Here is a 123043-nt window from a genome sequence, read left to right as displayed (position 1 = left end):
TTTTAGCTATGTCGGTGTGCAAGGCACTTTCTTTCCGACAGTCTGACTACATGGTGAAGTCGCGTGTAGCTTCTTGACTACATGATGAAGTCGGATGTAGCTAGTTGACTTCATGATGAAGTCGGATGTAGCTTGCTGACTAGATAATGACGTCTGATGTAGCTTGTTGACTTCATGGTGAAGTCGTGTGTAGCTACTTGACTACATGGTAAAGTCTGATGTAGCTAGTTGACTTCATGATAAAGTCGGATGTAGCCTGCTGACTACATGGTGAAGTCTGATCCAGCTTGTTGACTACATGATGAAGTCGTGTGTAGCTACTTGACTACATGGTGAAGTCTGATGTAGCTTGCTGACTACATGATGAAGTCGTGTGTAGCTACTTGACTACATGGTGAAGTCTGATGTAGCTACTTGACTACATGGTGAAGTCGGATGTAGATTGTTGACTACATGATGAAGTCGTGTGTAGCTACTTGACTACATGATGAAGTCGGATGTACTTAATGCAGAGATGCATGCCGAAAAAGGAAGCGAAGTCTCGGAGAAAGGTCAGAAGATTACTGTCACCAAAACTTGTGAATGTTTGACTTTTGACACCTTGTCGGTCAGTGTGAGCCTATGTCATGGTTTATTGTCTATCGATATGTAAAGCTGTTACTAGCACTGAAAACATCTTATTGCTGACAGGCAGTGACATCATTATAATGCCAGAAGTAGGTAACTGTTCTTATGTAAACTATTAAATTTGGAGGCACAGGACTTTCTGTTTCATATTTGTTTTCCTTAATGTTGATGTGGTAGTTTTGTTTGTTTGTTTATTGTTTAACGCCGCACTCAGCAATATTCCAGCTATATGACGGCGGTCTGTAAAATAATCGAGTCTGGACCAGACAATCCAGTAATTGACATCATGAGCATCGACCCACGCAATTGGGATCGATGGCATGTATCAACCAAGTCAGCGAGCCTGACCCCCGATCCCGTTGGGCGCTTTTTACGACAACCATAGTCGCCTTTTACGGCAAGTATGGGTTGCTGGAGACTTATTCTACCCCGGAATCTTCACGGGTAGATACTTAATGCGGAGATGCAAGCCGAAAAAGGAATCGAAGTCTCAGAGAAAGGTCAGTAGATTACTGTCACCAAAACTTGTGAATGTATGACTTTTGACACCTTGTCAGTCAGTGTGACGGCGGTCTGTAAAATAATCAAGTCTGGACCAGACAATCCAGTGATTGACAGTGATTGAGCATCGACCCATGCCATCAACCAAGTCAGCGAGCCTGACCACCCGATCCCGTTGGTCGCCTTTTACGACAAGTATAGTCGCCATTTATGGCAAGTATGGGTTGCTGAAGACCTATTCTAGCCCGGAATCTTCACGGGTCTGATGTGGAAGTGTTGTCATTAAACCTGAAGTGGAAATACATCCTAACTATGGTTCTTCTGTTTCTATAAGTCCTTGCAAACACTTTCTAGTGTTTGAAATGAAATGATATTTTGCTCCTCTTTTTTATTTAAAGGTGACCTTTCTGTGGACCCACCCTTTGATGCAGTCAAGCAGAAAAAGCATCAGGTATGGTGCATTTCATTTCATCTTCATTATGTTTTTGTGTGCTATCTATTCCACTGTTTTATACTTGGAAACACTTTGTTACTTAGGTATATATAAAATAACCTGTAACTTAGACTTTACAGACTTTATTGTTTACAAATTTCTGCCTGCCAAACTGCTTTGGTAGGTTGAAATAAGAATAAGATATATACATGTGTGTGGCTTTATTCATTTTCGATTTTCTTTGGCTTGAACAAGATCAGTTCAACAGGATAATACATTTTCCTGTGTTTGAAATTAAGCATGGAAGTCAAGGGATCCTTGTCATAAGATTCATGTTAAAAGTTAATGCAATAAATGAAGATCCCAAAGAAGAAATTAGAGAATAGAGAATAGAAACACAATACATTTATATTGAGTTGTGATGGAATGTGTTGCTTTGTGGTTTCTCTGTATTTTCTTGCAGATGACATTCACAATATTGTTTGGTAATATATTTGCTTTCAATGAACCAATCAATAACAATGACATGATTGTCAAAGAATGATTTGTTTGATTTGTAATATGTTTTGTAACCGTGATCATTTTTTGGTTACACATGTAGTGTCTACAAACAAAGACAAGGGGATTATTATGAAGTGTTTTTCATGGTGTGATTACCAATGTGTGATTTTTTACTATAATCATTGGTATCGGCTTTTTGGTATACATGGAAACATAAGATACAAATCTAACACACCGTTAAGTCAGAAGTCAGATTAGCATTTGGAAACTGGTTATTGTGTATTTTCTGTAAGATCATATTTGACAAATAAGTCATGTTGTAGTACAGATACACAGTATTTCAGAGGTATATTATATGATTATTGTTTGTACAAGACTTTTTAAATGTATTGTGATATTTATCACTCATAAATATGTATAGATAGCATGAGTTTTACAAATTGAAACGTTAACCCAAATGAGAGTATGATCAGAGAAGGTAACTCAATTAAGAACATACAACTATTGCTACAACTACTACTACTACCACTACCACTACAGCTATTACTATTACAACAATTACCACTACCACTACTATTACTACAGCTATTACTATTACAACAATTACTGATACTATTACAACAATTACTGATACTATTACTACAATTACTACAGCTACTACTAATATGTAACTACAACTACTGCTATAACCCTCCAGCTATACTTTGGATTAAGGAAAAACCCTGACCGACAGTCTAGCCTGTGTGTCCCAAACCACAGTATGTATGCAAGTCTGCACATCATCCCTGCAGTCATCTCTTGTGTGCAGATGCCCAATAGTATCCCTCTTGCCATGCTTACGGTGTGCATGTATTAAAAATTTGATGATTCAGGAGTATGCCAGTGATGCTGGAGGATGCTCAAAGACGACTTCAAAGAAAGTATGTAATGAAAGTTTATCTCAGGCATTGAAGCAAGTTCCAAGTAAAAGTTGAAATGGTTTCTTGTATTGTGTCACAAAGTCATATGTGGAAAAACCTATTAAAGTTAGTGTTAATAGAAGTGTGTGAAAGTATTTTGTGATATTTGGCACTGAAACTATTATCATTTTTTATTGGCTTTCTTTATGGACTTCAGTTAAATGAAGTGGGAAAATGAATTCTTTTGGAACCTTACTTGCATAAATATGATATAAATGGTATGCTTATACAGTTCCAACATAGTTTGATAAAAATATTCCTTTGAAATTTGATATGCAATGTTATAGGTTGCAGAGTTTCTTTGTAAGAGGGACAAAGCAGCAAGATAGAGATGATAGATATGATATAATGCAGTGTTTCCTATTTTATAAACTGCTGCAAATCAATGCAGAAATGTGTCCCATTTGTATCTGGAAATAATTGAGGTTATTTTGGAAACAATAAAATGAATCACATGACGCAGATCCAGTACAATGTAATTTATCATTGAGACAAGTGTTTCTTAAGTAACCAAGTCAGGTCTGCTTACAGTGTATCATGTGGTTATCAAAGTGAGGACAGATGCCAACCATGAACGATGGCATCTTAGTTCTTGGCAATTATGTAAAACATTGCTCATGTAAGGAGCAAAAATGTTCCGTTCATCCTCCAAGGTATTGTGCTTACTTAATATGTTTTCTTTAGGTTGAGCTTTAAGGCCACATTTTGTTTTCTAACAGATGTTAGAGATTATATAGATGATCGCTAGTATTTGATCTCTTTAACACATTCTTTTGGGTGTCCTTCGCATATGGTTGGTTGGTTTGTTGTTTAACGCTGCACTCAGCAATATTCCAGCTATGTGACGGCGGTCTGTAAATAATCGAGTCAGGACCACACAAACTAGTGATTAATGTCATAAGCATCGATCCACCAAATTGGGATCGATGACTTGCATCAACCAAGTCAGCGAGCCTGACCACCGGATCCCGTTAGTCGCCTTTTACGACAAGAATGGGTTGCTGAAGACCTATTCTACCCCGGAATCTTCATGGGTCCCTTCGCATATGGTCAAGGCCGCAAGAGTAAAAATGTGAGTAAACACTAGACATGTCTAGTTTGTGTAAAAAAACAGTCATTTTGAAGGTCATTCACTCATGAAATTACTTGTGATGAGTTTTATTTTGGGTGTGTCGTTAGTATGTTACTGGGGTCAGTGGGGTAGCCTAGTGGTTAAAACGTCTGCTCGTTACACCAAACGTCGGGGTTGATTACCCACATGGATACAATGTACAATAACATATTGTTGTTGTTTTTTTACAGTACAATGTATATGAGATTTTCTTTCTCAGAAACCTGACAGATTCTGCACATACTGCAAGATTTTGGTTGGTTGGTTTGTTGTTTAACGCCGCACTCAGCAATATTCCAGCTATATGACGGCGGTCTGTAAAACATCGAGTCTAGACCAGACAATCCAGTGATTAATATTATGAGCATCGATCCACGCAATTGGGATCGACGACATTTATCAACCAAGTCAGCGAGCCTGACCACCCGATCCCGTTAGTCGCCTTTTACGACAAGCATAGTCGCCTTTTACGGCAAGCATGGGTTGCTGAAGACCTATTCTACCCCGGAATCTTCACGGGTCCCATACTGCAAGAAGATTGTAAGCGGGGCAAGAAGATTGTAAGCGGGGGAAAACTAAATAGACACATCATTAGACAGCACCATATGAATGATGAAGTGAAGCTTATTTTGACCAAAAGTAAAAAAGAACGCACCCATTTTTTTTATCAGAAACGGAGAGAGGGAATGGTTGAATACAATTTAGAACAATTCAAAAATCAAAAAGAAGAAATCCTGATGATGAGGGAAAGAAAACCGAAACATGAAGACTCATTGAAAATGTGTAGCAGGTGTAAACGGTTTCTTTTAAATATAACTTTTTATCGCCATAGGAAAACATGTGATACCAATACAGCAGATCCAGTATCCCCAAAATGTTTAGTTCCAATAAGCCATTTCATCAACAAGGCCAAACTACTAAAAATAGAATTTTAGATACTTCCGCTCTATTTTGGGTTCGCGCATGCGCGAAAAACGAGGGACAAACATTGCCATTTTGTCCCTCTTCCGCTTGTTAGAATCGTAGCGGGGTTTCGGATATTTTAACACGATGCCAGCTAAACACTGTGCGTATGGGATCTGCCGAAGTGACAACCGCTATACGGATAGGCCTGACATGGCAGGGATCCATTTTATTTTGTTTCCTAAGTTTCACAAGCAGCCTGAGAAGTGTACAAGGTGGGTTCGCGCCTGTCGTCGAGAGGGCTTTACGACGGACAAGGTCAACAAGTACACCTACATATGTTCAAAGCACTTTATCGGCGGGAATGGTCCTTCACTTGAACATCCCGATCCTATCCCGGCAACATATACATTTGATCAGGTACGTGTTATGATTTGTGTATTTTTTTCAATATAACGTCAGACACATAGATCTAGATCTATGTCGATACCACCATAGGTAGACTAGGCCTAGAAGGTCAAATTAATGTTCGATGTTCAAAGTGTTTACTGGATATGTCATACCACATTTTGTCAATTTGGTGAAGTTTTCAGATTTAACAACTGATTTAGATTTATTTAATTAGGAATTATGACAACATTAATTTGGGTTCAAATGTCATGGAAAATTGATTAAAGCAACCATGTGAGCAATAAGTAGATTCTAGGCCCATGTTCCAAACATAGTGGCAGATTTGTGCAGTCCATATATTATTTTTTTTCTAGGTGGTGAAATTTTCTAAGAAAAGAAAGAGCCCTGTGGTGAGATGTCCCCTTCCAAGTAAGGTATCCAGGTTGGAGCCCACTTCCACAGCAGGTGATGGCCTATCTTTACTTGCAGTGTGTGCAGCTGACCACCCATACACCTCTAGAAAGCACCTGGAGTGGCAGGAAACAGTCAATACTGAATTGGTATGGACCAAATTTTGTATTGCCATAAATGTATTACATTTGTAAAGTTTTTTTTATTTAAGCCTGTAATCAGATGTAAAATGGGCTCTGCAATCATATTTAACCGTGTAAACAATGGTAAATATTAGATCCATATTTTGTTTAAGTAAAAAAAATTATGGTATGCAATTTTGGAATGTAAACCATTAATAATGTTATCCTAAAGGAATATTTACTTTGAATATAGACATAGTTGCAAGTCAGTGTTAGCTTCAGCAGATAACTTGTTTATGAAAATGTCGCCTTACACCTAACCTTAAAGGGTTAGACTCATTAATGTCATTTCACCATGGCTAGATAATAAGCAGTTGTAATTTAAAAGTTATTCCCTGCCCTTTTCAATTTCATTGAAATTGATAACACTGTTTTCATTGATGCATTAAGCATTTAAGCACGTTGTTTGTTCACCATTTGTTTATCTTATTAATAGCAGCTGATGCAATCATTGTAATAGGTGGTATTATGGTATTGTTGAAATAATAGATTTTACAAGTATGACCTCAAGGCAACAGGAGGGGCGGTGGGGTAGCCTAGTGGTTAAAGTGTTCACTCGCCATGCCAAAGAATGGTCTCAATTCCCCACATGAGTACAATGTGTGAAGCCCATTTCTTGTGTCCCCTGTCGTGATATTGCTGGAGTATTTCTAAAAGCGGTGTAAAGCCATACTCACTCAGGCACCAGGAACTTACTTCAACCATGACATTGCCACTTAGATACAACAATTTCCTAACCATGCCTTAGATGTTGATGATCAAACATTATGTATCATTAGTTAATTTTTATGTCAACAGGAACAGAATGTCTGTGCTACTGGTGCTGACACAGAAGAGGCTACCTTGACTGAGCTCAGGTCCAGTGATGCTGCCTGCCAAGCAATGCCAACAACGAAGCATGAGTCTAATCAGACTGAGTTTGTGTGTTCCAGCATTCTGGTATCTAAAATTTATGAAAAGATGACAGCACAAGTCCCTGATTCGGATTGTGAAATAAGCAGGGATCTTGACAACAAAAGCTGTGATTTACTATTTAATAATTTGGTATCTAATAAGAAGAAATTCAAGTACTATACTGGCATGAAAACTGTTCATTTTAATCATCTTTTTGCTTCCCTTGGTGACGGTGTAAATGACATCTGTTACTGGCGTGGAAATAAGATAAGTTCCAGTAAACCTGGCAAGTGCCGGGTTTTATCAATCAAAGACCAGCTTGTTTTGACACTTGTCAGATTAAGGAGAAACTTTCCAACAAAAGATTTATCCTATAGATATAACATCAGTGTCGGTTCTGTTTCCTGTATCATTACCACTTGGATTCAATTTCTGTACATGAAATTTATTACTTTGAAAGATCACATCTTTCCTTCTAGACATCTTATCAGGAAAACATTGCCATCTGTGTTTAAAAGCTTCAAAAACATCAGAGTTATTGTTGATTGTTTCGAAGTGTTTTCTGAGCGACCAAGTGATTATGGTGAGCAAGGTAACATGTACTCTCAGTACAAAACTCACAACACCTTGAAAGTTTTACTTGGTATTTCTCCAACTGGTGCTGTTACATTTTTGTCTGATGCATATGAAGGTAGCATATCAGACAGAGATATTATCAGGAAATCAGGCTTTCTGGAAAAAATTAACCCAGGTGATTTGATCTTAGCCGATAGAGGCTTCAATATCAAAGATCTCCTCATGAGCCGTAGAGCACACTTGAATATTCCTCCATTTCTAGGCAAAAGGGACAAGCTGACTCCTCAAGAAGATATCTTGACTCGATCTATTGCTAGAACAAGAATACATGTGGAGAGATCAGTGGGAAGGTTGAGGGAGTATCGTATATTAAACACAGTTATTCCTCTTTCAATGAAACACTTAGCGTCCCAGATAGTTTTTGTTATAGGAATGCTTTCCAACTATCAGCCACCACTTGTTAAATAGGGCATTAGCCCATTACCATGATTGAATTTATAATACATGTGATAGGAGGTACGATTATTCTAGTCCGAGTAGTTGTCGTTATCGGCTGATTATTTTTCAATATCTCATAAATACTACTTTTTTTTACAATAAAAAGCTCACTAAAACATGTACATCATGAACCAAGTCATCACTCAGCATCTTTCGCCAGGTTCCATTTGCGATGCCATATATCGGTGATCAATCATGACTTGTCACTACCTGCAGCAAGAAATAATAACAAAGAGTAATATTGCACGTCAATTTTTTATTGACACCTCATGTATATGTCCACGGCTGGCGCTGGTGAACAATTTTAGACTCATGTCTGTTTCAGTTTTCACTGCGTCCTTATCAAATAGCTACTAATTAGTTAATCAGTTTTATTTTTGTGAATGTAGATGTTTGAATCATTCACAATTTTGATCTGTTCTGTGTCATAATGTTCATACATATTATCCCAGAAAATCGTTTTTGGAATCATGCTAAACTTTCTTCAAAGACATGCAGCCATCATCATATGAGCTTTGAACCACTTCAATATTTAACAGCATTGTTGGCTGTAGTACTTCACCTGTGTTATGACATGTCCCTGAAGGTGAGATGTATCGTCATAACTGTTATTAGAATACAAGGTATTACAATTATTTCACTGTTTATCAAGGTATTTTTCCCAACAACTGCAGCATGTATTGGAATGATCATTTGAACATGGTATTGTTGTACAAATTGATATGTCTGTCCTGGGAACAGGCCTGAAACTTTGACCCAGTTTCCGTATAGGAGGTATGCACACTTTTGTACAGCGTGAATAATTGACATGTCAAGACTACAAGAGTAAACATTACGGAGGTATCACTCAGCGAGAAGTATGATTCGTGGTTATATTAAAAAAACTACACACTCACAACCATTGTTTCAATTGTAACAGTATCTGCATGTCTCCACTGATCTAGTTTATGATAAAATAATATTCCAACAATGTAACTATTACTTTGAAAATAGTAATAATGAAAAATATTAATAACATTACCGCTGTAGATATGCAAAACATTTTTATGCCTTTCAGCCCAACCATTTTGTCACCGCCATAATTGTTTGTTAAACTCTAAACAATGAAAAATATGTTCTGATTGTGTCAACTTAGTACTTCTTGTTCCTTGAAAACAATAACAAATGTTTCAGGAAGTCATTACTGGTTTTGTTTTCATGATATGATTGTTTCTATTACATATTATGTATTTAAACTCAAATGTGTCCTTTTCTCCTTCCTGATTCTGAAGGTACCACATGCAATTTTGAATCTTCTTCATTACATATGTACGATTTATGACAGTACATGTACTTGCATCAGTAAGTAGTTATGCGACAAAATTTCTTCATGCTGTGTTGATCAAAGTTAACTTGTATCCACATTTGTGAAATACTTAGTCCATAAAGTATAAAAATAATTACAAATGACAGTACTTCACATTTTTGTTATCGTGGTTGTAAATCGAGGCAAATAAACACTGCGGAAATCTAAAATTGGTGTTTTTTAGTTATCAAATGTATTCGTAAGAACATAACTTGAATACAGTTAGTTGCTTTGCTAAAGCTGTACACCATGCATACTAGTTATTAACTTTCATCATTCTCACATTGCATATGTACAATTAGAAGTGAAAAAATGTTGAAATGTTTACTAGCTTGAATGAGAACAAGTACTAGCCCTCACCATACTAACTGGGAGCAAAGGTGTTTCACTTGCTTTATGAATGCAGCACAAGAAAAATATTCACCATAAGTGTGGTACGATATGGAGCTCACCTAGTATAATGTCAAGTTTACACATGAAGTATATTGTACTAATAATCATGACAACCTCACAAGGATACACTGTACAGTGTATTAAAAAAAAGCTGAATTATACACAGGGATGTGAGCAGGTTTTCCCGGAAAAAAGAGGAAAAGTCTAGGGGGGTCCCCCCCCCCCCCCCCCCCCCGAAATGTTTTAAACATTTGATTGCATTTTAAGCAATTTCATGCAGTTTGGACAACATTCACACCAAGAAATGTAAAAAGTCAATGGCAAAAGTCAATAAGTCAAATAAACAAGACGGCAGATGCAGTTAAATTTCGAAATAATACATCATGTGATTCAGTTCTATGATCAAAGTAATGTTGAAGTGAATAAATGTAACACACTGACCATTAACTTCTGTGTCTTGTTTTTTATGGACATTCACTCATGTTACATGTTTGTTATGCTTACTTGGACAGATCAAAGGGAAGTAGCTTTCTTGGTACTCTCATTTCAAATATCTCAGGAACTAGAATATTTTTGTAAAATATTTTCAAGAGGCGGTATGTCTGTTCCCAAAATAATTTATTGAAGGGTATTCTTTCTACTGACATACCCTCAGGCGACCATATTACAAAGTCACAAAAAGATTTTTCACAGATGGCCATTTGCATTTGACATTGGAAATAATATTTATGATTCCTTTTCAATTTCAGTCTGCCATTTTCGAAAGTGCTGCAAAATGAATAGTATTGCTTCTTTGTAAGTTTTTCTTTTGCCTCAGTTGGATTAATGTTTTCAAGTACTGATGGGCACTTAATTTCTAAAACACCATCAGCCACATCTGTACTGAGAGACTGTAAGATGCCATCAGGGCTACATCCTAGTTCAGGATACTTCGAATTTATCCAGAAACCACTTGCAAGGCAGGTAAATGTTTCTACATATTTTAATGAATAGTCTTCAAAGGCTTTTTTTTCATTATGTGATCCATACCTCATGTCAACAGTATTAAAACAATCAATACCCCATACATGTGATGATAACAAGCGAAATCTACCTCGATCTGTGGATACCATAGAACAGTCTTTACAAATAGATGCTGTCACTCTGTACCACCTGGCATTATGCCACTGATCAGAAATTGCTTGACCCACAGTACCAGGTACTTCACAAGGGCCAACTCCATACTCTGAAGTACTTTCTTTCACATTTTCAATGAAAACATCACATTTATCCATGAGATATAACTTCAAGTCATTAGACAATTCATAATCATCATAAGTAATTTCTAGGATACTCTGCCATGAAGTATTTGTATCCAAGGCAAGTGCAGTAGAAATGAAAGCAGTTGCAAAACTACTGTCAGCTCTGTGAGACTGATCTGCAACAGGACATGGGTCATGATCAATAACACGGTTAGGAGCTCTCTTTTTGCTGTACTGCAAAGTGTGGGCAGGTTGTGGGTTTCTAGTTTTGTTTCGGGGTTTATTCCAGGAACAAGAGAAAGAAGTACATGAGGGTGCTGTATAGCCAAAGTTGACAGTATAATCCTCTAATGCAAACAACAATCCTGCAATGTGGCTACAACGTCCAGTGGCTGAACCTACACAATCACATGATGCATCCTGGATGACTGCAAAATTATCAAGAGTAACATGTACATGGTACATCATACCTAGTCTGTATGATGGAAGACATTCACATTTAAGATAATAATACTCATTTTTAGAACATGTTTCAATATTTTGTATGTGGCCACGCTTAAAAAAAGCTCGTCCCTTCTTCATTGGCTTTGCAGTGCTGAAGGTGTTGTCCTGATCATCATCATCACTGTCATTGACAGGAGTGACTTGTGGTAGAGGCTGTAGTCTGGCTGATGCAATGATATACTGGTATATATCGCCATATGAGAAGGTTGGTGGGATGTTGCCAGAAGGGAAGGCCTTCCATCCAGTGATAGGTGGTGTGGGAGGTTGCCTCACAGCCGAACACGGACTTGAACTGTAAAACAAAGAGAAAATAGTGCAATACACAATCATGACACATGTATCTATTTGGCTATATAATTCATGCACCAGTGCAACATATTATTGTAACATGCAACCTAATATTGATGTCAAAATGCACTAAATGCATGTAAAATTCCAAATTTGTGTGTCTATAAGTCTAACCCTTGTGTATCCACACATCAATCTTGGATCACATTCAATACCTGTACAGTTTATTTACCATACTACATAACTAATCTGTGTTATTTGTAATTTGTCATGATTTCGTGGGCTTGACATTGTCACATTGTGGGTACTTCTAGATTGTGTGCAAATGTTCCTATTACGCTTCACAGCAATAATCCAAAAATAAACAAGACACGGGCAGCAGACCAGCCTGTTTCAACTTTGATATATTTATTGGACCAGGGGACAAGCTGATTTTGTTTGGTGCAACTGGGTTTTCATGTCAACATGCACCTGGTGCAAGTATAATCAACTTCCTTAAAACCGAGCTATGTGACATTGTAATCACATATATGTGATGCAAGTATTATCTTTCTTAAGGGACCAATTATTTGATTTAATTTGCGGGTGGGTTCCTGGGATTTCATGACAGAAGACCCAAAGGATATTGTTTTCACAACGCCCATATTAAGACATGAAGCTTTTGAAAATTAAAATATTACGAACATTTTTATTTCAACCTGATGGAAAAATATTTTCGGATTCCTGTAACAAATTCTTTTATGAGTTGATTAATTCAATTACAAATGTATTTAAGTGATTAATATAATTTTCTCAGAATAAATATGCTGTGAACAGTAATGGAAATTCCCTTACATTTTCTTTTTGGGTACTTTTTAAATGATGTTCCATTACAAATGTTGTTCACAATATTAAATCCATTTGACAAAAGTTAACAGAATTCAATGCCATTTCAATCCAGAAATGGAAATGCATCAATAATATTTCAACCCATTCTTACGCAGTCTTTGCATTTGGTCAAAGATAAAATCTGGAATTGAAACCTCATAGTTACCTGTTAAGAGATGCCAAAACATCTTGAACCTTTATTTGGTACCATTTCCCATTATCAATGGAAATGGCAATGTTCGTGTTCTGCTGAGCTGTGATGCACTCTTGACATCTGTGTGAAAACAATGGATAAACATCAGTTATGTTACAATTTCAGATATTGATTAATGAGTAGATGAATTCAGTTTCCAACCCCTGAGCTTACTAGTAAATGATTGCATGATTACTTTCCATCTATATTATTACTAGTAATATTAGTCCAATCACTTTAATCATTGTTATTGGGTAATCATGATAATAGGATCAAGTTTTTTGCAGAGTATAGTAATAAACATACTTTCTTTTTTTAAATAGCAATTTCATGAAGAATACTGACAAGATCAATCACCCCTTTACGATCATTAGGGTTAGGTACCCGTTTTATTTCGAAAATGCCGAAATGCTCTTACTCGTGACCTGAAGCAATGGTGTCATATACTGAACCAGTTGTCATTTTGAAGTAATAATTATGCATATAAGTAAATAAATTAATTGTATACTTATGTTCATATTAGCCCAAGTGTGTGAAGAAAAACACTACATAGAGATGAAAATGGCTATAAAGTTGTTTGGTAATTCAATTATATTTTCGCGTGGAAATTTTCGTTGTGTGGGATTATTTATGCCTTAAAAAATCTGGAAAATAATAGTAATAATAACAAAAACGTTTGCATGTGTAAACAGAATCATTGACAGAGTTACATATAGTATTGGGGCTGCCAGACCAGGTTGTGGTCATCATGTGAGTATAATAAAAATAATATAGTAATTACCGGATTATAGCCCAAGCTGTTAGATTAGAACGGTCATGGACGTATTAGGCCTAAGTGTCCATGAAACGGTGAAAACTGGAACAGTTATTGCCCTTTTTCAGACGAACGTTTAGTGCCCGAATTCTCTCATCCAGGCAAATGTCATGCTGATAACGAATACGACAGATTTCTATTATTCCCACATACATTTATGGAGTTGAAACACACAAATGTATTTCAGTATTATCCGTTATTAGCATGAACAAATATTACGGAAATCACTTCCGGTTTGGATTTTGATATGACGTCTGTCTCGTAAATTATATGCACATCGGGTTAATCATCAGAGTACCGTAATACCATTGTGATAACAATCACGGCACGATACCTTTACCAAGATATATATTTCATAGATTCTCATAACTTACATATACTATTTTTAACGAAAACCAATAAATAAGACGACTTACCTTTCGACGAGTTCGGTCTTCCTTCCTGTCATCGGCAGGCCTCGGCACTCCAACCACCGTTTCAGCTGAACAACTGAATGTCTGTCGACGTCTGGATAAATAAACTGAGCTCCAGGGACATCTTCAGGCAGCAGAGACACGTTAAACAAAGGCGATGTAGAAGCCATGTTAATACGGATGCGGGTAAACGTCAAAACAACTGTCAAATAGAGGCGCGCGAAAAACTGCAATGTTTGTCCCTCGAAATATTATTGTGTATCACGTGACGCGTATGTGCACATAAACTGTGACGTAATCGATGAAATGGCTTATTAATCATCACAAAGATCATGAGTTCCATGATCAAATTTTACAGAAATTTAGAGATTCAGCAGTTGGGCAAGCTCTGCCAGTCTGATGGTTTAATACAGCAAGTCGAATACAGACACTTCTGCTAAAGAATATCAGAAAAGTCGAAAAGAGAAGAAATACGAAAATGTGTTATGACGGAAATGAGAGAGCTGGCCCGTCTTTTTATTAAATTTCGAAACCTGATTGCTTATGATGTTTCAACTGAAGACATGTTCTTGAGAAAAGATTTGCCAACGCTAAGGGAAGCCATAAATACACACGCCGAAGGAGACAATGGAAAAGAAAAGCATGGATTGAAGCTAAATCTCAATGCTATCGTGCAAAGGAGATTTTTTTCGGAATAAAGGTATTATCAAATTTCCAATTCCCTAGATAAAGCCAGGACAGGAGGCCGGGCAACCTGCCCGATGAAGAATCTTTGAAGATTCTGAGGGATTTCATTGCAAAGGAAGTGTCGCGACTTTGCGAACTAAAGCAATTCCCGCAACCTGCCTATGCCTGGCTTAGATCCCTTGTAGTGGCTCGCCTCACCCTATATAATGGCAGGCGTGAGGATGAGCCATCCCGAATGTTGATAAAGGAATGGGAAGAGGCAATGGATGGAGTGTGGGTCCCTTCAAAACAAATTCAAGAAATACACGATGAGGCAGAGAAATACCTGATTGGCCAATTCAGATTGTCTTTCCTACATGGACATTCCTATAGTAAAATGAAACAACAGTTATCTTTGTTAATAGTTGTAAAAATACTACCTTAATTACATCATTGCCATAATATTGTATTTTGGCTATCAACACTCCAACTTAATCTTCCGAAGTCCTCTTCAGTGCCTGCTATCCATAATATGATAGTTGTACCTGTCTTAGCACAAAGTTGCCCACAACTCTTGCTGATGCCCCAAGCAGTAAATCTCATTTCTTTCCTGCTTCAATACCTGGTTGGTTTGTTGTTTAACGCCGCACTCGTGATCACGTATACTTGCAACTTCGTTACACTACCATGTTTAAGTTTATGTTTAGGGTCAGTACCGTCGGTTCGAGCAAACGGAATGGGTCCGATGTTTGGTTTTGTTTGGTTTATTGTTTAACGCCGCACTCAGCAATATTCCAGCTATATGTAAATAATAGAGTCTGGGCCGGACAATCCAGTGATTGACAGCATGACCATCGATCCACCTAATTGTTGTTTAAAGCCGCACTCAGCAATATTTCAGCTATAATGTATATATGACGGCGGTCTGTAAATAATCGAGTCTGGACCAGACATTCGAGTGATTAATATCATGAGCAACCATCCAAGCAATTGGGATCGATGACATGCATCAACCAAGTCAGCAAGCCTGACCACCCGATCCCGTTGGTCGCCTTTTACAAGCATAGTCACCTTTTACGGCAAGCATGGGTTGCTGAAGAAATATGCCACAGAAATTGGGATTAGATTGCATGCATGAACCAAGTCAGCGAGCCGGACCACCGATCCCAATAGTCGCCTCTAATGCAAGCACTTGATGCTTAAAATTTATCAGTGATCACGGGAAATTAAGTCAACTATAGGTTCTGGAAAGGTTTAGTAAATAAGAACAAGGTCACAGTGACCTACTTTTTACAGAGCAGCATGTGTTAAATAATTAAACATGATTAGAAGAAATTTGGGGCTAGGGTCATTCAACCAGAAATGCGTGTATCATTTGTGTTGCCTAGATCCAATTACTTGCAGACTTACCTGTGAAGATCCGGGTTAGAATAGGCCTTCAACATGCTTGTTGTAAAAGCCAACTATGCTTGTGGTAAGAGGCGACTAACAAAATTAGGTGGCCTGGCCTGCTGACTTGGTTGATGCATATTTCTATATATATCGATGCTCATAATGTCAATCATTTGATTGTCTGGTCCAGATTGCCATGACAGTATGAATAATGCTGACATGCTATTAACAATATCCAATCACCCTCATATTTTGCATATATCTTGGTTTGCATTTGGATTATTATCTAAACGATTGCAATAGAAAAAAAACAGGTGAGCTTCAGTGCCTTTGAGCTCTTGATTTTTGCAGGCCTAACTATAACTAAAATACAGAAATGATATGCTTGCAGTTCGAAGTTCATGACTATTTTTCCATGACGAATATATGTTCCAAAGGCTCTGGATTTAAGAAATAAATTCTCTCATAGTGTGTTATAAGAGAAGGTTTTGTTTTTTATTCTCTTTAAAGAAAATCTTTTTCACTTCATTTGGGTATTTAACTATACTGTCGACCCGTGAAGGTTCCGGGGTAGAATAGGTCTTCAGCAACCCATGCTTGCCGTAAAAGGTGACTATGCTTGTTGCAAAAGGCTACTAACGGCATCGGGTGGTCAGCCTCGCTGACTTGGTTGATGCGTGCCATCGATACCAATTGCGTGGGTCGATGCTCATAATGTCAATCACTTGATTGTCTGGTCAAGACTCGATTATTTCACAAATCCTTTTTTTATAAGGCAAGGGTAGAAAACTGGTACCAGTACTTATACCAGAGGACATTATCCCTGCTACACAAATACTGCTTAAAGGAAGACAAGAAAATGGGATCCGAGACACCAACGTCTTCCTTTTTGCAACAAAAGGTTCTTCTAGCCATTGCTCTGGCCGGCAGTCAGTGAGAGATGTATTTATACAAGCATGAGTGTGGGGGAATGCCACCCGTAATCGCCACCGAGTTTCGACATATTATGCAAGCCTGGACATGAGCCCCACAGACCAGAAAGCCTTCCTGGACCGCATGGGCCATATGAAGCCCATAACAACAAGGAGAACTATCAGTGCCCAATTGGAATACGGGAGGTGTCAGTAATGGGCAAGATGTTGAATGCCATGGATAATGGTAACTTTTTCTAAGACATCATTTGACAAGAGTGAGTGAGTTAAAATTTAACGTCGCATCGGCATTATTTCAGCCATAGAGCGACGAGACCAAGCTAATATATACACAATTTAGTTATTTATACAATGTCATATTTAAAAACAATTGATGACAATTAATGGACAGAGCCTTTAATAATGTCAGTTGCTAATAGCATTACACCAAATTTAAAAACAAGCATTTAATTATTCACATACATATTTAAAATTTATTATAAAGACCAATTTCTTTCAAGTAATTTATGATGAGATGCCCGTTGACACGGGAAAAGAGATCTTTTAGATTTACACTTTGATAATGTGAATCCCTTGCGATTGCAAAGTCCACACAGTCAAGCAATATATGCTTGACGGTGAACCTTTCATCGCAAGGGATACACTTAGGAGGTTCGTCCTCATCTGTCTTCAGCAGATATTCGTGTGTAAACCGACTGTGGCCAATACGACACCGTCGTAAAACGATCTCGTCATGTCTTGACTGACAACCCAAGTAGTTATGACCGATTGTTGGTTTCAATTCGTGTAGTTTATTGCTTCCTACTTGGGTGTCCCACCTCTTTTGCATGAGATCCCGAGTATAAGATTTGATGGTTGGTTTGAAATCACTGTACGGGATAAAGAGTGGAGACAACGGTTTTTCAAGAGCTGCTTTAGCTGCAGTATCGGCTTTTGAGTTACCTGTTATGCCTACATGACTTGGTAACCAGCAAAAGACGATGTCACATTGGCCAGTAGAAAGATCATTATAGAGTTCTAAAATGTCAAGGATTATAGGATGATTTGAGGAGATACTTTTAAGTGCCTGAAGGCATGATAATGAATCGGAGAAAATGATGAAATTTTTGGATTGGTTTTGATGTTTGATATAGGTCAAAGCTGTAAAGATATTCTTGAGGAGACAGTTCTGGATCCAATGACGGTGGCACTTGCAACTTTGCCACCATCCTTGGACCCGTCTGTAAAAATGGACCTGTGAGAATTATATTTGGAGCGTAATTGGTTATATGATTGTTGATATACCAAAGGATTGGTATCCGACTTTTTTAGATTGGTTAGAGTGAGGTCTACTTCTGGCTTCACCATCTGCCAGGGAGGAGAAGACGGTGAGGTGAAATAATATTTAAATCCAATTTAGCTGTAGTGATGTGTGTTTGAATTCTGATTCCAAGTGGTGGAACCAGGTTTGAGAGATTTTGAAACAGGTTTTCATATTGAGGGTGGAACACACAATTGTATGCTGGATTAGATTTATTTGAGTGCAATTTAGTGATATATTGCAGTGAAAGTTTAATGCGGCGCAGTTCGAGTGAAGGTTCATCGGCCTCCACATACAAACTGTCCACAGGAGAGGTCCTAAAAGCTCCAAGACAGAGTCTTAGGCCTTGATGGTGTACAGTGTCCAATTTTTCTAAATTGCTTTTGCAGGCTCCACCATAGACAATGGAACCATAGTCCAGTTTGGAGCGTATTAACGATCTGTACAAGTGAAGGAGGGTGGTCTGATCCCCTCCCCACTCGGAATTTGAAACGACTTTTAACAAGTCGAGAGCCTTCAGGCACTTTGCCTTGAGATATTTAATGTGTGGTAAGAATGTGAGATGACGGTCAAATATGAGGCCCAGGAATTTGGCCTCCTCTACTACCTTGACAGGAGTACCATCTAAAAATAAATCTGGATCCTTGTGAGGTTTGTATTTACGACAAAAGTGAATACAGTTTGTTTTGGATTTAGAAAATTTGAAGCCGTTTTCGTTGGCCCATTTTTGAATTTTGTTAAGACAGAGCTGTAGCTGTCTTTCTATTGTATTCATATTCTTACCACGACAAGAAATATTGAAATCATCCACAAAAAGTGAACCATCAACGCTATTGTTTAATACTTTAGTGAGACTATTAATTTTGATGCTGAAAAGGGTGACTGACAGTATGCTGCCTTGAGGGACGCCCTGGTCTTGATCAAATTGATCAGACAGGGTAGAGCCCACTCGTACGTGAAATTGTCTGTTGTTTAAAAATTTAGATATGAACTGAGGTAATCTGCCCCTCAATCCAAATTCATGCAAATCTTTTAAAACACCATGTTTCCACGTTGTATCAAATGCTTTCTCTAGATCGAAAAAGATTGATACAGTATGTTGTTTGTTGACAATGGAATTTTTAATAAACGATTCTAAACGCACCAAATGGTCAATGGTACTTCTGTTTTTTCGGAAACCACACTGGATGTCACTCAGGAGGTTATTGGTCTCCAGGTACCAGACTAATCGATTGTTGACCATTCGCTCCATGGTTTTGCAAACACAGCTAGTTAATGATATTGGACGGTAGTTGGATGGATCTGTGTGATCCCGTCCAGGCTTTGGAATAGGAATTATAATAGCATTGTGCCACGAAGGAGGGAAATTTCCGGTTGTCCATATTTCATCAAATATATTAAGTAAAGTTTCCAAACATGAATCGGGCAAGTGTTTCAGGAGCTGATAGTGGATGTTGTCTGCTCCTGCTGCAGTGTCATGAGATTGTCCTAGGGCAGTATATAATTCATTGAGTGAAAATGTTTCGTTATAGTCCTCACCATTATCAGAGTTAAAATTTACTGTTTTCTTTTCCTGCTGTTTTTGAAACCTCTGGAATTGAGGATTATAGTTTGATGATGAGGAATGATTTGCCAAAGTGTCACCAAGTTTGTTGCCTATTTCAGATTTAGTTGTTAAAAGTGTATTACCATCTTTGAGATGGTGAACTCCAGATTTTGACCCTTTCCCCTTAATCTTTTGAATCATGTTCCACACCTTGGACATAGGTGTGCGGGAATTAATTTTTGAAACATAGTTCCTCCATGATTGACGTTTATTCTGTTTAAAGGTACGTCTCGCTTTAGCGCCCGTGATTTTAACGTTATTCAAATTGTGGACGGTAGGATGTCGTCGGAAATATTTTTCAGCTTTCTTCCTATTTTTCCTAGCTTGTTTACAAGTGTTATCGAACCATGGTTTACGTATATGGGGGTTTGCAGAGGACTTAGGAATGCTTTCGTCTCCAATATCATTTAATTTATCTGAAAAAAGTTGTATAGGATCAGGAACATTCCTGAAACTTTCAGGTTTTAGTTTTTCAGAACAAAGTGTTTGGAATAAAGACCAATCGGCCTTTGTAAAGTTCCACCTTGTTGAAGGTGGTTCGTCAGACGGATTTATAGTTTTAAGTATTGTTGGAAAATGGTCACTTCCACAAAGGTCATCATGGACAGACCATTCGAATTCATTTAAAATATTTGAATCTGTCAGTGAAAGGTCAAGGGCAGAGTATGTGCCAGTGGCGGGATGAAGATATGTGGTATTACCATCATTGAAGATACATAAATCATTGTTTGAGATAAAATCTTCAAGGACTTTTCCCTTTTTATTTATGTCAGTACTCCCCCATAGGGGATTATGACCGTTTAAATCGCCCATGATGATACAGGGCTTCGGGAGCTGATCGTACAAAGTCTGAAGATCTGATTGACGGATAGTTGAGGAAGGTGGAAGATACAATGAACATAATGTAAACACTATGTTTAAAGTAACACGGTCAGCAACGGCTTGTAGCGTAGTATTGAGTGGAACAGGGCCATGGATAGTGCCCTGCTTCACCAGGATAGAGGCACCTCCTGTAGCTTTATCACCAGGAGGGGAAAACGAGTGGTAAGAACTGTACTGACGGATATCAAATAGATCTGTGTTTTTTAGATATGTTTCTTGGAGACAAAAAGCTGACGGTTTAAAATCTTGAATTAAAAGTTGTATTTCATTAAAATTCTTCTTAAGACCTCTGCAATTCCATTGTATTATATTTTGTGGATTCATGGTGGTGCTTCCACGGGAGAAATGTCACGCGAACGTGAGGAAGACTTTGTGGTACTCCTATTGGTATCATGAGGAGATGGAGTTACCTCCATGTCCAGAGGACCAAAGGAGTTATGGACCTCTACTGGGACCTCTAAAGGAGAGGTGGCCTTTGGTGTTTGCAGCTGTTCTCTCAGCTGCTTCTTTTTCAATAATTTCTTTTCCCTGTTTGACAGTTTAACTGGTTCTGGTTCTGATTCTGATGTTGCTTTAGGAGTCTGAGACTCAACATTTTTTACAGTTTTTTTTTTAGGAGTCACAGACGTAGGTGTCACAGCTGGTTTAACGAGTGAAGCAGTAGGAAGTGGCTGCACAGACTTGACCCATGTCAGATCAGTCTGGCAGTCGATAGAGGCAGTGGTGACAGGAGGACGAGAGATAGAAGAAGTGGTTGCAGTAGAACCTGCAACCCTCTTCTTAGCTTCATAGTAGGAGAGGTTTTGCTCAGTCTTGATTTTCATGATCTGTAATTCATGTTGCCAGACAGGGCAGGATTTGGAAGATGCCATATGGCTCCCACCACAGTTCGAACACTTCACATCCTTCCTGCAGTCAGTGGCCTCATGCTTGTCACCGCAGCGGTAACAGACAGCAGAGGCACGGCAGGACTTGGATCCATGTCCAAACGCTTGGCAGGTGTAGCACCGGAGTGGATTGGGGATATACACCTCCACTCCGATGTTACAATAACCGGCTTTGATCGATTGTGGAATCTTCGAACGGGCGAAAGTGAAGAGATAGGTGTTGGTATCTACAACCAAACCATCCTTTTTGACAGTGAATCGTTTAACAGCTGTGACAGACTGCTGGACAAGTTCTTTGACTATTTCATCCTCGGTCATGCCGGACAGGCAGCGAGCCCTGTCACGGACAATTCCCTTGCATGAGTTCAGTGTCCTGTGTTCAGAGACAGCAACCTTGATATTTACAAACTCTTTCAAACCGAGAAGATTGATGGATTGCTGTCTCTGTGCACATTCCACAAGGAGAGAACCGGATCGAAGCTTGGTGACATTTGTAACCTTTCCGCAGGCACCAGCGATACCTTTGGAGATTGCAAACGGATTTAGTTTTATTGGTTCTTTGTCACAAGCTTCGATAATCAAAAAACGTGGCCAATAGTCAGATCGGTTGGTGGTATTTTCGTCAGGTGAATTGTCAGATTCTATGTATCTACGTTTTGAACCAGGGTGTTGGGAAGCCATGTCGAAAGGAAAATGATTCGGCACCCCTTTTCCCCACCCACCATGGAATGTCTACAAGGACAGTCTTATGCTGCAGCGGATTTCCAAGCTGCAAAGACTGGGGATAAAGGGGTGGTATACTCCAGCAAATTTGACACGAAGAGCTATAGAATTCTACCAAATTAAAGGTCAGGCTGGTTCGGCCCATGACAATCAATTGGAGAAGTACAGAATTCGGAGGTCAGCATCACCAGATTGGCCCATGAGCCACCGCCTTCTGGGCATAGGGCTCTAAGCAAGTTTTATAGATTGTTAGATATGATATACATTTAGGTTAAATTATTTTTTTTAACATCAAAAGTGTGCATGAAATATTTTATGCACAGGGCATGACGTGACCAGCCGATTGATAGAATCGGGCCCATTCTACCGCCCGTCTAGGCAAAGTTAGGGTCGAAGTGGTGTGTTGGACTAAGGAGCACTATTTGCCGGCTCCGTCGCCCTCAACCACAAGAATCCCTTCCTCTGCCGACACAGGGTCGCAGCCCACGGCAAACAGGCTGCCCAATTAGGTCGCCTTTTACGACCAGCATTGGGGGACTGAGGACACATTCTTGTTTATCTTCCCCGGGTCCCCACGGGGACATTTGACAAGAAGTTATGTAACAGGGGTTTCCAAGGGACATTACATGATTTTACAAACACCGATAGGAAATTCTTCTAAATATTGACAGTTTGACGAACAGTCAGTAAACCTGCTGTGTTTTGAAATTTTAGGCTAGTCTCACTGTTGATTAGGTGTCTCATATAATTTGAAACAAGCGCCTAAGCTCCATTCTACCATGACAATATTCAACATGATACCTACTTGAAATAAGTATTAACTGATCCAGAGGAGAGGTAAATGTGCAGCTCTTGAATAAATACATTTGGATTCAAATGTCTGAGACCCGTGAAAAATTCCGGGGTAGAATAGGTCTTCAGCAACCCATGCTTGCTGTAAAAGGCGACTATGCTTGTCGTAAAATGCGACTAACGGGATCGGGTGGTCAGGCTCGCTGACTTGGTTGATGCATGTCATCGATCCTAATTGCGTGGATCGATGCTCATGATATTCATCACTGGATTGTCTGGTCCAGACTCGATTATTTACAGACCGCTGTCATATAGCTGGATTATTTATTGCTGAGTGCGGCGTTAAACAACAAAACAACCAACCAAATCAAATGTCTGATCAAATTATTTGTAAATGCTAGTACCAATGACATTAATGATGCCAAGTACTAAAGTACACCCTTCTTATAACTATACTAGAGAAAAGTAATGTGTAGCCTTAAGTTCCCGAGTAGGAGTTATGTATACTTATTTATTTGGGAATGTGTTGCTTTGTGGTTTCTCTTAACTTTTTTGCATGTGATGTTCAGAGTTTTAGGTGGTAATATAATTTGTTATTTATGAATAAATCAACATAATGACTTGATTGTCAAATTATGATTGTCTGACTTCAAGTAGGTTTGGTAACCATGATCATTTTGGGTTGCATTTACGGAATTCATAACAAGGGATGAAGGCAAAGGATTCCTGGTAGCAGTCTGCTACTTTTGTCACAGAAACCCAGGTCAAGTAAAACTTAGCAACCCAGGAAGATCCGGGGTAGGATAGGTCTTCAGCAATCCACACTTTCTGTAAAAGGTGACTATGCTTGTCGTAAGAGGCGACTAACGGGATCGGGTAATCGGGCTTACTGACTTAGTTGATGCATGTCATCGTATCCCCGACCGTGAAAATCCGGGGTAGAATGGATCTTCAGCAACCCATGCTTGCCGTAAAAGGTGACTATTCTGGTCGTAAAAGGCGGCATCGGGTGGTCAGGCTGGCTGACTTGGTTGATGAATATCATCGATCCCATTTCCGTGGGACCCGTGAAGATTCCGGGGTAGAATAGGTCTTCAGCAGCACATGCTTGCCGTGAAAGGCGACTAACGGGATCGGGTGGTCAGACTCGCCTACTTGGTTGATGCATGTCATCCATCCCAATTGCGTGGATCGATGCTCATGATATTAATCACTGGATTGTCTGGTCCAGACTCGATTTTTTTTACAGACCGCCGTCATATAGCTGCGTGCGGCGTTAATCATGTGCGTGGATCGTTGCTCATCATATCAATCACTGGATTGTCTAGTCGAGACTCGATTATTTACATACAGACCGCCGTCATATAGCTGGAATATTGCTGAGTGCGGCGTAAAACAACAAACCAAGGCCGTGCAGTTGGTCAAAAGACAGCTGCAGCCTCCGGTCAGTGGTTTGCATTAGTTTTGCCATATTAACAGAACAAAACAAATGCAGCAAAACAAACGCAATATTAACAGGACCCGTGAAGATTCCCAGGTAGAATAGGTCTTCAGCAACCCATGCTTGCCGTAAAAGGTGACTTCTTGTCGTAAAAGGCGACTAACGGGATCGATGCTCATGATACTAATCACTGGATTGTCTGGTCCAGACCCGATTTTTTTTACAGACCGCCGTCATATAGCTGCGTTAAACAATCATGTGCGTGGATCGATGCTCATCATATCAATCACTGGATTGTCTAGTCGAGACTCGATTATTTACATACAGACCGCCGTCATATAGCTGGAATATTGCTGAGTGCGGCGTAAAACAACAAACAAACCATATTAACAGCGATAGAAACTAACAGTTTTTGTCCACTAGTCCTTATAATGATAATATATTGCAAAACCCTTAAAAAGGGCTAATTTCTACTTATCCTTGGGATACCTTAACCCTTGGGCAATCTGTCTTTTTTTGTCACAGAAACCCAGGTCTAGTAAATCTTTAATACCTAGCTAAGTCTGTATATTAACGATATATACTCATCTGGAAAGTAACAATTTGGGGCGAGTCGAATCAGCCAATGTTTCCCTACCGCCTTGAAAATCAAATTTCTGGTCCCAAAAGAGAACAAAGCCTTCTATGACACAAGTAAAAAACATATACTTGTGACTAGTTCGTATTATGGTATGGTTGAAAATCTTGCACTTGAATGTGATTTCAGTTTGTAGGATATACCAATGTTTTGCGTGGAAGCTGAGCTAAGAATTAAACTTCCACATGCTAAGATCTTAATCAACATTCCGGTTACATGGACCAAAACGGATGAAGCGTCCATTCAGAATTTTAATGATGATTTCTTTTCTTTCAGAGGAAGAGAAAATGGAGACAACAAAGGGTACCTTCCCAGTAAGTTGCTTTTAATAAAGGTTTATTCCTATGTATGTATCATTCAACAGCTCCATGCTCCGGTTTTGTCTGAGCTTTACTGCTACTGCTGCAAAATCCTGCACTTTGTGAAGTTTGAAATGATATGATGAATATGCCTATTTTTTTTAAGTGCATGTTACAGAGCTCGAGGCCATCTATCTTAATCTCATTTGTGATCAAGCATGAGATTGGCTGAAATTAAACCGGAAGTGCTTCCAACTTTGTTTTTAATCAAAGGGTCTGTCCACAATGGTCAGAAAGATTAAACTTTGTTTGAATTATACAAATGTTTTCTTTAAAATTCAGGTGAGCTAGGGTGGCTCTATTTTGCATTCAATTCTTAAGTGAAAACTATATATACTAGTACTTGTCTTGTTCTGACCTATCAACTCACAAGTCGAAATGAAACCTATAGGACTGAACATGCATCTAGGTTAGCCTGATGCATCATAGTGTGGCAGATTACAACATATAATAATTTTTTTCTTATCCTGACTCATACTTTTGCTTATCACTAAGGATGGTATAAGTAAGGATAAGTATAAATGATTTTTTTACTTTATAAAATACATTTTTGGGATACCGGGTAGATTGTGAGATTGACGGCAACATAATATTTTTCCAGCAGGAAAATATGTTTCAACCAATGAAGAAAAATACAATGACTATTAACAAATGTTTTGAAATGTCTTTTATCTATTAATTGAACTATTTCACTGTCGAAGTCTATAAGTTTGCACATGTTAATATTTGTCATTAATGATTGAAATAAGATTACATCTATAATGCTGTCAACCACTGGTGTGCCTGGTCAGGTCTATGATTATTTACAAACTGACAAGGATAGTTAGAATATTTCAGAATGATACTTACCCATGCTGTCACTTTTATTTTACTCTTTCTGAGATTGCTTATACTGTTTTTTGTTTTTGCTTTTTTACTTCAATCAATTCATCAATGTTTTGTGATTTTTATACAGGTAAAATGGAAATAATGGAATTCCTAGATCGGTCTAGACCAAGTTGCCTGATACATCTGGACAAGCAGGCTGCATACAAGAAAATCCGAACAAAACTTTTCAATGATAGAAAAACAATGAGGCAAAAGAGTACCAAACGTTTGCAGCAGTTGCTTTAAGATTGAATAAGAACATACATTTTATAAGACTTATCCGGCATCAACTTGACTTACAAATATAATAAAGTATTAGGATTTTACTAATTCTGTGCAAGACTCCAGATAATGTCCATTGAGTATTTGCTCACGTTTTCATTAACATTGGTCTTTGCGTATTCAATATGTTTTTACTCCCTTAATTGGGTTCAGTCTATTGGGTATTTTAAGACAAAGTGGAGGAACTCTTCTCAACATGCTGTTTCAGATGATTCTAGTTTGTGTCGCATGAGATATGCAGGACCCGTGAAGATTCCGGGGTAGAGTAGGTCTTCAGCAACCCATACTTGCCGTAAAAGGTGACTAACGGGATCGGGTGGTCAGGCTCGCTGACTTGGTTGAAACATGTCATCGATCCCAATTGTGTAAATCGATGCGCATGATATTAATCACTGGATAGTCTGGTCAAGACTCGATTTATTTACAGACCGCCGTCATATAGCTGAGTGCGGCGTTAAACAACAAACCAAGCAAGCAAGCATATCAAGCCAACGGCTAAGATTTTCATGTTTAAGTTACAATAAGTTAGACCTATAGTGATGGTGTGCATTATTTATTGCTGTAGAACGTATGTGTACCTTATGTCAGTATTTGATCAGTACATAGAGATTATGTAATGGCCAGGGCCCGGTTGTTCTGAACCCGGTTATTTTAACGTCAGGTTAACTCCTTACCAACCGTTAAATATTTAACCACACGTTAGTTAACCAGCCGTTAAAATACTGTTGCAGGATCAATAGATAACCATTAGGTTATCTAACCACTCGGTTAAATTTTAACATCTTGGTTAAAGCACCGATTAGGTTAAATATTATCCCAGAATTCCAAGCGTTAGTACTTCCGTCACTGTGTCATATCGAATAATGGCCGAAACAGCGTCGACGACTGAGGAAACTCCAAGGAAAATAAGAAAGAAAAGAATCAGGAATTTTTCTGTGGATGGAGAAAATATCATCCAGTCAATGGTGGAGAGTAATTCACAAGTACTTCATGGAAAACTGAGCAGTGAAGTTACCAATAAGAAGAAGTCTGCTATTTGGATGGCTATCACCAAGGCAGTTAACATGAAGGGCGTAGCGCTTCGATCTGTTGATGAGGTGAAGGAGAAATGGAGCAACATGACAAGAAAGGCCAAGAAAACCTTCACGGACTACAGGCTGCAACAGAGGAAGACCGGAGGGGGACCCCCACCATCCGAACCGAGTCAGGCTACTTCTCGAATTATTGAGATAATGCAAGATTCAGCAAGTTTCAGCGGGATATCAAGGGGCTTAGAATCGGAAATTCTTCCAAGTAAGTGCTTTCATAGAAACATATTTTATAAAACCCTGTCAATCTGTGCTGAAATAAGTGTATATCTATGGAATTTTACTAAGCCGCCTACTCATTTTCATACTTTCGAAAGTCGTCTGTTTATGTTGACACGGAATATCCCTTTTCTATATTTAGACATGACCTTGAACTTTTTCGAAAGAAGTGTTTGCCTCCCATCTCTACAATATCTGGACAATGCAGCCAACTTTGTATGAACTTTTACTATTCACGTGAGATTCACGAGTATTATTATTATATCAACCCAGTCCACGATGCTGTAAACCGTAGAAACAAAAATAAGATTGTTGAACACAATTTCGTGAACCTCCATCAGGCGACGGAATGTGACGCAATTTCTCTTCTGTTGTGTCAACATCGAGTCCAAAGCCTGTTGCTTTAGCAAGAGCGGGATATCTGCTGTAACAGTGGATACGTAAAGTAATGCTATTAATGCTATTCCAAAAACTTATGACAAACCTGACTTGGTCACGTTTATATTTCACAAATTCATCTGTGAGCAAAGATTATTTATGAGCACGCTTCCGCTCCTCCATATGTAGAGGTCAAGGTCAGTAAGGTAAATTATTGTAAAGCGGTAGTAAAATGAATTTAATGAAAATATAATAAAATGAATAATTCAGTTACACACATTAAGACGAAACGAGTAGTCAGAGCCATAAAGACACAGTCAAGATAATTTCGGTCTCCTGAATTCGCAATGAAGTGAATATTCTGTTGATGTTAGTCAACACATTAATAGCCAATAACATTCATAGTATATTGTCTTTCTCTGAATCATAAATTATTAAAACAAGAGTAGATCCGTATATAAGTATTCTTAAGCCGTAATCCCTAATAGAAATACAGACAAAACCAGAAATATTTATATTGATAATTGTTTATTCCTCCAGGTTGTGCTGAACTTTCATCAGTGGCTGATCCTGGGTTGCCAACTGGTGCCTCAGATCCTACTCCAGCAGCTACTACCTCAACCCCAACATCACAAAGTCCTGAAGTCAGAAAATCTCAAGAAACAGAGCACAGTGAAGCAGCACCAAGACTTGATGACGGACGTCCAGCCAGGCAACTCAAGTACAGAAAAGAAAGTACAAAACTCAGTTCTTCAGAAAGAGTCTATCAATTACAGGAAAGAGTTCTATCAGGAGAGCTAGAAAAAACAGGAAATGGAAAAAAAGAAACTTAAGCTACAAATTCAACTTCTTGAGCAAATACTGCAACGTGATGATATTGACAATTCAGTCCATCTCAACTGTTACTTTCTATAATGTAATAAACCTGCAGTCTCATTATCACTATATTTAATTCTTGTGTCCTCTGTTTGTAGTTTATTGGCTGGAGAAGAGGGTATTGGTAATATGATCTCTAATGCCTCGTCAATCATGCCTTCCGTCATGTGTCCACTGTTGGCTGTTCATCTGGGTTGTCGTTGTCATCTTGTAATGGCTCATTCAGTAATATTGATATATTGTGGAGGACAGCAAAGGCAAGGACAATCTGACACCCACGGCGTGGACTCATCCTCATCTGTTGAATAAACAAGAAATGTTTGTGTCAAATACATAAATACAGAATGTCACATTAAAATCTACATTTTAGAAGCAACTTGTTTGCTTCTTTGAATCATTAATATAATTACTAGTAATTGGATATGTTAGTTAGGATTCTTGGAAAATTATTTGTTTCTGCTATGTGGTCGATGTTAAACGTGAAGCATTCGAACACACAACACCATGACTCCAAACCTTAAACTGATGAAAAAAATCAAGATTAGATGTAGAAAAGTAAAACATTGGTCAAATTAAGTACACAAATATACTATGCATATTTACCTCAGAATGAAGTACATGAAACCGTCTTTTCCATCGACCAAATGTTCTTTCTATTGTAACTCTTGTAGCACACAAGCTGTCCTTGTATCTCTGCTGAGCATTGCCTTGTGGAGTCATGTATTGGGTTTGGAGAAAAGGCCTGCAAGGATATCCACTGTCTCCCAATAGAAAGCCATCTGATATTGAAGTGTGCGACTTCTTTAAGTATTCACACAAAGTAGAGGTTCTAAATATGTGTCTATCATGAGTTGATCCCGGCCACATAGCACACACATTCGTAAATTTACCTACAAATTAGACAATAATTTTTAAAAAAAAGCAATGTTCGTGATGGATTAATGGATTTTCTATTATAGGCATATATATTATATATTTCAAACTTCTTACAGCTATATTTTCTTAAAATTACAGTCTCTTGACACAGCTTAGAGCTGAACAGAACTTTAAAAACATCCCTTGTTAGCTGACTAGAATATCCCATTTGTATTAAGAGTAATAAGAGCATTTACTCAAACCTTTCATTATTTATCTAATTCCGAATCTTTTTAATGCGGAATTTTATAGACCTTGGAAGGGAAGCTACTCTAATTGCAAAAAGGGACAGTACTCTAATCTCACAAGACGTACCTTCGTGGTCACACACTGCCTGTACGTTGATACTGTGGTATCCTTTCCGATTAACTTAAGCTGGTACCATCAATGCAACCTAGGACACTCGGAAAACCACCAAGGGCGAAAAATCCATCTTGAACCTGACGTATGTGTAGCATTCTTGTGTTGGCCATTTTATGAATTCGTTCTTCCTTTTAACCAAGGCCTCAGTCACATCGACTATGACACGTGAAACTGTACTTTTGTCCACCCCTATCGTATCTTCAATCACTTGAAGGAAACTACCACTTGCGTAAAGACGGAAAGCTATCATCAGTTGTTGATCGACGTTTAGAGCATGGCTACGTTGTGTAGGGCGCTCCAAACCTTCCCTCAATATATTGGCGATGTAGTTGATAGATTCCCGCCCAAATCTGTACCTATCACGAAGTTCACTGTCTGTGTAGTTCATTAATGCAAAATTAACAGCTCGGAATCGCTTCTGTTGCCTCGCATTAACCTCTGGAACCATGAAGGGGCGGTCGGGTAGCCTAGTGGTTAAAGCGTTCGCTCGTCACGCCGAAGACCCGTGTTCGATTCCCGACATGGGTACAATGTGTGAAGCCCATTTCTGGTGTCCCCCGCCGTGATATTGCTGGAATATTGCTAAAAGCGGCGTAAAACCATACTCACTCACTCACTCACTGGAACCATGAAAGCGGCGCTAGGCCTAACCATGAACGCCATTTTGTTTCAAATATAACCAAGGTGTTAAGTATTTAACGGAGGTCGGGAGGAGTGTTCACTTTAACGGGTGTTTAACCAGTCGTTAAAGATGACCATGCTTTGGGAAACAACATAGCCATTTGGTTAAATTTAACGGAGAGTTAACACTGACTTAACGGCTGGTTAGAGTTAACCGGGTTCTGAACAACCGGGCCCAGGTGTGTTTCTGTATCATAAATATCATTTTAGAGATAAGAATAGTATAATTCAAGCGATAACGAAACAGGAGCGTATTCTCTTTATCATGTAATGTCAATCTTAAAATAATGGATGTTTAAGATGTAATTTCACTCAATGAGAGTCGCTTTAGAAACCATGTATCTATATAATTTTTGAGTGACTTGTCCAATTTATCATGTTGTGCCAAATACAGGCATGTTTCCTTGACACATTCAGAAACCCCTATCTAAATATAATGTGTACATTACATGGTAGTCAACAGTTTATTGAGAAAGACGGCATCATATTGATGTATGTGGTATTAAAAGCAGTTCCTAAAGGTGACCTCATTTGCATATTTATCGGATCATGGTCTGTAGCTACCTGTGAAGATCCGGGGTAGAATAGGTCTTCAACAACCCATGCTTGCCGTAAAAGGCGACTATGCTTGTCTTAAAAGGCGACTAACGGGATCGGGTGGTCAGGCTCGCTGACTTGGTTGATGCATGTCATCGATCCCAATTGCGTGGATCGATGCTCATGATATCAATCACTGGATTGTCTGGTCCAGACTCGATTATTTACAGACCGCCGTCATATAGCTGGAATATTGCTGAGTGAAGCGTTAAACAACCAACCAACGTGATCACGTATACTTGCAACTTCGTTATACTACCATGTTTAAGTTTATGTTTAGGGCCAGTGCCGTCGGCTCGAGCAAACGGAATGGGTCCGATGTTTGAAAGAAATGGAACGAACTCGCAATTGGGATCGATGACATGTATCAACCAAGTCAGCGAGCCTGACCACCCGATCCCGTTAGTCGCCTTATACGACAAGCATAGTCGCCTTTTACGGCAAGCATGGGTTGCTGAAGACCTATTCTACCCCGGAATCTTCACGGGTCTCAGAAATAACTGCCTGATTTGAGTACACGTAAGGCAGTAAATATTTTTGTTAAGCACCCAAAATAAATGTTTTAACAAAACCAAAAGGGTATCTTTAAGTATGTGCGTATTAAGAACCTAATATTGACAAGATTGGTGATAATACAGATGTCAAATGAGGAAGAAGGAACAAACAAGAAAGAGGGAGCTGAGCAAAACAGGAGGAGGCCCTGATCCAAATACATTTTCCGATTTGGAAAATAAGGTATATATCCATATTTTTTATATACACAGTACAAGCATGGTGATGAATTTTTAAGTTTGATCAAAGATTAATATGATAACATAGTGCAAATATGCCAAGGCCAGTAAAATGCTGGTTGATATTAATGTTTTTAAAGCTTCCTACATCCATTCAAAAATTAAGAAAATAGCCTTTCATTTATTTCAAATAAAAATTAATGGCCGCTGATTACAATATTATATCAATTTATATTTTAAGGCTATATTCTTGATACTTACCTTCCAGATCGATGGTATTCCTGGTGGCCTCGAAGTGGTTTGTGTGGCGGTAAGTGCAAAAAATACTTTAACTGTTTCATTGGAAAATGCAAATCAATTTTTGAAACAACTGGATACTCACAACAAAATAACCCAATTAACGTCTAATGTAAATCATTAATTGTTGCTCAATTTCTTGTTGTGAATAACATGTTTAAAGTTTTACTTTTTTGTAGATGTCCCCGACACCTTTGATGTCCCTGACTGTCAAGACCCTATTGAGACAGAAAGCTCTCAATCAGGGGTAACTTTCTCCCACAGGTGATTGAAATCAGCATATTATACTTACATTATACATTTCATTTTATCAGTAATGTAACACTGAATTGTTTCATAATGGCTACATTTTTCTTATTTGTTGTGGACAATATACATTTTCTGAACAGTACTCATTTCTTGCTGATCAATGTTTATGCTTCTGTCCATAAAAGTATGGATGTTCCTTCATTTCCTAGGATTCATACAGAAGACAGCAGTTAAGAGAATAGCCGCAGGTACCGTAAACAGATATTAGGTTTGTTAAACATTTCCATTTTCACAATTGTATTTATTTCATGATTCTCTATGAACAATTTTAATGTAGTATTTTATAACAGTAGTGAGATATATCAGCAACGTTTAATTGCATTGTCTGTATTATAGCAACAATTACTTAAATGGATTCTTAATTTCTGTATTAAATAGTAAAATCTCCAAATTTCCAAACCGCTGTGGATCTTGAGAGAGAGAGATTGGTTGGTTGGTTGGTTTGTTGTTTAACGCCGCACTCAGCAATATTCCAGCTATATGGCGGCGGTCTGTAAATAATCGAGTCTGGACCAGACAATCCAGTGATTGACATCATGAGCATCGATCCGCGCAATTGGGATCGATGACATGTATCAACCAAGTAAGCGAGCCTGACCACCCGATCCCGTTAGTCGCCTTTTACAGCAAGCATGGGTTGCTGAAGACCTATTCTACCCCGGAATCTTCACGGGCCTTGAGAGAGAAACTACAGGTGCTGCGCGAGATGTTGGACATTGAGAGGAAGAGACTGGCTCAATCATTGAAGAGGAGCGACAGGCTGTTGAGGAAAAGAGATTGGCCATTGACGAGGAGATGTTAATTTTGATGAAAAACAAATCCCTAAGTCCCCTTTCACATTGTCCCCCATGATTAAATTCACTTAGATTTCAAATTAGATACATTTCTTATTTAACAATAAAATCAATATCTCTTTTAATGATGTCATTTAATGCAGATTAGAAGTTAAACGTGTAACTCTATACTGGTTTCAGTTGTTAATAATGCCAGATATCAGATACCCTAGAAAAAAATACAATATGTTAAATCCAAGTGCACGCCATGGTGAGATTAACTGGTCTTCGAAGTTGAAGTCTTTGTTATCGGTATATCGCTCTTTATTTGAAAACTTTTCACAAACACAATCGTTTATTTCATAATGTTTTGAGATGTAAATGTGCTTTGGAACAGGCATTTTTCAGTGTGACAAAATTCTGAAACAAAAATATATTTCTTGCTATGTACATTTATCATTCCAATAATCTTAGGATATTACCATACTATTTTTTTCAATTTGTTCTGTACATCACGTTTTTCCGGAGCACAGTGTGACCAATTGTATGTTGTGAATTTGGGCTGATGACCTACATTACTATAAGACCAGTGAAGATTCCGGGTTAGAATAGGTCTTCAGCAACCCATGCTTGCCGTAAAAGGCGACTATGCTTGTCGAAAAGGCGACTAACGGGATCGGGTGGTCAGGCTCGCTGACTTGGTTGATACATGTCATCGATCCCAATTGCGCGGATCGATGCTCATGATGTAAATCACTGGATTGTCTGGTCCAGACTCGATTATTTAGACCGCCGTCATATAGCTGGAATAGTGCGGCGTTAAACAAACAAACAAACATACATTTCTACAAAATATACAAAATGTGATGATGTCATTTCTTCGTGTTATTTCACTCAAGTGTGTTCGTGTGTGTGTGCGTGTAAATATATAAATGTAAATAGATAATACAGCACCTCATCCCTACATAAACAATAAATGTTGATATTATGGTGCAACATTTCCTGTCTTATCTGTTTTGTTAACAGAGTTTACTTAATCATCTATATGAATCAAATACATCATATTCAAGTATTGGAACAAGACTAGTATATGATGTACATTTGGAAATGTCAGATTATTACATTTGACATTTATGCAAATTTGTTCTGGATTAACTCCTTCCTCATCCTGTGGCCATCATTCAGAGGTCCCTGATAGGTGTAATTAATTTCTGGGACAGTTTCTTCTTCCAGAGCAGGTGGATTGGCCAGCCGAGATTCTATACAGAAAGTATGTAGCTTAAATGCTACCATAATAATTTGTGCACATTTCTTGGGGGTAAATTGAAGGGACCCGGATGATTTGTGTAGGCATCTGAAAATAATTTATATTTGGAAATTAATACAATGGTATCTCCATAATTTAAAAGTTGGAATTAAGACATTTCAAGGCAAAACAAAACAGCAAAATTTAATGTTTCATAAAAAGTAATTCAATGAATCTCTTCCTTTTCAGAAATTGAATAAATCTAGTTTGCCAAATCATTGTAGACATAATAGGAGGTTTTAAATATTTGTTTTTCCAGAATCTATATGATATATGAGAGCTGAATGATATAATTCCACTAAAAACTCTAATTCTTTATTCACTGACCTGAATCTTGATTTCAAAACACCAAAAGCCCTTTCAATGGTGTTTCTGGTCTTCATGTGGGCAGTGTTGTACCTGTGTTGTGGCCATGTAGTGGCAGCACCTACTGGTGTTAGGAGCCAGGGCCTGCATGCATATCTATATGAAGATGAAAAACGTTCACTACATTGATATTTTGGTTAATAATACATGTTTAAAACATATTACATTTATGAAGTTACTTGTGATTGAAGTTGCTTGTTTGAGATGTGTAAGCTTGAAATTAATGGTGAATGTTTTCTGTAAGGTAAGTGAGTCACTTATTAATTGTGTGATTTGTTTTTATTTTCAAAATGATGAAAAATAAAATTATTTACCAGAATCTCCCAAAAGCCATCCAGTTGGAGGAGAGGACTCAAATGTCTGTCCGAAAGGCTGTTGGCCAGTATCATAGAGTTAACAACACGTGGCGGTCTGAGGTTGATTAAGGAATAATTTGCATACTCATATATGCAAAAGGCAGACGTATGGTTCTCAGTAGGAAGTGGAAACTTGGAGACGATGGCTTGCGGTATATAAAGTTTTACTTTATACATGTAGATATATACATACAAAAGACACTATTTGCCAGGTCAGCACATAGTGGCTGTGGTTGTTGTCTAGGTGCCCCGGAGCACCCAGCCTAACCCTAGCTAGGCTAAGGGGTAGGACCTTTCTTTTCTCTTTTCATTCTCTCTGGACCAAAGCTTATATAGCCAAGGTCACCTGACATTTAGTTAGTAATAAAATATAAATGTAAACAGAAATTCATCAGTGACATACTGAACGAGATGTTCAGGATGACAGACAGTTGATGTACACAAAAATGGGGAGTAACAATTAGGATTAGCATATTATATGGGTGTCATAAATCAGTTGCTATGACAGAGTCCTGGCTTCCTCCAGGCCACCTTGCAACAACATTGGTGACCCTGAATGAAATGTTTGAGAATTAAAATCAGTGTAATGAAAAACATTATTATTAAGGTAAGAGGACTTAATTAGCCATACTGGTTTTGCCATTCCTGATCTATATTTGAACCACCATCCCCCTCCTTCCTTTATCAGTTGGACCGCCTCCATATCTCATAAAACTATAGAAGGAAATGAAATGGAACAAAGGCTGTACATAAATATATGTCACTCAAAGATGTAATTGTCTGTGATGGAAATAATTTTCATTTTATGATGCCCCTCTATTGTTGTATTTAACCTATACTTTCAAAATGTTCACATTTTCATATATTATATCACTAAATAAAAACAACTTCGTTAAATACACCCGATGTGATAATTTTGTTTTCTGTAACACAAATTATATATTGTTCATTTTACAGGCGCTTCAAATAATTTGTGTGTTCCTATAATTTATGGTGAGTGAGTGAGGTTTTACGCCGCTTTTCGCAATATTCCAGCAATATCCCGGCGGGGGACACCAGAAATCGGCTTCTCACATTGTACCCATGTCGGGAATCGAACCCAGGTCTTCGGCGTGAGGAGCTAACGCTTTAACCACTAGGCTACCCGACCGCCCCTATAATTTATGGTGAAATATAGTGAGTGAGTGAGTATGGTTTTACGCCGCTTTTAGCAATATTCCAGCAATATCACGGCGGGGGACACCAGAAATGGGCTTCACACATTGTACCCATGTCGGAAATCGAACCCAGGTCTTCGGCGTGACGAGCTAACGCTTTAACCACTAGGCTACCCGACCGAACCGAAGAAATATAGAAATAGCCTGATAGTTACATTGGTGCAAACAAGATACGATTATTTATTCTTTTCAAAAGGATTGAGTATGGTCATGTCATAGTGATAAGCAATGACATTCGTTAATATATTGATCAAAAACACGATAAACTGAAATATTATCTATCCTCAATCGTGCCTCTTGTGGCAACCCGTTGAAGGCCTCTGTCCTCTTATTGGTCGATGCTAATGTATACACTGATCAGCTGAAGGAAAATGTCAACTTTTATCTCCACGCATTATGTTAGTATCTATTAGCATGTGCGTGAAGTACTATTATGATGCTTTTTGTTTTATTTAAATGAAAATGTGTTTTTACTGAAGTTTCGCATCACACACGGCTTGTACATTGATGGCATGAAACCCCTTCCTGCACACGAATGCCGATTCGTCGTCCCCGCTAGGTCGTTTTATGGGTATAAGGGCTTCTCCGCGATCTTGTGGAAGCCACACATAACGGCAGGAAAGGACGCAGGTTCTGGTAATCCGACGTTCTCCAACACAGTGCTCAGGGCAGACACAGTTCTGTGAAATGCCCTTGACACACTGGACTGGTGCACACCGTGCAGATCACCCATCTCGAGCAAGAACCCACCCTTACTTATAAAACGCAGTGTAACAAGAAACTGTGTCTCTGGCGTTAGGGCGTACGAACGTTTTGTGGGGTGCTCTATTAATGGTCGGACTTTGTCCAATAACTGGAACAAAGACGAACGAGGCATTCTGTATTGCGCATACAGCTCGTCGTCACTTAGAATTTCGAGTTGCATGGTTCTATTTCTAAAAAACCCTTTCTCTCCTAATAAAACTGTCATATTCTTCGCAAAAATAGCACCGTAGACGCCATCTTGGACGATTGTCCGGACCAACTGTAAGTTTCGATTGTAGCTTACAATGATCTTAGCCTACAATCGTTTTGTGCAAGTGGATGGCAATTGTAGCGGAAGCCTAAGATCGCGATCTTAAGGATTTACAATAATTGTAAAGATCGCTTTGTGCAAGGGGACCCTTATCTCCCTTAGGCTGCTATTTAAATATATATACTATTTGGTCACCTTTAGGCTGGTATTTAAATATATATATATACCATCTGGTCTCCCTTAGGCTGGCATTTTAATTAAATATATATACCATCTGACTTCTTTCAGTGGCATTTAGAAGTTGGTGTGATGAAGAAAGACAATTTCTATGGATGAACAACAATTAGTGCGACGTTTCGGTGTAGATCCGAACACCTTTATCAAGCAGGTGATGGATAGTGCTGAACAACATAGGTATATATACTTATTAACATCAATGATTATACAGTAAATTGATTGATGGACACAGAAAGCTGATTAAGATCATTGGAAGCCAGTGAATGACTAATGGGACAGGGTAAACAACCACGGAAGCTGATGGGATGATTGGAAGCCAGTGAATTAGAAGTGTTGCATGTTTTGATATGAAAAACAGAAGGCACATGAGTCCTTTTTAGGAAAATGAAATCCCAAATTAAAATCTTATCTGAACATACGTGCGTACATGTGGTGTTTGACTGGGATGAGATTTTTCTTTTTGCAGTCTTCTCTATAGAGCATGTACATTTTGGAAATTGACAGGTCTTTTGAAAGATATTGTCTCTGTGTAGACAGTCTACAGTAATGGGACTCAACTTTCGGAAAGGACATTATATGCTTCCGAACACCAATTCGAGCTTCTACAGGAAGTTTTGTCTTTGGAGGTTTTCTTCCTCTTTGATCAACCTAATGGATAGTACAGCGTTTTGCAATAGTGTAATAAACTGTCTTCTCACCCATGTTTAAAGTTGACAAGAAAAAGGCTTTACAAACTTGCAACTTTATTTTGTCCTGAAGGCAGATAATACTCATAGGTCTTGCTACGACTTGATGAAGCTCCTTTTTTTTATCCTGCGGTTTTTGTCTGTCACTTTCACATGGTGTTTCAGAAAGTCACGCTGTCTTTCATATGATAACTTCCAATAGGAATGAAAACATAAATCTGGTCCTCATCGCCTAAGATTGTGCAGGACTATTTGCACTTACAAGGGCATGGTTTGCATTGCCTCATAAGAACACGATTGCCTCGTGTGTTAATATATTCCTCGCCATTATTTCTCTTTTGTTTTCGTTCATTGTCTTATGGCTCCTGGATAACATTGGCCCCTTTTGTTCATTTTCAGTTTCATGAATATCGTCAATTATTTCATTCAGAATTGATGTCTGTTCCAGTGATTTAGTCCGCTGACTTTTGGCTAGTACATCATTTTTCTGTGCATGCTTCTTGCGTTTCCTACATTTGATCCAAAATAAGGGTTCATTGTCATCGGAAGACTCTGAAGACGATTGTCTGTGGGAAGCATTTTTGTCTGGTGGTGTGTAATGGTCCGAAGATGACTCATTTTCGATCTCAGAGTCAGCATCTCTTATTATCTGAAGTGCTTTGTCCTTGGATCTGCGTCGGGAGCTATCTCCGTTGTTTTCTTATTTGCGAGAAATGGCGTCACCCACGCTGTACGTTGTTGGTCCAGTTATTAAATGCCCAGCTTATCCCTAAGGTAAAACGTATTCTTAATTAAATGTTTGAATGCATTATATATTTATGTTTCCATCCGTTCATCTTCTAAGATTGGTTTAGTGCTGATAACCATTTTCTAAACTGTGGGCCTACATTTTTCCCGTCATCTATGGTGATCGAAACAAATGGGCCCACATTTGTATTTCGCCTAGCTTCGTTAGGTTGTTTCGTTAGTTCTGATAATCAATTCCTAAACGTGGGCAGACGTTCTTCCGTCATATTGATTGCAACAGGAGGGACCACATTTATTAATCGCGAAATTCTACTTAAATATTGATAATCGTTTTCTCAAATGTGGGCCCACATTGTTCCCATCATATATGGTGATCGAAACAAGTGGGCCCACATTTGTGATCGCCTAGCTACTGGGTAGACGTTCTTCCGTCATAGTGATTGCAACAGGAGGGACCACATTACAAAATCGCTAAGCTTCATTAGCTTGGCTTACTTATAACTATGTTCTAAAATGTGGGCCCACATTGTTCTACAAAGCAAGAAACTGAAATCTACTTCAAATTAAATTTACAGAGGCAATACCACTCATTCTACATTTTCCAGTATAACACATCAATCTAATCATAAGTGTTGGTGGCGATATAAGCCTAAAAATATGTCTACACTTGAATTGATCTCGGACATGATACAAACCTCAAACGTTTCCGAGAACTTGTTCCATAAAAGGAATAACTCATGAATATTAATGACCCCACGACCTAGTTTGGCGATGTTCGTAGAAGTGAGTTCTGCTGTATTGCCATCGCATTTGTACATTTTAATCCAATAAGTCATAACACTTATTTTAGATAAACAAAATAGCAGTTCGTAATGCGGGTATGTTCACGTAGTATATATTCTCAAAAACAAGTGCGTTTAGTTTCGAATGTGGGCCCACCTCGAACTTTCGATTAGGCAAATGGTGTTAACTCCCTTCTCGAACCACCGATAGTGCGGTTTCGCCGCAATTATTAACATCTCTATTTTCCAACATAAGTGGTGAGGCTATCAGAAATATTCATTTGTGTTTTCTCTATGACTCCAACCAAGGTTGTCCTCACAGGCAATGCTGTCAGTCACTCCATCCTGCTTCTCGAAACAGGCAGTACTATCGGTGGCTTCACCCTGCTTCTCCTCAGAGGCAGTGCTATCAGTTACTTCACCCTGCTAATCCTCAGAGGCAATACCATCAGTGACATCACCCTGTTTCTCCTCAGAGGCAATTCTAAACTGTGGGCCTACATTTTTCCCGTCATCTATGGTGATCGAAACAAGTGGGCCCACATTTGTATTTTGCCTATCCTGCTTCTCCTCGGAGGCAATACCATCAGTGACTTCACCCTGCTTCTCCTCAGAGGCAATACCATCAGTGACTTCTCCCTGCTTCTCCACACAGGCAGTGCTATCAGTGACTTCACCCTGCTTCTCCACACAGGCAGTATTATCGGTGGCTTCACCCTGCTTCTCATCGGAGGCAGTGCTATCAGTGACTTCACCCTGCTTCTCCACACAGGCAGTGCTATCAATGACTTCACCCTGCTTCTCCCAAAGGCAGTGCTATCAGTGACGTCACCCTGCTTCTCTTCACAGGCAGTGCTATCACTGACGTCACCCTGCGTCTCCACACAACCAGTAGTCTCCACACAGCCAGTGCTATCAGTGACGTCACCCTGCTTCTCAACACAGGCCTAACCATCAGTGACTTCAACCTGCTTCTCCACACAGGCAGTGCTATCAATGACGTCACCCTGCTTCTCTTCACAGGCAGTGCTATCACTGACGTCACCCAGCGTCTCCACACAGACAGTGATATCAGTGACGTCACCCTGCTTCTCCACACAGGCTTAACCATCAGTGACTTCACCCTCCTTCTCCACACAGGCAGTGCTATCAGTGACGTCACCCTGCTTCTCTTCACAGGCAGTGCTATCACTGACGTCACCCTGCGTCTCGACACTGCCAGTGATATCAGTGACGTCACCCTGCTTCTCCTCAGAGGCAATACCATCAGTGACGTCACCCTGCTTCTCCACACAGGCTTAACCATCAGTGACTTCACCCTGCGTCTCCCCACCGGCAGTGCTATCAATGACTTCACCCTGCTTCTCCACACAGGCAGTGCTATCAATGACGTCACCCTGCTTCTCTTCACAGGCAGTGCTATCACTGACGTCACCCAGCGTCTCCACACAGCCAGTGATATCAGTGACGTCACCCTGCTTCTCCTCAGAGGCAATACCATCAGTGACTTTACCCTGCTTCTCCACACAGGCAATACCATCAGTGACTTCACCCTGCGTCTCCACACAGGCAGTGCTATCAGTGACGTCACCCGGCTTCTCCCCACCGGCAGTGCTATCAATGACTTCACCCTGCTTCTCCACACAGGCAGTGCTATCAGTGACGTCACCCTGCTTCTCTTCACATGCAGTGCTATTACTGACGTCACCCTGCGTCTCCACACAGCCAGTGCTATCAGTGACGTAACCCTGCTTCTCCTCAGAGGCAATGCCATCAGTGACTTCACCCTGCTTCTCCACACAGGCAATACCATCAGTGACTTCACCCTGCTTCTCCACACAGGCAGTGCTATCACTGACGTCACCCAGCGTCTCCACACAGACAGTGATATCAGTGACGTCACCCTGCTTCTCCTCAGAGGCAATACCATCAGTGACTTTACCCTGCTTCTCCACACAGGCAATACCATCAGTGACTTCACCCTGCGTCTCCACACAGGCAGTGCTATCAGTGACGTCACCCTGCGTCTCCACACAGGCAGTGCTATCAATGACGTCACCCTGCTTCTCCCCACCGGCAGTGCTATCAATGATTCACCCTGCTTCTCCACACATGCAGTGCTATCACTGACGTCACCCTGCGTCTCCACACAGCCAGTAGTCTCCACACAGCCAGTGCTATCAGTGACGTCACCCTGCTTCTCCACACAGGCTTAACCATCAGTGACTTCACCCTCCTTCTCCACACAGGCAGTGCTATCAGTGACGTCACCCTGCTTCTCTTCACAGGCAGTGCTATCACTGACGTCACCCAGCGTCTCAACACTGCCAGTGATATCAGTGACGTCACCCTGCTTCTCCTCAGAGGCAATACCATCAGTGACGTCACCCTGCTTCTCCACACAGGCTTAACCATCAGTGACTTCACCCTGCGTCTCCCCACCGGCAGTGCTATCAATGACTTCACCCTGCTTCTCCACACAGGCAGTGCTATCAATGACGTCACCCTGCTTCTCTTCACAGGCAGTGCTATCACTGACGTCACCCACCGTCTCCACACAGCCAGTAATATCAGTGACGTCACCCTGCTTCTCCTCAGAGGCAATACCATCAGTGACTTTACCCTGCTTCTCCACACAGGCAATACCATCAGTGACTTCACCCTGCGTCTCCACACAGGCAGTGCTATCAGTGACGTCACCCGGCTTCTCCCCACCGGCAGTGCTATCAATGACTTCACCCTGCTTCTCCACACAGGCAGTGCTATCAGTGACGTCACCCTGCTTCTCTTCACATGCAGTGCTATTACTGACGTCACCCTGCGTCTCCACACAGCCAGTGCTATCAGTGACGTAACCCTGCTTCTCCTCAGAGGCAATGCCATCAGTGACTTCACCCTGCTTCTCCACACAGGCAATACCATCAGTGACTTCACCCTGTTTCTCCACACAGGCAATACCATCAGTGACTTCACCCTGCTCCTCGTCAGAGGAAATACCATCAGTGACTTCACCCTACTTTTCCTCAGAGGCAATACCATCAGTGACTTCACCCTGCTTCTCCACACAGGCAATACCATCAGTGACTTCACCCTGCGTCTCCACACAGGCAGTGCTATCAATGACGTCACCCTGCTTCTCCCCACCGGCAGTGCTATCAATGACTTCACCCTGCTTCTCCACACAGGCAGTGCTATCAGTGACGTCACCCTGCTTCTCTTCACAGGCAGTGCTATCACTGACGTCACCCAGCGTCTCGACACTGCCAGTGATATCAGTGACGTCACCCTGCTTCTCCTCAGAGGCAATACCATCAGTGACGTCACCCTGCTTCTCCACACAGGCTTAACCATCAGTGACTTCACCCTGCGTCTCCCCACCGGCAGTGCTATCAATGACTTCACCCTGCTTCTCCACACAGGCAGTGCTATCAATGACGTCACCCTGCTTCTCTTCACAGGCAGTGCTATCACTGACGTCACCCAGCGTCTCCACACAGCCAGTGATATCAGTGACGTCACCCTGCTTCTCCTCAGAGGCAATACCATCAGTGACTTTACCCTGCTTCTCCACACAGGCAATACCATCAGTGACTTCACCCTGCGTCTCCACACAGCCAGTGCTATCAGTGACGTCACCCGGCTTCTCCCCACCGGCAGTGCTATCAATGACTTCACCCTCCTTCTCCACACAGGCAATACCATCAGTGACTTCACCCTGTTTCTCCACACAGGCAATACCATCAGTGACTTCACCCTGCTCCTCGTCAGAGGAAATACCATCAGTGACTTCACCCTACTTCACCTCAGAGGCAATACCATCAGTGACTTCACCCTGCTTCTCCTCAGGGGCAATACAATCACTGACTTCACCCTGTTTCTCCTGAGGCAATACCATCATTGACTTTACCCTGCTTCTCCTCAGAGGCAATACCATCGGTCACTTCACCCTGCATCTCCTCAGGGGCAACACCATCAGTGACTTCACCCTGCTTCTCCTCAGGGGCAATATCATCAGTGAGTTCACCCTGCTTCTCCTCAGAGGCAATACCATCAGTGACTTAACCCTGTTTCTCCTCAGAGGCAATACCATCATTGACTTCACCCTGCTTCTCCTCAGAGGCAATACCATCGGTGACTTCACCCTGCTTCTCCACACAGGCTATGCTATCAGTGACTTCAACTTTCTTCTCCACACAGGCAATACCATCCGTGTCTTCACCCTGCTTCTCCTCAGAGGCAATACCATCAGTTATTTCACATTGCTTCTCCTGAGAGGCAATACCATCGGTATGAAATAACTGAATATAATAAGTGAATATATATAATATATATATATATATAGGTGACAATTTTGCACATTTTGACTGTAGAAATATAAACACGATAAAATAAGCAATGTACACGTGAAATATTTACTTTGTGTTGCAAGTCAAAATAGTTTCAACGAAAATCGCATAATTTCCAAGCAAGTGACTTATCAAAACTTCATCACCATTACCTATGCTACCCATAGAGATACCTACATTTCCTTATTATTTCCAAAAATGTATTTCATTTTGTTGATCAATGTTACCATACGCTCTTATACTATCAATAAAAGTGACAAATGGCGTAGCACAGGTCGCGAACTAGTCTAGATTTCTGCTATATCATCCGGGTACTCACGGGGAAAAAACAATAACGAAGGCATCAACCAGTCCCGGGGAATTGCTTTAGGTCAGTGCCCCATTTAAAACGAATATGTCCGCAATCCTCAAGCAATTCATTAATGGCGAACATTTACCAACCCGCGACAATCGTATCAACTCGGGGGTTATCCTAGCAATAAACTCGCACACGCGTGTCCAACGGGTGCTCAACCCGTGTGCAACCCGTTGAGCACCCGTGTCACATGCGAGGTACACGCGTTTTTAACGCGTGTTAGGGGAATGAACTTTTAGGCAGTAGTGTGTCCCCAGCCTAAACAAATATCATGGGGATTATCCAGTGGCCGGCTGCTGGACAAGTTGGAAGTCAACTCCGTATTAGTGACACATCACCTCAAAACAACATAGGACAGGATTGACACAAACCTGCCTCTCGCCTGACTGTTTGAATAGAACGATCCAGACAGAACAACAGAACACCAGCACCTTTAGTGCATATTTTATACTTTTCTGAAGTAAAAGAAGTACGACGGATGATTTATATACTTTATTCCTAATGTGAAAAACAGGAAAGTGGTGAATCGGCCAACATCTATTTGTCTTCGACCGAGTAAATCGAGATTGTCTCTGGTATAAGATATCCAGACTGGATGTGAAGTCGTTATATGTGCCGTTTCTATGGATGACTTAGTATAAGATGGCAATGACCTAAAACGCGGAATAGACATAGACAACACCATTATAAGTCTAGTATTGTAGGCCGATGATATTGTTCTTTTAGCACTAACTATCAAACCATCTCAATAAATGTCCACAGATTTGAACAAGCTGACGCTTACATGCTCGTGAAATGACCAGAGTGAGATGATGATGGTGACGACGACGACGACGCCGGCGTCGATGATGATATCAATATCATCTCAGAAATATATTGTTATCTCAAACAGGCGATATTTCTCGTGGGAAACCATTATTGGAGTAGTACTATTCGATACTACAATCGCTTCGATTTAACTTCAAGATGAAATTTGAAGATATATCAACAAAGGAAATCGTTTCAGTACCGTGTATTGAGAAGCTAAGGGAAAGCTCATGGTTACAACGTTTGTTTTACAAAACCAACGCAAAGAAAAACGTTGTTCGAGTGATCGAAATATGAACGACTGAATGTGGAGAATGCAGTCCCATTGGACTCACAATCAGCCAATCAAATGCCAAAAATGTTTTAAAAAGTTCTATTGGCACACTATGTAAATTTCAGAAGTTTATGCACATATATGTTTTACTGATATGCTTGTTGATATACGAAACGGTGCATACCCAATTAGCCTAATAAGGAAGGCGCTTCCCATATAGTCTACTAAGAATTAATCCCAATAATGGCAAAATGTTCTTGTTGTAGTGTACAGTACAGAGCAGAACGTTCATTGCAATCAGGCCGTATCACACAAGTTGTAATGTCTTACTGACTATAATGACAATTACAATATTATGGATTTCTTAAGGCACTGATGCTGGTACAGTAAACTACGGTCATATCGAACCAAAGGGGATCACTTACTTTTTGGATTTGAGCCATATCCATTTATAACTACCTTTTGGTATAAATTTTCTAAGTAACTATCAAACCATCTCAATAAATGTCCACATATACCATAATGTTGCAGCCTATATATTATTCATTCAAGCCATTTTTTATCAAAAGCTTTATCTATGTCACAAAATACAGCTCTTACGTCCTTACCTTCATCTAAAGCCTTTGCAATTAAGTCAACTGATTTAAGGTGGAGTCACCCTGCGCACGTGAATCCAGATTGTAGGTTAGTGAGCACATTAGTATTCCTTAAATAGTTATACACATGTTTAAACATACATTTTTCAAATATCTTTGCTAAACAACTTGCGAGCGGATCCGGTCAGTAATTTGAACATCCATTCACGCTATTCTTCTCATGAATAGGAATGCTATTCTTTCCATAGTGATCGGAATATTACACGTTGAAGCGAGAAATTGATTTATTTAGTAAGGGTTGGGGCTAAACTGTAAGCTGTATTTTTAAGTACTTTATTTCAAATACTATCGGGGGCACGGGTGGCCCAGTCGTCTAAGGCCCCGCGATTCGCTGTGCAGAGTTGCGTCCCTTGGGCTCGCCAGAAACCTATGATTGTAGGTTCGAATCTCGGTTCGCCTCGATTATGTGTCTAGGTTTGTCAGCACCATACTCGTGCTCGTGGGTTTCACCGAAGTGGTAAACGTCTGAGACCTGCATCACTTCGCGCTTTCCTCCCACATTAAGCTGACACGCCGTGATATAACTGGAATACTGTTAAAAGCGGTGTAAAACCCAACTCACCCACTCACTCACTCCAATAACATCAGGGCCAGGTGCCTTTGTGGTATCCATGGACAGTAGTATATCCCTAACTTCATCTTCGATCAAAATTATATAATAGATTATCAACTTTATGTAATTCTACGGTGCAAATCAGGATTACATATGCGAGATTGGTCCACAAAGAAGCTATTGAGAATATTAGCAATATCCATGGAATTATCATTCAACCTATCCCAAAATATTATTTGGGGGAAATTGTATTTTGCAGTTTTAAGTTTAAGAAACCCCTTTACTAAACGCCAACAAGTCTTTGTACCTTGAAAACAATCTGTTACAGTATCAATTTTAGATGCATATGTTTTCTTTGCCTTACGGACATAGACGATTACTTTATTTCTTAACAACCTAAAATTTGCCAAATCACGTAGATTATTACATCTTTTAGTTTTCTTATGCTGGTCATTTCGTTTTCATATTAAGAAACGTATTTCCCTATTGATCCACTGTGGATCCTTTGATCGTATGGTACCAATGTTATTAGGAATATGTTTAACACAAACTTTCAATATTTGAGATGGAAGTTCATCAGTAATTGTGTTCACATCCCCTGATGAGAATAAATAAATCACTATCAATATTCAGCAAGTCAGTATTTAAACCATCTATGTTTGCTATGGATTAATAATACACTTTACGTTTTACGGAATGACAGTTAGGGATTATTTCTTTTTTGGTTACAGTAATTGGACAGTGGTCACTTCAGACTGGATTAAGTACTCCCGAGTCCAGTACACCATCAACGTCTGTCACAGAAAGTAAATCTATCAACGTACTGGAATGTTGGGTGATCCTCGTAGGTTCTCATATAATTTGTGAAAGTCAATGCACCATTTGCAACTATTCTCTCGAAGTATATTTATATTAAATCTCCTGCAATTACAGTGTACATGTTCATATCAACTGCGTTTTCTATTGATTGATCGATCAGTCCCCAGTACGCTTCGCTCTTATCTGCACTTTAAACAGTACAAATTGAATAATCACGAGTTTTGCATTTAACATGAACCCATATCGCCTCTAGACCCACTATAAGAAGCTGATCCATATATTTGACATACACATGTACATGTACATATTATATCTATGCCACCCCCTAAGTGGTCCCTTTGAGTTTGCTATGACCGTAGTTTACTGTACCAGCATCAGTGCCTTAAGAAATCCTTACAAATTTGGCGAACAAATCATGGAAACTCTTTAATCCCCTGTAATCACTGTATAGATCAATATTATATTATATTATTGTCCATAATATTGTGATTGTCATTATATCTGTAAATTATTGTGTATATAGTCAGTAAGATATTATATGTTGTGTGATACGGCCTGATTGCAATGAACGTTCTACTCTGTACTGTACACCACAACAAGAACATTTTGCCAGTAGGGGTGTACATTATTGGATTTAATTCTTGGTAGACCATATGGAAAGCGCCTTCCTCATTAGGCCTACCGTTTCTTATAGCGGAAGTGTTGAGATATCACACGTTATTCTTTGGCACTCGTCAGGAGAGGAATCCGATTACTCACATAATCCCGGAAGCCATTTTCCGTTTCGCTCATGTCATATTTCAGTCTTTCCTCTGTGGGAAGCTTCAGTTTGCCTATTAGAACAGGTACCTTTATCCCCTGGGCGAGACAGATTGAACATTGTTTTCACCAGACATATAAGGCATGTGAGGAATAGATATGAAAATTGACGAAACAGCATCTCCACTACGATCAACCATTGTGTCTTGTTTTCTTAAGCCCCTTGATATTTGTCCACGATAATTTGAAAACAGTATGAATGTTATCACACAAAGAAATAGCATGCACCGCGCCAATTTTCTCCTTCTTGTTCTAAGCTTAAGATACGACATGTTTCACTTTAGAGACGCTTGTATTTATGCCAATAATTTGGGACTATAAAAGAATGCATGTGACACGTCCTTTGAAGCCATAATGATTAAACAATATATTCATCGAATTTGCTAGTGCCGTGTATTGATGAAACAGAAACTATGAAAGATGGTCAACATGTGACATTGACTGACACGCCGGGAGTATGGATTTTGCCGTTGTCCGGCTGGTTTATGTGCAAGATGGGTAGCATGCTGTCCTGTTCGGGTCATAGGAGGCGCCCAGACAGCCAGAGTACTTTTGCTTGATCGGTTCGCTAGAATGTAACTGTTAACTGTTAACTGTGAACATATGGCAACAGAAATTATCTGCTTTGTAATCTGCGGACCACAGTTGCTTAATCCAATATATGCTTAAGGAATTTGCTGGAATGATTATCTTTTTCAATTCTTAAATTTCATTCATCACTAAATTGCATAACAATCAGTCAAACTCAAAAATATTATAGCAGTTTTTAACTTCTTTATGAAGAACTGATTAAAAGATTTCACCGCTTTGGATCAGAATGCAACCACACATCACAACTAAAATTTATCTGAATAGCATATCACAATTTCGACTCGTCCTTTGCAGTTGGTGAGGCGGCAAGTAGATCTTACGCCCACTTTCTCTCTCACTTACTTACAAAGTGTCAGACAATAACTAGATGCCAAGTATGATTCCTATAGATCCATGATCATTGAATGATCCAAGGATAGTGGCAAAGTTGCAAGTGCCAATGTCTTATTGGATCCGAAACTGTATATTCCAGAATCCCAAGTAATGACTCAATTTTCACGGATGAGGCCAAAGCTCAGTTTTGATCTATGTAAACAAAAAGGACAAGGAAGGTTTCATCGTCTCTTTGGATACTTTGTCATGAGTTCGTGCACTTAATTGTGTGTCCTCTAGTCATCGATACTGGCTTAGTGCTGACGCTAAAATACACTCTGAAGACTCCCATGTATTCGCGTGGCTGGTGTGGTCTGTGACCGCTCAAATATTGGTAAGTTCTACCGAATTACAAAGCTCTATAAAATAATCTGTACAAAGAGAGATATTGCTGGGTCTAGCAAATATTCCACCATATCACTGGCTCAAAGACTAACCATAATCGTCAACACAATCTCATTTTACGACTTTTGGTGTATTATCGAACAAGCTCTTTCTACGGAAATGACAAAGAGCGTCATATGACTCTTGCCCAAAAGTTGTTTCACCAGGGCTACAACAATCAAGGCCTTAGCGAATGTTTCCGGAAGGTGAGGAGGACTTTTCCAATTGGGACCTAACGTATGGGCATCTGTGAACAAAATTATACACAATGCAATTCACTCTTTGGACTTGTACCACGTGTTCGCGTGTTTTTTTATTTTCAGGGGGAATCTTTTTGCCTCTGCGCGTGTTTGTGATGGTTGCTACCACTGACACAATGTACGCTTAAAGTCGAAATCGTACAATGTTTATGATTGCTTATGATTTTGGAGAAGGTATGGAGAAATTAACACAATGTGGATTCCCAAAACTCTTTTGTCACTATATATGATTTGGCTGAGATTATGACTAAATTATTTATTTTGAAGTTCAGATATACTCACTCACCCAGGAATATCATTCGAGCCTAAACACAAATATTAGTCAAAGCGCTCATTACTATATATCTCAATATTTAATAAATATTAAGCTGAAATATTGCTAAAGCGGCGTAAAAACATGCTAACTCACTCACTAGAGCAATATTTACAGAACACTCTTTGGCATTAAATAGACGGCGGTTACTAATTGTCGTTACTCATGAGACCAACACTGATTAAAATGTGAACGATCCAATAACAATATTTACAACTGACAATATTGATTAGGTAAGCTCGATTAACTGTAACAGATTGGTACATTTTGTGCATTATTGATTGTAAATTGATTGACAGCTGTTTTACATCAACGCGTTTCTCGCTCCAGTGCATGGCCAGATACATGTAACTGAAAGTTAAACGCTGAAAGAGTCCGGGAATTACCTGAATTCGGAAACATGAATCCTCGCTTTATTTAATGTTTTAGTTTTAGTTTTTAGAACGTTAAAGACTATATGCTAACACTCACATAGCTGTCGTCTTCATCAATAGGGCTGAAGTTTTGAAGGTGATCTTTAATGACTATGAAACTTTGGCCATTCGGTAAATAAAAGCGACAAATAACCCTTTAAATTATCTAAGAAACCTCTGCTTAAAGGAGAGTCCATTGTACGATTCCAACAGTATCATGATCATGTGTTTACCAATAGTTCGCGCATAGGTGAGCGTATCCCGCCCAAGCATCCTCGCAACACATGCAAAGGCATGTCAATTGCTTTTCGAGTAATATATACTTAATTAAAGAAGATAATATACACATGTGTTCGACGCTATGTCTTCCCTTAGGGCTTGCTTCCGATATGGCCTGTGACTTTTGGTAGGAATAGGGGCGGCTTGTGACTGTCATTACAGCATTTCTGTTTTTTAATGTCTAATGATTTTTTAATTTGAAGTTTACACGATATACGGCTTTTCCATTGGATGAGAGGTCGGTCACATGACGGCGAAAATGACGTTCATAGGTGTATGAACGACACCATTTGACGTTCATACGTTTTTCACGAAACCGTGTTCTTGACGCGCTGTCATTGTGACTGACTTACTGAAGTAGTTCTTTACAGACCTTTCTCATCTAATGAGGATAAGATTTGAACACAAATGCTCCGTAAGATGTTTCTGAAGAGCAAGTTGTGCATCCATACGCCCATGTCACCTCTCTAATTGAGGAACTATTTTACTCCGTGATATAGCTGGTTGTTTTATTGCGGTCAGTGTAAACATGAAGTCACAGGTACTAAATAAAATTGTGTTTAAATCTTGGCCTACATCCTTTGAGGTAAGAAATTGTGATAAAAAGAAATTGCGACGACGTTCATATAATGTTTGGCCCTCACTCTATGAAGGTTCATACTCCAATGAACTCACACAAAGTGAAAGTCAATCCTTAAATCATGCACCAATTACCCATGTCCCCATGTTATCAAATTCATGAAATTATTTCAGAGTACAGTACACTACGTTTTCAACGAACTGGGTTTTTTCCTCGTTCATTTACTGTATATATGCCGTATTGTTTAAACATATTTATTTTCATAACAATCTGACAATGGATTGGTAAACAAGCGAAGCGCTTATGTAAATATCGCTCCATTACACATAGGACATTATACAATAGATACATCAATGATGGTTAGATGTAATAAATGAATTGTACATGCCAAGCTAGATGTATATATATAATAAATATATTTGCAATTTATATGAAACAATTCATTTTATTAAAAGTCTGCCAGTTTTTAATAGGAACTTTTGAATAGAATCTAATGTTTGGATTTGCCTTTCCTTACTCAAATACGAATATCCGCATAGCGCTGTTTGTAAAGAAAAACCATGTTGGTAAAAATACATTTCATTTCGAAGAACATAGTAATTTGTACCCTCAAAAAAGAAGTGTGAAGCATCTTTGGTATGATATTAACAGAAACAAGTTTTTGTATCCAAATTATATCTATCATACTGATCTGCGTTAAGATTGGTGCAGCCATGCCTGATGTGACTGAATAATTTGTCATAACCTGCTTCCGTAATTTAAATCCCAGTGTATAACATTATCTCCCCTTACGTGAAGCAGATTCTCAAATTATGTAACGGTCTCTGCCCCCGTTAGGTTTTCTAGTAACATATTCCAAAATATGGCTGTAGCTGGTATAAATGATTAAGCTTTTGTTTTACACTTCACTGTTTGAAGATCAGTTATATCCCTTAAGTTATAATTTGTGTTTTCCGAAACTGTATTAGGAAAAAGCCTACAAAGGTATTCCGGAGAGAAATGATTATTCATTTTGTAAAACATTTACAATTGTGAATTGTATCTTTTGTCTTTTAATGACTTACAATTTGTTTTATTGTAAATCTTCTGATGACTCGTACCCCGGGCAGCGCCACATATGGTTCTAAGAACATCTAAGTTTAATTTTTCCAATACATTAGCTTGTTCATTAGTACAGTTGTCCAAAATATGACAACAATAATCAAAAATTGGTAAAATAAATGACTTGTGCATAATTTCTAAGGTAGATCGGGATAGACGATATTAATAACTTCCTAGACAATTAACCAGAGGACAACTATCCTTGCTTTAATACTTTGTAAAGTAATACCTTGGTGCTTATGACTTTGTACATCTTTAATTTCTGTACCATTCAAATATAAGTTAGGTTTGCGACTAGGGTATACTTTACGGGTAAATTGAATAGATTCAGTTTTTTTCGGGACTAAATTTAACTTGCCATCTATCAGCCCATTCATAAATCTGTCCAAGTCATTATTGAACTTAAGAGCAGCTAGATCAGGATCTTCTATGATCACGTGTCATGAGCGAAAACTTATATTACTATTCATGCCTACAACAATTTCATTGATATAGAACATAAACAAAAATGGTCCCAAGACCGAGCCCTTTGGCACACCTGCCAAAACATCTTTGAATCTGAGCTGTAGCCATTCATTACTACCTTTTGATATAGATTTACTAAGAAACTATCAAACCATCTCAATAAATGTCCACAGATTTGAACATGCTGACGCTTACATGTACGTCAAATGACCAGAGTGAGATGATGATGGTGACGACGAAGACGACGATGACGACTACGATGATGATTTATCACTCATAAAGGCGATATTTCTCGTGGGAAACCATTATTGGAGTGGCACTATTCGATACTACATTCTCTACGATTTAATGTCAAGTTTATGTCAGAGAAATATGTTTAAGTTTGCCCGAGGTGTACCGAGGTTTACCAAAGGAGAAATGACAGTTATTTCACTCTGGACATACATTAATTTTAATATTGAACTGAGGCTAGTGTAATAATCTATGTATTACCGCAGATAACATGTGAAGATAAATCAACAAAGGAAACCGTTTCAGTACCTTCTATTGAGCAGCTTAGAGAAAGGTCATGGTTACAACTTTTGTTGACCAAACCAACGCAAAGATAAACGTTGTTCGAGTGATCGAAATATGACCGACTGAATGTAGAGATTGCAGTCCCATAAAAGTCAAGATTCACAATCAGCAAATCAAATGCCAAAAATGTTTTAAAAAGTTGTATGCGCACATTATGTAAATTTCAGAAGTTTATGCACATATATGTTTTACTGATATGCTTGTTGATATAAGAAATGATGCATACCCTATTGGCCTAATAAAGAAGGCGCTTCCCATATAGTCTGCTAAGAATTAATCCCAATAATGGCAAAATGTTCTTGTTGTGGTGTACAGTACAGAGCAGAACTTTCATTGAAATCAGACCGTATCACACAACATGTAATGTCTTACTGACTATAATGACAATAACAATATTATGGACAGAAATATAATATAATATTTATCTATCAGCGTTTACAGAGGATTAGGAGTGTCCATGATTTGTTCGCTATATTTCTGAGATGATATTGATATCATCATCGTCGTCGTCGTCGTCACCATCATCATCTCACTCTGGTCATTTGACGTACATGTAAGCGTCAGCATGTTCAAATCTGTGGACATTTATTGAGATGGTTTGATAGTTACTTTGTAAATCTATATAAATGCCTATAGCTCAAATCCAAAAGCTGTCTTGGCAGGTGTGCCACAGGGATCGGTCTTGGGGTCATTATTGTTTATTATCTATATCAATGACATTGTTTAAGGAATAAATAGTAATATAGGCATTTTGGGTCATGATCGCCAAGAGCCATACTGGCCGATTTAGAAATTTCCTTTGCTGTATAATTCAAATCTTAAAGTTCATGTAACGAAAGGCCGAGGTATTTATAGGAATGTACTAGTTCTATTTGTTGTACTTGTACATGTAAAATAAAACGATGACTGTACAGAGAAGCGATTACGGTAGTGAACAGTCTTAGTGTTTCAGTCTATTGATTTGAACGTTTCATTTCTTACACCAATTTGCGACACAGTTTTGCATGAACTGGAGTGAAATTTCGCCGGGTGTTAAAAGAACAATATCATCGGCCTACAATAATAGACTTATAATGGTGTTGTCTATATCATTGTTGTGTTGTGGACCTTAAGCTTGCAGAGTTCCGGGTACTGTTTGTAATTTGTTCGTCAAATCCAATATTCAAGTGTAAACATTTTGTACATTGCCGTTTATGTCCGGCTAAAGTACCTGCGATTCAATGGGATGTAGACTTAACCATAGACACATTGCACACTGAATCGAGTGTTATGTCGTTGCCCATGGTAACGTGATAATTACTGTAGTATATTGGGAACTGTATCATATAGATACCTGTAATATATTGAGAGCTGTAGCATGTGGAGAACTGTAGTATATTGAGAACTGTATCATTTGGAGAACTGCACTGTATCATTCTCTGGACATCTGTCTGCTAGCCGTTGAACATGTATGTGCCATCTTGCTAAAGCCTTGATTATTGTGGTGTTGTACAGGTATCGATCTTCGGGAGGTGACCCGTTTGATAGCAAAGACAATCAATGCGTGGAGGAAGCGTCTCAGGTAAGTTTGTACCTTACATATTCCACAACTATGATTAATCCCTTGCTATATAACCCTGAAAACATAATATCTGCAGTGCAGGTCATTTGTCGTGTAAATGTATTGTAACAGCTATAAAATGAGCATTGTCGCGTTAATTAACGTAGGTTATATCCTTTTATTCAGCGACACTGACACAATAATATTCAATAAAAATGACAATGGATGCTCGAAACCTGCAGCCGTATTGAAACTCCAGGGTAGTGTTCAGGCAGTTCATTAATATACAAAACATATCAGAAATATATCATGGAACAGTGAGTCACAGCTATGTTTTTCATTAGATCCATCAGTGTGTTGTCACAAACGCGTGCGCCCCTAATTCTGTTTTAGAAATGAGAAATGCACAGAGTTATAGATATATTCATTTCCATATTGATTAACATCAGATGTGAAATCGTTGTCAAATATACACATGCAAAGAACGTGATTTGACTGCGGGAATAACTGCTGTAAAACAGATGATAATTACCATATACTAGTATACAGTGAATGTCGGACCTGCTTAGAATACTGCACATATTGAATGACACGCATTGCTCACGCATCCCTGTGTTGTGACTAGGAACACGGACCCGAGGAGCTATTAAGGTAGGTATACACTATTTCCTCAGCTGATCCGTGGCGCAAGAGGCTGTATGCCAAAGAATAGGGTTAGAATTGGTTCTGGACCGCCTTCGAGGTTTAGCAGATAGAGCGTCTGCACAGAGAGCGCGGAAGTGTCGGTGCAGAATTGTAGTGTAGACGAACTGTATCACATTGAGAACTGTAGCATATGGAAAAGCGTAGCATATGGAGAACAGTACTAGATTGATACCTGCAGTATATGAAGATCTGTGGCATTTATACAGAATCCTACTGAAGGGATACCCCCAGTATATGAACTGTTGCATAAAAACAAGTGTAGTGATTGAATCTAGTAGCATATGGAGAACTGTAGCATATGGAGGCATGTCGTATATGGAGAACTGTAGTCTATTGCGAACTTTATCGTAAAGAGACCTGTAGTATATGGAAAACTAGTATGTTGAGAACTGTATCATATGAAGAACTATTGAATATGAAGAGCTGTTGAATATTGAGGACTGTTTCATGTGGAGAAATGTACTATATTGAGAACTGTATCATATGGAGACCTGTAGTATATTTAGAACTGTGTCATATGGAAACCGGTACTTTATTGAGAACTGTATCATGTAGGGACCTGTAGTATATTGAGAACTGTATCATGTGGAGAACTTTACTATATTGAGAACTGTACTATATTGAGAACTGTATCATATGGAAACCTGAAGTATATTGAGAACTGTATTATATGAAGAACTATTGAATATTGAGGACTGTATCTCGTGGAGAAATGTACTATATTGTGAACTGTATCATATGGAAACCTGTAGTATATCGAAAACTGTATTATATGGACATCTGTAGTACATTGCGAACTATATTATATAGAAATCTGTAGTATATTGAGAACTGAATTATATGGAAACTTGTAGTATTTTGAGAACTGGATCATATGGAGACCTTTAGTATATTGAGAACTGTATTATATGAAGAATTGTTGAATACTGAGAACTGTTGAATATGGAAAACTGCAGAATATTGAGGACTGTATCATTTGGAGAAAAGTACTATATGGAGAACTGTATGATATGGAGACCTGTACTATATTGAGAACTGTATAATATGGAGACCTGTACTTTTTCGAGAACTGTATCATATAGAAACCTGTAGTATCTTGAGAACTGTACCATATGGAGACCTCTACTATATTGAGAACTGTATCATATGGACAACTGTAGTATATTGGAAACTGTATCATATAAAAACCTTTAGTATATCGAGAACTGTTTTATTTGGAAATCTGTAGTGTATTGAGAACAGTATTATTTGGAGAACTGTTGAATATTGAGGCCTGTATCATGTGGCGAAATGTACTATAATGAGAGCTGTATCATATCGAAACCTGCAGTATATTGAGAACTGTATCACATGGAAACCAGTGGTATATTGAGAACTGTATTATATGAAGAACTGTTGAATATGGAGAACAGTTGAATATTGTGGACTATATCATGTGGGGAAATGTATTGTATTGAGAACTGTATCATATGGAGACCTGTAGTAGAGTGTGAACTGTATCATATGGAAACGTGTACTATATTGAGAATTGTATTATATGAAGAACTGTTGAATATTGAGGAGTGTATCATTTGGATAAATGTACCATATTGAGAACCGTATCATAAGGAGAAATGTAGCATATTGTGAACTGTAGCATGTGGAGACATGTAGTATATGGATACCTGTAGTTTATTGAGGACTGTATCATATGGAAACCTGTAGTATATTGAGAACTGTATCATATGGAGAACTATATAGAGGTATACTGGAACTGTAGTAAACGGTGACAGGTAACCTATGGAGAACTGTAGAAAATTGATGACTGTAGGATAAGGAGGCGGGTTGTTTGTTTTTACATAACTAACTCTAATATTTTAAAAATCTTCATTTTTACAAACGATTACGTTCAACAATCACCGTTGCCTTACCTTTAGAGACCTAATGATGAAAGGAAGATACTAACACACCAAATATATATTGTCTTACTTTGGAAATAGGTTACATATAAAACGTCAGCACCGAGAATAATCAGACCCGATTAGCCACCGAAACAAATTTCATTTGGCGTAAAAGGCGAAATAGCGGAGAAAATTATATGAAAGTATCAGTATCTATATACGTTAATAATATGACACGATGCCTGACACATATGTTATAATTAAGACCTTGAAAGGAACATTAACTACAGCTGCGTTCATCCGCTATCCGCTCATAACCATAAGCAAATGAATATACAATTGCATGAGTTTGTTTTTCAATCGATATGACACTGTGAAAATAACTCTAAATGCACTTAATCAATGACCAGATCGTTACGAAGTAGCATCTGGCAAGTATCCGTACATCACATGGGTTTAGCCTAGTTAATTACGTAACATGTGTTTGGGACATTTAAATTTGACGTTCGACTGCAGTTTTCTAAGTAGTCAATAACCATTGTGTAGTTTAGTCGTCATTAGTCCTGGTTTAGTCGTTGTTGAGTCTTCAGTCGTTTGTTAGTCGTCATCGCTCGCTGTGTAGTCGTCATTAGTTGTGGTTTAGTCGTTGTTCAGTCGTTGTTCAGTCGTCATTTGGCGTTGTTTACCAGTCATTAATCGTTGGTTAGTCGTCATTAGTCGTTGTGTAGTCGTTGTTTAGTCGTTGGTTACTCGTCATCAGTCGTGGTTTAGTCGTTGTTCAGTCGTTGTTCAGTCGTCATTTGGCGTTGTTTACCAGTCATTAATCGTTGGTTAGTCGTCATTAGTCGTTGTGTAGTCGTTGTTTAGTCGTTGGTTACTCGTCATCAGTCGTGGTTTAGTCGTTGTTCAGTCGTTGTTCAGTCGTCATTTGGCGTTGTTTACCAGTCATTAATCGTTGGTTAGTCGTCTTTAGTCGTTGTGTAGTCGTTGTTTAGTCGTTGGTTACTCGTCATCAGTCGTGGTTCAGTCGTTGTTCATTCGTTGTTCAGTCGTTGTTCGGTCGTTGTTCAGTCGTCATTAGTCGTTGTTTTGGCGTTTTTTAGTCGTCATTAGTCGTGATTTAGTCGTTGCTTAGTTGTTTTTTACTCGTCGTTGTTTAGTCATTAGTCGTTGTGTACTCGTTGTTTAGTCATTAGTCGTTGTGTACTCGTTGTTTAGTCATTAGTCGTTGTGTACTCGTTGTTAAGTCATTAGTCGTTGTGTACTCGTTGTTAAGTCATTAGTCGCTGTGTACTCGTTGTTTAGTCATTAGTCGTTGTGTACTCGTTGTTTAGTCATTAGTCGTTGTGTACTCGTTGTTTAGTCATTAGTCGTTGTGTACTCGTTGTTAAGTCATTAGTCGCTGTGAACTGGTTGTTTAGTCATAAGTCGTTGTGTACTCGTTGTTTAGTCATTAGTCGCTGTGTACTCGTTTAGTCATTAGTCGTTGTGTACTCGTTGTTTAGTCATTAGTCGTTGTGTACTCGTTGTTAAGTCATTAGCCGTTGTGTACTCGTTGTTTAGTCATAAGTCGTTGTGTACTCGTTGTTTAGTCAATAGTTGTTGTGTACTCGTTGTTTAGTCGTTTAATCGTTATGTGATCGTGATTAGTCGTTCTTAAATCGCCATTTGTCGTTGTTTAGTCGGCATATACATGTACCACGATGTGTAAAATATCGTACTGGGTAAGAATACTGTATGTGTATGAAGTACACACGACACTAGCACGATGTAGCACGAGCACATCACGAGCTTACGACGAATATAACACGAGTTTATTACGATGTCAGTGCGATGCCATTACGAAATTATACCGATGATGGCACGATATAGACTAGATTCGTACGTGTTGGGTACGAGGTAGTTACAAGCTTACTACGACATTAACGCGATCTCTCCGATTTTATCGGCCGCCTTTGTGATCTAGTAGTAGAGCGTCCGCCCGGAGAGAGAAAGGTCCGGGGTTCTATACCCGTGTCATACCAAAATTCGTTAAAAATGGTTGTGTTGTTACCCTGTCTTACAGAAGGACTGGTCGGCTGGGAGTCAGTATGCTGTGTCTGAGTGGGGTATTCATGTTAAACTGCGGCATGGTATCTCAGTGAGCTGGCACTATAAATTGGCAACAATCCGGACTAGTACGAGCAGCCACACACACACACACACACACACACACACACACACACACACACACACACACACACACACACACGTGCATGCATGTCCCTATATAAGTGCAATAATCTTGGACGCGACGTTTAACTCAATTTCACGTCATGATCACATCACTTCTACGAGTTTATCACGATGTCAACACGACCGCAACAGGAATAGGACCAAATTATGGGGCGTTTTATTGGCATTCGCATCATGAACAACACAGTTCTTATCATAGCAACTTGGCACACCAGCATTCAGCTGCTGGTGTCCAGTACAGACGGTATACGTGTGTGGGTTAACGTTTGGCCTGTATTATGGTGGGGTGACAGTGCTGAGCTAATCATTATCACCTTCCTCCTAGACCTCCTCCTGTTCCTCCTCCTGGTCCCTGACAAAAGGACCAGTAATGCAATGTTTGTTAGGTAAGGTATAATTTGAAGGAACTGATCTATTGGGACATTCATTGTTCTTTTGTGTACTGTCGTAAGTTGTATTCATTGTTTTCGTCTCTCTTTTAATGTTAGCCAGTCGGTATCGACATATTTTTTAGCAATCTATGATATCTGTTATTTCTATATTTTCGATAAAGTTATAATCCAATTCATGATTGCATGTTTAACAAAGGTTTAACAAATTGTAGTTGCTACATCAACATTGACAACTGACGTAAAATAGTCATTGAATGCTTCAGCTTTATCCAAATTTGACAATGCTTGAGTTAATGTGTTGTATCGGGTTTTGTCTCATGCATGATAATATATAAATAAGTCCTTTGGAAATGTAAACAATGAGACTTTTCCTGTAGTTCCTAAATCGATTCACAGTACAAGCGGTACCTTTGCTATGCAATATAGTGTAGCCACTTTCACATGTGCCCATGCGCATGAAATCTGAACACCACATTGTTATTTACTACGTGCTGGCGTCCATAACCATGATTTTATATCTGAGCCTTTTATCCTGCCACATATTGTTGCCAAGATCGATGTCGACGTCAGAACGTTGGAATAGGCCTTTTAGCCCAACATCATTGATTCTTCTGCTATTCATAGGTGCTAACGTAGTCAAGGCTGTTAATTGAGGCTATTGCTTTCAGATCCATCAACTTGAAAGCTCGTACGGGACGTGAAAATAAAACATGACTTCGCCATGTGATGATCACTGTGGTGAGAAAATGATCATACTGTAAACCTGGCGTATTTAAAAAGCATATTTTGCCATTTCACAGATATTTTTGACTAGTATTTTAGTATATACAGAAAGGCACAGGGGAATAAAGTGAGCGGTGTTTGTTGTAATGTTACGCATATAATTTTTGTCAAATTGTCATATAGGCCGTCTGGATTCCTAATAAGTCTAAACTGCTACTGCTACAATGATTACAACTACCACGACTTCTCCTAATAGTTTTCCTGCAGCAACTACGACAACTTTCTACTACAACGACATCATGTGCTACACAAGAAACTAATAATCATCAACCGTAACAGCCACCACTACCACTAATATCACCACCACTACTACCATCACAACCACCACTACCACCACTACCACCACCACCACCACCACCAAAACCACTACCAGTGCTACTACAAAAATAGTTGATTTCTAGAACTATGCCTACTACTGCTACTGTATGGAGAGAGTCGAATTGTAACGTCAGGATGATTTTACGTAATATCATACCCAACGCGATACAAGACAGCTAGCATTCGTTATATTCGGAAGGTTTCTGGTCGTATTTAAATTTAACCCTAAAGAAAACCAACTTGCTGACATGTCGATCTCACGCAAGTATCAGCACACACAAACACAGACGTACAGTTAGGTTTGCTGTCGTGTGAGAACTTCCATATGTTTTTCGTCCTCAGCACAAATAATGCTGGAGCTCGGAACATATACTACGTTTCAAAAGGGGTCTTTTTCATTATTGAAATGTGCATAATCACTGACAGTCATGTCTTTTCAATAAGACTTGAAACGGTTCGTGCCATGTGAATAGCTCCTCAAGTTTATTGTAAGCTATCCAGAACAGGTCACGTCGACATATCTGAACAATGCGAGCATGCAGAAATATGTATATTGACATTGAAATTAAGTGCTTCCTTTTGACAGAATAACTAAATATATTCAACTTGCCAGTTTGAGCGCTTATCTGTATGTGACTGTTGCTACATAATTTAGATTAACTGTGCTGTTAGAGGGGTCTATACACCAAGATTATCAGTAGTGTTCGAGGGGTTTACACAGCATGGATATAGAAGTGTTAGAGGGGTTTATACAGCGTGGATATCAGCAGAGTTAGGGGCGGCTATATAGCATGGATATCAGCAGTGTTAGAGGGGTCTATATAACATGGATATGTGCAGTTTTGGAGGGGTCTATATAACATAGATATCAGCAGTGTTAGGGTGGGTCTATATAGCATGAGTATCAGCAGTTTTGGAGGGGTCTATATAGCATGGATATCAGCAGTTTTGGAGGGGTCCAAATAACATGGATATCAGCAGTGTTAGGGTGGGTCTATATAGCATGGATATCAGCAGTGTTAGAGGGGTCTATATAACATGGATATCAGCAGTGTTAGGGTGGGTCTATATAGCATGGATATCAGCAGTGTTAGAGGGGTCTATATAGCATGGATCTCAGCAGTGTTAGAGGGGTCTATATAACATGGATCTCAGCAGTGTTAGAGGGGTCTATATAGCATTGATATCATCAGTGTTAGAGGGGTCTATATAGCATGGATATCAGCAGTGTTTGAGGGGTCTATATAGCATGGATATCATCAGTGTTAGAGGGGTCTATATAGCATGGATATCAGCAGTGTTAGAGGGGTCTATGTAGCATGGATATCTTCAATGTTAGAGGGGTCTGTATTGAATGGATATCAGCAGTGTTAGATGGGTCAACACATCAAGAGCAGCAGCAGTGTTAGAGGGATTTACACAGCATGAATATCAGCCGTGTTAGGTTGATCAATAAAGCATGGATATCATCAGGGTTAGAGGGGTCTTTATAGCATGGATATCAGCAGTGTTAGAGGGGTCCACATAGCATGGGCAGCAACGGCGTAAGATGGGTCCATACAGCATAGATATCATTCAGTGTTAGGGGGGTCTACATAGCATGGATATCATCAGAGTAAGAGGGGTCTATATAGCATGGATATCAGCAGTGTTAGAGGGGTCTATGTAGCAAGGATATCTTCAGTGTTAGAGGGGTCTGTATTGAATGGATATCAGCAGTGTTAGAGGGGTCTATATAGCATGGATATCGGCAGTGTTAGAGGGATCTATATAGCATGAATATCGGCAGTGTTAGAGGGGTCTATATAGCATGAATATCGGCAGTGTTAGAGGGGTCTATATAGCATGAATATCGGCAGTGTTAGAGGGGTCTATATAGCATGAATATCGGCAGTGTTAGAGGGGTCTATATAGCATGGATATCAGCAGTGTTAGAGGGGTCTATACAGCATGGATATCAGCAGTGTTAGAGGGGCCTATATAACATGGATATCAGCAGTGTTAGGGTGGGTCTATATAGCATGGATATCAGCAGTGTTAGAGGGGTCTATATAGCATGGATCTCAGCAGTGTTAGAGGGGTCTATATAACATGGATCTCAGCAGTGTTAGAGGGGTCTATATAGCATTGATATCATCAGTGTTAGAGGGGTCTATATAGCATGGATATCAGCAGTGTTTGAGGGGTCTATATAGCATGGATATCATCAGTGTTAGAGGGGTCTATATAGCATGGATATCAGCAGTGTTAGAGGGGTCTATGTAGCATGGATATCTTCAATGTTAGAGGGGTCTGTATTGAATGGATATCAGCAGTGTTAGATGGGTCAACACATCAAGAGCAGCAGCAGTGTTAGAGGGATTTACACAGCATGAATATCAGCCGTGTTAGGTTGATCAATAAAGCATGGATATCATCAGGGTTAGAGGGGTCTTTATAGCATGGATATCAGCAGTGTTAGAGGGGTCCACATAGCATGGGCAGCAACGGCGTAAGATGGGTCCATACAGCATAGATATCATTCAGTGTTAGGGGGGTCTACATAGCATGGATATCATCAGAGTAAGAGGGGTCTATATAGCATGGATATCAGCAGTGTTAGAGGGGTCTATGTAGCAAGGATATCTTCAGTGTTAGAGGGGTCTGTATTGAATGGATATCAGCAGTGTTAGAGGGGTCTATATAGCATGGATATCGGCAGTGTTAGAGGGGTCTATATAGCATGAATATCGGCAGTGTTAGAGGGGTCTATATAGCATGAATATCGGCAGTGTTAGAGGGGTCTATATAGCATGAATATCGGCAGTGTTAGAGGGGTCTATATAGCATGAATATCGGCAGTGTTAGAGGGGTCTATATAGCATGGATATCAGCAGTGTTAGAGGGGTCTATACAGCATGGATATCAGCAGTGTTAGAGGGGTCTATACAGCATGGTTATCAGCAGTGTTAGAGGGGTCTATATAGCATAGATATCAGCAGTGTTAGAGGGGTCTATACAGCATGGATATCAGCAGTGTTAGAGAGGTCTATACAGCATGGATATCAGCAGTGTTAGAGAGGTCTATACAGCATGGATATCAGCAGTGTTAGAGGGGTCTATATAGCAAGGATATCAGCAGTGTTAGAGAGGTCTATACAGCATGGATATCAGCAGTGTCAGAGGGGTCTATACAGCATGGATATCAGCTGTGTTAGAGGGGTCTATATAGCATAGATATCAGCAGTGTTAGAGGGGTCTATACAGCATGAATATCAGCAGTGTAAGAGAGGTCTATACAGCATGGATATCAGCAGTGTTGGGGAGGTCTATACAGCATGGATATCAGCAGTGTTAGAGGGGTCTATATAGCAAGGATATCAGCAGTGTTAGAGAGGTCTATACAGCATGGATATCAGCAGTGTTAGAGAGGTCTATACAGCATGGATATCAGCAGTGTTAGAGAGGTCTATACAGCATGGATATCAGCAGTGTTAGAGGGGTCTATACAGCAAGGGCAGCAACGGTGTTAGACGGGTCAATACAGCATGGATATCAGCAGTGTTAGAGAGGTCTATATAGCATGGATATCAGCAGTGTTAGAGGGGTCTATATAGCATGAATATCGGCAGTGTTAGAGGGGTCTATATAGCATGAATATCGGCAGTATTAGAGGGGTCTATATAGCATGGATATCGGCAGTGTTAGAGGGGTCTATATTGCATGAATATCGGCAGTGTTTTATATATTTTACTCCCGTGACAACCATGTTGAATGTGACACGAGTTATCGAACAAAACGTCTGGCTGGGCCACGCCTTCATCACAATAGCTTTGGACGAGTGTGTTTGTTCACGCGTTCAGTCTCTGTGCTGGTTCATTGTTGAGACAAGGTACGAGGTAGGGGTTGGTAAGTCGTGCGTCGCTCACCCAAGGGTATCACTAAGGAGAAATACGGGACACCGCCGTGTACAGGTAAGATGTTTATCCCCCACGTATATGTTTTAACTGTTCATTTTTATGTTTTACTTTTAACATTGTCATCATATTGTAGTGTTCATGAAATGAAGGCAAAGCGTAGGTTACGCAGATTTTCTCCAACGGTGTTTCGCTGTAGACAAACATACTTCCGTGTAACGAAGATACGGGTTCTGAGGTGAGATGTTCTTCACAGTCCCAACGGATGCTGTTTGCTTCATTATGGAATACTGTAAGAGACGATTACAATCTGTGGAAACAAGTTAAATGTGAAAAAAGTACGACAATGCAAGATCGCCAGGACGGGAGATTTGTCCAAAATCTCGAGGGCTCGCGATCTCATTTTTACCACAAGCCGAGAATGCGATATTTTGGACATAATGTAAGTAAGTATCACGTTCTTGCATTCTCGCATCTTTCGCGTATTCAGACGGCTTCCAAAGGCCGACATCCCGAAAACGGGAATATGATCCTTACAATGTTCAGTACACACATGATGGCGTCCCTCGAGATTAAATCCATGTCAGTTACCCGTCCCTCGCCAAACCTTGCATCTTTCCGTAACCACAAAGAACAGTCGGCTGTGTGTGTAGGAAATAGGGCAACGTGTCGACGTCCAGTGACAGGGCTTCCGCCTCAAAACTCTCGCGGATTAACATTTTTGCGCGTTAGCTGTTCGTCTGTAGTTAGGCGTTAGTCTTATATATAAGTAGTTAGTTATTTAGAAGTTTTTATTTTAACTATATTCACAGACGAAACCCTATAGAACACGTTCCTTGTTCATAAAAGTTAAATTACTGAAACAATATCCAAACAATAACACATATTTTGAAGGACATTTTACGTACATCACTATGGGGATTTTGTGAAGTCTGAGTAACAAATACGATTTTATTTGCGTCCTGAGAACCACACGGCTGAGTCCCGAAATTTCTTACGCTCTCAGTAGAACCCAATCCCGAGTACCAAAAACGGAGTTGGCAGCCTCTGATGTGAGAGACAAACCCGAAACATACGGATTTGCAATGCAAACATTACCAGCATATTGTCACTATATTTTTTTACAGTACTATGGCACCGATAGTGACCATATACCTTGCTGCTATTTTTGGCATTACAAATCCCTGTGGTCCGAGTTGTGGCAAGTGTTAGGCGTTAACAATTTGGTGAAGCCCACGAGTACGGGTGTATGACAATCATAATCTGAGCCATACTAGAATCGCGAGCTAAGGGACGCACCTTTGCAGAGCGAATCAGACGACGAGGCCACATGTACCTCCTTCAGTTGAATGACTATTTTATAAAAAATTGAATAGATGATTTTTTGACATATAATTTTTCGAATAAATAAAGTGTAAAATACAACAGTATTCAAAAAATAGGTATCGACACTATATTAGGCAACTTGTAAAGCGCCAGGCTAGGAAGGTTATGTCAAAGTACATGACTTATTACAGATCAGGGTGAATTTCAGTTGCATTCTCAGCTCGGTTGGGAATATTCAACCCTTGCCGCTGAACACTAGAAGGTCTTGCTTACACAACACCTTTCTTGCCCTGCCTGGTACCCATTTACTGCAAGGTGGACAGTAGCAAAGATGGAACCGTCTCTTTTCTGAGCGGACATTACGATGCATCGTAACATGTGTTTCGAATTAATTTCATATTTTTAACTTGTAGCATAACTTCCTGTGTGAAGTTGCGTCCAGAAACCCATGTTTGTGGGTTCGAATTCCGCTTAGCCCAGATAATGTTCCTAGGTTTGTCATCACAATATTCGTGCTCGTGAGTTTCAGTAAACGTCTGAGACCTGTATCACTTCGGACGTTCCTCCAACATCAAGCTGACACGCCGTGATATAACTGGAATACTGTTTAAAGCGGCTTTACATCTAACTCACTCAGTCCGACTTAGGCTACAGGCGAGGAGCTTATGTGCGTTACATTATTGTTCTTAAGAGATCTAACTTGAAGAAGATGGAATTCGAAAATATGCTCTGCAAAAAAAGGAAGGCAAAAGTAGTAAAATCGTTAATATCTGACAGAGTGTTGCCGACATTGATACGAAATTAACATAAAAAAATGTATTGGTCATTTCTGCACGGATTGGGATTGATTTGTGTGGAAAGAATGAGGTACTGCAGAAACTTATCGGACGTTTTCTCTAAGTACAAAGGACGTTTTCTCTAAGGTGGCGGCCGTTTCCTTCTAATTGACCAGCGGCCGTTTTTGCGGGCGGACGTTGTCTCCAGTTCCCAAACTAAACATACACTGTCATTGACACAAACCTGGAAGTAGAGCCCGCACAGACTTCTTCATACTTCAACAAGTCGACAATCCTTCCCAGGAACCGATAGTCTGAAACATGTTTACAATTAAAACTATGAGCCTAAATATTATTTATGTCAAAACGGCATTTTGCAATAATGCATTTCTTGTGGCAAACATCATTTTTTATTCAATGGCCTGGAGCATAATTATTTTTAAACATTTTCTTATCAGGCGACATCAGTCGAAGGGTTAAATGAATTGGAGCCAATAATGTTCCACTTACAGTAGATCATCAATGGAAATGTTTACACACTATCCTAGTCTAATAATATATTTGGAATTAAAAAACACAAAACAAACGATTCTGGAATTTAATTTTCTTTACATTTTGAAGGAAATCTTTCAACTGTGAAGGATTTGGGAGTGGTTTGAGTGGTTTGTGGAGCTGGCGATGTAGGACGTGTTGTATCCAAGTGGTCGCTTGTCCTTGTGTACCTAAAGAAAGTAATCTATATATCATTTTCGTTTTCAATTCATCTTGTCCAACTACTATTTACCTTTCTTCGTGTTTATATACCGTAAATCCCCATTAAAATATCCTTCTCCCGAAAACGTAAACGAGAAACTCCGAGTTCATGTGATGTAATTCGAGTATTGTTTGTTGAAAATAGCAATATTTGTACATTCTACACATTTAATGTCTCAAGCTTTACAACGCAAATAAAATCTTTGACATCAGGATCACTGACGCGTAGCATGAAAACATTAAATTAAGTATGTATATACACAACGAATGATGTAAAATTTATTTTTTAAATCATATTCGGCAAATTACAAAATAGCTGTAGAAGAAAACGTAATCTTATTAAGGTTTCTTAGTCTCTTAAAATTTGGAAACTAATGTGGTATCGGTCTGGACTGGTTTCAAGTTGAAATTTTGTCTTATGGCGTTGTTATCAATGAACACTATCATGAATTAACATAACCGTAATAAAACTTCCTGCTTCTTAATCAAGAGAGCATAATGACAGGACAGAATAAAGAGAACGATTTAGGCAATATAAACATATATTTAACTTACTCGCTGATTGCCGAGGATCTATGTCCTGCCCTATCAGCGATCAGCTGTTCGTCTGTGGCAGACTCGTTTAGCGTGTAGCTGTGATTCTTGAAAAATCCCTCAAATTTAGCCATTTCGAAGAGCCGCCTCACCAGGCCGGACAGGTGCCACTTCCTCAAGCGGTCTTAGCGCTACGACCATTGTAAGCCTATGTGAGTCACGATCATCTTAGCGCTAAGATCGCTTTGTCCAAGACGGCCCAAGTGTGACTACGGAGTAGTACCACGTGTCGGGCTGCGACTATTCCAAGGCACGGACGTCGAGGAAATCAGTGAAAGTTTTGAATGACATTTAGAATAAGTCTTAAGCAACCAATACATGCCGAAAAAGGCGACCATGCTTGTCGTAAGAGGCGACTTACGGGATCGGGTGGTCTTTGTTGAAGCATGTCATCGTATCCGAATTGCGTGGATCGAAGCTCATCGCTGGATTGTCTAGTCCAGACTCGATTATGTACAGACTGACGTCATATAGCTGGAATAAAACACTTGAAATGGCCACAGGTTCATCTACGACTTCGGAAATCTCTCCCGCCACGTTTATCGTGTCGGCCATTTTGACGTCGTGTACTTGATGTAAATGTATTACGACAATCTGTTGTTGTGACAGACTTACTAGGGTAGTTCTTAACAGACCTTTCTCATCTAATGGGGATATTATTGGGATACATTTCTTGAAAACAAACTAAAACAGATGTTCCTGAAATGCAAGTTGAGCAGACATACGCTAATGTGACCTCTCTTTTTGGGAAAATATTTTATTCCGCGATACAACGGCTTGTTGTATGGCTGTCGGTGTAAACAAGAGGGCACACCTATAGATCTAGCGCTACATCCCGCGATGTATAAAATAGTGATATAGAAATTATAAGAATTGACTTTCACTTTATGTACACTCTGACGTTCATACAGTTTGGCCCTCACTCTATGAGGTTCATACTCCAATGAACTTAAATGAAACGCAACATGCTGCATTTGTCATTCGTTTCAGATCTTTAAATGCGTCATTAAAAAAGCTTCATGTCCCTCCTGTGAAACCATACAGAGGGCGTCGTATACTTTCGTCAACCTACAGTGCAGTTCGCCTACAGGGATATCAAAACAGTTTGAGGCATGACTTTATGCACCAGTGCGTCGTCTACATTTTCCCACAGTGCATTTTGCTTTCATTTGAGCAAACAGTTAGCTCAATAATATATATATATATACCCCACCTGTTTACAAAAAGATGATCTATACATTCGAGTAGTTTAGAGTAGTTTTAAACAATAACGGTTAAACAAATATATTATGAATACCGGCGAATATGAATACATACAATTTAATATATCAGTTTTTCTGGTTTTTTTCATGTTATGGTGATTCTAAATCTAAAATATTGCTAGATATTGTTTGAAAAACAGTTGTATGCACTGTCCATTGTGATACTTCTACTTAAGAATATAAAAAGGATGTTCGTTTAGTCAATTGACATGCGTTCATTGTAATCAAGGATTAGTGTGACAGGATTACTAAGTTTGTCATCTAGTATAATGCACTTCCTCGATAAGCATAATTAGAACAGAGTTTCTTATTAGTTATATCAGGACTCCAGTTAACCAAGGCAGCTAGCATCAGTGGAGTGTGTGAGCAACTGGAGAAGGGCGAGCAACTCGATGTGATTTATGAATTTGTGGAATTTTAATAAATAAACGTTCGCAGTCGAACATTGAACACATAGAACCCCTTAATCTTCTATCGTACATTTGAGGGAGAACGGGAATGAACCGTGTGGTATATTGTATATTTTTGGATATATCAAATCTGCAAAATTGCATATTTTTTTAAATAGCAAATATACAAAATTGTATATTTTGGATATATTGGAATTTCCCCTTGTGGTTGTTGCAGTGTCGGAGTGTTCCGTTAGATACCGCCTTATTTACGGGAACTTGTCCCGAACATGAGTCGGTAAAGCAGTGGGTGATGAATTTGGCCCCAGAAATGGCTTCTACGGAGGTCAAACAATCGGTGCATTCTTACACAGAAAGTACGCCGAAGATGAACACAAAATCAAGTATGTAGATGTGGGTTTCATATACCTGTGTATATATGCAAGTACTTACACTATCCAATAGGAAACCCAACCATCCTCTGCGCGCCCCCTTTAGCACGGTTATTTGTAAGTCACGGTATGGTAGAGTGCAGGATTCCTGTACCTTCCATTCTTACCGTACAACCGTTGGTACAACACCTACAATAAACTGTACCTCCGGCTGTGTCGAACGTGCGTTGATATGTGATAATGATGTCCTGTCCCCATGACGACGATGAGCAGGACAGGGACATGCTGTTCAAGATTGTGGCTACAGGGACATGTTGTTCAAGAGTGTGGCTACAGGGGCATGTTGTTCAAGAGTGTGGCTACAGGGAATTGTTGTTCAAGAGTTTGGCTACAGGGACATGCTGTTCAAGAGTGTGGCTACAGGGACATGCTGTTCAAGAGTGTGGCTACAGGGACATGCCGTCAAGAGTGTGGTTACAGGGTGTTGATGCTTGTGAAGATCCGGTTAGAACTGATCTACAGCAACTCATGCTTGTCGCAAGAGGCGACCTTGCACCGAAGACTAACGGCAGGAGGTGATCAGAAAGAAGGGCATTATGCTCGACCCCGCTCAAATAATCTGGCAGAAAGAGCCATCAGCAGGTCTCTTCTATAAATTAGTGGGGAAAGGTATCACAGCGCAACAAAATATAGATAGATGCGTTTGTGACAGAGCGTCCTAATTTATAAAATATGTTCCGGATGTTATGTATGTTATATACACGAAGCAGTATTGTTCATTACACATGCTTCAACAGAAATGTCCTAGTGAGGCAGGTCACGACTCGGGCCTGACTAACGTTGTACAGTGGAATAAAGCTGCTGCAAGATGCTTCGACATCATCGCAGAGAGCATAATTTATGCACAAAGACGGAGATGCCTGTCCTTCAATGGGCGATTCTTTTCAGGAATGGATCGACACACGAGTGAGAGAGTGAGTAGGGTTTAACGTCGCTTTGAACAGTATTCCAGTTTTATCACGGCGTGTCAGCTTGATGTGGGAGGAAAACGATGCACGTTTTAGACGTTTCATCACTTTGGTGAAACCCAGGAGCACGGGTATTGTGATCAAAATCATAACCGGGTCGAACCGGGATTCGAACCAATGATCATAGGCTTCTTGCGTGCCCACTCCTCATAGCGAATTGCCGCTCTTGCCCAGACAGACGAGTAAATAACATTCTAAGTACATCTATAATAATATTCTAATTACATCAATATTTACATCTCTAATAATATTCGATTTACATCATCTAATTCTATTCTATTTACATCCATAAAACTGTTCTATTTACATCTATGATAACATTCTATTTACATCTATAATAACATTCTATTTACATCTATAATAATATTATATTTAACACTTATTGTGATATTCTGTTACATCTGAAATAACATTCTAAGTACATCTATAATAATATTCTAATTACATCAATATTTACATCTCTAATAATATTCTATTTACATCATCTAATACTATTCTATTTACATCCATAAAACTGTTCTATTTACATCTATGATAACATTCTATTTACATCAATAATTACATTCTATTTACATCTATAATAATATTATATTTAACACCTATTATGATATTCTGTTACATCTGAAATAATATTCTAAGTACATCTATAATAATATTCTAATTACATCAATATTTACATCTCTAATAATATTCTATTTACATCATCTAATACTATTCTATTTACATCTATGATACTGTTCTATTTACATCTATAATAATAGTCTATTTACATCTATAATAACAGTCTATTTACATCTATAATAATATTATATTTAACACCTATTAGGATATTTGTTACATCTGAAATAACATTCTAAGTACATCTCTAATAATATTCTAATTACATCAATATTTACATCTCTAATCATATTCTATTTACATCATCTAATACTATTCTATTTACATCTATAAAACTGTTCTATTTACATCTATGATAACATTCTATTTACATCTATAATAACATTCTATTTACATCTATAATAATATTATATTTAACACCTATTATGATATTCTGTTACATCTGAAATAACATTCTAAATACATCTATAATAATATTGTAATTACATCAATAATAATATTATATTTACATCATCTAATAATATTCTATTTCCATCTCTACTACTATTCTATTTACATCTATGATAACATTCTATTTACATCTATAATAACATTCTATTTACATCTATAATAATATTATATTTAACACCTATTATGATATTCTGTTACATCTGAAATAACATTCTAAGTACATCTATAGTAATATTCTAATTACATCTCTAATAACATTCTATTTACATCTATAATGACATTCTAACTTTATCTATAATACTATTCTATTTACATATATCAACTGTTCTGCTTACATCTATAATACTGTTCAATGAACATCTATAATGACATTCTGTTTACATCAATAAAAACTTTCTAACTACATCAATAATGATGTAATTATATTTACCTCTATAACACTATTCTATTTACATCTATAATTCCATTCTATTTACATCTATAATAACATTCTATTTATATCTAGAATAATATTATATTTAACACCTATTATGATATTCTATTACATCTGAAATAACATTCTAAGTACATCTATAATGATGTAATTATATTTCCCCCTATAATACTATTTTATTTACATCTATAATTCCATTCTATTTACATCTATAATAACATTCTATTTACATCTATAATAACAATCTATTTACTTCTATAATAACATCCAATTTACTTCTTTAACAATGTTATATTTTTATACATCTATTATGATATTCTAACTACATCAATAGCAATATTCTATTTACATCTATTATAACAATTTATTTACATCTATAACATTTTATTAACATCTATAATAATATTATATTTACATCTATAATAATATTCTATTTACATCTATAATAACATTCTATTTACATATATAATAACATTCTATTTACATATATAATAACAATCTATTTACATTTATAATAACATTCTATTAACATCTATGATAATATTATATTTACATCTATAATAACACTCTATTTACATCTATAATAACATTATATTTACATCTATCCTAATATTATATTTACATTTATAAGAACATTCTATTTACATCTATAATAACATTTTATTTACATCTATAATAATATTATATTTCTACACACCTATTATGATATTCTATTAACATCTACAATAATATTGTATTTACATCAATAATAATATTCTACTTACCTTACATCAATGATAATCTTCTATGTACATCTCTGATATTATAATATTAACATCTATAATAATATTATATTTACATCTGTTATGATATCCAGTAGATTTGAATAACATCCTATTTACATCTTTAATAATATTATATTTACATCTTTCATAATATTATATTTACATTTATTATAATATTATATTAACATCTGTTTTGATATTCAGTACATTTCAATAACATTCTATTTTCAGCTGTAGGATATTCAGTCCATTTCAATAATATTCTATTTACATCTATAATAATATTCTTTTTACATCTATAATGATATTCTATTTACATCTATATAACATTCTATTTACACCTATATTAAAATTGGGCGGTGTTTCCATATTGTATGCAAATGCTTGTAAATGTGTGAAGGAAGGAAACAAATATATATCATTCAGTCGAGGTCGGTCAATCTTGCTACATGTGAAAACACTGAGCGATAATTATTTATTTATTTCATGGATATAGACAACACGTGTGTATACGAGGCGTGGGAAATTCATTTATTTGGTTTTAAATAAGAGTTACACGATTATGCTGATAAAACCAACATGTGCAAGACAGCATGTGTCGACGACCACCACAGATGGTAATGTATTCCATTCCCGCTGTGAAATGGCTTTTAACTCTATTTGTAGCGATGTTATTGAGAAATTGTCCAATGTCGTTAACTCGTGAGTCTTACTTCATAGAGCCCATCGCTTTGAAGTTGATAGGCTAATTGTCGTGTATCCACCTGCTGCCACACACCGTTGACCCTTAAAGATTTGCCAACACCTCGGTGTGTGGGTATTCCAGGTGGGGAGTCCGGTGTTGTGAAACAAGAGGGGGGGAGCACAGTATTGAACACCGACTGTTACAGTTTATGTAATACCGAGAAATAGACAAACCTGCGCCGTGTAATACCTTCAGTGTATTAAACACATTTCTGTCATCGGCTGTTTCCATCGGTGAGTAAAATGCGTGTACAGGAGATGTGGGTTGACATGGTATTGAAAAGGGTGAAGGTGAATGAAATACGCAGAAACGACAATTGGTTTTGATTACAGAGATGGAAGTTTACAATACAATTACAATATATACATCTACAGCGCGTAGAGATCACTGACATGGTTCCCATAAAGGATTGTCAGTCGATAACCATGCAAACGATTCTTGTCAGAGACGACGCTATAGCAGCTGGTTCGTGAGACTTCTGATTTAGTGGCATGGGCTACTCCTTAAAAATACTTCAATCTACTTCGTAATAGGTCATAACGCTAATCAAAGCCCTAGCAACTGGAACTCAAGTCCATCTTTACAAAAGATACGTTCTAGGCAGAAGGGCTGTCGAGATGCGTACATGACAAGGGGAGGTTGCCCGTGGTAACTTTCCTGACACAGATGTTGGCGTATGTTTTATCCAGACTGAATTACAATGTACGCTCGAAAGTGACCATTGTCAAGACGGGATATCCCCGGCCGCGTCACACTAAAAGACGTACTTCTTGTTTAGCCTGCCTGACGCTCGGCAGTAAGGGATTAAAACAAGGACAGTTCGGCTCGGAGTCTGTATGCTGGCTAAGTAGTGCATTTAAGGATCGGAGGGTAGCCTAGTGGTTAAGCGTCACGATGAAGACCCGGGTTCGATTCCCCATATGGGTACAATGTGTGAAGCTCATTTCTGGTGTACCCCGCCATGATAATGCTGGAATATTGCTAGAAGCGGCGTAAAATCATATTCACTCACTCACTCATTTATGTTGAACTGCTGCATGGTATCTTAGTTGGCTAACACTACTAAAATCGGCGTTTGTCCGAGCTAGTAGAAGCTCACACACACACACACTGACGCACGCACACACACACACACACACACACACACACACACACACACACACACACACACACACACACACACACACACACACACTTGACTGTATGAATGCATAGAGCCGTGCGGCAACAGTAAGATTAATCTCCCATGGTTAGCTGGTTACATAGAACCATATCTGAATATAATTAGATGTATTTCATTATGAACAGACAAACAAAAATTAGCGTCAAGGATTTTGAATCGCGAAAGTTGACTCGAACGACAACCCCCACACGGAACAAGGAGATTATATAACTTCTTCATCTATTAACTTCATCAACAGATATGTATGTTTATACGATAATTTTCTTATATATGGATGAGTTTATATCGTTCACTAATGGTCAAGGGGGCATGGGTGGCTGTGCAGAGTTGCGTCCCTTGGACACGCCAGAAACATATGATTGTGGGTTCGAATCCCTGTTCGCCCCGATAATGTTTCTAGGTTTGTCAGCACCATTCCCGTGCTCATGGGTGTCCCCGAAATGGTAAACGTCTGGGACCTGCATCACTTCGGACTTTCCTCCCACATTAAGCTGATACGCCGTGATATAACTGGAATACTGTTAAAAGCGGCATTAAACCCAACTCACTGACTGCTTCAAGACGCAAGGCGCGAAATAGTTAAATATAAAAAAAAGGTGTTCAAACATGTTCTCTGATGAAGCGTGTGTCACTGGATGGCAACGTGGAACAGATATTCGCACATTTCTTGGCCAATGAGTGCAGTGCAGTACAAGTCAATACAGATACATGGTAAGGGCTGAGAGTTTTCTGATATAGTTATGGAACATGTCTACTATTTCAATTTACACACATTACCTCTATAAAAGAAAGGTATACCGCGTTACCACATCATAGTGTAGTTGTAAACCACATCACTTTTGAGTATCAAGAACATTGTATCAAACATGAGTCGCAGATTTACTCTCCACTCAGAGGTCAGCAGTATTTCAGAAGAGGAAGATAGCTTCAACCTTGCTGTTATTGGAGATAGCAGTGTAGGAAAGTTAACCTTAATCTGCAGACTCATCAAACACTGGACAGAACGGAGCAGCAAATCCCACAAGAAAAGTAAGAAACGTGGTAACGCTCGAGTTGATATTGGAATCAAAGGGCGATTTGCCAACGAAACAAATTCCTGACTGCGTTGACAATAGCGGTATGATTATATTCATGGATCAGTGATGACCCAGTCGTTTGCAAAAAGAAGCTGTTGCCTCAGATGAATAGATGAAGTTTTTGCCGAAACAGTAAGCTCTTAGAACTCTTGTTTGTCAGCTGGGACCATGTCAATACATCATGTATGAAATGTATGTAACACGTCCCATTTTAATTCTGGAAACCCAAAAGTCCAGAAACTCTACGGTCTTTGCCGACTCTCGGTCAAAGGTATTTACAAAATTAAACATGCCGTTTTCATGGGAACATACCAAGGAAGAAAAAATGAAAAGAAAAATTGTTTAAAAACTCAATATTTACACTATCTCGCCCATGGGTAGACTGGCCCATGGGTAGGCCCATGGGCAGGCCCATGGGCGAGAATATGTTCCTTTACTTAAAACTCATGTTTTTGTTTCGCAAATACATTAGTGTATTTATTCAAGTATCATGACACAAAATTTAACTCATTTTAACTTAATTCAACTATTTTATAGCGATATTTAAATATTTCGCCCATGGGCGAGAAAAAGGTTTGGCCCATGGGCGAGAATATGTTCCTTTACTTAAAACTCATGTTTTTGTTTCGCAAATACATTAAATGTAGTCATTCAAGTATCATGACACAAAATTTAACTCATTTTAACTTAATTCAAATATTTTATAGCGGTATTGAAAAATTACGTCCATGGGCGAGAAAAAGGTTTGGCCCATGGGCGAGAATATTTTTCTTTGCTCAACAGTTTTAGTTTCGCAAATACATAAAGGTTTTATAAGCATGACACATGATTCAACTCATTTTACCTTAATTCAACTATTAAAATATTTCGCCTATGTTTTCGTCAGTCCCTTTAAATAATTAACTAATATAATTGTGTACAGAGTGTATTGTATCATGTGAAATATACTTTATATTATATCATTACATTACTATTTAAAAAGGGCCTTTGGTTGGATGTTTCCTTTACAGAAGTTTTACAAATTTCACCTTTTTTACATATTGCAACGATACGCCAATTCATTGGCGACATTTTCCAACACATTAAAGTTTAGTTAGTTTCTTTTTCATTTCCCATTTTATGTCTCGTTGAAACATCACACTGGGAAAGTAAGTGAAACTAAGTATGCAATATACAGGTACACGTGCGCGTATTTTAATGGCAACAAAAAACGATTCGTCTTTCATTGCATAACGTCTGGCTGAATATCTCGAAATAATTATTTAATTATATGCGGTGTCGAACCGACCAATGGGAATTATGTTTACAGGCGATTGAGGAAAACTTGAGTGAATATTATAACACTAAAGCAACTTTTAAATGCATTGTCACTTTTGGTATGAAAATGGTAACAGTTAAGAAAAACGTAACACCTTCTTATGATAATTCTCATATTCTCGTTAGGACGTTGTATCTAATTATAGTGTCGGCCTTATTTACAGGTGATTCTACAATACCTGCTCTCGGTCAATTACGATCTACCACACCACGCGTGAATAAACAGTTATGCAGGTGTTGCTGTGGGCAAATACCTAGCCTGAAAATGTACATTTATTTTGTGGATACATGTTTTACAAATTTTCGTTGATATGTAGATATATTAAGCACAAAGACAAAAAACAAGAAATGTGAAACATCAATGCTAGAGAATAACCAAATTCGATTTACCAACGTAACAAATTTCTTTTGCCGTAAACGTTGACAATAGCGGTAAAAATATATTTATGGATCACTGAAAATAAGTTGATGACACAATTGTTTGCAAAAATATGTTGTTGCCTCAGATGAATAGATGAAGTCATGCCGAAACAGTAAGCTCTTAGAACTTGTTTGCCAGATGGGACCATGTCAATATATCAGGTATGAAATGTATTTACATGTTGAACGCATTGACCGAGAGTATTATTATCTTGAACGAATTCTGCAAACGAAGTAGACATTTGGGATTCCATTTATGCACACGAAGATGTTTCATTTATCAAAATATGCCTGTGTTTGTTTGAAGGAAACCTGTTCTTCACCGACTTTGCTGCAGGCTTCAATGCAGGGTTGGAGTACACAAAAACTATTCAGAGACAATCAATTCAATTAATTTATCAGTGTAACTGCCAGTGCAAATGAAGAATGTTTATTATAACATGTCATTGTGTGTATATATGCGAATTCTGATTGGCAAGCGCTGCATGTTTCGACTCAAACCATAATAAACGCGAGAATGCGAGATCGCGACACCTGACCAATGTTGTTATCTCGCGATCTCGCGTTCTCGTGCTTTTGTGTCAATTGCCTTTTCAGTCATATGCAACTCTTTTCAAAAACGCGAGAACGCGAGATTGCGACCCTTGACCAACGTTGCGATCTCGCGTTCTCGTGCTTTTGTGCCAATTGGCTATGCAGTTATATGAAACTATTTTCAAAAACGCGAGAACGCGAGTTTGCGACACTTGACCAATGTCGCTATCTCGCGATCTTGTGCTTTTGTGTCAATTGCTTATACAGTTATACGCGAGAACGCGAGATTGCGAAACTTGACCAATGTCGCGATCTCGCGTTATCGCGTTTTTCTGCCAATTACATGGACAGTGACCTAGTGGCTCAGTCCTCTAAGGCGTCGTAATTCGCTGTGTACGTAAAGTTGCATCCCTTGGGCGTGCCAGAAACCTATGATGGTGGGTTTCGTCCCATTTGAAGCTGACAAGCCAGGGAATAACTGAAATATAAATACTGTTCAAAGCGGTGTTAAGCCAAACTCACTCACTTATTCAGAGCCATGCCGGTCCCTGGATATTGGGGGTACTTATTCAGTATAGAGATGTTATTGTTTTCTTATCGAACTATTTAAGGCATCTGTGTACAATTGCTGTCGAAGGATGCGATTCACATGCATCATGCGTGTTCAATGGGGCTACGTGCACGGAGTAGGAACACACATATTAGCGATATTTCTATTTCTAGGAAGTTTGAGGCAATAGAATAATGTAAGGCGGGATGTTTTGTAGTTAGGTGGGAAAGGATGATAATCTATTAATTAATTTTGTATGGCCTAAAGTAGCGACTATGGTGTCGTGGAAAAACATCGGACAATCTCATTTTAGCCGAATGCTACAAATTGGACTTGGAGAATTTTGTTTTAATGAATAATAATGTGATTATTTCTGTAACTGATACAGCAATACTGCTGATGTAGCTTTAAGCAATATTTACTCCCTCACTGACAGTGGTATATATTTTTTCCACGCCTTCATGTAACTGGAATACTGTTCCAGTTGGCTCATTTCTGTTATTACTTGATCCATCAACCATTAGACCTGTGAAGATAAAAAAACACGGATATGTAATAATGATATGTTCCAATTAATACTGGAAGTACGTGTCAAAATGTATTCACCGAGAGCACCGAGGGCACCGAGAGCATTATTGTTAATCAGAACGTTTCGACTCTCACATCGGCATATATTTGAACTCATCACCCATCACATATTTGGCAATCATCACTGACGAGCTATGAAATCAGAAGCTGTTACAGTTTAATTTAACAGGATATCATTTACTGAGTATGTTAGGTTGCTTTGTCATAATTAGGTTTTATATGCATGAATTACAGATTAAAAGAAATTAAAAAACGTAATTCGTAAATTTCGTAAAACCTTATTGACAAACGTTATGAATGCATGTGTGGTGATTACCTGTGTTCAGTTAATGTTACAGTAAGGAAGCTGTATCCAACTTATATCCGCAGTAGTGGTAGGTATTTGACCGGATAATCTCTAAATTGAAAACAGAAGTCCGTCTGCGGGTTCTATTGGTCTTATTGTGCCCAGACATACTGTAACTGTCCAGACAAAGTGCTGATTATATTCTTAGTAAGGTGAGACAGCCAGACCACGTGTATAGCGACCAGAACTGGGATAAATACCATAGAGAATTATACGTGTCGCATGCAACTATGCAACCATGTATTTAATTGACAAACAGAGCTGACCAATGAAAGCTAAGAAATAGAAATACTGGTAAACGCTTTCTACTGACAATGTCAATCAAGAACCTGGAGAAACTTCCGATGTCAAATAACGACGTTATTTGGACGAAAGCCGATGGTTAGAAAGCATCCAGAAAACGTCGATTTTTCGTTCAATGACCATATACGAAAACAACCGACGTTTTCGTATTTGCATGGCATGAGTATTGCCCCCTTTCTGGTTTCATTAAACGTTATTTCTATCTTGAATTGGTATTGATATTTGTTTTTTTTATTTACAGGTGTATGATCGACACACAAGCTATAAGAAAATAGAACCATTGGAAGGTTTTCAATAAAGCACATATTTGCTGATAGGACCATTAACGTTCACATGTCCTGATCATCAATGGTTCTGTGACCTACTACAGAGTCAAATTAAAGATGGGTATTTTACGAATGTTCATGAAATATAAAGTGTCAAGGGCAGTCGTTGCTGTCATCTGTGCACAGATCATCTTCCTCTTGATAGTGCTACTCCGAATGACCAACGCTTCCACCAGAGTGTCTTTGGAAGTTCCTGTCGATGGTTTAAAAATGGTTACATCTTTAACACATCTTGTGTACTCGTTCAACGCAACTAAACTGTTGGGGGCGTCAAAGTCGATGTCAAGTCTTAACAAAACCATTGATCATACATTGTATCCACACCGATATCTTGGTACGTCCTGTCACTTGAATACTACAAACAGATGGCTTCCTTTTGAACCTGGAGAAATAAGCCACCTCGATAAATGGTATTCCTCAATAGATTACTTCTTTTCAATAAACAACACCGAACCACTGACTCTACCCGAAGACGACGGTCCTAATTTGTATAAAGATTATGATTTGAAAAAGCCATGGAAATTTACTCTTCCAGATCTTGGTAACGAGGATTTCACGTTTATAAACGGAAAGCTAAAATGCTTTAAACCAGGTACATCCAAAGTGCAGGAGCAGGGTTCTAACGTGACCTGTGTGTGCAGCTCAGGTTATGCAGGGAAACATTGTTCTGTGCCAAGCATTGTGAAGACTGCCTTGTCCAAACTGTCACGCAGTTACATCATCACGCCAAGAGAAAAGCCACGACGGCTGATTCTAGCCATGACATTCAATATTGAGCATCATGTACTGATGCTGAAGATGTTACAGGTGCACTCAGCCGTGGATCTGTTTGTGATTCTGGAATCCAACTATACAGGACATGGAGATCCACGACCGTTAAGGTTATTACATAATTTGAGAAGAGGCTACATGAAGCGATTCCACCATAAGATAATGCATGTCTACCTGGACACATTCCCAGCTGGCGGACGATTGAATGGTTGGATAGCCGAAACTTACATCCGTCAGCACCTTGCACCTGCAGTAGAGGCCAGAGTCTCAGGGCTCAGAAAAGATGATTTATTCGTATTTATGGACACCGACGAAACGCCAATTGTAAACCTCCTGCACTTCCTCAAACTTCACAATGGCTATCCCTTCCCTGTTGGGTTTGTTCTTCACAGTTTTAAGTATGGATTCTTTTGGTCAATGACGAAGCACCCTAAAACGGTTGTAGGAGTGTGTAGTATTCAGATGCTCAGAGACATCTATAAAGGAAGTAGTGATGCTATTCGTGGAAGTAAAGGAGTGATACGACAGCTCCAGAAAGGAAATCACCCCTGGGGCATGTTTGAAACTTGGCTCATCGGATCACCTGACAACTATGCTGGGTGGCATGCATCATGGTTCTCCTCTCCACGGGAGGTTATCACGAAGCTGACTTCTGCTATTAATGCTGACTTCCCCCGATGGGGGGACTACCCAGAGAAATGCACATTTGACTACGTTGCTACTCTGTTTAGAAAAGGGGAATATTTTGATGGAAAGACACATTCCGATCCAATTTGCCTGACTGACATTTACGTATTGAAAGACCTGCCTTACCTGTTCAAGCATAAAGAATACTTTAATTTCATGTTACAAAACCCAACAGCCGCATGATACCATTTAATTATTTCTACATCTCCCAAAAAAGCACATGTAAGCAAAATAGTGTCGTATAACTGTATAATAATGAATTATATCGTTCGTTGATTTCTTACGATTGTAGTCATTGGTTACTGTGCAATAAATCCTTGATGAACTCATTCCCACCAACTGCGTTCAGTCAAAACCTAAAGAGTGAATCATGATCAAAATGCATTATATAGCAGACAATGGAACATCCACGTTAGGCCTCACTATTAATCATTATTTAATAGCCATTAACCCTTTTTGAGAAATATTTTTTTTCTGAAATCATCCAAGCAATGTTTCAGCTCCATCGGATGGATGCACGGATGACGGGCCTTGCGCTAGACGTTCTCAAACACACACACACTCACTCACTCACTCACTCACTCACTCACTCACTCACTCACAGAAAGTTAAATGGTGTTGACAACCAGTTGACAACCAGTAAATACAATCAAAACTGCAATCATGGTTAAATATTTGAATACTTTCACAATGATAAGACATGAACCACAATAGTTTCGACTACAAATGCATGTCATGTCATGTCGACCTTCAAAACCAGCCAACTTTGAGTCAGATAAACCTTGACCTGATATTACAACTGCCGTCCATCCCACATTCCGGCAAATACTATCGCTCTCAACAAGCAATATGTCATTATGGATCACAATCATAGATTATATGATATGTCTGGTCACTGGTCAATTTCAAGTGACACTTTTTCCGGAATTCGTCCTGAAAGAAGGACGGAAGATGTTTGATCATGATTGCTGGGACAGCAAGATGGGCCAGGACATGTAGAACAAGTCCTGGTGGTATCACTCATTTCCAGTGATCTGTTCATCTTCAGGTTATTTTGCCGTTTGCGCCCAATGGAATTTGTTTTGTGGGAAAGTCGTGACTAGTTGTTCTCTTGCCTCCGCTTTATATATTTACCCAAGTCATCGTGGGACGTTCAAGGTTTCATAAGCTGAATGCACATGAGTATGAAGGTCGAGGGGATGACACAAATGTTAAACTCGTAATATCCCTCGAACCCCTTAGTTTATACATGCGATGAGTTAATATTTATGAAGTTATTTTTTCTCCTAGTCGTCAACAAGATGGCGACTGCATGGCAAGAACCATGGACATATTTTATGATGCGGTAACATGACGCTTATCGAATCCTAGAAATGATTCTGTAACAAAACCTGCTGGAAGTATGCCTTCATGAACACCATATAATTGACAGGTGTTATTTTGCCTCTACATACAACCCATCCATGTTAAAACTCCTCTATGTACAACACACTCATCTAAGCACAAGTCATAGTATAAACACTGACGTTTACATACTTCAGTATTGAACATAATTTGGTCAGCACAACTCGATGTACAACACACTCACGTTAACCCGCCTGAATGTAAAACACACGCACGTCAGCATCCCTAAGATTTACAACTCTGTCATGATCATGCCACTGCGTAGAGGCACCAGAAGATCCTCACCAGAATGCCATCAAACTTGACAAAGCCACAATTCTCATCAGTATCACAGTCTGATACAATGTCCACGAGGCAGTGGACCAGTGAAGATCCTGGGTAGAATAGGTCTTCAGTAACCCATGCTTGTCGTAAGAGGCGACTAACGGGATCGGGTGGTTAGGCTCGTTGATGCATGTCATTGTATCCCAATTGCGTGAATCGATGCTCATGATGTCAATCACTGGATTGTCTGGTCCAGACTCGATTATTTACAAACCGCCGTCATATAGCTGGAATATTGCTGAGTGCGGCGTTAAACAACAAACCAACCAACCCAATTGCATGGATCGATGCTCATGATGTCAGTCACTGGATTGTGTGGTGCAGACTCGATTATTTACAGACCACCGTCATATAGCTGGAATATTGCTGAGTGCAGTATTAAACAACAAACAAATAAACAAACGTCAATGAGTCAAGTTGGACACATGGACCCTTGTACCTAGCACGTAATGGTAGACCAGGCACAAACACCAACATTTTATCACTGAAACTCCTCTCTTGTGACTTCTCTCCTGTTCTGATTAGATATGACTTTTTTGTCATAGTGTACTTTCATTTTGTCCTGAGATTATTTCATATTATCTCTAGCAACTCACAAGCTTGATAAAAAGCCATGCCTGGAATGATACACATACTCCAACAAAGTCCTTTCAGAGCTATCATTGACCCAATGCTCCTTTAAGTGATTTAAAGGTCCATGAACAGTGTGGCCAAAGACAAGGTCGAAAGGACTACAAGCTAAGGACTCCTACACTGACTCCAAAACAGCGAACAACAACAAATAAATGCCTTCATCCCAATCCTTCTCAGTCTCAAAACAGTAAATCCTCATCATATGAACTTCTCTTTGGCTCCCTGAGATTCGGGGTGAAAGGCACTAGACTTAAACTGAGTTATGCCCAACTGTTGCATAGCTTGTTGCAAAACCAGCCATAGTGAAGAACTTTATCTAGATAATCACCTGAGCCATAAGTTTCCATAAAGTGATAGCTCCTTGAAACCTTGTGGAAGCAAACATGAAAGTAAGCATGGACTGATTACCTGACCTAGTTTTTAGCAAATGACCAACGCAATCAATGATGGCCCTACTGGCATGTGTTTCAAGGTTGCTGCTGAGATATCCTGATTAGATCTGCCAATCATTGGACATATGTGGAAGGTTTTGCAAATTTCAGCCACGTCATGCCGCAAATTAGGCCAAAGAAATTACCTAGAATTTGGTCACAAGTTTTGTTCACCCCAAATTAGTTTCTTGTGGCAAACTCAAAATATGTTTTTCCATATGAATTGGAAGAACAATTTGAAGAAAAACATCTCATTCATTATCAGTAGGAACATCTGGTGGCCTCGATTTCGTTATCAAACCACTACTCTTTAAAAAACAGCAAACTGGAACCTCGTCAGCTACTTCTAAAGAAAGTGGTGACATTTCAGTGCAGATACATAGTATTTCCTGCAAGGGGCTATGCTTTCGATGGAAGTGTTATGCACTTTCGGTGTATTTACTTGTTTACTCTCGGCCTATTTACTTGTGTTTATGTCGAAATTACAAGAATGACCACTACAGTTGTACCTTCAAGTTTACCCTCGGCACACAAAAGCACACACATACACACACAAACACACACATGCATACTGCACACAAAGGCACAAATGCAAACACATAAACACACACATATGCACACACATAAACACATACAAACACACACACAATTACACGCATACACACATAAACATACATACACACACAAACACACGCACACATACACACATACATAAACACACACATACAAACACACGCAAACACACGCATATATATACAAACAAACACACACATACGAACTCACACATATACACGCATACGGACATATACACATACACACACTCACATACACACACGAACACACACATGAACTAACACACAAAGACACACACACAAACACATAAATACACACATATACACACATACACACACTCAAGACATACAAACACACACACACACACACACACACACACACACACACACACACACACACACACACACACACTGGAAAATTAACGGTCTCTCCACTTCAAAAATTAAATGGTCGGTTCTCACCCACAATCCAATGGCATAGTGTTGACAAACAAAATTACAATCAGGGTTAGATAGTTGCATACTTTTTCATTGCAAAAACAACATGAATCACAACAGTCTCATTTACAAATGTCTCTTTCTCATGTACAAATGTCATCTTGACCTACACAACCAGGCAACTTTATACCAGATAAACCTTGACCCGCATGCGTTCCTCACCTGATATACAGGACAACTGCCGTCTATCCTACATTCCGGCAAACAATGTCGTTCTCAACAGGCGAGATGTCACTGTGTGTGGCAATTATAGTTTATATGTTGTGCCTAGTCACTGGTCAGTATCAAGTGACAATCTTTCAGGATTTCGTTCTCAAAGGAGGACGGAAGAAGTTTGATCCTGATCGCTGGAACGGCAAGATGGGGTTTGATAAGCCCAGTATCATCCAGTACGTGAAGAAAACTGGTGCCAGTGCTGCACGCTGGAACAAAGGAGATATTGGAGCCTTTGAGAAGGTAGATGGTGTGGTCATATTAAGTGTTCTGCTGCTGGTAGGGCAAGACATGCTTACCCTTTTCGCGAACACCAGTTGTTATCATTGATTTGTAGTGATCAATCATATAATCTTCTCCGCAATTTTGCCTTTTTCCCCCCAATGGAACATGTTTTGTGGGAAAATCGAGACTGGTTATTCGTTAGTGTTGATGTTATATATTTACCCGAGTATGTGCTGGGACGTTCAAGCTTTTATTACCTGAATAAACACGAGGATGAGTGAGTGAGTGAGTGAGTTGGGTTTAATGCCGCTTTTAACAGTATTCCAGTTATATCGCGGCGTGTCAGCTTAATGTAGGAGGAAAGCCCGAAGTGATGCAGGTCTCAGACGTTTACCACTTCGGTGAAACCCACGAGCACGGGTATGGTGCTGACAAACCTAGAAACATAATCGGGGCGAACCGGGATTCGAACCCACATTAATAGGTTTCTGGCGTGCCCAAGGGACGCAACTCTGCACAGCGAATTGCAGCACCTTAGACGACTGGGCCACCCGTGCCCCCAACACGAGGATGAAGGTCGAGGTGTTGATACAAACGTTGAATTCGTGATCGAGTTTATTTTTTACAAAACGTTATTTTTGTGCTAGGATCATGGACAGATATTAGGACAAATATTGTTAATATATCACTGCAACGCTTATCGAATCCTAGCAATGAATTTGAAAAAAATGAAAAATGCTATAAGAATGCCTTTATAGCCCCATATAATAAAAAAAATGTAACAGATTTTATTTTGCCCCTACATACAACACATCCTCGTCAACAAACCTCGACGTACAACATAACTAACGTTAGTAGACATCGATGTACAGCACACGTCAAAACACCTTGATATGCAACACACTACAGCACAAATCAATGTACAACACATGCTAACACACCTTGATGTACGACACACTCACGTTGGTAATACTCGATGTACAGCATACTAGCGTTGATACACATCAATGACCAACACAATCAGTGTCAGGACACCGTAAAATACACGTAACACTCCTCATGCTGGTACACCTCGATGTACAACACACACACGTCAGCACACCTCAATGTACAACGCACTGACGTCAGCACATTTCGATGTACAACACAAACACACACGCACACGCACACGCACACGCACACACACACACACACACACACACACACACACACACACACACACGCATGTCAGCACACCTCAATGTACAACACACGCACACGTCAGCACACCTCGATGTTCAACACTCAAGTCAGCTAGCACACCTCGATGTACAACATACGCACACGTCAGCAGATTTCGATGTACAACACAAACATACACACACACAAACGTCAGCACACCTCGATGTACAACACACGCACACGTCAGCACGCCTCGATGTACAACACACACACACGTCAGCACACCTCGATGTACAACACACGCACACGTCAGCACACCTCCATGTACAACACACACACACGTCAGCACACCTCAATGTACAACATACGCACACGTCAGCAGATTTCGATGTACAACACAAACATACACACACACAAACGTCAGCACACCTCGATGTACAACACACGCACACGTCAGCACGCCTCGATGTACAACACACACACACGTCAGCACACCTCGATATACAACACACGCACACGTCAGCACACCTCCATGTACAACACACACACACGTCAGCACACCTCAATGTACAACACACGCACACGTCAGCACACCTCAATGTACAACACACGCACACGTCAGCACAACTCGATGTACAACACACACACACACACATATCAGCACGGCTCGATGTACAACACACACGTCAGCACACCTTGATGTTCAACACTCACGTCAGCACACCTCGATGTACAACACAAACACACACACACACGTCAGCACACCTCAATGTACAACAAACACACACGTCAGCACACCTCAATGTACAACACACGCACACGTCAGCACAACTCGATGTACAACACACACACACACACATATCAGCACGGCTCGATGTACAACACACACGTCAGCACACCTTGATGTTCAACACTCACGTCAGCACACCTCGATGTACAACACAAACACACACACACACATCAGCACACCTCAATGTACAACAAACACACACGTCAGCACACCTCGATGTACAACACACGCACAAACGTCAGCACACCTCGATGTACAACACACGCACACGTCAGCACGCCTCGATGTACAACACACACACACGTCAGCACACCTCGATGTACAACACACGCACACGTCAGCACACCTCCATGTACAACACACACACACGTCAGCACACCTCAATGTACAACACACGCACACGTCAGCACACCTCGATGTACAACACACGCACACGTCTGCACAACTCGATGTACAACACACACACACACACACACACACACATGTCAGCACACCTCGATGTACAACACACACGTCAGCACTACTTGATGTTCAACACTCACGTCAGCACACCTCGATGTACAACACAAACACACACACACACACGTCAGCACACCTCAATGTACAACAAACACACACGTCAGCACACCTCAATGTACAACACACGCACACGTCAGCACACCTCAATGTACAACACACACACATGTCAACCCCCCGATGTATAGCACACACACGCGTCAGCACACCTCAATGTGCAACGCACTGACGCCAGCCAGCTCAACGTATAGCACAGACGTCAGCAGACCTCGAGGAACAACAAAATGTAGCATACATGAACAACACACTCACCAAAGTACACATCGATGAACGACACATTCACATTGGTACACCTCGACGTACAACACACACGTCAGCACACCTCGACGTACAACACACTCACGTTAGCATCCCTATGAGTTACAACACTGTCATGATCATGCCACTGCGTACAGGCACCAGAAGATCATCATCGGAAGGGTTATGCTGATCCAGCTTACTTCCGGAATGCAAGCTTCCAGCAGAACATAGTTACTATGTATTCTGCCAACAGAGATGGATACGGACGAACCCCGGGGAGAGAAATCATGATGGATCTTAGAGGTCAGATCAGTTTTTACCTTGATGACATTTTGAATTTTTTGAATTTCCATACAGCTTTTAATGATGCAAAAACTGCATTTGCTTTTACACATCATTCCCATGAAATAGAAAGACCAAAAATGAAAACGAGAAGATCCCTGAACTGCCGAAATAATGAACAATGCCATTACAATCTATAATATCGTAATGCATAAGTTGTTTAAGAGAACATAAGAATACTCATCTTAAGACAGTGCAGCTGATGGTTCGCTTCTGAACATTCAGCTTGTGTTTTCGAAGTAGTTACTCATGTTTGACAGAAATTAAAAGGCCTGGGAGACAAACTATGCTTGTCTGTGTCCAAAAGAACGATTAATCAAACTCATTCTAGAATGATTTAGCAAGTCTCCATCGCCCAAGCTCTACGCTGAAATTTAGCATTATGCTTGGCTCAATTGAGATTTTACCATGCATTTTGTACATATAATCTTCTAAACAAGACTAAATCCGGCACTAAACGTTAGTCTATAACAAGCCAAGGAATCATTTTCAAGTGGTCAAGATATGACATTGACGTTCATGCAGGGGTGATTCTCATTGAACCACGACCAGTGGCCAGAACTCGAGATATAACACAGCCAATAGTATAATGTAACAGGAAATAAAGACAGAAAAAAGGCCTCAAGAAATGTTAGCAATATTAAATCTGTTGGGATACTTTTAGTTACTTTATGAACACCATAGTTAAATGCATTAAATTTTATTTATGTATCTCCCCTAGCCGATGCCTGGCCACACTTGATGGACACAAAGGCCACTTCCCTAACAACGTGGATGCTGCTGCTGATATGGCTGCTATGTTGCTGAAGGCCGTCCATGATGGAACCAAGGGTGACACACCGCCATACTTTGAACCAGTCAACGAAGTCGACGGTATGTGGAAATACAACGTTAACTGGACACACATTACTGACTACCACAAGTCCGTCAATGCAAAGGTCAAGGCTACTCTACCACACGTTAAAGTTGGAGGTCCGGCATATTCCGGTGCCATTGGTCAGCTGGACAAACACGACTTTAAGGTTTGGGAAAATATCAAGGAGTTTTTGGACATGGCGGTCAAACATCTTGACTTCATTTCCTTTCACCCTTTCAGCCATATGTACATCACAGGAGAATCCTACTACTTCACAGGTTCGAATGAAGCCCGCTTTGTTGGGATAATAGATCTAATTGAAAGTTATGCCCATTCGAAAACAGGAAAAGATATTCCCATCATCTGTTCAGCGTTTGGTTTGGGGTCTATCATAGGTGTGAATATGCAGAAGCCTAACCCACTGATAGATTATGGCTATGTGTACTGGCAGAGCTGTGGCGTTCTTCCTTGGACATAGAGAAAGTTTTGGGCAAGCCAGCATTGATTACAGTCTCTTGGACACCAACAACCACGAGAGAATAACAGCCGAGGCGTATCACTTCTGGCAGGTGCTTTCAAATCGCATGACGTATCTGCGAACAGACAGTCAATTCCATGGAGCTGAGAGACTCGTGGCTTCGCATGCTTTAGTGGATCCAACTTCAAAGAGGGTTGTACTTCTTCTGCATAACTTTGACACGCACCCGACCCAGGTTAAGGTCAAGTTTGATCACGGATGGATGAATCCGTCTACTGCAGTGATGTCCTGTGTCCACTTGAACTCCCACAAGGTTACAGTACGGGACAAGGAATCAAACGTCCACCTCAACAACGGAGTCGTCACCCTGCCGACTGAGGCAAGCTGCTATCTTAAATTCCAAACTGCCTTCAACTTTGCTCACAGCAAGACGATCACGGAAACTGTCCACTACGGACAAGATGTTGCTAAACCAATACAGAACAACGTTGTCACCACCAGCATCAATCTTGGCCATGTGAGCAATATCTAGTACGCGTATCTGCGAGTCTGCATTAGCCTCGGTGACAAGACCGGCAATCCAAAAACCAACATCGGTGCAGCTTAACGGCAATTCCCTCAACTCATTTTATTTCCTACATCGGCAAAACAACGGTAAATACGAGACAATATGGATGACGATGCAATATCTAGTTCCAGTCTCGTTCCTGAAGCAGAACCAGAATGTGGCCAAGTTCCACTTGTTGTCAAGTGTTGCTCTTGTTGTCGGAACTCTCTGATCAGACAGTCTGTATCTTTAAGTTCGCGTACATAAAGAATACAATGCACAGTACAATGTTTGTTATAGTATTATGATAGTACGGGTGGCCAAGACGTCAAAGGTGTTGCAATTCGCCATGCAGAGTTGCTTCCATTAGGTTAACAATTAACCTATGATCGTGGAAGAATTCCAGATTTACCCTGATTATGTTTCATAAAGCTAACTCGTGATAATACTTTATAATGCTTTGTGATAAGTATAGATTTCTTAATAGGCTTTAACATGTGCTGATTCAAGGAGCGGGTTAACCCCAAACGAGGTCTTTGCTATGGTTAACATCACTGACATGTCTACCCATAAATCAGACAACTTCCATGGTCAAGTGGTAGAGCGTCCGCCCGGAGAGCGGAAGGCCCGGCGTTCGATACCCGGCCGCGTCATACCAAAAGACGTTAGAGATGGTATTTGTTGTTACCCTTTCTTGCGCTCGGTATTAAGAGGCTGAAACTGGTCAAACTGAGGCATGGTATCTTAGTGAGCTAACACTATAAATCGGCATAAGTCCGGACGAGTACAAGCAGCCACACACACACACACACACACACACACACGCGCGCGCGTTGCATGCACGTCACTATATAAGTGCAATAATCTTGGATGCGACATTAAACCCATTTACCTCACTTCACCTACCCATAAATCCTTGTATTGCCAGACTGCTGCGTTAATCAACAAATAAACAAACAAACTATGTACTATGTTTATGACTACCATTTGTCATGGCACCCTGTAACATAATCGAGACCTCACTTCACCTACCCATAAATCCTTGTATTGCCAGACTGCTGCGTTAATCAACAAATAAACAAACAAACTATGTACTATGTTTATGACTACCATTTGTCATGGCACCCTGTAACATAATCGAGACGGGGCCAGACAATCCAGTACAGGATCAGTATAGGCAACTGACGACCAGTGCCCTGTTCAACAAAGCAACCTCAGCGCTACAACTATCGCAAGCCTATGTTAAACATGGCAATTACGATCACCTTAGGGATAAACGTACCTTGTAAGACGGGGTCCTAGTCTAATCTTCAGTCCCCATAGAGTGGTTGCGAGTGATTTCAGGGTATTTTGACCAGTTAGAATGAAGATATACTGCACCAAATAATTGAGGACAGTTTTAACACAGTCACAGTGAAGAAGCTGAAGTGTATTGCCCCCATACAACATATGGCGATCACCTTAGTGTGTAGTACAGTACAGCGATTTGCTGTCAAATTTTCCTGAACCACAACCTAGTCAGATCTCGAGGTGTAGGATATGCCCTCCCACCACACACACACACACACACGCACACACACACACACACACACCATGACACTACCGCCACTGAAAACTGAAATTGTCAAATTCACGTACACAATGTGGGGCAAAACTCTCACGTTGTCTCCAATCTCGCCGGTGAAGAAGAAATCGTAATTCATTGCTTAACCACACTCGTCTCCAGTTTCTCAGATTCTGGTATGTAAGACTGTAAGGTATGGCACCCAACGCAAGCGTCTCTGTCGATGGATCTGTTGCAAAAAAAGGGACGATCTGGTCTTCTGGGTCGGATTCCAGCCTCGCGAAGATGGTTCCTGACAGTAGGGTCCGATATCCTCCTCAAACCAGGGATGCGTCCTGAGCTCCGGTTTTCGGCCGGTCTGCAGTGGCCGGCAACAAAGGCGGCAAATGGTGCTGTGGTGGACGTTGAAGTGGCTTGCAACAGAAGACTCTTTCCATACGTACTATGGCGGTGCATTTACATTGATACCAACTCTATTCCAAACGCCAAGAAATGAGCTTTTTCGTGTCGTTGTGGGACAAAGCTCACCTGTTTGTAGCCTTCACGTGTGTCAGATTCCCACCAGAGTGTAAAGTATCTTCCCGAAAGCTGTTAAATTAAGAAAGTTCACAATTGACAATTGAAGTCAGATCTGTAGACGTTTTAGACTGTGCTCCCGTCTACCTAAATTAGAAGAGAGGCGGTAACCGATTTGTTGTAGGCTGCAATTGGACGACACTAAACACAGCTTTCATTGGTCGTCGGTATCGAATGAAAGCAAATAGAGGACTAGGTGAAATTTGTTTGTGATGTAAAGTGCTCTTGCCAAAATTAACAGCAGAGCAGAGCACAACGTTTACTTTTAAGATCTTATAAAAAATTAGCGTCAAATAATTACTCTAGATCGGCACAGTTCATGAGGACATTACGAATGCGCACATATAACCGGATATCATACAGATCTTCAATTGTGCCATATTTTTGGGCCTCCGCCTGTTGGCTAAAAGCACTTAAAGCGCTGAGCATGCACATTTTGCCCTCGATACTTGAAATGGATGTAATATTTAGAGCACTAATGACCAAGGTCACTGCTAAGGTCGCAGTCATCTGACTGTTGATTCTTACACGGATTATAACCACGTAATCAAAACTCAATGGTGATGTTTATCGCTACGAAAATGGACATTTCTTGAAAAGCGCACTTTCCAATGTTTACTGCAAGTAATAGTACTTATAGGCGGAATGGTTTGTTTTCACTTTATAAGTATTGAAACTCAAAACTTAATACTTAGAACCTAGGACGTTAAGGGTCAAAGGGAGACTACTCTTCAAACCTCAGAGGCCAGACCTTGTTGATAATTTTAACTTTATATCATCTTTATTAAAGTCACGAACGTGATCCGAAAAAAACCATTAACGTCCTTGCACATCAACATTAATGATACTAAAACACAAAACAGTGTCGAATTACGAGTTTCTGTACCCGAATTTTCATGTGAAATATGTGAGGTGGGTGTTGGAAAATCCAAAATGGCTGTTACTGACAGTATACAGTCTCATATTAGGTCAGTATCAACCATCTTGGATTTTTACGGACGGTACATGGGCTCATGTGGGGTCAGTAGTTCTGCTCTCTGACTGGTCAATCTCACTTTGAGGAATAATAATATCAAATATGCAGTTAGCTTCGTTAATTAAACATCGCGATATTTCGTTATTCCGTTTCACGTGGCGAGGACTTTTAAGTAAAAGCAGCGATGGAAGGCTTTCTCATGGGCCAATGATGTCGAAAACATGTTTGTTTGTTTGTTTGTTTGTTGTTAATGCTGCACTCAGCAATATTTCAGCTGTATGATGTCGGTCTGTAAATAATCGAGTCTGGACCAGACAATCCAGTGATTGACATCATGAGCATCGATCCACGCAATTGGGATACGATGACATGAATCAACCAAGTTAGCGAGCCTGACCACTCGATCCCGGTAGTCGCCTCTTATGGCAAGCATGGGTTGCTGAAGACCTATTCTACCCTGTATCTTCACGGGTCTTCAGTTTAGAAGAAACAGTGATAGCACAGTTTAGCGTTGTGCCAATCGAATCAGATTCATGGGGTTTGGCAACGAATTGATCCACTGTAATTACCATTAGCGTGAATGAGTTTGATTTAGGGGATCTTTGAACATCATTTATCAAAATTGATATTGACCGAAGCAGCTCTAAAATCTCGACAATAGTTGCTTTCGTCAGTAGGTTTTATCAATTCACATTTAAAATAACTGAGCATTTCCTTAGCGCTGGTATCCAGTTGAGAAAACTGCTCAAAAGCGCTTGCAGGAAACTCTAACAGTGATGGGGTTCTACTGCAAGTAAGTGTTCCTGAAGAGGTAGGCTTTCAGTCTGCGCTGGAAGCTGCCCAGGTCTTGGGAACTTCTGATGTCAAGTGGTAGGCTGTTCCATAACATTGGAGCTGCTCGTGCAAAGCAGCGATCACCAAATCTGCTTGTTCGTGACGTGGATATGCACAGTAATTGGTGATCACCTGAACGCAGATTGCGTCTAGGTTCATACTCACAAATCATGTTCTTGATATATGCTGGTGCAGCACCTTGTCTTGATTTGAAGATCAATGTGAAGACCTTGTACTTGATACGGTCCACCACCTTTAGCCAGTGAAGGTCCTTTAATATTGGTGTCACGTGATCTCGTCTTTTGGTCTTAGTGACTAGCCGTGCAGCGCAGTTCTGGATGCGCTGGAGCTTTGCTAAGAGATGCTATGGTAGGCCAAGAAGCAAAGCATTACAATAGCCAAGATGTGAAGATTGTATGTTCCATGAATCAGGGTCGATTTGGGAAAGAACGGAAATACATAGTATGAGTACACTGGTGTTGCAGATGCACAACCAAATGACCAACCTTTCCATTGACCCATGGCCATGTATGGAGTGATTTAATTAACACCAAAAAAAGATACACATTGTATTTCTTCAAATAGTCAGTAAATCGGTGTTGATGTGGTTTTATGCGTCCCGCGTAAGGTTTTATAACACGAGCTGGAGGCGAGTGTTATAAAACCTTACGTGGGACGCATAAAACCCCATGTACCCCGAGTAAACCCGCTGCAACGAATTTAACTTAGCGAAATGATTTAATATAACATTGTAAAATAATTCAAATTAATTCCAAATTGATAGAAAACAAATATTCGATTAAACTGAGGTCAGTTTCACGTGTCATCCATTGGCTCGGAAAAAGCTAGCGGCGTTTTCCTTTGATGCAGGGTATAAAGGATTTATTCTGTCTATAAAAAATGCACCATCAGACTGTAGTGCTCGTGGTGGGGTATAAAAGATTGATTCCCCCGCAGAGAAATGTATCACTCTCCAAGGCCGGTTACACAGTATTTTATCAAGATCTCGTGGACCAATCAGATCTCATCATTCTGACAACGGGGTATATTGGTGTTGGAGATGCACAACCAATTGACCAGTCTCTCCATTGCCCCATGGTATGTAGTAATTTAATTAAAACCAAATAAAAATACAAATTGTATTTCTTCAAATATTCACTAAATAGGTGTTAATGCAGAACACATTAAAATTAACATGAGACCTCGACAGTCAGTAAGTGGAAATCCTTCAACAACGCGTTTGCGGGGAGGCCATGAGTTCTAACGAGAAACTCGTGTTTGCACGTGCATCACATGAATATCGAGGCGCTGGGAGCAGCGGCGGGGATCTGCTGACAATCTTGTGGTCACAGGAAATAAAAGAATGATTCATAGAATTATTTGAACCATTAGAATAATCTGATTCAATAAGTCACGGGTTAAACTCTGCTTTGAAAAGTATTCCAGTTTTATCACAGCGTGTCAGCTAAACGTAGGAAGTTATGCAGGTCTCAGACGTTTGGTGAAACCCTAGAGCACGGGTATGGTGCAGACAAACCTAGACACATAATCGGAGCGAACCGAGATACGAACCCACGATCACTTATTTCTGAGGTGCCGATATGGATCTTTATGGGGTTCTTCATGGTTGATGTCGGTTGCATTATACACGGGAAGAGAAAGTCACATCTCAAAATCGATTTTTATCACAACACTTGTATTTGTGTGTTGATTTGTACCTTTTCTGTGAACGGGTCTTCACTGCATATAGCCACTAGAGTTACCTCCCTTTACCTGTTCACACTGCACAGGGCAGTACACGAGGCGCTGTATATTTCCATTATTTAAACTTGGGGGTCTTGTCCTTGGTACATGAATACATTTCTCACCTTGCATTAAAATACTAGCTTCTTGTTGGTTAAGGAGCGAGCAATTATTTTCCCTGAAGCCCGCTCATGTGCATCGCTGAGAAATCAATCGGTACACACACTGAGAAACTTGCTTACATCTCATAAGCTCCCCTAAGATCCGGGGTAGAATAGGTCTCCAGCAACTCATGCTTGCTGTAAGAGGCGACTAACGGGATCAGGTGGTCAGGCTCGCTGATTTGGTTTATGCATGGCATCGTATCCCAACTGCATAGATCAATGCGCATGATGTCAATCAGTAGATTGTCTGGTCCAGACTCGATTATTCACAGACCGCCGACATATATCTGGAATATTGCTGAGTGTCGCGTAAAACAACAAACAAACAAACAAATGAAAGAAAAACACCACGCAGCTATGTAAATTTTTAGCAGGCAATTTCTCTGTGTCCGACAGTCTGAAGCATAATTAGTTTTTTTTGCCCGAATTTGCGGTGACAATTCATTTTTTTCGATAAAATCCCATACAGCCAGCTAAGTGACTACACGATGATGTCGGATGTAGCCAGTTGACTACACGATGAAGTCGGATGTAGCCAGTTGACTACACGATGAAGTCGGATGTAGCTACTTGACTACACGATTAAGTCTGATGTAGCGAGATGACTACATGATGAAGTCGGATGTAGCTAGTTGACTTTATCGCTTTATCACTTTATCGCTTTCTCGCGGTTAAGCAATATCCCCCCTTGACCACTATAGGGGCCGCATGTGATATCTGCTGCAATTGGGAGGTAATGTTAAACTTTTCTCACTATTTACTTAAAACATAATTTAACTGTAGAGACGTAGGTGATTTTAAAACAATCCACCGATTTTTGCCTAAAATGTAATTGATTTGTTTATGGCTCTATTCAGTTGTATGTGACCATCACGCTGAAAGCGCGTGGCAGATCATGGCAATACGCTCTAAATAAATCAGGTTAAAATCTAAATATATACTTTTCAAAAGAAGTTAAGAAGACTATGGTTAATTAGTCATGGCTGATTGTTTTGCAAAAATACAATCTTATAATTGTGGGTGTTCTATAACTTGTTTTCGGTAGTATATGATGTTACAGTGTGTCAGAAGGTTGTCCGTAAATGTTCTTTTTGACATTTGGTGTCTGTTTAACTTGAATTGTGTTTCTTGTCTTGTGCAAATCTACAATTATATGTACTTGCATATAGTAATTTGATAAGCACCGCTGTCAGTGAGTGAGTGAGAATGGTTTCACACCAGAAATGGGCTTCACACATTGTGCCCATGTTGGGAATCGAACTGGGTCTTCGGCTTGACGATCGAACGCTTTAACCACTAGGCTACCCCACTGCCCCCATGGCTGTGGCGTTACCACAGTTGATATGTGTACTTGTGTAAACTACACATATGGAGAGACATAATTAGTGTGGCCACATAGTTAAGGTTAATAACAATATGAAATGTATTACTATGATTATCTATGACATATATCAAATCAGCTATCATTATAATATGTTATGTATATCTTAAGTATAGTTTTGTCAAAATTATGTGTGTGTGTGTGTGTGTGTGTGTGTGTGTGTGTGTGTGTGTGTGTGTGTGTGTGTGTGTGTGTGTGTGTGTGTGTGTGTGTGTGTGTGTGTGTGTGTGTGTGTGTGTGTCCGACTCATTGTCTGTGTAAAAAGGTAGTAGATAACTACATAACTCACATCAGAACGCACAATTGTTAACCATACAGTTTAAATGGATAGAGAATTGTTACATAAATATGTATATTCCTGCCTGAGCCTATACTATAATTGGATATCTAGTCTCTCCTGGCGGGAAAGTTAAACTTTATTTTACAAGCACTTTAGCATTAAATTTAATTCCCGAAGACAGTTTGATCCAAAGTCATTATAAGAAACGAGTTGTTTTTAAAAAATATTTACAACGCATTTCATGGGGTTACGGCTTAATGACGCTCTCGAAAGTCGTATATGTGACTTAAGGTAGAGACATATATCTAATTCATCTGTATTTTGTATCATGTACAACTTTTGCTTGCATAATGTACATGCAACTTAATGAACATAATTGTGATCCCGAAATCGGACGAGCACATATTCGGTTCAATTCCAAATCTTATGACCGAAAAAATAATTCTTTGGACGTTGCAAACAATACAAACTGGCTTATAAAACTGACAATTATTTGTCAATATATGATCTCCTTTTTATCAGTTTTAAGATTGCTTATTTATTACACTACAAGAAAATATACAAGCTATACGAGAAAAAAATTACGTGTGTATTTTGTAACATATTTATCTACTACAGGATGTTTAAAAAATCTAATCATAAGAGGCAAAATAGCGGTGAGAATTACAGGAATGGATCACTAAATATCAGCAAAACCGTTTTAATGTATAGCATTATGGGAAATATCGCTTTCTCGCTCTATCGCTTTCTCGCTCTATCGCTTCCTCGCTCTATCGCTCTATCACTCTATCGTTTTATCTAAATATCAGCAAAACCGTTTTAATGTATGGCATTATGGGAAATATCACTTTCTCGCTCTATCGCTTCCTCGCTCTATCGCTCTATCACTCTATCGTTTTATCGCTTTATCGCTCTATCGCTCTATCACTTTCTCGCTCTATCGCTTTCTCCCTCTAACGCTTTATCGCTTTATCGCTTTATCGCTCTATCGCTTCCTCTAATGACTTACCATAGTCATATGAAGGAATCGGGTGTTCTTTAACTTCTTTTGAATAGTATGTACTGTAAATCTTGAAATTAACGTTATAGTTAATTATAAATGCAAAAATAATAGCGTAGACTTAATTACCGCATTCGACAATTAGAATATTATTTTGGTGAAAAAAAAGTTGAGTTGAAAGATAAATTTTGTGGTTTATGCTGACAGCCTGAAATGTTTATGTAAGACAGATATATTTTTCCCGAATTTAATTGCCCATAATTAAGTGTGCATATAACGAGTGCGTATTCTACGCAAATAAATAAGTCTTGTGAACATTAATCAATCGGAGCCGGGCGCTTATTCCTTCCCCCCCCCCCCCCCCCCCCCCCCCCCCCCCCACACACACACACTGAGGACAATTCATTAATGTTGTTTTATGTATATACTCTTTATCGTAAAGAAACACATAACGCATGCGACCCATATCGTGGCCGAGATTGAATATTGCTATACCGCGAGAAAGTGGTAGAGCGAGAAAGCGAGAAAGCGATAGAGCGAGAAAGTGATAAAGCGAGAAAGCCATGTCCCCTCTCGGCCACCATAGTAATCCCAATAATGGCAAAATGCTCTTGTTGTGGTGTACAGTACAGAGCAGAACGTTCATTGCAATCAGACCGTATCACACAACATGTAATGTCTTACTGACTATAATGACAATAACAATATTATGGACAGTAATATAATATAATATTTATTTATACAGCGTTTACAGAGGATAAAGAGTGTTCATGATTTGTTCGCTATATTTCTGAGATGATATTGATATCATCATCGTCGTCGTCGTCACCATCATCATCTGACTCTGGTCATTTGACGTATATGTAAGCGTCAGCATGTTCAAATCTGTGGACATTTATTGAGATGGTTTGATAGTTACTTAGTAAATCTATATAAATGCCTATAGTTTAAATCCAAAAGCTGTCTTGGCAGGTGTGCCACAGGGATCGGTCTTGGGGTCATTATTGTTTATTATCTATATCAATGACATTGTTGAAGGAATAAATAGTAATATAGGCCTTTTGGGTCATGATCGCCAAGAGCCATACTGGCCGATTTAGAAATTTTCTTTGTTGTATAATTCAAATCTTAAAGTTCATGTAACGAAGGGCCGAGGTATTTATAGGAATGTACTAGTTCTATTTGTTGTACTTGTACATGTAAAATAAAACGATGACTGTACAGAGGAGGGATTACGGTAGTGAACAGTCTTAGTGTTTCAGTCTATTGATTTGAACGTTTCATTTCTTACACCAATTTGCATTTGCGACACAGTTTTGCATCAACCTGAGTGAAATTTCGTCGGGTGTTAAAGGAACAATATCATTGGCCTACAATAATAGACTTATAATGGTGTTGTCTATATCATTGTTTTGTTTTGGACCTTAAGCTTGCAGAGTTCCGGGTACTGGTTGTAATTTGTTGGTCAAATCCAATATTCAAGTGTAAACATTTTGTACACTGCCGTTCATGTCCGGCTAAAGTACTCGCGATTCAATGGGATGTAGACTTAACCATAGACACATTGCACACTGAATCGAGTGTTATGTCGTTGCCCATGGTAACGTGATAATCACTGTGGTATATTGGGAACTGTATCATATAGAGACCTGTAGTATATTGAGAACTGTATCATTTGGAGAACTGTACTGTATCATTCTCTGGACAACTGTCTGCTAGCCGTTGAACATGTATTTGCCATCTTGCTAAAGCCTTGATTATTGTGGTGTTGTACAGGTATCGATCTTCGGGAGGTGACCCGTTTGATAGCAAAGACAATCAATGCGTGGAGGAAGCGTCTCAGGTAAGTTTGTACCTTACATATTCCACAACTATGATTAATCCCTTGCTATATAACCCTTATAACATAATATCTGCAGTGCAGGTCATTTGTCGTGTAAATGTATTGTAACAGCTATAAAATGAGCATTGTCGCGTTTATTAACGTAGGTTATATCCTTTTATTCAGCGACACTGACACAATAATATTCAATAAAAATGGCAATGGATGCTCGAAACCTGCAGCCGTATTGAAACTCCAGGGTAGTGTTCAGGCAGTACATTAATATACAAAACATATCAGAAATATATCATGGAACAGTGAGTCACAGCTATGTTTTTCATTAGATCCAGCAGTGTGTTGTCACAAACGTGTGCGCCCCTAATTCTGTTTTAGAAATGAGAAATGCACAGAGTTATAGATATATTCATTTCCATATTGATTAACATCTGATGTGTTCGCACTGAATGCGTTGTCAAATATACACATGCAAAGAACGTGATTTGACTGCGGGAATAACTGCTGTAAAACAGATGATAGTTATCATATACTAGTATACAGTGAATGTCGGACCTGCTTAGAATACTGCACATATTGAATGAGACGCATTGCTCACGCATCCCTGTGTTGTGACTAGGAACACGGACCCGAGGAGCTATTAAGGTAGGTATACACTATTTCCTCAGCTGATCCGTGGCGCAAGAAGCTGTGTGCCAATGAATAGGGATAGAATTGGTTCTGGACCGCCTTCGAGGTTTAGCAGATGGAGCGTCTGCACAGAGAGCGCGGAAGTGTCGGTGCAGAATTGAAACACACACACACACACACACACACACACACACACACACACACACACACACACACACACACACACACCATGACACTACCGCCACTGAAAACTGAAATTGTCGAATTCACGTACATAATGTGGGGCAAAACTCACGTTGTCTCCCATCTCGCCGGTGAAAAAGAAATTGTGATTCATTGCTTAACCACACTCGTCTCCAGTTTCTCAGATTCTGATATGTAAGACTGTAAGGTATGGCACCCAACGCAAGCGCACCTTCCTCCTAGACCTCGACCTGTTCCTCCTCCTGGTCCCTGACAAAAGGACCAGTAATGCAATGTTTGTTAGGTAAGGTATAATTTGAAGCAACTGATCTACTGGAACATTCATTGTTCTTTTGTGTACTGTCGTAAGTTGTATTCATTGTTTTCGTCTCTCTTTTAGTGTTAGCCAGTCGGTATCGACATATTTTTTAGCAATCTATGAGATCTGTTATTTCTATATTTTCGATAAAGTTATAATCCAATTCATGATTGCATGTTTAACAAAGGTTTAACAAATTGTAGCTGCTACATCAACATTGACAACTGACGTAAAATAGTCATTGAGAGCTTCAGCTTTATCAAAATTTGACAATGCTTGAGTTAATGTATTGTATCGGGTTTGTCTCATGCATGATAATATATAAATAAGTCCTTTGGAAATGTAAGCAATGAGACTTTTCCTGTAATTCCTAAATCGATTCACAGTACAAGCGGTACCTTTGCTAAGCAATATAGTGTAGCCACTTTCACATGTGCCCATGTGCATGAAATCTGAACACCACATTCTTATTTACTACGTGCTGGCGTCCATAACCATGATTTTATATCTGAGCCTTTTATCCTGCCACATATTGTTGCCAAGATCGATGTCGACGTCAGAACTTTGGAATAGGCCTTTTAGCCCAACATCATTGATTCTTCTGCTATTCATAGGTGCTAACGTAGTCAAGGCTGTTAATTGAGGCTATTGCTTTCAGATCCATCAACTTGAAAGCTCGTACGGGACGTGAAAATAACAAATATGACTTCGCCATGTGATGATAACTGTGGTGAGAAAATGCTCATACTGTAAACCTGGCGTATTTAAAAAGCATATTTTGCCATTTCACAGATATTTTTGACGGCCTTGACTAGTATGTTGGTATATACAGAAAGGCACAGGGGAATAAAGTGAGCGGTGTTTGTGGTAATGTTACACATATAATTATTGTCAAATTGTCATATAGGCCGTCTGGTTTCCTAATAAGTCTAAACTGCTTCTGCTACAATAATTACAACTACCACGACTTCTTCTACAAGTTTTCCTGCAGCAACTACGACAGCATTCTACTACAACGACATCATGTGCTACACAAGAAACTAATAATCATCAACCGTAACAGCCACCACTACAACTACTACCACCACTAATATCACCACCACTACTACCATCACAACCACCACTACCACCACTACCACCACCACCACCACCACCAAAATCACTACCAGTGCTACTACAAAAATAGTTGATTTCTAGAACTATGCCTACTACTGCTACTGTATGGAGAGAGTCGAATTGTAACGTCAGGATGATTTTACGTAATATCATACCCAACGCGATACGAGACACCCAGCATTCGTTATATTCGGAAGGTTTCTGGTCGTATTTAAATTTAACCCTAAAGAAAACCAACTTGCTGACATGTCGATCTCACGCAAGTATCAGCACACACAAACACAGACGTACAGTTAGGTTTGCTGTCGTGTGAGAACTTCCATATGTTTTTCGTTCTCAGCATAAATAATGCTGGAGCTCGGAACATCTTCCACGTTTCAACAGGTGTCGTTTTAATTGTTGAAATATGCATAATCACTGACAGTCATGTCTTTTCAATAAGACTTGAAACGGTTCGTGCCATGTGAATAGCTCCTCAAGTTTATTGTAAGCTATCCAGAACAGGTCACGTCGACATATCTGAACAATGCGAGCATGCAGAAATATGTATATTGACATTGAAATTAAGTGCTTCCTTTTGACAGAATAACTAAATATATTCAACTTGCCAGTTTGAGCACTTATCTCTATGTGACTGTTGCTACATAATTTAGATTAACTGTGCTGTTAGAGGGGTATATACACCAAGAGCATCAGTAGTGTTCAAGGGGTTTACACAGCATGGATATAGAAGTGTTAGAGGGGTTTATACAGCGTGGATATCAGCAGAGTTAGGGGTGGCTATATAGCATGGATATCAGCAGTGTTAGCGGGGTCTATATAAATGGATATCAGCAGTTTTGGAGGGGTCTATATAGCATGGATATCAGTAGTTTTGGAGGGGTCCATATAACATGGATATCAGCAGTGTTAGGGTTGGTCTATATAACATGGATATCAGCAGTGTTAGAGGGGTCTATATAACATGGATATCAGCAGTGTTAGAGGGGTCTATATGACATGGATATCAGCAGTGTTAGGGTGGGTCTATATAGCATGGATATCAGCAGGGTTAGAGGGGTCTATATAGCATGGATATCAGCAGTGTTAGAGGGGTCTATATAGCATGGATATCAGCAGTTTTAGAGGGGTCTATATAACTTGGATATCAGCAGTTTTGGAGGGGTCCATATAACATGGATATCAGCAGTTTTGGAGGGGTCTATATAGCATGGATATCAGCAGTGTTAGGGTGGGTCTATATAGCATGGATATCAGCAGTGTTAGAGGGGTCTATATAACATGGATATCAGCAGTGTTAGAGGGGTCTATATAACATGGATATCAGCAGTGCTAGAGGGGTCTATGTAGCATGGATATCTTCAGTGTTAGAGGGGTCTGTATTGAATGGATATCAGCAGTGTTAGAGGGGTCTATATAGCATGGATATCATCAGTGTCAGAGGTGTCTATGTAGCATGGATATCATCAGTGTTAGAGGTGTCTATGTAGCATGGGTATCAGCAGTGTTAGAGGGGTCTATATAGCATGGATATCTTCAGTGTTAGAGGGGTCTATATAGCATGGATATCATCAGTGTTAGAGGGGTCTATCTAGCATGGATATCTTCAGTGTTAGAGGGGTCTGTATTGGATGGATATCAGCAGTGTTAGAGGGGTCAACACATCAAGAGCAGCAGCAGTGTTAGAGGGATTTACACAGCATGAATATCAGCCGTGTTAGGTTGGTCAATAAAGCATGAATATCGGCAGTGTTAGAGGGGTCTATATAGCATGGGCAGCATCGGTGTAAGATGGGTCCATACAGCATGGATATCATTCAGTGTTAGGGGGGTCTATATAGCATGGATATCATCAGAGTTAGAGGGGTATATATAGCATGGATATCAGCAGTGTTAGAGGGGTCTATGTAGCATGGATATCTTCAGTGTTAGAGGGGTCTGTATTGAATGGATATCAGCAGTGTTAGAGGGGTCTATATAGCATGGATATCGGCAGTGTTAGAGGGGTCTATACAGAAAGGGCAGCAACGGTGTTAGATGGGTCCATACAGCATGGATATTGGCAGTGTTAGAGGGGTCTATATAGCATGGATATCAGCAGTGTTAGAGGGGTCTATATAGCATGAATATCGGCAGTGTTAGAGGGGTCTATATAGCATGGATATCGGCAGTGTTAGAGGGGTCTATATAGCATGAATATCGGCAGTGTATTATATATTTTACTCCATGACAACCATGTTGAATGTGACACGAGTTATCGAACAAAACGTCTGGCTGGGCCACGCCTTCATCACAATAGCTTTGGACGAGTGTGTTTGTTCACGCGTTCAGTCTCTGTGCTGGTTCATTGTTGAGACAAGGTACGAGGTAGGGATTGGTAAGTCGTGCGTCGCTCACCCAAGGGTATCACTAAGGAGAAATACGGGACACCGCCGTGTACAGGTAAGATGTTTATCCCCCACGTATATGTTTTAACTGTTCATTTTTATGTTTTACTTTTAACATTGTCATCACTTTGTAGTGTTCATGAAATGAAGGCAAAGCGTAGGTTACGCAGATTTTCTCCAACGGTGTTTCGCTGTAGACAAACATACTTCCGTGTAACGAAGATACGGGTTCTGAGGTGAGATGTTCTTCACAGTCCCAACGGATGCTGTTTGCTTCATTATGGAATACTGTAAGAGACGATTACAATCTGTGGAAACAAGTTAAATGTGAAAAAAGTACGAGAATGCAAGATCGCAAGGACGGGAGATTTGTCCAAAATCTCGAGGGCTCGCGATCTCATTTTTACCACAAGCCGAGAATGCGATATTTTGGACATAATGTAAGTAAGTATCACGTTCTTGCATTCTCGCATCTTTCGCGTATTCAGACGGCTTCCAAAGGCCGACATCGCGAAAACGGGAATATGATCCTTACATTGTTCTGTATACACATGATGGCGTCCCTCGAGATTAAATCCATGTCAGTTACCCGTCCCTCGCCAAACCTTGCATCTTTCCGTAACCACAAAGAACAGTTGGCTGTGTGTGTATGACATAGGGCAACGTGTCGACCAGCATACCAGCATTACCAGCATATTGTTACAATGTTTTTTTACAGTACTATGGCACCGATAGTGACCATATACCTTGCTGCTATTTTTTTGCATTACAAAGGTTATCTCAAAGCACATGACTTATCACAGATAAGGGTGAATTTCAGTTGCATTCTCAGCTCGGTAGGGAGTATTCAACCCTTGCCGCTGAGCACTAGAAGGTCCTGCTTACACAACACCTTTATTGTCCTACCTGGTACCCATTCACTGCAAGGTGGAGAGTAGCAAAGATGGAACCGTCTCTTGTCTGAGCGGACATTACGATGCATCGTAACCTGTGTTTCGAATTAATTTCATATTTTTAACTTGTAGCATAACTTCCTGTGTGGAGTAGCGTCCAGAAACCCATGTTTGTGGGTTCGAATTCCGGTTAGACCAGATAATGTTCCTAGGTTGTCATCACAATATTCGTGCTCGTGAGTTTCAGTAAACGTCTGAGACCTGTATCACTTCGGACGTTCCTCCAACATCAAGCTGACACGCCGTGATGGAATACTGTTTAAAGCGGCTTTACATCTAACTCATTCAGTCCGACTAAGGCTAGAAGCGAGGAGCTTATGTGCATTACATTATTGTTCTTAAGAGATCTAACTTGAAGAAGATGAAATTCGAAAATATGCTCTGCATAAAAAGGAAGGCAAAAGTAGTAAAATCGTAAATATCTGACAGAGTGTTGCCGACATTGATACGAAATTAACATAAAAATGTATTGGTCATTTCTGCACGGATTGGGATTGATTTGTGTGGAAAGAATGAGGTACTGCAGAAACTTATCGGACGTTTTCTCTAAGTACAAAGGACGTTTTCTCTAAGGCGGCGGCCGTTTCCTTCTAATTGACCAGCGGCCGTTTTTGCGGGCGGACGTTGTCTCCAGTTCCCAAACTAAACATACACTGTCATTGACACAAACCTGGAAGTAGAGCCCGCACAGACTTCTTCATACTTCAACAAGTCGACAATCCTTCCCAGGAACTGATAGTCTGAAACATGTTTACAATTAAAACTATGAGCATAAATATTATTTATGTCGAAACGGCATTTTGCAATAATGCATTTCTTGTGGCAAACATCTTTTTTTATTCGATGGCCTGGAGCATAATTATTTTTAAACATTTTCTTAGACAATATATTTTTTGCGATTTCTTAACAGGCGACATCAGTCGAAGGGTTAAATGAATTGGAGCCAATAATGTTCCACTTACAGTAGATCATCAATGGAAATGTTTACACACTATCCTAGTCTAATAATATATTTGGAATTAAAAAACACAAAACAAACGATTCTGGAATTTAATTTTCTTTACATTTTGAAGGAAATCTTTCAACTGTGAAGGATTTGGGAGTGGTTTGAGTGGTTTGTAGAGCTGGCGATGTAGGACGTGTTGTATCCAAGTGGTCGCTTGTCCTTGTGTACCTAAAGAAAGTAATCTATATATCATTTTCGTTTTCAATTCATCTTGTCCAACTACTATTTACCTTTCTTCGTGTTTATATACCGTAAATCCCCATTAAAATATCCTCCTCCCGAAAACGTAAACGAGAAACTCCGAGTTCATGTGATGTAATTCCAGTATTGTTTGTTGAAAATAGCAATATTTGTACATTCCACTCATTTAATGTCTTAAGCTTTACAACGCAAATAAAATCTTTGACATCAGGATCACTGACGCGTAGCATGAAAACATTAAATTAATTTTATATATACACAACGAATGATGTAAAATTTATTTTTTAAATCATATTCGGCAAATTACAAAATAGCTGTAGAAGAAAACGTAATCTTATTAAGGTTTCTTAGTCTCTATAAATTTGGAAACTAATACGGTATCGGTCTGGACTGGTTTCAAGTTAAATGTTTGTCTTATGGCGTTGTTATCAATGAACACTATCGTGAATTAACATTACCGTAATATAACTTCCTGCTTCCTAATCAAGAGAGCATAATGACAGGACAGAATAAAGAGAACGATTTAGGCAATATAAACATATATTTAACTTACTCGCTGATTGCCGAAGATCTATGTCCTGCCCTATCAGCGATCAGCTGTTCGTCTGTGGCAGACTCGTTTTAGCGATTCTTGAAAAATCCCTCAAATTCAGCCATTTCGAAGAGCCGCCTCACCAGGCCGGACAGGGGCCACTTCCTCAAGCGGTCTTAGCGCTACGACCATTGTAAGCCTATGTGAGTCACGATCATCTTAGCGCTAAGATCGCTTTGTCCAAGACGGCCCAAGTGTGACTACGGAGTAGTACCACGTGTCGGGGTACATTTCTTGAAAACAAACTAAAACAGATGTTCCTGAAATGCAAGTTGAGCAGACATACGCTAATGTGACCTCTCTTTTTGGGAAAATATTTTATTTCCGCGATACAACGGCTTGTTGTATGGCTGTCGGTGTAAACAAGAGGGCATACCTATAGATCTAGCGCTACATCCCGCGATGTATAAAATAGTGATATAGAAATTATAAGAATTGACTTTCACTTTATGTACGCTCCAACGTTCATACAGTTTGGCCCTCACTCTATGAGGTTCATACTCCAATGAACTTAAATGAGACGCAACATGCTGCATTTGTAATTCGTTTCAGATCTTTAAATGCGTCATAAAAAGAGCTTCATGTCCCTCCTGTGAAACCAAACAGAGGGCGGCGTATACTTTCGTCAACAGTGCAGTTCGCCTACAGGGATATCAAAACAGTTTTAGGCATGACTGTATGCACCCGTGCGTCGTCTACATTTTCCCACAGTGCATTTTGCTTTCATTTGAGCAAACAGTTAGCTCAATAATATATATATATATATTATTGAGCTAACTGTTTGCTTGGTTAACTGGAGTCCTGATATAACTAATAAGAAACTCTGTCTAATTATGCTAATCGAGGAAGTGCATTATACTAGATGACAAACTTAGTAATCCTGTCACACTAATCCTTGATTACAATGAACGCATGTCAATTGACTAAACGAACATCCTTTTTATATTCTTAAGTAGAAGTATCACAATGGACAGTGCATACAACTGTTTGTCAAACAATATCTAACAATATTTTAGATTTAGAATCACCATAACATGAAAAAACCCAGAAAAACTTATATATTAAATTGTATTTATTCATATTCGGCGGTATTCATAATATATTTGTTTAACTGTTATTGTTTAAAACTACTCTAAACTACTCGAATGTATAGATCATCTTTTTGTAAACAGGTGGCGTACGTATTATATATATATATATATATATATATATATATATATATATATATATATATATATATATATATATATATATATATATGGATATATCAAATCTGCAAAATTGCATATTTTTGGAAATAGCAAATATACAAAATTGTATATTTGGGATATATTGGATACAGTTTTAGGCATGACTGTATGCACCCGTGCGTCGTCTACATTTTCCACAGTGCATTTTGCTTTTATTTGAGCAATCAGTTAGCTCAATAATATATATATATGTATATATATATATTTATATATATATATATATATATATATATATATATATATATATATATATATATATATATATATATATATATATATATGCCACCAAGGCAGCTAGCATCAGTGGAGTGTGTGAGCAACTGGAGAAGGGCGAGCAACTCGATGTGATTTATGAATTTGTGGAATTTTAATAAATAAACGTTCGCAGTCGAACATTGAACACATAGAATCGCAGAATCTTCTATCGTACATTTGAGGGTGAACGGGAACGAAGCCGTGTGGTATATTGTATATTTTTGGATATATCAAATCTGCAAAATTGCATATTTTTGGAAATAGCAAATATACAAAATTGTATATTTGGGATATATTGGAACTTCCCCTTGTGGTTGTTGCAGTGTCGGAGTGTTCCGTTAGATACTGCTTTGTTTACGGGAACTTGTCCCGAATATGAGTCGGTAAAGCAGTGGGTGATGAATTTAGCCCCAGAAATGGCTTCTACGGAGGTCAAACAATCGGTGCATCCTTACACAGCAAGTACTTACACTATCCAATAGGACACCCAACCATCCTCTGCGCGCCCCCTTTAGCACGGTTATTTGTAAGTCACGGTGTGGTAGAGTGCAGGATTCCTGTACCTTCCATTCTTACCGTACAACCGTTGGTACAACACCTACAATAAACTGTACCTCCGGCTGTGTCGAACGTGCGTTGATATGTGATAATGATGTCCTGTCCCCATGACGACGATGAGCAGGACAGGGACATGCTGTTCAAGATTGTGGCTACAGGGACATGCTTTTCAAGAGTGTGGCTTCCGGGACATGCTGTTCAAGAGTGTGGCTACAGGGACATGCTGTTCAAGAGTGTGGCTACAGGGAAATGTTGTTCAAGAGTGTGGCTACAGGGACATGCTGTTCAAGAGTGTGGCTACAGGGACATGCTGTTCAAGAGTGTGGTTACAGGGTGTTGATGCTCGTGAAGATCCGGTTAGAACTTATCTACAGCAACTCATGCTTGACGCAAGAGGCGACCTTGCACCGAAGACTAACGGCAGGAGGTGTTCAGAAAGAAGGGCATTATGCCCGACCCCGCTCAAATAATCTGGCAGAATGAGCCATCAGCAGGTCTCTTCTATAAATTAGTGGGGAAAGGTATCACAGCGCAACAAAATATAGATAGATGCGTTTGTGACAGAGCGTCCTAATTTATAAAATATGTTCCGGATGTTATGTATGTTATATACACGAAGCAGTATTGTTCATTACACATGCTTCAACAGAAATGTCCTAGCGAGGCAGGTCACGACTCGGGCCTGACTAACGTTGTACAGTGAAATAAAGCTGCTACAAGATGCTTGGACATCATCGCAGAGAGCATAATTTATGCACAAAGACGGAGATGTCTGTTCTTCAATGGGCGATTCTTTTCAGGAATGGATCGACACACGAGTGAGAGAGTGAGTAGGGTTTAACGTCGCTTTGAACAGTATTCCAGTTTTATCACGGCGTGTCAGCTTGATGTGGGAGGAAAACGATGCACGTTTTAGACGTTTCATCACTTTGGTGAAACCCAGGAGCACGGGTATTGTGATCAAAATCATAACCGGGTCGAACCGGGATTCAATAGGCTTCTTGCGTGCCCACTCCTCATAGCGAATTGCCGCTCTTGCCCAGACAGACGAGTTAAATAAGTCAATTGGATTGAGGAAATTACTACGTGCGGACCAAACAATTACGCTTACAACTGAATTATATTAACAATCATTCCCGTGGCTATGAATCACAAAACATTGTCAATTGGTTTGATATTGCTAATACTTAAACTTATGATCGTTTTATATATTGTTGATGGGTGAATAAACAATGGGTTAGAATCATTGATTTATCGTATCATTCACCACTTTTATCACTTTCCATGATTGGGTATTTTTGTCAGTATTTGCATTTATACTAATATCCTATTTACATCTATAAAAATAGTATATGTAACACCTATTATGATATTCTGTTACATCTGAAATAACATTCTAAGTACATCTATAATAATATTCTAATTACATCAATATTTACATCTATAATAATATTCTATTTACATCATCTAATACTATTCTATTTACATCCATAAAACTGTTCTATTTACATCTATGATAACATTCTATTTACATCTATAATTACATTCTATTTACATCTATAATAATATTATATGTAACACCTATTATGATATTCTGTTACATCTGAAATAACATTCTAAGTACATCTATAATAATATTCTAATTACATCAATATTTACATCTCTAATAATATTCTATTTACATCATCTAATACTATTCTATTTACATCCATAAAACTGTTCTATTTACATCTATGATAACATTCTATTTACATCTATAATTACATTCTATTTACATCTATAATAATATTATATGTAATACCTATTATGATATTCTGTTACATCTGAAATAACATTCTAAGTACATCTATAATAATATTCTAATTACATCAATATTTACATCTCTAATAATATTCTATTTACATCATCTAATACTATTCTATTTACATCCATAAAACTGTTCTATTTACATTTATGATAACATTCTATTTACATCTATAATAACATTCTATTTACATCTATAATAATATTATATTTAACACCTATTATGTTATTCTATTACATCTGAAATAACATTCTAAGTACATCTATAATAATATTCTAATTACATCAATATTTACATCTCTAATAATATTCTATTTACATCATCTAATACTATTCTATTTACATCCATAAAACTGTTCTATTTACATTTATGATAACATTCTATTTACATCTATAATAACATTCTATTTACATCTATAATAATATTATATTTAACACCTATTATGATATTCTATTACATCTGAAATAACATTCTAAGTACATCTATAATAATATTCTAATTACATCAACAATAACATTCTATTTACATCTATAATGATATTCTAACTTTATCTATAATGACATTCTATTTACATCTATAAACTGTTCTGCTTACATCTATAATACTGTTCAATGTACATCTATAATGACATTCTATTTACATCAATAAAAACTTTCTAACTACATCAATAATGATGTAATTATATTTTCCCCTCTAACACTATTTTATTTACATCTATAATTCCATTCTATTTACATCTATAATAACATTCTATTTACATCTATAATAACAATCTATTTACTTCTATAATAACATCCAATTTACTTCTTTAACAATTTTATATTTTTATACATCTATTATGATATTCTAACTACATCAATAGCAATATTCTATTTACATCTATTATAACAATTTATTTACATCTATAACATTTTATTTACATCTATAATAATATTACATTTACATCTATAATAATATTCTATTTACATCTTTAATAACATTCTATTTACATATATAATAACATATTATTTACATATATAATAACAATCTATTTACATTTATAATAACATTCTATTTACATCTATGATAACAATCTATTTACATATATAATAACATTTTATTTACATCGATCCTAATATTATATTTACATCTTTAACAACATTCTATTTAAATCTATAATAACATTTTATTTACATCTATAATAATATTATATTTCTACACACCTATTATGATATTCTATTAACATCTACAATAATATTGTATTTACATCAATAATAATATTCTACTTACCTTACATCAATGATAATCTTCTATGTACATCTATGATATTGTTATATTAACATCTATAATAATATTATATTTATATCTGTTATGATATCCAGTAGATTTGAATAACATCCTATTTACATCTTTAATAATATAATATTTACATCTTTCATGATATTATATTTACATTTATTATAATATTATATTAACATCTGTTTTGATATTCAGTACATTTCAATAACATTCTATTTTCAGCTGTTAGGATATTCAGTCCATTTCAATAATATTCTATTTACATCTATAATAATATTCTATTTACATCTATAATGATATTCTATTTACATCTATATAACATTCTATTTACACCTATATTAGAATTGGGCGGTGTTTCCATATTGTATGCAAATGCTTGTAAATGTGTGAAGGAAGGAAAGAAATATATATCATTCAGTCGAGGTCGGTCAATCTTGCTATATGTGAAAACACTGAGCGATAATTATTTATTTATTTCATGGATATAGACAACACGTGTGTATACGAGGCGTGGGAAATTCATTTATTTGGTTTTAAATAAGAGTTACACGATTATGCTGATAAAACCAACATGTGCAAGACAGCATGTGTCGACGACAACCACAGATGGTAATGTATTCCATTCCCGCTGTGAAATGGCTTTTAACTCTATTTGTAGCGATGATATTGAGAAATTCTCCAATGTCGTTAACTCGTGAGTCTTACTTCATAGAGTCAATCGCTTTGAAGTTGATGGGCTAATTGCCGTGTATCCACCTGCTGCCACACTCCGTTGACCATTAAAGATTTGCCAACACCTCGGTGTGTGGGTATTCCAGGTGGGGAGTCCGGTGTTGTGAAACAAGAGGGGGAGAGCACAGTATTGAACACCGACTGTTACAGTTTATGTCATACCGAGAAATAGACAAACCTGCGCCGTGTAATACCTTCAGTGTATTAAACACATTTCTGTCATCGGCTGTTTCCATCGGTGAGTAAAATTCGTGTACAGGAGATGTGGGTTGACATGGTATTGAAAAGGGTGAAGGTGAATGAAATACGCAGAAACGATAATTGGTTTTGATTACAGAGATGGAAGTTTACAATACAATTACAATATATACATTTACAGCGCGTAGAGATCACTGACATGGTTCCCATAAAGGATTGTCAGTCGATAACCATGCAAACAACTCTTTGTCAGAGGCGACGCTATAGCAGCTGTTTCGTGAGACTTCTGATTTAGTGGCATGGGCTACTCCTTAAAAATACTTCAATCTACTTCGTAATAGGTCATAAAGCTAATCAAAGCCCTAGCAACTGGAAGTCAAGTCCATCTTTACAAAAGATACGTTCTAGGCTGAAGGGCAGTCGAGATGCGTACATGACAAGGGGAGGTTGCCCGTGGTAACTTTCCTGACACAGATGTTGGCGTGTGTTTTATCCAGACTGAATTACAATGTACGCTCGAAAGTGACCATTGTCAAGACCGAATATCCCCGGCCGCCTCATACCAAAGGACGTTAAAAGACGTACTTCTTGTTACCCTGCCTGACGCTCGGCAGTAAGGGGTTAAAACAAGGACTGTTCGGCTCGGAGTCAGTATGCTGGCTAAGTAGGATATTTATGTTAAGGGGCGGAGCGTAGCCTAGTGGTTAAGCGTCACGAGGAAGACCCGGGTTCGATTCCCCATATGGGTACAATGTGTGAAGCCCATTTCTGGTGTACCCCGCAATGATATTGCTGGAATATTGCTAGAAGCGGCGTAAAATCATATTCACTCACTCACTCATGTATGTTGAACTGCTGCATGGTATCTTAGTTGGCGAACACTACTAAAATCGGCGTTAGTCCGAGCTAGTAGAAGCTTACACACACACACTGACGCACGCACACACGCACACGCACGCACACACACACACACACACACACGCACGCACGCACGCACGCACGCACGCACGCGCACACACACACACACACACACACACGTGCGACCGCCTCCGTGGTCTTGTGGTAGAGCGTCCGCCCGGAGAGCGGAAGGCCCATTGTTCGATCCCGGGCCGCGTCATACAAAAAGACGTTAAAAGATTGTACTTGTTGTTACCCTGTCTGGCGCTCGGCATTACGGGGCTTAAACAAGGACTGGTCGGCTCGGAGTCAGTATACTGTGTCTGAGTGGGGTATTCATGTTAAACTGCGGCATGGTATCTCAGTGAGCTAGCACTATAAATCGGCATCAGTCCGGACTAGTACAAGCAGCCACACACACACATACACGTGCTCGCACGTCGCTATATAAGTGCAATAATCTTGGACGCGACGTTAAACCCAATTTCACCTCACCTCACACACGTGCATGCACGTCGCTGAGTACAATAACCTTCAACGCGACGTTAAGCCCCATTTCACCCAACCTATGTACAACCTGTAACAATATGAATACGTGTTTGTATCGTTATCCTATCTTGTAGTTGTCCGATTTTCGATCACAAACGTTGATACTACTTCTACTTCATTTCGTTTATCCGACATACTCGTTAATCCATCCGACATAATCATATGCAACCAGCCATGTCGGATTAACAGAACTTGACTGTATGTATGCATAGAGCCGTGCGGCAACAGTAAGATTAATCTCCCATGGTTAGGCGGTAACATAGAACCATATCTGAATATAATTCGATGTATTTCATTATGAACAGACAAACAAACATGAGCGTCAAGGATTTTGAATTGCGAAAGTTGACTCGAACGACAACCCCCACACGGAACAGGGAGATTATATAACTTCTTCATCTATTAACTTCATCAACAGATATGTATGTTTATACGATAATTTTCTAATATATGGATGAGCTTATATCGTTCACTAATGGTCAAGGGGCATGTGTGGCTGTGAAGAGTTGCGTCCCCTGGACACGCCAGAAACATATGATTGTGGGTTCGAATCCCTGTTCGCCCCGATAATGTGTCTAGGTTTGTCAGCACCATTACCGTGCTCGTGGGTGTCCCCGAAGTGGTAAACGTCTGGGACTCTCCTCCCACATTAAGCTGACACGCCTTCATGTAACTGGAATACTGTTCCAGTTGGCTCATTTCTGTTATTACTTGATCTATCAACCATTAGACCTGTGAAGATAAAAAACCATGGATATGTAATAATGATATGTTCCAATTAATACTGGAAGTACATGTCAAAATGTATTCACCGAGAGCACCGAGAGCATTATTGTTAAACAGAACGTTTCGACTCTCACATCGGCATATATTTGAACTCATCACCCATCACATAATTGACAATCATCAATGAAGAGCTATGAAATCAGAAGCTGTTACAGTTTAATTTAACAGGATATCATTTACTGAGTATGTTAGGTTTCTTTGTTATAATTAGGTTTTATATGCATGAATTACAGATTAAAAGAAATTAAAAAACGTAATTCGTAAATTTCGAAAAACCTTATTGACAAACGTTATGAATGCATATGTGGTGATTACCTGTGTTCAGTTAATGTTACAGTAAGGAAGCTGTATCCAACTTATATCCGCCGTAGTGGTAGGTATTTGACCGGATAATCTCTAAATTGAAAACAGAAGTCCGTCTGCGGGTTCTATTGGTCTTATTGTGCCCAGACATACTGTAACTGTCCAGACAAAGTGCTGCTCATATTCTTAGTAAGGTGAGACGGCCAGACCACGTGTAAAGCGACCAGAACTGGGATAAATACCATAGAGAATTATATGTGTTGCATGCAACTATGCAACCATGTATTTAATTGATAGACAGAGCTGACCAATGGAAGCTAAGAAATAGAAATACTGGTAAACGCTGTCTACTGTCAATGTCAATCAAGAAACTGTAGAAACTTCCGATGTAAAATAACGACGTCATTTGGACGAAAGCCGATGGTTAGAAAGCATCCAGAAAACGTCGAGTTTTCGTTCAATGACCATATACGGAAAAAAACGACGTTTTCGTGTTTGCATGGCATAAGTATTGCCCCCTTTCTGGTTTAATCAAACGTTATTTCTATCATGAATTGGTATTGATATTTGGTTTTTTTATTTACAGGTGTGTGATCGACACACAAGCTATAAGAAAATAGAAGAACCATTGGAAGATTTTCAATAAAGCACATATTTGCTGATAGGACCATCAACGTTCAAATGTCCTGACCATCAAGGGTACTGTGACCTACTACAGAGTCAAATTAAAGATGGTTTTTTTACGAATGTTCATGAAATTTAAAGTGTCAAGGGCAGTTGTTGCTGTCATCTGTGCACAGGTCGTCTTCCTCCTGATAGTGCTAATCAGAATGACCGACACATCCACCAGAGTGCCTTTGAAAATTCCTGTCAATGGTTCAAAAATGGTTACATCTTTAACACAGCTTGTGTACTCGTTCAACACAACTAAACTGTTGGGGGCGTCAAAGTCGATGTCAAGTCTTAACAAAACCATTGATCATACATTGTATCCACACCGATATCTTGGTACGTCCTGTCACTTGAATACTACAAACAGATGGCTTCCTTTTGAACCTGGAGAAATAAGCCATCTCGATAAGTGGTATTCCTCAATAGATTACTTCTTTTCAATAAACAACACTGAACCACTGACTCTACCCGAAGACGACGGTCCTAATTTGTATAAAGATTATGATTTGAAAAAGCCATGGAAATTTACTCTTCCAGATCTTGGTAACGAGGATTTCACATTTATAAACGGAAAGCTAAAATGCTTTAAACCAGGAACATCCAAAGTGCAGGAGCAGGGTTCTAACGTGACCTGTGTGTGCAGCTCAGGTTATGCAGGGAAACATTGTTCTGTGCCAAGCATTGTGAAGACTGCCTTGTCCAAACTGTCACGCAGTTACATCATCACGCCAAGAGAAAAGCCACGACGGCTGATTCTAGTCATGACATTCAATATGGAGCACCATGTACTGATGCTGAAGATGTTACAGGTGCACTCAGCCGTGGATCTGTTTGTGATTCTGGAATCCAACTACACTGGACATGGAGATCCACGACCGTTAAGGTTATTACATAATTTGAGAAGAGGCTACATGAAGCGATTCCACCATAAGATAATGCATGTCCACCTGGACACATTCCCAGCTGGCGGACGATTGAATGGTTGGATAGCCGAAACATACATCCGTCAGCACCTTGCACCTGCAGTAGAGGCCAGAGTCTCAGGGCTAAGAAAAGATGATTTATTCGTATTTATGGACACCGACGAAACGCCATTTGTAAATCTCCTGCACTTCCTCAAACTTCACAATGGCTATCCCTTCCCAGTTGGGTTTGTTCTTCACAGTTTTATGTATGGATTCTTTTGGTCAATGACGAAGCACCCTAAAACGGTTGTAGGAGTGTGTAGTATTCAGATGCTCAGAGACATCTATAAAGGAAGTAGTGATGCAATTCGTGGAAGTAAAGCAGTGTTACGAAAGCTCCAGAAAGGAAATCACCCCTGGGGCATGTTTGAAACTTGGCTCATCGGTTCACCTGACAGCTATGCTGGGTGGCATGCATCATGGTTCTCCTCTCCAAGGGAGGTTATCACGAAGCTGACTTCTGCTATTAATGCTGACTTCCCCCGATGGGGGGACTACCCAGAGAAATGCACATTTGACTACGTTGCTACTCTGTTTAGAAAAGGGGAATATTTTGATGGAAAGAGACATTTCGATCCAATTTGCTTGACTGACATTTACGTATTGAAAGACCACCCTTACCTGTTCAAGCATAAAGAATACTTTAATTTCATGTTACAGAACCCAACAGCCATATGATACCATTGAATTATTTCTACAGCTCCCAGAAAAGCACATGTAAGCACAATAGTGTCGTATAACTGTATAATAATGAATTATATCGTTCGTTGATTTCTTACGATTGTATTCATTGGTTACTGTGCAATAAATCCTTGGTGAACTTATTCCCACCAACTGCGTTCAGTCAAAACCTAAAGAGTGAATCATGATCAAAATGCATTATATAGCAGACAATGGAACATACACGTTAGGCCTCACCCTTTAATCATTACTTAATAGCCATTAACCCTTTTGAGAATTTTTTTTTCTTCTGAAATCATCCAAGCAATGTTTCAGCTTCAAGGGATGGATGCACTGATGACGGACTTTGCGCTCGACGTTATCAAACTCACTCACTCACTCACTCACTCACTCACTCACTCACTCACTCACTCACTCACTCACTCACTCCCTCACTCACTCACACACTCACTAACTAAATATTTGAATGCTTTCACAATGATAAGACATGACCCACAATAGTTTTGTCTACAAATGTATGTCACGTCATGTCGACCTTCAAAACAAACTTTAAGTCAGATAAACCTTGACCTGATATTACAACTGCCGTCCATCCCACATTCCGGCAAATACTATCGCTCCCAACAAGCAATATGTCATTATGGTTGAGAATCATAGTTTATATGATATGTCTGGTCACTGGATAATTTCAAGTGACACTTTTTCCGGAATTCGTCCTGAAAAGAGGACGGAAGATGTTTGATTATGATTGCTGGAACAGCAAGATGGGGCTGGACATGCAGAACAAGTCCTGGTGGTATCACTCATTTCCAGTGATCTGTTCATCTTCACTGCATTTTGCCGTTTGCTCCCAATGGATTTTGTTTTGTAGGAAAGTCGTGACTAGTTATTCTCTTGCCTTGGCTTTCTATAATTACCCAAGCCATCACTGGGACGTTCAAGGTTTCATAAGCTGAATGAACATGAGTATGAAGTTCGAGGGGATGACACA

General features: G+C 39.2%; 7 protein-coding genes and 1 pseudogene across 9 annotated transcripts; 5 read left to right on the top strand and 3 right to left on the bottom strand.

Annotated features, from left to right (window-relative positions):
• The first annotated feature begins 5022 nt into the window (after positions 1-5022).
• Positions 5023-9848, top strand: LOC124143011. Of its 2 annotated transcripts, none has more exons than XM_046511792.2 (3): positions 5023-5455; positions 5800-5985; positions 6817-9848. In XM_046511792.2, the coding sequence occupies exons 1-3, from the start codon at positions 5183-5185 to the stop codon at positions 7954-7956; spliced, it is 1599 nt and encodes a 532-aa protein (XP_046367748.2). In that variant the 5' UTR covers positions 5023-5182; the 3' UTR covers positions 7957-9848. The 2 variants fall into 2 exon arrangements, with proteins under 2 accessions (XP_046367748.2, XP_048254425.1); XM_048398468.1 differs by having other exon boundaries at positions 5915-5985; positions 6817-7145.
• Positions 9849-9963: 115 nt separating this feature from the next.
• On the bottom strand, positions 9964-14354 carry LOC124126058. Its single transcript, XM_046489485.2, has 3 exons — positions 14048-14354; positions 12791-12898; positions 9964-11761 (listed from the first exon to the last, which is right to left on the bottom strand). The coding sequence occupies exons 1-3, from the start codon at positions 14212-14214 to the stop codon at positions 10225-10227; spliced, it is 1812 nt and encodes a 603-aa protein (XP_046345441.2). The 5' UTR covers positions 14215-14354; the 3' UTR covers positions 9964-10224.
• Positions 14355-14363: 9 nt separating this feature from the next.
• On the top strand, positions 14364-15498 carry LOC124132987 (annotated as a pseudogene).
• Positions 15499-19768: 4270 nt separating this feature from the next.
• Positions 19769-22390, bottom strand: LOC125381438. Its single transcript, XM_048397972.1, has 3 exons — positions 21589-22390; positions 21233-21462; positions 19769-19822 (listed from the first exon to the last, which is right to left on the bottom strand). The coding sequence occupies exons 1-3, from the start codon at positions 22388-22390 to the stop codon at positions 19769-19771; spliced, it is 1086 nt and encodes a 361-aa protein (XP_048253929.1).
• A 4769-nt stretch (positions 22391-27159) lies between these two features.
• Positions 27160-31086, top strand: LOC124132986. The gene is made up of 2 exons (XM_048398470.1): positions 27160-28103; positions 29036-31086. Exons 1-2 carry the CDS (start codon positions 27674-27676, stop codon positions 29326-29328), a joined length of 723 nt encoding a protein of 240 aa, XP_048254427.1. The 5' UTR covers positions 27160-27673; the 3' UTR covers positions 29329-31086.
• Positions 31087-34868: 3782 nt separating this feature from the next.
• LOC124118127 (putative nuclease HARBI1) lies at positions 34869-39023 on the bottom strand. Its single transcript, XM_048397971.1, has 4 exons — positions 38954-39023; positions 37757-37874; positions 35671-35844; positions 34869-35391 (listed from the first exon to the last, which is right to left on the bottom strand). Exons 1-4 carry the CDS (start codon positions 39021-39023, stop codon positions 35169-35171), a joined length of 585 nt encoding a protein of 194 aa, XP_048253928.1. The 3' UTR covers positions 34869-35168.
• A 17717-nt stretch (positions 39024-56740) lies between these two features.
• Positions 56741-84418, top strand: LOC124132932 (beta-1,4-mannosyl-glycoprotein 4-beta-N-acetylglucosaminyltransferase-like). 2 transcript variants are annotated; one of them, XM_046497113.2, is made up of 2 exons: positions 56741-56903; positions 82550-84418. In XM_046497113.2, the coding sequence occupies exon 2, from the start codon at positions 82692-82694 to the stop codon at positions 84273-84275; it is 1584 nt and encodes a 527-aa protein (XP_046353069.2). In that variant the 5' UTR covers positions 56741-56903; positions 82550-82691; the 3' UTR covers positions 84276-84418. The 2 variants fall into 2 exon arrangements, with proteins under 2 accessions (XP_046353069.2, XP_046353067.2); XM_046497111.2 differs by lacking the exon at positions 56741-56903 and adding an exon at positions 66317-66518.
• Positions 84419-113281: 28863 nt separating this feature from the next.
• On the top strand, positions 113282-122049 carry LOC124132933 (beta-1,4-mannosyl-glycoprotein 4-beta-N-acetylglucosaminyltransferase-like). The gene is made up of 2 exons (XM_048397970.1): positions 113282-113507; positions 120944-122049. The coding sequence occupies exons 1-2, from the start codon at positions 113282-113284 to the stop codon at positions 122047-122049; spliced, it is 1332 nt and encodes a 443-aa protein (XP_048253927.1).
• Positions 122050-123043: the final 994 nt, after the last annotated feature.

This window comes from Haliotis rufescens, unplaced genomic scaffold (genome assembly GCF_023055435.1).
Source record: "Haliotis rufescens isolate VD_foot unplaced genomic scaffold, xgHalRufe1.0.p SCAF_18, whole genome shotgun sequence".
Classification (NCBI taxonomy): Eukaryota; Metazoa; Mollusca; class Gastropoda; order Lepetellida; family Haliotidae; genus Haliotis; species Haliotis rufescens.
Note: the sequence above shows the minus strand (reverse complement) of the source record. Positions and strands in the feature narration are given on the sequence as shown.

Coding starts and splice junctions, on each gene's coding strand:
- LOC124126058 (XM_046489485.2), bottom strand. CDS start 14,214: ATGGCTTCTACATCGCCTTTGTTTAACGTGTCTCTGCTGCCTGAAGAT. Junction 12,899..14,047: donor AAGACCGAACTCGTCGAAAG/GTAAGTCGTCTT, acceptor GTTTTCACACAG/ATGTCAAGAGTGCATCACAG. Junction 11,762..12,790: donor GTTTTGGCATCTCTTAACAG/GTAACTATGAGG, acceptor TTTGTTTTACAG/TTCAAGTCCGTGTTCGGCTG.
- LOC124118127 (XM_048397971.1), bottom strand. CDS start 39,023: ATGTACATGCTCTATAGAGAAGACTGCAAAAAGAAAAATCTCATCCCA. Junction 37,875..38,953: donor CAAACACCACATGTACGCAC/GTATGTTCAGAT, acceptor GGCTTCCACAAG/ATCGCGGAGAAGCCCTTATA. Junction 35,392..35,670: donor GTTTTGAAATCAAGATTCAG/GTCAGTGAATAA, acceptor AATTATTTTCAG/ATGCCTACACAAATCATCCG.
- LOC125381438 (XM_048397972.1), bottom strand. CDS start 22,390: ATGGCTTCCCAACACCCTGGTTCAAAACGTAGATACATAGAATCTGAC. Junction 21,463..21,588: donor AGCTAAGAAGAGGGTTGCAG/GTTCTACTGCAA, acceptor TCGTTAAACCAG/CTGTGACACCTACGTCTGTG. Junction 19,823..21,232: donor TTGGTCCTCTGGACATGGAG/GTAACTCCATCT, acceptor ATACTGCCCTAG/GACAATCTCATGACACTGCA.
- LOC124132933 (XM_048397970.1), top strand. CDS start 113,282: ATGTCCTGTCCCCATGACGACGATGAGCAGGACAGGGACATGCTGTTC. Junction 113,508..120,943: donor CAGGGACATGCTGTTCAAGA/GTGTGGTTACAG, acceptor TTACTCTTCCAG/ATCTTGGTAACGAGGATTTC.
- LOC124132932 (XM_046497113.2), top strand. CDS start 82,692: ATGGGTATTTTACGAATGTTCATGAAATATAAAGTGTCAAGGGCAGTC.
- LOC124143011 (XM_046511792.2), top strand. CDS start 5,183: ATGCCAGCTAAACACTGTGCGTATGGGATCTGCCGAAGTGACAACCGC. Junction 5,456..5,799: donor CAACATATACATTTGATCAG/GTACGTGTTATG, acceptor TTTTTTTTCTAG/GTGGTGAAATTTTCTAAGAA. Junction 5,986..6,816: donor AAACAGTCAATACTGAATTG/GTATGGACCAAA, acceptor TTATGTCAACAG/GAACAGAATGTCTGTGCTAC.
- LOC124132986 (XM_048398470.1), top strand. CDS start 27,674: ATGGCCGAAACAGCGTCGACGACTGAGGAAACTCCAAGGAAAATAAGA. Junction 28,104..29,035: donor AGAATCGGAAATTCTTCCAA/GTAAGTGCTTTC, acceptor TTATTCCTCCAG/GTTGTGCTGAACTTTCATCA.